This window comes from Conger conger, chromosome 17, assembly GCF_963514075.1.
Source record: "Conger conger chromosome 17, fConCon1.1, whole genome shotgun sequence".
In the NCBI taxonomy this organism is placed as follows: domain Eukaryota; kingdom Metazoa; phylum Chordata; class Actinopteri; order Anguilliformes; family Congridae; genus Conger; species Conger conger.
Window position 1 is genome coordinate 20,398,016 of NC_083776.1, and position 144,179 is coordinate 20,542,194.

Sequence of the window (144,179 nt, forward strand, 5' to 3'; positions counted from 1 at the left end):
GCAGCGTTCCGTTTCTAGAATTATCTGGAAATTCACCAACTGTACATTTTTAAAGGGCTTGTGAGAGTAGAAATCTTTGTGACTTCAGAGATGCTCTTGAGGGGTCAAAGGTTGTAGGCCCATCCCACCAAGGATGGAGACAGGTAGAGTATTTTTAGGTAGAGACATATATGAGTTTTGGTGGAGCCATTACCTCATATGAGTAGGTATAAGGGCTTAAGTATACACACTACAGCAGGGATCATCAAATCATGGTCCTCAAGGTCTGAGAACTGCTGGTTTTCCACCCTCCCTTTACCTGGGAGTCAGATGTGAAAACAGTCTGGCCAATAAGTAGCATTAATTGTTCAGCTAATTACCTGGGAGAAAAGAAGACTAGAGCCAGATTTGGATTCGAGGTGCTGATTTGATAACTACTCTACAGTAATTGGGTTGTGAATAGCCTTATCATACATACATACATACATGCATACATACATACATTATCCATAACCCGCTTATCCTGAACAGGGTCGCAGGGGAGCTGGAGCCTATCCCAGCATACATTGGGCAAAAGGCAGGAATACACCCTGGACAGGTCGCCAGTCCATCGCAGGGCACACACACCATTCACTCACACACTCATACCTATGGGCAATTTAGACTCCCCAATCAGCCTAACTTGCATGTCTTTGCACTGTGGGAGGAAACCGGAGTTCCCTGGAGGAAACCCACGCAGACACGGGGAGAACATGCAAACTCCACACAGAGAGGCCCCGGCCGACGGGGATTCGAACCCAGGACCTCCTTGCTGTGAGGCGGCAGTGCTACCCACTGATCATCATCAGTGATATTATCTGTCCCAGCATACTCCACAGTAAATGGCTATTATTTTGAGCCAAAAATTCAGGAGTAGAAAAGCAGTCTTATCCAGTAAATGAGCTGAACATGTTTCTTTTCAGACACTGATGTCTGCTTAGTTCTCATGTTTACAGAAAGTTCAGAAAACTTCACCCCACCGTAGGGCTGTGCTGGTAAATGGTTAAAGTAACCATGGTAACATGCCCCTGTGATTTTAATGCCCCTATGACAGTCAAAAATGCACATACATAAAAAATGAAAAAAACTCAACAGCAACGTTGCCTTCCAAATATCATGCCGCAGTGACATTTGTCAATTGTTTTGATCAGTGTTTTAGCCAGCTGTTTTCCGTGCTTGGCATGCGTATGGAAACATGAAAGTGTATGTGTTATGCCAGATGTGAACTGTAGTTATCAAAATTGTGCCAAGACAATATAACAACTCCTTTAGCTCACAATGTCGGAATTCCAAGAAGACATGAACACTTTGCCCCAGAATACTGGTGTGCTTTGGCGGAAATTTCTACTTGCACAGAGACAGATGGTTTCGACAGAAGAAATACTGTAGTTCAATTAAAACATGTAGTTTTGAGCTCTGTTGATGATTGCAAGTTACGGTGGCATCATATTTGGAAAGAGATGCTGCTGTTGAGATTGTAAATATTTGGTACATTGATTATCAGAAAATGAAAAAGGTCTATTATATCACGGTGAACGCGGCTAAAAAAAATAAGTGGTCAAGTCAAGTTTGTCACATCTCAGCTAAACTGTCTGCATGGATAGATAATAATACTCTGGGTAAGTGGAAACATTAATTACATTATTGGGTGAATGGCCCCTTTAAAGAAATCCTTGTTGAGTGTATTAAACTGGCATTGAGGATAAAAGCCGTTTCACACCGGTGCAAAAATCCGCCAGACTAATCAAAAGACATTTGCGTTTTTGTCATCATAATTTTACAGTCATCATGTCATCATATGAATAGGCTGCGTGAGTTTATGATGTGAAGCAAGCAAATTGTGCAAATCAGTTCAGTTACTGAAGGTTACTGAAAAGGTAAGGTTACTGAAGGCCTGATTCTACAGCTTACGGTATGCCACTGGATAATCTTTTCCTCAAGCAGAAATGCAGCAGCTCAACAAGGTTTATTGGAAGCTGCTGTTGTGTTTACTTTCATAGCTTCATTTGCTTTTGGTTTTATTGCTTATCACCTGTATGGAAGGTTTACACAACATTGTTCTTTATATTGACTGCAGTCACATGTAATCTGGGCTACGGGTAATTAAAAAGTAACAAACGTGTGTAACACTCAACCGAGTCCCATCCCTCCCCACCATTCCCCCACTTTAACCGTATTGTGGTTACTTTAAGTCCTGGCACACACACGCATATTTGCTTTGTATGAATGCTGAAATTGCTGTCTGACCTTTAAAGAAGTGCACTCTTAATGTATGCTGCAATTATAAAAACACAAGGTTCTAACTGAGCTGCTGAGTTCAGCATTAGCTAGTGTAATGTAGCAGTACATGAAACGATCAAAGCTACAGAGGGCGTAATGATGCTTCTATTAGCCGGAGAATGTGGAGATTCCTTCTCTCTGTATGCATGCATACATTGGCGAAGAGGAGAAACAAATGTGAAGTTGGCTCATTAGAATTGCCATGCCAAGCACAGATGAGCAGAAGATTGAAGGTACGTCGATTTCTCTGAAATCCTCCCGGAATGCCTTCACTGGAGTGTGCATTTGAAAATGCATCCAGGGTTGTTTAATGCATATAATTCCTCATTTATTAAAATCATTTTTATTATTATTTTGATCTTCTTTTCTTTCTTTAAAAAATGCGCCTAATCAGCAGATCTGAAGTGCACTGAAATACGTTGGTAATGAGGTTTGCATAGGTCACGGAGAGTGCGGAGTCTGCAATCTTGGCCGTACGGCAACACTATTTCTCAGCAAACTGATGAGAGATTGAGGCCAGTAGTATCAACTCCCAGAAAAAACAAAAGTTACTGCGTAGGTCAGTGGCCGTTAACCTTCTAAAGGAAAACACTAATTCAGTATTCAACCCAGGTCAAGAATCTCTGAGACAATGGTGCCTTGATAATGCATAAATAAGGAGCGGGTCAATGTATCAGAAGGACACCAGGGTCGTCTTTGCTTTAGGTGTCACTTTCAAAACTGCCTGGAACACTGTGAAGGAGCTGATTTATGTTTTTTCAACCCATAGCAGGGCTATTTGGAGGGCATGGCTAGATAGGCTGTCAATTACTACGGGATATGGTTCACTTCAGCAGGTGTGAAAGCTTGTCTCAGTCAAATTATAGCTTTTCATTTGTGATGGTCTTTGGTTGACTGAAAACAAACTACACTGTGAAAGATGACATATCATAGTTCACAGTAAACCATGCTTCATGGAGTGTGGAAATCAATAGATGCCATAATAATGGCAGTACACACACACACGTGGGCACACACACACACACACACACACACACACACACACACACACGTCTGGCCTTTGTAGTGTTAAGTAAAGTCAGGTGTCTAAAAGCACACACACTGTCCTTTTTGGATAAGATTTATATGGATTTTTGTTTTTACTGCAATGATGCTCATTCCTGGTCCTGGAGAGCCACATAGTCTGCTGGCTTGTTTTTCCTTTAAGATCATTGACAAATTCAGACCGAAGAAAGCAGGTGATCTGAGCTAACTGTAATCGAATGCTTTAACCCCTTAATTAAATGCTTATTGCCCCCTTTTCTTAACACAAGGTTGGAAATGACATACACAAAATAAAATGGTTACTATTCTTGAAGCCTTTATCCCAGTCTCAACTGAATGTTAACCCTTCAGGGTTTGTTTCCCAAGAGTTAGAATTACTGTAAATATTGAAGCAAAATAAAATCTATAAAAGTTACAGAAGCTCAAGCAGTGGAAGCTTTTTTTTTTTTTTATCAGGGCATCCAGATGCTTGCGGCTGTGGTTGGAGGGTATAGAAACACACAGTCGCACAGATGGACAAATCCCCTTTCAAAATTGATGACAATATCACCAAAAGATTTGCATCCTGTATTGCTTTTTCTAAACTATGTCTAGGCGGGTTTCCAAAAACACCATTTGGAGACTCCAAAAGCACACTAAATTATCCTGGAAGTGTCCAGAAATGTTTCTGTAAAAAAAGTGTTCTCACCCTCGCCGTACCCCTTTCTCAACCTCCCTCTCCTTGCTCCCCCCTCTGGCAGCAGCAGATCCAGGACATTGTAAAAATAACTATTATAATTACAACTAACGTACTAATATATTGAGAATGAGACTGTATTTTGAGAATGTATTTAGATGTTCAATGATTTAGATCCCCCCAATATGAAATGGGGTCAAGTCACTGAAAATGCTCTATTGTCAAGTGTATTTTAACTTTCTTCCAAGGCCTCCAAAGACAGTCTTTTCTATGTTGACATATGGGGTTAACTGAGCTGTGCTCCTTATGTGCTGAGGAACAAAGAATGGCTCATTTCGACTCGATTGTATGAATAGCCAACGGTGCATTTGGAGTGTCTATGGGGAACCCTTGAGTGTAACCATTGAAATACAAGTTTAAATCCAGGTCACATGGTGGAGACAAACTGGTGGCCCTAAATTTACAGTAAGCAATGTAGTTAGCCTATAACAATTTAGCTAAGTATTTTCTTATCTAAAGATGCTGAACAAATAGTTTTTCTTACAGAAATCCCAGATAATTTTTCCTACACAAATTGGTCTGGGCGGTTGGTGACATCTGATTTTATTAGAATGGACGATAATGTACTGAAAGCTATCATTCCTCCTTCACTGCATCTTTGCAAGTCTGCATTTTACACCTTAACCTAATAAAAATAAAATATCGCTCACAGCTTGACATCAAAGTTCTATCTTTTTCTCTCCTCACCTGAAATTCAATACATGAATACTACTAGAAACCAAGTCCACTCTTCCCATGAATAATAACTTGCGATCAAAGCCCTTATGATGGGATGCACATAAAGGAGGACTGTCAACCTGATCTTTGTTGTAAGCATTTGTTTTTGAATGTAGGTCAGCAGAAAACCTCAGGCAATGGACTAACCTGTGTGCCTACACTGAACAGTTCTACAGGAACAGGGGTTGCAAGGAGCTTTTATAGAGGACAAGTCATTTCAATGAATGTGAATCTTAGCAGATGATTACTTTTGACCAATGTGTCTGTTCTCCTCTGAGGGCGTTTAAAAGGCTGCCTTGTTTGTTCAGCTGTCAAACAAAAGTGGCAAGATTCATTTTTATTCCAGTATTCAATATTATTAAATTTATACTTTTACAATATATTGTATAGGTTTCATGCAAGTATTTATACAGACTACAGACACTTCTGAAAACAATTAATCATTAAATAAATATTCAGTTCAGAGGTAGCAAAGAAATAAGTTATTTGGTGAAATAACTGAGCTGGCCAAATACATTGAGCCATTATATGGTTGCCTTAACCACCACCAAAATGGTTAATATTAGTTCATCTGTAATAGGGGAGGAAGTAAAATATATTCATTATATAATGATTCTATAAAATGATGACCAGTCTTTCGGAAATCATCATAGGGGGCATTACCTTCAATTTCCACACATTCAATTTAATTTAGGCAGCATTGACTACTCACACTTAATAAAGTTACATTGATATCTTTATATCCATCGGCCTTGCAGAGAAGTTAGATTCATACCAAAGTGGTTGGATTAACTGCAGCAGCCTGGAAAGGCAGTGGTTGCTGTCATAAGTATGCACTTTATTCATCTTGGCAGTTAAAATTTACATTGATTCCAGTGAACAGTAATATGCCCTTCAACCTGTACAACTTGCTATGGATTGTATGGCAGCTCCAGCAGTTTACATTTCTACAAATTGCTACTCTCCTATGAACTCATGTCAATCTACATTAGTAGTCGTTTGATTTTCAAACATGAATGACTGTACCGTATATTGTAAAACGTAATTTCCTTATAAAAATGTATAAAGCTGAAAGGTTATTGTGGATTTGGAGACTTTTTTTCATAAGTTATGATAAAAATATCTCCGACTGTCAAACCTGAATCATCTCTTTCTTCTGAAAGTGAGTGACGGCGGCTGACGTAGGAGTTTCTCTCCAGCTGCTTTAAGCACTTCCAGGGTTTGGCCTTCCTGCCTCAGAGTAGGTAGCAGAGGTGTTCTCCCGATGGCTGGGAGCCATTATGTCTGCTGCTGCTCCCCCTCACAGAGCTTTAAGGGGCTGTCTCAGGTGCGGCAGGCTTCCATTTTGTCTGGCATTATTGGAAGCAAAACAAACTTTGAGCTGGACTATTTTGTAGCATGACTGACCAAAACAAATTAGTTTGAGTTTTGGGAAAGGTTGTTTGGAGCTTTTATGTTCAATATTTGTTTTGGTGCTGTACCTTGGTTCACAAAAAGCAAGTTCCAGTTTTTATACTTTTGGCCTATAAGTTATGACACTGAACAAACTGCACGACAATCGATTTTGTCTTGCTTACACGACACAATTACCTTACCGATAAGCTAAAACATGAGTGTTTTCAGAATTGTTTGGCAAATAAAAGGCACCCGTTACATAATGCCCGGAATAAGTGACGCAGAGAGACGACTCCGCTGAAAGGTCTTGTTTTCAGACCGTTGACCTTAAAGTGGCAGAAAGGTTTGCCTGTGCTGTCGTTTCATTATTCAGCACATTGTCTGAAGTATCCGCGTGGCTGGTGCTGTGGCTAAGGATGTGGACAGATTCCATGAGCGGTTCGATCGCCTGTTAATTCTACAGCATTGCAAACATGCCTCACGACTAGGAACAATGCATAACTGACCTGGTGGCTTCGTTACTGTTCACAAGACCTTGGCTTCTTTAAAATGATTCAACTGGCAGCTTAGAGTACACTTCGTGTTATGGATCATGTGCTTTGCAAAGCTACACAACATTGCAAGTCCAATAAACAAAATTCAGTTGGTATATTTTATCAGCATCGCAAGCTTCTGCATCCATATAGCCTTAGTTGAGATTAGTTGCTTACTGTGTCAACCCCTTAACGGTCACTGACTTGACAGAATACAACATCCCATATTTTAACCACTGAATACCGTGATCTTGGATAATAAACAGTCAAGCAATTGGGAATCATCCAGATAGCAATCAGTTGCACAAATGTAGCAAATGTCAACATACTGTCCTCATGTATGGTACACAGACAGAAAATCATCTACTACAGAGTATGTATGATCTCTATTGGACTAGTATGCACTCTGTTAGTGTTTAATACAGACATTTTAGTGTGTACGATAGCACAGGGATTGTAAATTCCGTACCTGGAGGGCTGGTTTGTCAACAGGTTGGGGTTTCCACAACTGAATTACCCATGTCGACTAGCTGCATGTACAGGTAGTAACAACAGTTCACTTGCATATCCATCTACACTGGAATCCCCCATCTCTGTCGCATTTTAAGAAAAGAAGGGAAAAGCACAGAAGCCATTTACATGCATCATATTAAATCTAAATGTCAGATAAAATATTGTTTGAAACACCGGGGAAGGTTTTTTTTTTTACATTTCCAATGTGAGAGTGAATGATTATTAGGTGGTGAGATTCCAGAGGCAATCATATTGGCTGCGCTCTCTCCAGCTCGTATGTGATGTGCTGTACGTAACCCGCAGGAAGATTACACCCGGCGGCACACCACAAACACAACAAACATCGCACACTAATATCCAAAGCACAGATCTGAAAAGTGATGTATAGCCCACAGGTATATATTTTTTTGTGTTTGTTTGATAATATGATTTTCAATATTTGCATTTCTCGGGGTGGATTTTGTCTCAAGACGGCGTTGGGCTGCAGCCGACCACGCTTTGTGCTTGACCACTTCATTCAAGCTATCTTCCTTCTGTACCGCATTCATCCAAGCACAAAATGCATGGAATTGATTTGTCTATTTCTGTACTTGTACACCACACTCCTGGCTCTTTAAACAGCAACCAGAGCAAAGCTTGTATAGAGAGACTGAATAAAATGGTACATAATGTTTTTAATTACTGAGAGATACCTGCCTCGGGGAATAGGAAGGCCAGTGAGTCGGACCATGGTGAGGGAAATATTCCAGTGCGTCTTTAAGGGCTGCAGGAACAAACTGTGAATATGTATCTGGACTAATGTATTCCCACGGTTTGCATTTCACTCCACTGCCGATGCAGGGATACATTCTCGTTTCTCATCTGCCATAACAGCAGCTTAACTTGAAAAAAACAACAAAGAAATCATTGTTAATATATGCACTGTTAATATAACACTCTTGAATTCTCCTTTTGTTTTACCATGATAACTTTCTTGCTAGTTCTACATACAGCGGGGGGGGGTTAACAGTCATGCACTTTATTTCACTGGGGAAGTTTATCGAAGTGAATATATCTGTAACCCTGTGATAAGAACATGCATTCAATGTACTTTGTGCTTTGACGGACATGTTGTTCCTGTCTGCGGATTGTGCTGTTTGGGGAACAGGAATGCAAAGGCTCTTATCCACTTCTCCCCCATATTTAATTCCTTTTTCTTTGCTTTTTAAAAGAAAAATCTAATAATACTGTTCGGCTTTGTTCAGCCTGACAGAGGCTCTCAAAAGAGTACGGCACCCACATATTTAAAGCTATTAAGTTCACCTTTAAACGCTCTTTTTCTCCGGGGGTCTGCGCCCACCCTCACGTGCCCTGCATGACTAATCCGACAGGAGGAATAAATTGCGCATTAGAACGAGTGCTTTTATGTTTCCTATTTACATAATTTTGTTTGGCAATCGGGGGGGAAAGGCCATTAACGGTGAGGAAAGTGCACTGTAAAAGCGGGCGAAAACAGGGAAATCGATACTTTATTTCAACATCTCTAATGTCGTCTCGTTACACATCTGAAGGCTGCCGCTAATTTAAATTCATTCTGGATGCTTGTGATGCCACCATTAATTCCCCGTAAGAAAAGGGCCGTTGTACTGCCTGCCCTAATCTCTGACAGATGCTCCTGCCGGATCAATAGTCTTTCATTTTATTTCGGTTCCGAAGAGAAGATTGATCATGAAGAGGGGCTTGGTGTTCATTTCCGCTCCCCTCATTTCCCATTATCGTTCCAATTAGTCACTCACGGGGGACCTGGGAAAGAGCGCTAAAAAAGGACCCTCCCTGCCCCCTCGCAACCGCCCGCCCCCCCCCCCCCCCCCCCCCTCCCCGCGCGGGACTACCGTGGGCCCGGGATTTTTCAGCAGAGTAACCTTCTGGCACCAACTCGACGCAGTCGGAGCAACAGAGCGGCTCAAACAAGTGGATCAGACGGCAGGACTTTCTGCGGGGAGAGGCTGCAGAGTGGGAAGTCTCAGCTCTCGCCGGAGAGAGAGAGAGAGAGAGAGAGAGAGAGAGAGAGAGGGGGGAAATAATCACTATGTTGCTCGCTCATGAATTATTAAGCAGCCCCCGGCTTCTTTTGAGTCCGCTCAAAATGCTGCATTTTCATCTGCGGGTCTGAAGTAGAGGGCTGGGGCGCGCGCCGGGTGTTTTTTTTTTTGACAGCTGCGTTGCCGCTGATAAGCAAGGCTCGGTGAGCGGACCGGAGCGTGGCGTGGAGACAGGGATCCAGAGCAGCGGCCAGCGGCGGTCCGTAGCGGCGAGCGCAGGCAGGCAGCGGAGACGGCAGCGGGGACTCTGCCTGCTCTTTCTTTTCTGGAGTTTGTGAGATCAGTTGGGGAGAGAGAGAGCGGAAGCGGGAGCGGGAGGAGAGGAGCCCGGGCTGACCGTCGTTATTGAGAAACCGGCCCCCCACCCCCCCGACGCAGACCTGGCTGCCCACATGCCGATCGAATTTGTGTGCAAAATCAAGTTTGCCGAGGAGGATGAGAAGCAGAAAGGCAAGCCGGACGGGGACAGGGAGAGCCTGATCGAGGAGAGCGGAGCTCCCCCGGCCAGAGACCTCCTGGGCTTCGCCAGCTCCTGCTCCCTGCATGGGATCAACCACGTCTTCGTCTCCGGCCGCCTGGGCATCCGGCAGACCCTGTGGGCGCTGGCCTTCCTGGCCTCACTGGTGCTCTTCCTGTACCAGGCGGCCAAGTGCGCCATGTCGTACCTGGAGCACTCGCACGTCACCTCGCTGAACGAGGAGGTGAGCAAGGAGATGGTCTTCCCGGCGGTGACCATCTGCAACATCAACCGATTCAGACACAGCGCCCTCAACGACGCCGACATCTACCACCTGGCCAACCTGACCGGGCTCCCGCCCAAAAACAAGGATGGACACAGGCCCACCGATTTGGAGTACCCTGCCCCCGACATGCAGGACATCTTCAACAGGACGGGGCACCAGCTGGACGAGATGCTGAAGAGCTGCAACTTCAGCGGGCAGAACTGCTCCAGCGACGACTTCACTGTGGTGAGTTCTGAAGTTTACCGGTGCGAGCCGGTTTGCCCGTCACTGTGTTTTCGTCGATAACGCCCCCTGTCTTTACACGTGTGACTCGAGAGCAGCGAGAAGCACTGCTGGTAATAAGAGCTTGATGCTAAAATGTGAGTTCATAAGTTGCTGTTCAAATCTCAAGTGTGTACAGTTAAAATAAATTGGATTCACTGTCCTTTGAATAGACTGTGGTGGATGTAAGAGAAAAGCAGACATCCCATTAAGTTCCCTTACAAAAAGTGCTTACAAAAATATATAAATCAGTGATTCAGTCAGGTGATTTCTGTATGAGAAACTGAACTCCTGCTTATAAGCTTGCCTCGTGGTTCCGATTCCCACCCTATGAATTTGCACATCCTGTACGATTCCAAACAGGACACAGATCTCAGCACTATTATTGTGGAAAGGAGAGCATCAGTGTTTCAACTGCTCAGATCGTTGAAAAGGTTCGAAAATATAACGTCTCTGCCTGCGCTACTGCCAGGGGGGAAAAAAGGCAGGAGAAGTGGCGTGTTTACTTTCTCCAGACAAACTGTGGTTTTATACTGCCTCCAACGCCGGCAGCTGAGAGAGCGCATGGCAGCACAGTCTACTGTTTAAAATAACTCTGCCTCAGTGACCCCACTTAAGCCCCCCTGCTCCTTTCAGGAGGGGAGAATAATGTTCTACTAATGTCGCATTCCAATCTTGCCAATGTTCAAATGAAATATTTACAGGTGCCAACATGGTTCTTGCATTAGCCAAATTGTCAAGGATGAATAAAACAGCGTCAGGGGCTTTTTACATCAGACCGAGGAGAGCCCAAGTGTGTTTGCGTACTATTTATTAAAGGTACAGTCCAAATGGGAAATGGATTTTTACCTCTCCGGACCAAATGGAATATGCGATTGCTTTGGGATGATTAAGTGCCGATGTCAAGCCTTAATAGGACATGTTGCACTCCGATACGCTCACTTTCCGGAATGCTGGGAGCTGTGCCTTATCGGAGCCATTATACAGAATTAGCTTCGGAATGCCCTATTACTGACAGGGGAAAAGTTAGCGAAATAACCCTCTTTCGCCTTCTAATCTAGGCAATTTCGGAATGCCAGTTTTCGTTTTCCGTGATGTATTTATTTGTCTTCATCAACCACATAGAAGCACGATGGAAATTAATTACTCTCTCGTCCACATAATTCAAGCAAAGCAGTTTTTTCTGGCAAATCTTTGCAAAATTTTGGATGCTTAATTATTTAAATGTTTTACATAACAGTATTAAGAGACAATTTTTCATAATATGAGATGTACTGGAACATTTCCTAACCATGCTTTACAACCTTGCAAGTACTTTATTTTTCCACAAACCCATGTGTATTGCATATGGTCCTAAATCCCTGTTCAACCTCATTTAAGGGGTGGGTGTTATTATTGCATCTTAAACCAGCTGGCAGATTTATCCACTTCTTTGCCAACTTATTTTTGGCTGTTCCAAGCCGAATGCAATTCTATTCTTCTGATGTTTTTATTAAATTAGTTTGCAAATCTTGCACTCGACAGACTTCTTGCCATCGACTCAGATATTGAATATAAATAGACTTTGTGACCTTTTTTCTGTTGCAGCTTAAATGTAGCCTTGCGGTATTGTAGCTTTTTCTCCCCCAAGATAAAGATTATACAAAATTATTAACTGAATTATTCTTTCAAAAAAAATAACATTTATTTTTATGTTTGTTTGGAACAATTACCTGTGGTGTATGCCACCTCATATTACCAAGCTCAAGGAACGTATAATTGGCAAGATATAATAATGGACATTTACAATTGTGAACAAGCACTATACACTAACTGTTCATTGTTCATATGTAACATAAGTATACAAGCTGATTGTGAATGATTTGAAGTGTTTAAAACCACTAAATACCCCTGACACTGGTCTCTTAAAGCCAGCTAATTTTCAGAAACATCTGTGTTTAAATGACCCCTCATTGCACATAAAAACACTCATCAATCCAAGACATACAATAAAAGAAAAAATATAAAAACTAAAATTAAAAAAAATTCTCAGAGTGTGAACTATCCCTTTAAGGGGGTCACACCTTAAAGCCATGTAGGCAAACAGAATAACCGACAGTCAGTTCTGTTCTGTGGAGGTCTGTGGACTGCTCTGTGAAGTGTACAGGACTTTGAGTTCCTGAAGTGGGCCACCCCGCACTGCTCTCCCCCAGGTTTGAGAGGAGACTTCTTGGTGCATTAAGACCCTCTGAATTTTTCACATGGCCGTCTGCTCCGTGATAGCTTGTGATGTGCGTGCGTGTGGGTCTGTCAGGCAGATGTTACAGATTTCCATTTCCCTTCTCGCTCCGTGCGCGACAACCCCGTTCACACTGCACCCCCGGGCAGGGCGGCGGGGACCGAGGGCAGTCGAGCTCGGAGCACTGGGAACGTGCGGCTATGCGGTTTCTGCTAGGAAATGTGTTAATACCGCCTTTGGGTTTTTATCCTGTTCCTGGTGTGACAAGGGTCTGTCTTGAAGGCATATCGAGAAGGCATAATTTTATCTTTTTTAACAAAAGAAAAGTCTTGTCATGGCAAGGACGGTCAAAGAGCTATATGTAAATACACACACACACAGGACTGTATATTTATGTGCATGTGTGATGGTTGATTTGTCAATCTCGGCTCTTCATGAACAATGTTTCTAAAATTACAAAAATACAAATGATTTTCAGTTCTTGCCATGGGTCATTTCTCATTAATTTTCTCTCTCTGTAATGTTCAGTGTCAGCTGAGTCTTGGGGCATTAGTTCTGCTGGTCCACTTACAACAAAGCTGAGAGTAAAGCTAGTGTACTGCAGAGCTTGCTTATATATTATTTCTGCCATCATGTTCACTTCTCAGCATTAGGAATTAGAAACTGTGATTAATTATGCTTTTGGAAGGAGTCAGCACGCTCATGCATTTTTCTAACCAAGTAACTTAGGTCTGAATTGCTACGGCAATGTATGATCACTGTTTAACTGAAGTCCAAATCAATTTACAAATTAATCAGTGCTTCGACCAATTATCTACAAATAAACTGCACGCCTCCGAACAAGACCGACTCAGAGGTGTATTCCTTTCATGAATTACCGGATCCTTTACGAGACAATTTCACGCTTAAAATTGAGATTTGACCTTTTGAAAAACTGTCTGGTTGCTGAGACAATTATGGAAATTTGCATTTTCATCGGATGATATTTCACTCATCTCTGCGCAATGAAAGCGAGCAGATAGAGAGTTCTCACTGTCCAGCTGGAACCAGTTTATGCCACGGGTCATTTCTCATTAACTTTCTCTCTCTGTCCTGGCCGGTGGCACCTCAGTCTTGGGGCATTAGTTATGCTGGTCCTCTTACAACAAAGCTGTGGTGAACGCTAGTCTACTGCAGAGCTCGCGTATACATTATCGCTGCCATCTTGTTGGGGAATAAGCTTTTGGCACCAACTCTCTTGGAGGAGTCAAATACATTAGGAGAAATGAGCTCACTATCACTAAGAATCACTGGTGCAGTACACCATAGATACAGGCTCGATATTCAGTTTTATTTATTTATGTATTTTGTCAGGGCAATGTCTGCCGTAGATGACTACGCATTAATCTTGATATGTTCAGAAGGAAACATTCACTGCATCATATGTTAAAATTGTGCAATTAAAATGTGTTCTTGTGTCCTGGAGCAGGCTGTTTAAGCTCTGACTCATATTGATATTTTTTTTGCCTCCAGTGGCGGAAAAGCAGGATAAGAAAAGAAACCATAGAAACGGATTCATGTGTAAAATCTAATGACTGTTATAAGCCGTGTATTCAGTGTAGTTCTAACTGTTAGGTAGCAGACGACTATATTTCACTTCTCAGTATTAGGAATTAGGCATTATGCTTTTAAAAGAAGTCAACATCCTAATGCATTTTTCTTATTAAGGGCAGGAGTTTGACCAGATAACATAGGTCTGAATTGCAATTTATGATCGCTGTTTAATTGAAGCTCAAATCAGTTTCTTAAACAAAATTGTTTGTGTTCTTCCTGTTCGGATAAGGGGTAAAAATGATTTCAAAAACTGTTACTGAAGGCTACTGGCTGACTCATTCTGTGAAGACACTCATCCTGTTTCATTGTGTGGATGGAGTGTAGACAGTGATGACAGCCCCAGAATGTGATTTATAATAGGCCGGCGTGTTGGCTGTGTCATCACTCGCCACCGCCCTCTACAGGTTGTTCAGGTGCCTGCAATCTGCTTGCACAAGCTGCATGTGAAGCATATTCAGAGTCATGATCGTTTACGCTCAACTTCCCGACCGTGGCATAAACCGGAAAAGTGGTGCGACATCACGTTTCAGAGGAGAGAAAGTGGCAGTCTCTGCCATGCCAGATGTATAGTGGACGGTATAGCAAAACGCTGGTGAATGATTGCACATTCAAGATTGAGGGGAAAAAAAACAAAAATACAAATAAAAAGATAATACATTTCGCATACAGTAATTGTGCCCTAACCCAGGATTGCTGGGTTGCTCATCCGGTAAAGGCCCCGTTCCAGTATGTGACATCGGATGAAGAATGTGGCCAGTGGCCTAACTGGGATGGCTCAGAACTGGCCAGAGCGTTTGCCTGGACGTGGATGGGGTGACCACGTCTCACCAACAGTTGTGATAGGTTGGGTTCCTGCAGTCTACCCACACGAGCGTACCGCTCCAGTGCACTGCCTACATTAGCTCAACCGCTGATCTGTGGCCAGAAAACAAGAGGCAGCACAGCGCAGCGTGTTTAGGGTGAGGCGTGTCCTCGACAGCGCAAACCGAACAGAGAGGCCCGGAAACAACACTGCACCAGGCTTAGGAACACGACTGGGTATTCTGAATTGGAAGTAAAAGGAAAAACTTGGGTAAACATGGTTTTTCATCAACAAACCGGTGTGGCACTGGGGATTTCGCAGGAGGGGTTTGGAATCATTGGCAATGTTTTACAACTGCGTTCTTAGTAAATAAATACTTTCTCCCTGTACACACAGACAGTCACTACAATTATTGGCTTCCTTTTCCAAAATGATCTGTATCTGAACTGAACCTAATTACACATGGATATAAGTTCAATAAAATTTTAACTGTAAGGTTTTCTGCTGCCAGTTTTGTCTACCACTGTACACAGAAAAGTGAGGGAGATTTGCATAGAAAATCAAAACAAGAGGTTGTTTTTGGTGCAGCATTAAACTTCCACTTCGACAGAGTTTTATATATTGTGTGTACCCACACACACACACACACACACACACACACAAATGTACAGCAAGATTATCGGATTTGTGTTCAGCAGCAAAAGTGTTTAAAGCTCTCATCTACAGTTAATCATGTTAGCTTGTTAGATTCCTGTTACAAGGTGCATGAATTTGAAAACAATAATTGGATATTTAATAACAAGCGCAACACGAGAAGGTGACCTGTCCATAATAACTCCATCTATTCCATGTGGATCAAATAATTAACATTTAAACACTATTCAATATGCATGGGAACCATAATGATTACACTTCATGTATCGCCAAGTTCTCTGTAAGACTGTGGTTTCAGAACTGCAGGGGATAACTCATTTTTCCCCCAATGTAGTTCAATACATTTTAGCAAAGCATTGGACCCAGTAACCAGCTTAACTGGTTCCAGTCCCCCTCGCTGTAGATCTTCAGGGGAGAAAATAAGGGGGCATAAATCTCTGTGGTGATGGCACAGATTAGAGATGTCTGTTCAGGTCACAGAAGTAATAGAAACATGATGGTTAACTTACCTATAGTTTGTTACTTTAGGGTTAACTAGATCAATAGAAATCCTATTTGAGTCTTGAAATACTTCTCGCAAACAGATTTGCTTGCCTTTTATATGCAGACGGTGCAATGAAAACACAGCCATTGACAATGTACTTTCACAAACTGTACTCATAACTGCGGTTGTATCAGTTTTACGGGTCGTTGCATCAATCGTCTTCAAAAAAGATTTTTGTTGGTTTTACAAGTTGGTCCTGCAGGTTAGTTTGAATTCATATGCATTTATGTGAGTTTTAGTGGTGGATCACACACAGTTTAGAAGAAGCTATGTAGATAATTGCATAGTAACCATTTTGTGTAGTTCACCTAGGCTCACTGCAGTTGCAGATAAAGATCAGTGTGTGTTTACCATCCAGGGACAGCAGAACTTGGCTTGATCGGGCCAGAAAGTACTGACATGCTTGCCATAAAATGATTACCTGATCTGGAAAGAAAACTCACTTTTCATGCAATCCATTGCAATTCCAGTGAAGCTGAAGTTGCTGATTGATTTAGTTGAAATTGCCTGCATTTTGTCGGTGTGTTCTTAGACGTTTAATTTGCAGCAGACTAAGTGAAAGGATGCGGCTGTCTCAGACACAGGTGTAAGAAGGAGGGGTCTGGATCCTACTCAGCCAGCCTAGTACCCTGTACCCCTTCCCCCACTCCCCCCTTCTCTCTCCTGCTGGGATCCCCTGGAACTGCAGGCCTTTAGAGGACTGCGGAATGCCCAGCATCAGTCTTTATGTTCTGTAAGTATGGAGGACAGTGGAACAGCACCTGTCTGAACTTTCAGTCTGAACCTCATACAATGGCAATACTTCTAAAGAGGGTTTCAAAAAAACACTTTTACTTGCATATACAGCAGGGTCCAAAAGTCTGAGACCAGTGCTTCTATTTTGCATTCTTTCCTAATTTAATAGACACATTACAAATTACATTATCAGCATAATAATTTAAGTGAAAAGTTTAATCTTTGAAAAATGTACATGAATTTCAGAATTTTAGTATTTGGTATGTCCTCTTTGCTTTATTGGCAGCATGCACTCAAGCTGGCATGGACCACAAATGGCATCTTGTAATGTTACTGAATGCTTGGCTTTTGTCAAGTGTTGCAATAAATATTCAATGGGGTTGAGGTCAGGCGATTGTGGATTGTGTAGCAGTCCTTTCTCTTCTTTGGTCTTCAAGCTTTGAAGTAACTATAATTTGTTTTACATTTTTCAAAATCCTAAAACTTACTGTTCATTTTTATGATTACATCGAAAAAAAGAAAGTTTAGTATGGTCTCAGACTTTTGTGCCCCACTGTACATTCTGGTCTTCAAGAGGTATTCTTCGTTCTCCTCAGCTGGTAGACAACAAAATTGGCTCATTGGCTCACAGTAAGAAGTCCAGTGCTCATTCAACTCTGACAGAGTACAGTACATATTAACCATCAGGAACCATGCGGTATATTATACTCAGAGTTGGCACTGAACATTTTACTGAGCTATACAAGCCTATATACAGTAATGGCCCCATTACTCCTCAACCCATCACTCCTCACCTCTGCAAACTTAAATGTCTGACTGCCGATGACATCATATATAGTAGCCTGTCGATCGCGTGCGCAGTTCCACTACGACAGTATGCATCACCCTGGCCTGAATGACGGCATTCGCTTTCCCAGACTGCAGTACCTTTCACTGGTAACAGCTTGGCGGGCCACATGCCACTCCGTACATTTCGTGATTCACCGGCTCTACCGTAGACGCGTGGAGAAGGGTCGCTCTCTGTCTTACTCCTAAACGCCCTGCAGTGAGGAGCGGCGGCTGGAGAAATATCAGCCCATTTCAGCGGGCGGAGCGAGATTCTGCTCAACAAAATGGATGGGAGAGCAGCCCGGCTCCATTCCCTCCCACGCGCCACCTTCTGTGCTCTTACACTGCTTTGGACAGCCAGGATCTAAATCAAAGTCAAATTAGCGCACCGCTTGACTTAAAGTGCAGCACTGCTGCGTCTTCTCTCGAAAAACCCCCAATGCCAGAGCCAGGCAGCCAAGTGTGAGTTACAGTACGTGGAAAATGGCTCATTAAGCGTGTCGGGATCCAGAGATTTAATAAACCCAACATGTTTTCAGAGCCTCCTTTTCTGAACTGCAGACTCTGGACTTGTAAGCCCCTCCACTAGGAAAACTGCATCCTAGGGCATGACGGTTGCCCTAGCAAAAAAAAAAATATATAACCTTAATTCTGTGAAGCAATTTCTCCTGCAAGGGAAACACCCCTTACAGATAACTCCAGCCTGACCCCGGGGATTCTTTAACCCGCAGAAACATTCATTTCCTTTGACAAACAGCACATACATTAGGTGAGCGTGTTCCCTCTAGATGATGGAGCTCTGTAAAAGGCTGAAAATTACCAACTTTTTCTCCTGCCCTTGGATCGATACATCATTCAGTCAGATTGTTTCCCAGCCCTTAAGCCGTCTGTGACTAATTATACCGTCTCCATTTTGGTGGAGTAAGGATTCCCAGCCATATTTCTTAACCCTTGTAGAGCTCGGTAGGAATTCTCAAATACGTCCGTTTCTGTAAACAGTAAGACTCCCAGTTAAATCAATATGAATGTGACTGATAATGTAGTAGCTTTCTGCGATTGACACATGCTTCAGCTATTTTCTCTTCTTCTCCTTGTTACATTATAATTCTATTCATGCAAACACCCCATAGGCAAAGAACATTTGAATAGGTCCAGTTTGTTACATATTTAAAAACAAAGATATGCCAGGTATGCTTCTTTACTCCTGGGAATACTTAAAACTCCACACTGAACAGATTGTTAAAAAATTATGCAGAAAATTAATTACCTCTGCTTTTAGTCTGAAAAGCATAATGGAAGTTATTTTTGTCTATCACCGGTATCTTTTAATACTTTGAAAATGATAGTGTGTTTCTTTCCTACAAAGAGACAGATATAAAAGTCATTGCCCTGCTGAAATTTGCATTCAAATGTCACAGTTGAAATGGACTTCTATTCAGGAGGAGGAAATGGAGGATCTTAAATGTCATGCAAAATGTCCGCCCCCAGGTCGTTCTGCTTGAAGAACTGGGGTCTGCTTGGCTGGACAATGGGCTCATGTTCTGTGGACTAACATTGCGCTCATAGCTCTGCCTCTCCCCTTTGTCTTCTGTGTTTATTCTCAGTAATATTCCCAATGAATCATGGGTCACCAGCGTGTCTTACACACAGCCTTCTCTGACTGTATTCCTTTGTGTTGCTGGTCCCCTTACTGGGTACATGATGGAGATGTTTGTGTTCTTTGCAGCAGTGACTCACCCGACAACAAAACTTGCAACCTCTCTAATAATGAGAATCGATTGGGTGTATTTACTGTAACACCATTCATCGTGTCTGAGGGTCTAAAAGAGCTTTGCAGAGAGGGTGAGGAACTAAAATTGTCCAGTACCAATGCATAGCACCCATAGCAGTGATTAAAAGGCCAAACACACGGGATGAGGTTAATCTGGGGAATGGATAAATGGTCAGAATTGGGAGAATTTGGCCAGGACTTTGGGGCATGCCTTCCACTACAGCATCTCCAGTAGCACAGAGTACTGGGGAAATGGATTCCTACTGGCAGACAGAACTCTGCCAACAAGTCAAGATATTAGACCAGGGGCCACAAACCTTATCAGAAAAAGGCCAGTGTTGGTGCCGGTTTGTGTTTTAGACCAGAGCTACAACTCGCGATTCAAATAATGAACTAATCATGGTCTTCAATCAAGATCTTGATAAGTAGAATCAGGGGTCTAAGTGCAGGGCACACAAAAACATCAAACCACACTGGCCTGTCGAGGACCCGGCCCTAGGCCCCCCTGATGAGAGATTGACAGGGATGGGTTAGGAAGGAATGCATTGTTAACCCCTCGCACACGCCATTGAGGTGGTAGCAAGAACACCCGTAAGAGGAAAAATATGCGGTTCAGAGATAATGAGCAGCCCTACTTGTCAGCGGAGGAGTCTGAAGTCAGGGGACTTAGATTTAGAGTACTAAGGAGCAAGGTTAAAGTTCTGACTGAGGCCATGCACAGAATGAGTTCCAGCATAACCTTGGAGGAGATTCAACATGCTGAGCGAGCAGTCAGGGAATACCCCAACCCTACAGGGGAGGAGCACAATGCCTGGCTAAAGAAAAAAGATAAGGAAAACAGAAGGGATGTCAATACCGAAAGAATATTAAGGGCCTCCCTGATTATAATCTGATAATGTATTGGATAGATTCAAAGGACTGACTGTAGAGGAGTTTGGGGATGATTTACACTCAGCTATTGGCTGGATGTCCTTTGTAGATCCCTTAAGGCGCCGCGGAGAGGGGCACCTGAAGAGTGTGTCGAGATGGTGGAGGGCACTAACTTCTGGCTTGTATGAAGTCAAAGTTTGGAGAGAGTCCAAGGAGAGATTATGACAGGGAGACAAATACCAGTGATGAATAGGTTCATTGAAAAATTACATAAGAGCTAGTGTTTTTCCACTCGTATATTGAGATGGTGGAAACTCCCAACCGGAGGGGCACATGAGATAAAGTATTGGGGAAATTTCCTTTGAGGTATGAGAAAATGACAGTGAGACAAACAGAAGTAATGAATATGGTCATTAAAAAAGTTGCATAAGAGATAAATGTCTTCCTACTCGGTATATTGGGGACATTTCTTATCAAAAAAAGGTACACTTTTATACGAGCTAAGGATATATAAGGAGTGAGCTTTAAGACGTTAAAAAGCAGAGAAAAAATAAGAAGAAAGAAGGAGAGAAGAAAAAACCCTCTTAGAATTTCGCTGTTGAAGATATCTAAGGGCTGTTGAAGAGAGAGCAACGCAAGACAGCTGTAGTCAAGCTGGAGTGGCGCGCTCCCTCTGCGCGCCACTCCAGGATATGGATATGGAGAACGGAGTGACGTACGCGGTGCGGACTTAGCCCAAGAGTTGTGGCAACAGGACTGATGTCGAAAGAGCAACGCAGAACAACTATAATCAAGCTTGAGTGGTAATTATAATCTATATTACTTGTAGAAGTAGGAAAAGTAATACATAAAAGTAATACATTATAAGTTTCTTTTTATTTTTATGTCTTTTATTTCTCATTAAGGTACTCTATAAAGTAGAAAAATGTAGAGAAGTTTTTAGAGTTTAGATCAACATAATATTCCAGGAATAGTTTCTTTTAAACGTCAGGAAGGGGGAGCTATAGGATAAGGCTAAGGCCAAAGATGATGGGTATTTGAGGGGTGTACCTTGAATTTTAACATCATGGTGGAAAGGTAAATTAGAAAGAGCTAAATATAGAGCTATATGTAACTTGCATATGATCAGCAAACTGAAAGATGATATATATCCTGTAATCTGTATAACTCTATTCTTTTGATTGATTATAATAAAGTATATCTTACTATAATCATATGTGATAAATACACATATAGGAATACATTGAATACAGGACATCGTATACCAGATTTGCATCACACCCTTCACGAGACTGGGCTGGAAGTTCAGTAGAACTTACCAGGGCTCCAGAACGTTCGGAGTACTTGAGTTCGTCCCCGAGACACCTCATGGTGAGGTACTGCTCGTGGGAACGTGAGGTCTGAGCTCGGCAAGGGGTCCGTGGCTAACGACAGGCCCTTTTCAGACAATACTGGGGACCCCTGGTATAATGTTAGACTGCTGCTAGCTCCCAACAGTGTTCCTTACTATTTTTAAGATAGTACGCAATAAATGTGTTCGGTAACGCACAGGCATACAGTAACATTCAATGTATGCCAGAATCTTCTAGTGTTCCTTTGAACTGGGCACAAAACACTAAAAGGTACAATAGGTAATTTCAGACTTCTAACGGTCAAGAGAAGAGCAGCAACAAACACACTCAAACGACACCACTGTTTATCCCACCCCTTCTCTGAACGTGCTGATGTTGAAATGCCATTGGCTGTTGCAATTAGAACCAATTTTCAACCAATGAGCTTGAATTATTGTAAAGCTATATAATGTTTTGGTAGAGTGCCGGCCAGTCACAGCATATTTTGAAACTAGAATTTAAGGACTATAAATACAGTCAATATGCCAGTGAGCCTTTTTCAATGATAGGAAGGGATTTACAATGGTCTTGTAACAATGTTTTAACACAAAATCTTACCTATTGTTCCTTTAAGATAACCTGTCAGGTTTCATGAACTTCACAGGCGTTTTACTGTACATGAGCTGGCGTGTCAAAGCTCTGGTCAGGGAACCAGGTCCAAATGCAGAGGCCTCTCAACACAGCCTGCAGAAACCCCTCAGTGTGGTCAGCTGGTCTCTATGTCAGATAGCCTTGATGTTGAATGCTTTATAGCATTTGAGTCCAAGCCAAATGATAGTGCAGCACTTCAGCGTTCAAAAAAAAAAAGAAAGAAAAGGAAATCTACATTTAGTCATTTTCTCTGACAAGGTCGTGTTGACTTAGAGTGGGGACACCACGATGGATGTAGATGATGGAAGCTTTGTGGTAATAACCTGAAAGTGTGCTCTTGAGGAGGATGTCTTTTTGGGCCGGTTAAAGTAGTTTCCCTCAACAATCCCTCACAGGAGCCTGCAGCTCGTAGCCTGAAAATGAAATGCCTCAAGGCATCTTATTTGTGTGTCTATCGATGATGCTGTAAAACACCATCCATAGCAAGCAGAATCTCATGGGCAATAAATAGAATATGTGCTGCCACATCGTGGTTTAAGGACCAGAGTTTATAACGAGAACATCGACAAGATACAATCACAAGTATGGCAGTGCTGTATGCTTCAGCAAAGCACTTGACCTGAATCATCAGATAACGTGCATAAAAAAATATATTTACATACTGTACACTTAGTTTGTTTGTGTCAGCATGTTGATTCAGTTTATCACAAACCCCGCTGCCTATTTCACCATCTGCTGGACATCTCCACGTAGGGGCCCGGGGCTTCTGCCAATATTACTTTACAGATCAGACCATCTATTCACCATCACAAGGTGTAGATCACATGAAACGGTAATTTAATCTCACAGTTTGGGTGGTGCTGACAGCTTGTTCGACCTTCAGTTGAAGATTTAGTGTCATCTAAATCTTCAAATGCCAGTCCGGTAAGAGCGCAACATTTCACTTATGTCTAGATCTCAATCAATTCATTATGGAATAAAAAAAAGGGCAAAACTATAATATCCAATTTGAAACTGATTAAAGATTAAATAAAATGTATGCAAATACAGTCATAGTACAGCATATGATCAGAAGAAAATTGATTGCCTTCTGGTTATTTGTGACCATCTGGTGCAATTCCTTGCAGTTAAGGGTGGTAAAAAACATAATTTGCATTAATATCAGAATGTACAAGTCTAGTGATTATAAAACTACAGAAAGAGTCAACATGGCTTCTGCATGTAGAGCTCAAGTGTTAACCATGCCCACACCTGCTTAGCTTCAGCCATTCAGAAGAACCAGGGGGGCATGGTGCTATGGCTGCTGGGGATTGGATGCAGTAGCCCAACAAAGCTTAAAAGGATTATTGTCTTTCCAGAAAAGGAGGGAGAATAGACTTCAGCAGAACAGTGTTTTTCACTACAAGGTTTTTACAGGGATAGGCAACACCATTGTGACAGTTCTGCATAGACTTGGTAATACATTTCATTACACAGACTTCAGCATGTCAGTTCAAAGTTGTACTTATCAAACATGCATGCATGAGTAAGACTAAAAGCTACAGCACTGCTAAGCTGATAATGACTACTAAAAAAGAGACTTTAATGTGAATTTTACTTTTCCACAAAATGTAATATTCTATCACAAGCAGCGCATACAGTCAGCTCTACATGTCTTGAAACAAAAATTGTTCTTTGATTATTTTTTTATATATTTAATTTCACTGTGTAGAAATTGCTGCAATAAGCACTTTTCATAGTAGCATTTCAGGGCACCATTATGTTTGGGACAAATGGCTCAACAGGTGTTTCAGATTAGTCAGGTGCATTCAATTGCTTCCTTAGTGCAGACACTGGAGAGCTTTCAGTATCTAGTCACGATTCTAGGCTTTTGATTTCTTATTGGCATGTCAACATGAGAACCAGAACTGTGCAAATTAAAGTCAAGGAAGCCAATATGAGGCTGAGAAAAAAATAAAAATAAAAAAAAAGCCATACAGCCAAACCGTATGGCTTACCAAAATCAACAGTTTGAAACATTAAGAAGAAAGAGAGAACAGGTAAACTCAGTAATCTCAAAGCACCCGGTAAGCTAAGGGAGACCTCCATGGTTGATTCAATTCAGTTCAGTTTCATTTGTATAGCTCTTCTTACAGACTGCCACAGACATGTTTTACATAGTAACAGAAGCAGAGTAGCAGAAGAGCAAACACCAGACCACAAGAATGTGCAGTAAAAAAAAACTGTAGTGAATAAAAAAAACTCTCGAACAGTGGGGAGACCAAACCCCCCAATGGGAAGAAATCTCAGGAGAAACCTGGCTATACAGGGGGCAGCTCATCCCCTGCTGGTCGGCAAGGTGTAACGGCAGATGGATATAACAGAAATGTATTCAGAAATCCATTATTCAAATGGTTTGGACAGCTTACAGTTAGGTAATATATGAACTGGAAAAGTAGAATATCCAAATGAGAGGGAAAATAGTTTGAAAAATAGTAAGCGGTTAAGAACTTAAGAATTCTCACCATAATGAAGAAAAAAACCAACAGATGAGAAACACTCTTCAGGAGGCAGGTGCGGATGTGTCGGTCACTACTGTCCCACAGATGACTTTCACAAACAGATCTACAGAAGCTACACTGGAATTTAAAACTGCAAAACCACAATGACCAGGTTACAGCTTGCCAAGTAGTACATAAGAGCCTGGAGAGTTCTAGAAAAAGGTCTTGTGGACAGATGAAACCAAGATTCACTTATATCGGAGCGATGGCAAGAGCAATGTCTGGAGGCTAAAGGGAACTACCCAAGATCCAGAGCACCCCCCTCATCTCTGAATCACGGTGTTGGGGCTTGTATGGTAGCCAGACACTGGCTCACTTGATTTCATTGATGATGTGATTGCTCATAGCAGCATGGGTCAAAGAGTTCAAGCAGTCGTTGCATGAAAAGAATGTGATAAAGTACTGAACACGACTACTGTCATTTACATAACATTAATATGTCCCAGACATTATGGTGCCCTGAAATGTGGGGTGGGAGAGGAGGGGCTTATGTATTAAAAGTGCTGTCATTTCTACACTGTGAAACCAAAGTGTGAATTGTTTTCCCACATGTAAATTGTTTGATTACAAATATAAAATCGCGGAGTACAGAGCCAAATTAAGAAAGAATATGTCTTTGTCCCCAGACACATGGAACTCACTGTATGTGTGGTTCAGCTACAAAGAGAACGGTTGTGCATATGGCTGAGCATGTGTGAACACTTTTGGGTTATTTATTATTCAATAAAAGCCCCAGATGAGACCATTATAATGAAATGTTCATGAGCATGGTTTAAATTCCAGATGGGACCCTACTATTGCTCCTGTGGGCACAGTACTTTTTTACGAAGTGAAGACAGCTAATGAGTTACAGTGTTTAAGTCAAGACGGGGGTGTCTTCTAAGAAAATGATAATTCTCCTGTCAAGTGTTCTATCACAGCTCCGAACTACCTTGGTTCCCTCGCCTCCATAATCTTCCCTGCTTTCTGCTCCTGCTGAGAAGCATTTTGAGCTAGATGAAGAGTGAACTCGGCCTGAATTACCCCGAAACACTTAGTTGAGTAGTTCTGTTTAAATTTCCAGAACAGCGTGTCACAGGAATCTTTCTACATGCTGTGTTTTTGGTGCTCACCTCACGCTACCTTTTTGAAAACTCTCGCTACTGTCAGTCCAGACAGCTAAAAGGAATAAGATTGGGTTCATAAGTAAAACTCATGAATGTCGGAATCCCAATTTTTAAATCAAGTGAGCAGTCAGGTGCTGCTTAGATTAGGGATGGGAATCAATTTATGCACTTAACTTGTAACTAATGGAAGCTGTTGTTCCTATACTGTATACTGTATTACATTACTTAGCGTGTTAGGTTTAGTGAGTTCAAAAATCGATCAAAATTAAAAAAGAAAATGTAATCAAAAGCTTTACGACCTAAATGAAACGCCTGCTTAAATTAGTTTCGCTATGTTAAGGATAAAGCTGATTTGTATCAGACTTAATTGGGGCCGACTTGCTGGAGTGCATTGCTCTATAAAGTGGGGGGTAAAACCCACCTCCTTCTTTCGCTCTTCCTCAGACCCCGGTATGACCCCATTTTCCCCCCGATCTGGTCTACCAAGCTCAAGCATGCAGAGATATTGAAGTGACATCCACACCGCAGTTCATTGACGAGTCCAAGGGCATGGTGTGAGTTATGGATTAGGGTTGTCTGGCGACAGCTGGGTAGCTCCATGACACCACAAAGCCAGCCCACAGGGATGAATAAAGCTTCCACTTCCATTCGATTCCCAGGTTTCTTCTTGAAAAAGGCAAATATCCAAAAGCGCTTAAATATCCAGCGGCATTTAATCAAATGGATCAAATCAAAGGACGTCAACCCGATGCAAGTCATCCTTGACGAGGCTACAGCAAGCTCTGTGTGTACCTATAGAAGTCATTGTAGTTTTGATGTTCCATGATATTACTTGTACAATTTCAATTTATTTATCTTGCATCATCTCTTATTATGGCAAAGCAGTCATAGACATGTGTGAATGATCTCCATTTCTGCTTTGGATTTTAGGTGAGAAATAGAACTGAAGATTCGGGCTTTGATTCAAAGTTCATACATTTCAAAGTACATTTGATATTGAAATTTTCCACTCAAACTGTAGTATTCTAAAAAACTGAAAACAACCTGCAATCCTGGAATCCTTTACAACAATCTCCTTAAAGGAGGTATGTGTCTGTCTGTCTGTGTGTGTGCATGTGCATGCGGGTGAGTATTCATTTTATGCATTTATTCTCTACTCTAAACTAACAACCCTACTTCACCTACCCAACTACATTAGCCCCCATTCTATACATTTAAAAGTCTCACAAAACTGCAACCCCCCCCCCCCCCCCAACATTACAGTATCTCACCTACCCGCGGTACTGCTGTGAAGATTAATACTGTTTGTCCTAGTGTATGTTAATGAGAAAGTTGCGGGGATCTGATTGTCAATAGCGTGAAATACAGCCCTGGTCCCTAAATGCTGAAGCGCTCAATAACCTATTAAAGTTGAATCACAGATAACCTGGCGCCTATCAGGAAAGCAATCTGAAATTTGCACTGACATTGATCCTGCAGGTAAAAGACCTGATGGCTCCTTTTAACACTTTGGCTGTCCAGACTATGGGTTCTAAAGGGTGCGCGCAAACAAAACCATCTCATAAACCCAAACAGCCGTTTGTAAACCATGTCACTGCCAGGTTAACGGCATGCAAAAATGCTCGGACCAAAAAAAAGCTAAAGCTCATCACTAATGTTCCTCGCTATATATATTTGGAATGACATGCTCACGGAGGATGGTAGTTCATTCAGACGGAAATTTTATATCTATGCCTCTGCTTCTCATAAAGATGTGACATACACACACACACACACACACACACACACACACACACACACACACACACACACACCTTTAAGAGAAGCCAAGGCAAAGATATGATAAAAAAAAATGCAATTACTCCTCTGCTTGTCCACTGCAGGCAACTGATGCTTACAAATGTTCATGAGGCAGTTTCTGAATTCTCAACTCCATGCTGCACGAAAATAGTGTCTCTGCAACTTTGAAAATCCAATGTACTATCGATGCTAATGTGATCCCTGCACCGCTGATCAGAGGAGTTGAAGGAAAATGCCCCATTTGGGTTCTGTTTATACGCTTTAAATCACAATGCAAATTAAAAATGGACACCCCACCCACCCCAACCAGGAAAGTAATAGCTTTTCTTTTCATTGCCCAGGAGAAGAGGAAAATACAAATGATAGATGTTTTCAGAATTTGTGATTTCATCCATTTCATTTCAAACGGCCAGGAACGCACAATCATTTAGAATAAATGAGGTATGGCACCTTGATCTTGTGTAATGACTGTCCTTGACATCCCCACTGCACAGACCTGAAGGATAATACTTTTCTTTTTTTTCTGAGCAGCGATTGGAAGGTCTGTACATCTTTTCTTCCTCTACCATGACCTTCTCATACACATTTATTTATTTATTTATTTATTTATTTATTTATTTGACTAATAGCAAGTTAGAACTGAAAAGAATATTAGAGCTGCAGCAGTCGGGTCAGGAGCTTCAGGTAATGCTCACATCAACAGTCAGAATAGGGAAAAATGTGATCTAAGTGACTTTGACCGTGGAATGATTGTTGTTGGCAGACAGGGTGGTTTGAATATCTCAGAAACTGCTGATCTCCTGGGATTTTCACACACCTTTAGTCTCTATAGTTTGCAAAGAATGCTGCAAAAAAAAAAAAAAGAACAAATCCAGTCAGACAGAAATGCCTTGTTAATGAGAGACGTCAGAGGAGAATGGCCGGACTGGTCAAAGCTGACAGGAAGGTGACAGTAAAACAAATAACCACACATTACAACTGTAGTATGCTGAAGAACACACAACGAATCAGTGAGTGTATTTCTTCATCCAGATCAGAGATGTTCAAGGAGGAAACCAATGAGGAATAACAAATAAGTATAAACTTGGTACTTTAAATGAAAGCGTAGCCATATTTAAACGTTATTAACATTTGAGGTAAGATTAAGATAGTGGAATTTCATGGTGAAAATTTCACAGCTGCCTCATTTCCCAGAGAAGGCCTGGAGGAGATGTATAATATGTTGTTTGGCTAAACTGTTTGTGTTACTTGTGGGGTATAATTGAAGGTTACCTGCAATTTGTAACTGTAGGCCAGCAGAGCACAGCTGACTTGGCCAGTTTGCTAATCAAGCGTTCTAGCTTGCTAAAAGGAGCAGAACTGCAAAACAGTCACACTATTTATCACCACACATTTGCCAATGTTTTTGATTGATTGATTTTATTTTTTCAACCTTGAAGTTACTGTGAATTGCAAGTAAAGACCTGGAGGCAATTGAAGCTTGAACCAAACAGCAACACATGACACACAGACTTTTATGCTTTGTGTTCTTTTTAAATGTATACATTTCAAACACACTTCAATCTACCACACTGATCTTCCGGCCAGAACACAGCACATTTGTATTGAAATTGAGACGAGATAAAAGGTGCCATTTACAGTCAAATGTCAAACGAACTGCCATCGCTAAGTGTAAAGATGAAAGCTCAAACATGTCGTAGGAGTTGTGGCGGTAGTTCAGGCTGTGGAATTCGATGCCTTCTATCGCATTCAACATCAACATTCAACTTCTTCATTCGGCATCAGAGCCATGGGGGTGGGAGGCTAGCTTCATTATGCACAGCAGTCTAATGGCGGTGTACGCAGGCTATGTACTATAAAGCTTCGCTTAATGAAAAGCGAAAAATCTTTCTTCTTCCACCGCCCACTGGTTTAGAAGGTACTACTAATTTGCCTCAGCGTGAGCGGGGAAACTCTGAACAATGTAATGTGCCACTTGTGGACCAGCCTTGCGCTGGATCAGCAGGATCGGGGCTAAATTGTACCCGTTCCCAGGTTCACAAGGCCTTTATCACTTCCAGGTATGATTGATATACTGGCAGTCACAATCAGCTAGTTCCCAGTTGGACTCTACAATGACTGTTCTGACAGAGAGGCTGCAAAACAAAGACGAAACTTTCGGTTTAGCAGCATTCAATTGCTGCGAGGAAAATGAGGCAATTTAGTAGCTGTGCCTATGGACAATTTATTGAAAAGTAATTATGTGAAAAATGCATTTTAAGAAAAGTGGCAATAACAATGCAAAGTAATGCAGGACAAGAATAGCGTTACATTTGACCCCATAAGCCTTAAGACGGCAAAAAACTTTTTAATCTCGATACTCATGGCTTATTTTGCTGTATGTTTTCCAATATCTTCTCATGCATTTAAGATAATTTTCATCTTCGGCATATGCAGGATATGTAAATAATTCTATACACACCCTGACATCTCAACTGGCCATGGAATATCTTCAGAATAAAGTAAGTGGAAAAATATGCTGTGAAACACAAATCAGAAATGCACGTAGCAGCAAATCTGTAAGGGTGCTCAAAGGACTATCACCTTTAAGCACTCCTCTTTTCAAACACTTCTAAAGTGGGCTTGGGTAGAGAGTTGGAACAGTAAGCAAAACATGTATATGGATGTTGAATGAATAAAATATTATCGGACCAACACGGTGGAATGAGAAGCTCATAATTATCATTTTATTGTGACAGAGAGAGTTAGGAGATGGAGACACAGAGGTGCCGATGAGGAAAGAAAGGGAGGGGCACAGCTGTTCGCTGGCTTTTAATCTGGACAGGGAATAGAATAATCATCCATCAGGGAGGCCGCCAATGAAATATATACAGAAAGGCTGAGTGATTAATGTGAAAAACTAGGCCTTGGGTTGAATGCTTGACACCATGCTAGTGGAGAAATATACTTTTATTTGTTAAATTATTTGTTTACATTTACTTATTCACGTGTACTTACATGTACGTATTTCCACATGCAGTTGTCATTTGAATCCGAACTCTGGGCCCTGAGCTCCTTTGAGCCCATCAGAAGGTGAGCACTAATGGACACAGAAGAAGTAGAACCTACTAGCCGGGCACCTAAACAAGTTGGAGGCGAACAGCCGCTGAAGTAAATTGGCAAATTCTGAAAAAAAAAAAAAACTCCCGCTGTTTGCCAGCTTGCGATATCTATGGGGCGAACATGCAATTACCCTCAATTTCCATCCCGCGGTTAGACGCGTGTGCTTAGCAGAGCTGCAAACGGAGGGAGCCATGGGACTCATCGAGTGAACACTCCATCCAGAAGGCTCTCATAATTACAATAAAGAGCTTTAAATGTTTTTTAACCACTCATAATATGCACGGCTTACCAGTGGCTTTAGTCGCGGTGATATTACCCCCCCAGTTTTTATGTCTCGTCTCTCTTTTCCGGATGGCACGGTGCAGTGACTCGGTTAACTTGTCATGCATTATTCAGCACGAAGAGGACCTGAATCACCATGCAGAGATCCAGTGTGGTGCCTCTCCTATACACACTAGCGTTGTAAGCAGATGCTCAGGTGGGGCTGAAGAGGGTCTTTATGACAATAATTACCAACCGGGAGAAGATAATTACGGAAAGTGAAGTGCTTTTGACACCTGCGCATATGCAATTTCACGACCTAAATTTAATGTCATCCAAATGCATTGTGGCAAGATTATTAAATGTTGTCTTTTTAATTATCATTCATAATACCTTGAAATTTGACCTTATGAAAAGTTATTTATATCCACCAACTTGTTAGCACAATCACAACAATGTTTTAGGAATTTTTACTTCTGATCCCGGTTCACATGCCTTGGCTTCATGCACTTGTTTCATGGTATAGGAGTGTATGTTTTAGCATGTATTTTTAGTACATTTAGTACAGTATGCAAGTAGCAGTTAAAACAATGTCAAAATTGTATGTGACCAAGTGATTTGAACGAAGTCCATTAGAAAAATATAAAATGTTTGCTGGTATCAATTAGAGCAGGGCAATCAAGAACAGTAAACTACAATTACATTAACCAGGTACATGTGCAAAAGATTTAAACATGATATTAATTACATTTTGTAAAACAATCAATGTGCAATAGACCTTGAACCTATTCAGAACAAAACAATGACATTTGCATTATTCAGAACAGTAATCAAGAAAGGCTCAAAATAATAAAAGATAAAAGGGAATAAAATATATAATTTTGGACATCACTTCTGCCACACAGCTATAAACTTGGCATCATTTATGAAGCCAAAGTTCATCTCAGCAAATATTTTGGTTTTGTCACGTAAGCTTTTTTCCTTTTCCCCAATGTTACATTGCAAACGGCCGAGGACGACAAAATATAATTTAATATAGGGTGGCATTTTATCAGCCTGAAAGGGAACAGGCTAACCTGGGGTTGGAAGCTGCTGCTGAAGACTATTAAACTACTGCAGCTGAGACAAGCAAGAGAACTAAATCACAGGGGGGCTTCACTCAACGAAAATGAGACCAGGCGGTATTCAGCATTAACCGTTTAAAAGAAAAGAAGCAATTATGCAATTACACAGAACCCCTCCCGCTTCATTTCAATTCAATGTGTACAGAAACCCCCCCGCCCAGTGTATTCACCCTGTATATAGCAGTCATCTCTTCTGTCTGGGAGCCATGGCATTGTGGCTACTACAGCACAGCAGGGCTTCTGACACCAGTGTGCCATATTTATACTGACGTGTTCAAGATGGCAAACATCAGCTAATGCTCAGCAACATATTAATTCATTTTACCCTTTGCCACGAATGTTAGCTAACGTACACTAACATATTCAAACTTTTTACTTTTCAGCACGAACGTTAGCTAATGTTTGGCAACATATTAAATCTTTTTACACTTCGGCACTAATGTTAGCTAACAGTTTGAATAAGTGTACGGAGAACAAAAATGGCTGCTAATCGGGAAAACGCGAGAACAAACATTGACAATCATTTGGCTGTTATAATACGTTTGGATGAATATAATATTAGTTCTTAGCTTTAAAAGTAAAAGTTAGGAACGAATCAGCTAGCTGGCATTGTTAGACCTAAGTCGAATCGATTTGTATTAAAAAGGCATTGGTGATGTACTAAATGGAATCGTCATTTAAAATTGTTCAACATTAAGTGTTTGCTGCGAACTAAATTCGCCTGAAACATTCGCCGTCTTGAACTCACGTCTGGTATGAGCTCTGTTCGGGAAGGTCAGCTGGCTAATGTGCAGGAGAATATTAAACGTGTGTAATTCTTCACCAGTGTGGTTTCAGGACTCACAGCATGATTTAGACGTCCCCTGTGTGACCCACTCCAGTACAGCGGGAATGTCACTGCGGAACACTTCATCAAGCAACCGCCATTCCCGCGTAGCGACAGACCTACCCTTTCACTCACTCCCAGTGGCTCGAGTGGCTTCCCACATTTCACCAGGGCACTTTCATTTACTGCTGGATGTTGATAATCCCCCATCATAACCGCACACACACACACACACACACACACACACTTGGGTGGCCTCACATAATGTCAGCCATGGGCGTCTCTCTGCCTGACCTTGACAAGCACTCACAGCAGAAAGGACTTGAACTTGAATACCTTAATCTGCTTGGCTTCAAAGAGAAAATGTCACCCATGTCCTTTTTGAATGGATTCACTCAGAGATTTATAGATTATGACGTGCCATTTTTTTCTGAGGGAGCGTTTTTTCTTTTTTTGCCGTTGAGAAAATATGGTATAAGCCCTTGTCCTGGCATCCCTACAGGACAGTGTTGGGATTCAGACTGAAAGCTGTTTAAAAACTTCATATATCATCTGTGTGCCTGGTCATTCTTAAAATAATATACCTTCCATGCTGTTGAATTAAGAAGGGAGGGTTTTCATTACACATTACACGATTTACAACTGACTGGGTAGCTATAGTAGCTATGCTGTAGATGCCTTATTAGGTTACATTACAGACAAAACTAAATAGGAGTAAACCTATGCAGGCTCTTTAACATTGTTCTACAAGACTAAATGTACTAAACATAAGGTACTATTGCATTTCTGTGAAATGTATGCACCAGGGCACACATTGTAAATTGCCATCATTCTGATATCGACAGTACAGTTTGGTAGGCAGACCAATTTCATCAAGTGCGTGCAGATGTTAAAATTATTACACTTTAAATGCATCAATTCATGGAGTATACGCTTTGATTTTGCAGAAATGTAATATTCCTGACCGGGCTGTGTCTTGCAAGCGGGGTGCGCTCAATGCTAGCCGTAGGCATGACTCAGGGGGTGAGGGCGAGGTTGTGGCAGTAAATTGTGGCCCGTTCGTCCTCCATCTTGTGCCGAGTGCTCAAAACAAGCCTTCAGACATACTTGTTCAAGGCTTGACCCTGATGCAACAGGTCGAAGGATTTTTTAGAAGAAGCAGGAAAAAGCTGGTCTGACATGCCTCTGAGAATAATCAGAGAAGGGCATCAGAATTATTCTGAATGCGCCGTTCTTCCACTCTCAGGTGTCTTGTGGGTAATAAAGATTTCATGTATTCATTTTACTCGGGTAAAAATTGCCATCTACAACGACCTGACGTTTCGTTTCTTTTTTCCCTCTCCTTTTCTTTTAGCTAGCTGAGGGCTTTGTGATTTGAATGTTAAGTGCAATCGTACCAGAGGAACAAAGCTTAAGAATTGTTTTTCTTTATTATTACACCTAGATATTTACTTCTCAATAAAAGGGAATTTTTTTTTTTTTTTTTTTTTTTTTTTTTGATATATTATGACTGGTACTGTTGCCTGGTTGTACAGTCCACAAATATCACAATCAACACATTTTTAGGGAATGAGGGAATATAAATAACAAATGAACAGCTGCCAGGGAGATATCACCTTGTACTGCATGGACATACAGTGGTGTGAAAAACTGTTTGCCCCCTTCCTGATTTCTTTTTTTTTTTTTGCATGTTTGTCACACTTAAATGTTTCAGATCATCAAACAAATTTAAATATTAGTCAAAGACAACACAAGTAAACAGAAAATGCAGTTTTTAAATGAAGGTTTTTATTATTAAGGGAGAAAAAAATCCAAACCTACATAGCCCTGTGTGAAAAAGTGATTGCCCCCCCTGTTAAAACATAACTTAACTGTGGTTTATCAAACCTGAGTTCAATTTGTCTAGCCACACCCAGGCCTGATTACTGCCACAACTATTCTCAATTAAGAAATCACTTAAATAGGACCTGCCTGACAAAGTGAAGTAGACCAAATGATCCTCAAAAGCTAGACATCATGCCGAGATCTAAAGAAATTCAGGAACAAATGAGAAAGAAAGTAATTGAGATCTATCAGTCTGGAAAAGGTTATAAAGGCATTTCTAAAGCTTTGGGACTCCAGCGAACCACAGTGAGAGCCATTATCCACAAATGGCGAAAACATGGAACAGTGGTGAACCTTCCCAGGAGTGGCCGGCCGACCAAAATTACCCCAAGAGCGCAGTGACGACTCATCCAAGAGGTCACAAAAGACCCCACAACAACATCCAAAGAACTGCAGGCCTCACTTGCCTCAGTTAAGGTCAGTGTTCATGACTCCACCATAAGAAAGAGACTGGGCAAAAATGGCCTGCATGGCAGAGTTCCAAGACGAAAACCACTGCTGAGCAAAAAGAACATTAAGGCTCGTCTCAATTTTGCCAGAAAACATCTTGATGATCCCCAAGACTTTTGGGAAAATACTCTGTGGTCTGACGAGACAAAACTTGAACTTTTTGGAAGGTGTGTGTCCCATTACATCTGCCGTAAAAGTAACACCGCATTTCAGAAAAAGAACATCATACCAACAGTAAAATATGGTGGTGGTAGTGTGATGGTCTGAGGCTGTTTTGCTGCTTCAGGACCTGGAAGACTTGCTGTGATAAATGGAACCATGAATTCTGCTGTCTACCAAAAAATCCTGAAGGAGAACGTCCGGCCGTCTGTTCGTGACCTCAAGCTGAAACGAACTTGGGTTCTGCAGCAGGACAATGATCCAAAACACACCAGCAAGTCCACCTCTGAATGGCTGAAGAAAAACAAAATGAAGACTTTGGAGTGGCCTAGTCAAAGTCCTGACCTGAATCCTATTGAGATACTGTGGCATGACCTTAAAAAGGCGGTTCATGCTCGAAAACTCTCCAATGTGGCTGAATTACAACAATGCTGCAAAGATGAGTGGGCCAAAATTCCTCCACAGCGCTGTAAGAGACTCATTGCAAGTTATCGCAAACGCTTGATTGCAGTTGTTGCTGCTAAGGGTGACCCAACCAGTTATTAGGTTTAGGGGGCAATCACTTTTTCACACAGGGCCATGTAGGTTTGGATTTTTTTTCTCCCTTAATAATAAAAACCTTCATTTAAAAACTGCATTTTGTGTTTACTTGTGTTGTCTTTGACTAATATTTAAATTTGTTTGATGATCTGAAACATTTAAGTGTGACAAACATGCAAACAAATAAGAAATCAGGAAGGGGGCAAACACTTTTTCACACCACTGTATATGAACTTCTTCCAGAGTATGGAACTCTGACTTTAAACACTGTGCCAAGTAGACCCCAATTACACAGAAGTAGAGTGGTACTGTATCTGAACTGTGAAGAAATTTCAAAAACATTAAACTAATAACCAAAAAAACCAAGTTACTTTTCCATTTTTCTTTACGGTGTTTTTACCCCCCCCCCCCCCCCCAAGCATAAGTCCTGTGGAGAGCCCCACACATACAGGCACGGTTGAAAACAACATTTTTGAGTTGAGATGAATTTCTGCATTCTCATTGTGTCCGTGTGCTCTGGACCCATCTGCAGCACGGCAGGTGTTTTATGGCAGATAGGGTCAAATCCTCCCATTCACCTCAGACCTCATATTCTGTCGTAAACAGACAGCTGTTTACAGCATCCCCGGGCCTGCTCGCAGAGTCAAACGCAATTTCTCAGCTTAACCACAGGGAGTTGCGAAGATTAAAGTGCAAGTCTAAAGTTGACTGAATTTTGTTTGGCATTTCCGAGTGCACGGTGCCGAGATTGGAGTTTCTTAACGTACTTTAATGCTGGTGGGAATCCCTAACGTGCGCCTCGTCTCGGGGAGTTTCAGTGTCCGACCCCGATCCCTGTTTGTAATCTCCATTAGTAATGAGATCTGAGACACTCCGCAGACCCGCTCCCCCGTCCTGCCCAAATCGACAATGCACGCTCGCCATTTCTCCCCGTTTCTGGGAGATTTTGGCGGGTGGAATTACGATTAAAACTACAGCCCTGCGCTCCTTGGGGTTTGATATTTTGTGGAGAATCAAAAATAAAAGCGTGGAGAGCAGTTTCCCATTGTTCCTGCTGGCCACTTAATACATACACATCCTGCATCAAATCATATTCCATGCGCATTGCTGTGCTTCCACACACAGTAATACAGTGTTCAGGGACCTCATTCTATCCCTCCAGTCATTCCTACTCCAGCTCGGGCAGGGTGTGTGTGAGGGGTGTGTGAGGTACCCTGCCCTGTGCAATTAAACGCCAGATGCACAAGCTGAAGCCCCCAGGGGCTCAGGAACATTTGCCGGGCGGTAGGAACGAACGCTACTCTCCAGAAGAAGTAAGAGGGGCGAAACAACACAAACAGAAGGAGTGCTGTACCGGGAAAATAATCAATTCCAGTCAACATGGAGGCAGGCCTCAGCTTTCAGCATCAGGCGCTGGTACTTTCAAGATTTTCTGCGAAGGCATTTGATGCTTGATCATCTGTGCTGGTTATGCCAGTTTGTAAATGCATTACGCCACACCAACAGCGAGAAGCTGGTTAAAAATATTCTTGTTTTTCCTCCTGCCAATTACCCATAACATGCGCAATTCATTTATATTCATTCAAACAGCTGGATATATTTACAAACCACTGGGGCTAAGTACCTTGTACATGGGTAGAGTACAGGGGTTGCCAGGCCTGGTCCTGGAGAGCCGCAGGGTGTTCTGGTTGTTGTTTTCACCTTAAAATCAGCAACCAATTCAGACCCAAAAAACAAGGTGAGGTGAGGTGATCAATGAAGGCAGTTGATTCGTTAAGTGCTGAGTAACAACGAAAGCCAGCACACCCTGCGGCTCTCCAGGACCCCTGGTGTAGTACAATAGCTGTGATTCCCAGGCATTTAACCTTCAAACCTACAGTTAGGAGTTCTGCTCCGCCCAAAAAGTTCTGCTGAAATAGGTGTGGTTATGCCGGAAATGTGCTCTATAATGGTCCGGAAAGGTTTGAGAGGCCGGAGATAGTGGAATAGAACACCCCTGGCCCTCAGAAAGGGCGGACTGAGATTTGTGTGTGGCGTGGGCGGGTGAGGATGGAGCAGGCCTGCTGGAGTCTGCTGGCTCTGAATCAGCTCGAGCTGGAGGGAGGAGGTGGCTTAAGTGAAAGGCTTTACTGGGGATTACAGACGAAGTGGACGTTATCAACTCAATGGAGTCCGCACACAGACATCAGCAGTCTGTTTCAATAAGGCAGGGGATTTTTTTTTTTTTTTCCTCCGTGCGTCTTTGGCACAATATCGAATGGAGAGCAGGATACTGACATATTAATAACATTTAAGTCTCCAAGGAAGCCTGCCTTAAGTACATACTGCATTAAAGGATTGTGTTGAATTTAATGATAGATTTTGAATAGTAAATGCTGACTTACCAGTGTTCTTCCACAGAACAGAATGTTAATTATGCATTTATATTGTCTTTAGACTACGGCATGTCTCAAAGCATCCAGGGGAACCTAACACCATACTTTTGTTTTTTGTTTTTTTTAATATTTCAATTGTTTTTTTCCCCCATACAATTTAAATACAATTTTGTATTTTCACATTCTGTTTCACACACTTCCCATGCAGGGCAGCCGAACAGCACTGAACTGGTGTCCAGCATCATGACACATCCGCACTCCACAAACTTCACCGCTGTTCGTGTGTGTCCACCCCTGCGGCAGCAACGCTAAACCGCTAGTGTTTGGGGCAGTGCACCTCGGTGCAGGCTCAGTGCCGTGTTCCCCTGCAGGAAGTCAATCAAAGCCTCTCCCCAGCACGCCGGCGCCCCAATGCTAACGGATCATTCTCACTCTGATACTCCGGCCCCAGCTGCACGGTGCTTGATCAATGTCGTTGAAAACGGTGGACCGTCCGTACTGAATGAACGCAGCGGGGAGGTGCCAAGCACACAGAACTGATGGCTTTGTAAGAGGGCGGTAGGAAGGCCTCAATCACCCGTGGTCTTACCCCTCAAACCCTGCACTGTGCCATTGTATCTCCATCACAAACGAATTAGCAATTCAAAGTGTGGCTCAAGGGTAAGGGAGTTTATGCAGATGCCCTGTGCAGTGCGGGCCCACATTTGTATCCTGTCAGTCCGCTGTCACTCATATCACACGTTCGTGAGTAATTAGCGTTGAGAAAACGCCTCAAAGAATTTCATCTAGTTCCAGGTGTCACGATAAATCATAAAGTATTGGAAATGTCCATGTTTATTTTTTTGAAATATATTAACATGAAAATTGCCTTGCTTGTCCATTATTGAGCACAAGCATTTCGTGCTATATGGCATGATACAAAGTTTAAGTGAAGAGCATTTTTTTTTATATACTGAAGTTTAGCAATGAAAGTTTTCTTGTTAAACTGTGATATGATAAGCAATCAATAGTCCTACTTAGCACTTAGAAAACACTCAAAGTAGCAATCCGATTCAAAGATAATTTTCTCAGTCCTGGTGATCAATTTGCCATTTGAAGCATCCTGTTTATGAAGCTGCATGAATCACCTCGCAGTAACCTGCTAATGGGGTCTCTTCGCACTTAAGTGCAAACACAGCATACAGACACAACTCTTGAAAAGTATATTACAGGACGCAGCCTTAACTTGACTAATTGTGTTTACTGAAACAGTCATACATTGTATTGTGTATGACAATATTAATCTTGGTAGTAAAGTGTTTTTTTCATTTCATCTGACATAAAACAAGTTGCATATCATCTGGCTACTATTTGAAGTAGTTAGTTCAATGAATGGGATAATTGCATTTGCACAATATTTTGCCAAAAATTATCTTCAGGTGTTGTGCTCGCCATTTGTAGGGGTCAGGTTAACTTCTGTTCTGTACCCAAAAAAGTGTGATTCTAGTAGGTGCGATATTTCTCTATGAAATTATATAGCAAGAAAATAATTGAAACAGTGGAAAGATGTGAACACAGGCCAGAACTCTTCTGTGCATGTCCTCAAACCAATAATTGAGATTTCTTTTTTGGAACTAGACTGTATTTTCACAAATTCTAAAACTGAAAATTAATTTGACTCTTTAAAGAAGCATACCTTGCAACTAAACCTTGTTGTTTATTTGTAAATTGAATACCAGTTATGTTCATTGCTGCAAGGTTTCCAACTTTCAGCTTACTTGCGTAAATGTTGCCACATATAACTCTCATACAGGTGCTGCCGGCATTAGATCCCAGTAGAAATTTGCCTTTAATCCTGCCATGATCTGATCTGTGAGTTTGTTTTGATTACCTGCTCACATTTAAAACCATAAAGTCTGCAGCTTGAACTCATTTTGTTGATTAACATTGCTGCTGTTCTGGGGGCTAGAAATGCCATGCTCTGTCCAATTTGTATTCAGAAGATGTTTACTTCAGCCACATCAGTCTATCTCTTTCCCAGCAGAATATTTCTGATATGCGAAGGTTCTGCCAATCAATACAGACACTTAAAACTGAATTAATAGATACACCTACATTTTCATAACAGTTTAGTTTCCCCCCTGTTGGAAAAAAGCAATAACCCATGTCAATGCAGCCTCTCAAACCGGATGACTTTGAAAAGACCTTTTTCAAAACCACTTGAATTAGCTTAGGTATGTATTTCATCAAATATAATAATGGCCACAAAGTCAATTTTAACATCTTTCAGTGGCTTGATTTGGAACACATTGCCATACCTTAGATTTTGCCAAAATGACACCACTGATAATATTTTATATTTATTTGGCTAGCCTGTGTTATTCAGCTAGATGACTTGCACAATTGCTATAAATATGCCTGCAGACAAGATGGACCACTCTGTTCTAGACCTTTGGCTGGAGTATGTCAATACTGGATGAGTACATTTGGTGCGTGGGTTCTTGCTAAGCATGTTTGGACTTGTTGCTTTCTGTTCAGTTTATCTCATTTTCTGATAGTTACCCTTTTCTCTTGAAGTGTACTTCTCAACTTCATCACAATGTTAACAATATTGGGAGGCAGAGGATAAGAGTAAAATACAGAGACCTGCTAAGTCAACTGAAGTGAGCTGCTTTTCCTGTACTGTAGTGTGATGCCTATGTCTTTTCCATCCTTGGGTACATTTAGCAGTCCAAAATAGTTCTTAAAACATACAAAATGTAACCATTTCTCTTTTTATTTTACCTTTTTCAAGCTAGGTAGGTCAACTGAGAGCACAATTCTCTTTTGTAGAGACAACCTGGCAAATCAATGGAGACAGGAAATGTGACCAATTCTTTATCCAATCACATGTCAGGAATGATTAGGTGGGCAGACGTTGCCGTGCCATTTCTGCTGCCGGTGCAGGCAGACGGTGAGCGCCAGAGTAGCTGCTTTGGTGAGATTAGGTTGGGAACACCCCTGCTTCTGTAACGTTACATGAAACCCTCTCTTCTTGGCTGTCCTATGGCCAATTGTGCATAACCCCCTGGGACTTCCAGCCACAGCTGCCAAGTGGCAAATTATTAAAATCGGGACTGTGAGGTTTGACAAGGCAAACACTAGAACTTCAACTGCATGTGCTAATATCACACATAAAAAAGAAAGAAAAATGTTACAGCAAAATTTCATCTCTTCCAAAAATGTTACAGCAAAATTCTATTTCTTCCTTTTGGAGTAACCTTGGGCCTTGCCGGTTCAGTGTCAGCACACTTAGGGGGTCATCCTAATGCTAGCTTTACAGTTGGAAAGGGTTATTGCAGACCTTCTGAAACATTCATGAGTTTTGTTCATGGATGAATTGATTTATTTTACCAAGAGACGTCTTGTTTTCAGTTGAATTCCTCAAACTAAAGGTCAGGCTAGCATTATAACTTCATAATGTAACTGGGAAGAAACCCCCCCACCCCCGCTAATAAAAATAAAAACAATTTTCATTATTGAAATGTCATGAAATGTTTCTCAAGACAAATACTTTTTTTCATAATCGATAAGTCTAGGGTAGCTGAGGTCATGCCAGGTTTCAAAAGACCTGCCGCATCACCATGGTAAAGAAAACCATTTGTGGAAAATAACAGCGAAGGTAATCACTCCCAAAATGGAGTACATATAAAGTACATATGAATGTACTAAATGATATGTTGTTCAGTGAAAATATCCTGGGCCTAAATGTTTTCTAAAGACCAAGTTAATCGAAAAAAATCTTCCTCATGTTGTGAATCACTGTCAGTATGCCACTTCACAACCATTATTATCACTTTTATCTTTACATTAATCATCTGAAACAATCTTGTTTAGATATTCTAAACAAGTAATGCACAATACCTTATTCACGTTCAGCCATGAATGGATGACTCGCCGCACACCGACGTAGTTGCACAAGCCTTAAGTACGGTGACATTTAAGAGATTGTGCGTTCTGCCAAGGCCTCTCATTTAATCCTTTCTGAAGCCATGGCTCGGAAGAGTGAGTGGGCTCCATTGTCCTGACTTTTAAAATCTGATACATTTACTGCTCCGCTTTCTAATGAGTCCAATCCATTTTAAAGGTTTCGTGCCATTACTCCTTTCTAAATGAATTCAGAAAAAGTAGAACCCGACCGATTCCCTTCATCTTGTGTTAAATGCTTTTAAACATTTTCCCCCTCAGAAATAAGGAGCACGCAAGCCTCTGAAAGCTCTTTCCACCGTCATTTTCCCTTTCTCTGATTTTTTAGATAGACTGAGAAGAGGAGCATTATTTTTTGCAGATGCATTATTTATTAGTCTGTGATTTTGCATGGGAAACGTTGCTTTTTTTGATGGCTAGCATACACTTACACCAGCAACCACAGAGGACTATACGATGCTTACTACTGCATCTGTGTGTTGTTTCAGTGGATCATTTCAAGTGAATGCTTTTTCTGAAATTCATGAAGGCTCCCTAAAATAATGCATATGACAGATTGTTCTTTTTTGTGACAGAAAAACAGGTGAGAAAATGTATACATGTAATAAATGCTTTAGGGCCAAAGCAGACACACAGTATGACCAATAACTACCATGTTCCTTCACTCACATGAAGCACACTGACTTTTGTACAAAAATAAAAAAATAAGCACACATGGAATATGAACAGAAATAAATACAATTATTTTTTCCTCATTTAGTTGTGTGTCTGACAGAACATGTCTGTCTCCACATTACACATACACAACAATACAGCCATTTGTTTTGAAATGCTTGAGTTGTGAAAAACTGAATCATAGAAATGAAAGATGTGCAAAGATGTTATTTCTAGAGAAGGGCATCTTCCAGGGGGAAAAAACGGAACAGGTCACAGTCATGAAGATGCCATGTTCAATAAAATCAGGTTTCATTTTTTGTTTTCGTTTGACCCTATTTTGGCTACAACGTTTGACAATTCCACAGAATCCAATGGCAAGTTGGGAATATTTCACCAGTCCTACAGTATCAAAGCAGCTCTTTAGTTGAGCACATTTACACTTGTGAAGCCTCTCTGGGAATTAATGGCATCCTTCTGCGTTAGCCTTAATTTGAGTTAATTAAGCCTTAATGAAAGCGTAATTTGAAGTGGAGGGAAACCTTGTTTGCCATGACAGAAATATCCTTCAGTGAAGGCTCTTTCCTTTTCCATTGCCGGGGCTTGCTGTAAGAATCTGTGTAAAATGAGCTGAGTGCTGTGAAGGATGTGGGGTTGCTTGAGTGTTTGTGTCGAGAGCAGTGCAGCGTGTGAGAGGCGTTTGTGTTGAGCAGTGCAGTGTGTGAGAGGCGTTTGTGTTGAGCAGTGCAGGAGAGGCGTTTGTGTTGAGCAGTGCAGTGTGAGAGAGGCGTTTGTGTTGAGAGCAGTGCAGTGAGACGTTTGTGTTGAGCAGTGCAGCGTGTGAGAGGCATTTGTGTTGAGCAGTGCAGTGTGTGAGAGGCGTTTGTGTTGAGAGCAGTGCAGTGAGACGTTTGTGTTGAGCAGTGCAGCGTGTGAGAGGCATTTGTGTTGAGCAGTGCAGCGTGTGAGAGGCATTTGTGTTGAGCAGTGCAGTGTGTGAGAGGCGTTTGTGTTGAGCAGTGCAGTGTGTGAGAGGCGTTTGTGTTGAGCAGTACCGTGTGTGAGGGGCGTTTGTGTTGAGCAGTGCAGTGAGAGGCGTTTGTGTTGAGCAGTGCAGCGTGTGAGAGGATTGTGTTGAGTAGTGCAGTGTGTGAGAGGCGTTTGTGTTGAGCAGTGCAGTGTGTGAGAGGCGTTTGTGTTGAGCAGTACCGTGTGTGAGGGGCGTTTGTGTTGAGCAGTGCAGTGAGAGGCGTTTGTGTTGAGCAGTGCAGCGTGTGAGAGGATTGTGTTGAGCAGTGCAGTGTGTGAGAGGCGTTTGTGTTGAGCAGTGCAGTGTGTGAGAGGCGTTTGTGTTGAGCAGTACCGTGTGTGAGGGGCGTTTGTGTTGAGCAGTGCAGTGAGAGGCGTTTGTGTTGAGCAGTGCAGCGTGTGAGAGGATTGTGTTGAGCAGTGCAGAGTGTGAGAGGTTTGTGTTGAGCAGTGCAGCATGTGAGAGGTTTGTGTTGAGAACAGTGCAGCGTGTGAGAGGTTTGTGTTGAGCAGTGCAGCATGTGAGAGGTTTGTGTTGAGCCTGGGGGGAGAACACTGAGTTCAGACGACCTCGGCCACGAGAACACTGAGTTCAGACGACCTTGTGTGTATTCCCTCCGTCACAGCGAGGAAAAACACTTTCCTCTGATGGCCAGAGAAACTGCAGTTTCCTCTCATGAAACCTGGTTAACATCAGTTTGTCACCAATAGTTTTGTTTTATTTTTCTTTCTGGTTGTTGAAGAGATTTATGCCATCTATCCAGTGATTATCCATACTCCCACACTTACTATTATCAATATTTATATTTATAAGTTTTAAAAAAACTGAAATGAGGGAAAAAGGTTTTATATTCTACCATAAATGTTATTTAGGATATGATTGTTTCTTTGCTGCACTGTTAACAGATGCTATACTTGCACTATAAGCAATTCTAAACTACTGTACATGCTTGGGATACAATATGTATAGTTCACAATTTCTTTGTTGCATTGTTAATAGATGTGATAATTACCAAACATGCAATTGTAAACGATACATATGGTAGGAAAACATATGTCAGGAAAACATTTTCATATACTATAGACATTTTTCACCATATAACTTGTATGTGCCATGCATCAAACTTAGGCTCTCCCATTTTTTCTTTGTTGAAGTAATCAAAGCAATGTATTATGGAAAAATGAATTTTGCTAGGAGAATTGTGTTGGGGTCACACTGCTGAACTTGAATTATATACAAATGTTGGATTTCCTCATGAGTAAACAATGGGAGAAAAAATGTAATATATGTAATTGGGATGGTGTGGAGAGGTTATAGTATTTCTCTGCTAACATAATTCAACCGCAACCACCTGCCACCTCCTCTATCCCACCAATTCAAACCCTATTCAAGCATGTACAGTTAGTGTAGCAATAGAAGGAATAATTCTTAAAGCTCATATCAAAATAGTACCAAACCTACTTTCCAAAGGAAGGAAATGATTGAGAATGGTCCCACAGCCTTTTTATGAGGACATCGAGTGTCCTGCCCGTTTTCAAACCTTCATTTCATTGATAAAGAAATAAAACAGCCTTATGAAAACATGGAACCGGCAAATAAAAGATTCTCTCTATACAGCATAGGAAATCATTATCTGATAAAGGTCTAGACACTAATGCTTTATTATCCTAGTAGTAGTGTTTGGGTGATATCGCACCCAAGTGACTAATGGCTTGTCGTAGAATGTAGATTTCACCTGTATCTGGCCCTAACCAAGGTAAGAAAACTGGCTGTTTTGACTTGAAGGATGTGCTTTTTTTTGGTCAAGACTGTACTCCAAAGGAAACTCTCCCACTGTGTTGGGAGATGGTCCAGAACCCAAAGAGAAAGAGGGAAAGAGGGGGAGAGAAGGAGAGGGAATGAGAGAGGGATGGGTTTGGACTGAAAGTATTGGGCAGATGTTCACTACCACCGTGCAGAGGGACTTACGGTGTCTGGCTCAGGACCAGACTTGCAGGTTAAATCCCTAATGTATCACTGAGCAGAGATCCTTCACCAGACTCATGCTGTCAAGATCAAACCTCAAACCCGCAAATATGAGCCAGTGGACATTTCTACAGGTCCAGTGCCTTCTTACCCGATTCCTATACATATAACTCTTGTCTGTACAGAGGGTAGCGGTGTAACCTAGCATGTATGTGTTCAGTATATACATTAGTGAATGCTGAAATAACCACCCAAACACTAACAATAAACCAATATATCCAGTACACAGTCATTTTTGAGAAAAGTGCAACAAAGCTTAGCCATTATAGGCCTACTATATTTACAGATATCAAAATATGCAAAGTATACCATTAGCATATGATTCATAATGGGCAGCAAATTACATTCTCAAGTGGATGAACACCCCCTGAAAACTACAATCACAAATACCCACACATTCTAATGCTAATACTATTCCAGTTAGCTTGGCTAGGATTTACACAAAATTGAAATTGTTGCCAATAAATAAAAACAAAATTCTGTCTGTGTAGTTTAGAGGGGAAAAAACAAACCAAAATGAGGAAAACTGCCATTCAGTGTTGACCTGGTCTGCCCAGTCCTGCCGGGTTCAGTCAGCTCCACACTCTTTGTTGTGTTTTATTATTATTATTAGAATATATATTATTATATATTTTTTTCAAACAAATTCAGTGGCACCGGTGTCCTTCTCCATCCTGCCGGGGGTGAACATGGTATGGACGCAGCGTTTCCGTGGTTACTGGTCGACTTTCTTACGCGTTGGATAAAAGCTGCCGCATTTATCTTTTAATTGTCTATCTCAGTAGCTTGCAAGGCCTGCGACATTAACTTTTATTATTAAACGTAAACTCACAATCTGATCAGACTCGCTTGTTGCATCCTTGGGACCAACCAAAGCACACAACATCCGCTGTCGTTAAGAGCAGTCACACACCTCATCACCGTGAGTTTAATTTCACCAATCAAAGAGGCAGCCCCGCCATTAGAGGAACCGTCAGCTGCACGATAACTTAAGCAGGAGGTGCTAGGACGAACATAAAAAAACAAACAAAGGAAAACAAACAAAAAGAATGTTTGTGTGCGTGTCTTAGTATAAGCTACTGGATGCCTAAAATTTCCCTCAGGATGAATAAAGTATCTATCTCTCTATCTATCCATCTTATTTGCTCTTAAGATGGTAAATGAAGCAAGGGTCATCATTTGAGCAAAGTGCATGCTGCCCTAATAACACTGTAGAAGTCATGGTGAGTTTGGATATAGTTTCAGTCTGATATTAGCTCCCAGCGTTGAAATTACTTGAATGGGTATGCTAATGCATTCAGTTAAACGGGTCATGACCCTGCACTTACGATGAATCACTCAGACAAGATTCATGTTAAAAATATACGACATATGAAGAAATGCACAAAGTGCGCTGCTGAGACTTAAACTATAGCTGTCAATTTAAAAATAAAAAAAACATAAAAATTGAGAGAAACTATTGCTAAGTATTACACATGGCTGTATTCATTTCTGCTATTAGCACTGCCTCCTACTAAAATCCTGTATGCTAATATACAAAAGTCCTCACTTTGTTCCATATTCATATTGGGTTTGCATGATGAGTAAACAAACTGGGATTCAGTGCAGGGTGCTGGGACTAGTACTAACCGTACGCAAAGTAGTTAACATTGATGGGCTCAGTAAATATGCAACTGAACGGCAGTTTCGCATGCTTTCCAAGTCGCCTTTGGGTAATGCCATCTGCTGAAAATTTACACAGTTGTGTAATTGTGTTATAATTTCTTTGCCTCAATCTCTCACATGAGCGTAAACTTCCTTTTCCCACATACTTTAACAGAATAGTCATGGTAAGGAACCACTACCATTTATTTTATGGAAAGAAATCATGTTAAATGTATACCTTTTGCGTACTCCTATTTCAGATGAGGATGTAAACATTACGTACAATTACTATTTCACAGTTACACAAAGTTTGGGGTTTGATCATGGCAGCCAGAATGTCATAGAACATTCTACATACAGTTAGTCCTGTTCATGCTGAGTCTGGTCACCTCCTAGTTTCTTAAGTAAAAATATTGCTTCAGGAAATACTTAGTCGTTATATATTGCCAAGGCTGAAAAATAGTATTGTCCATACAATGCTATTGACCGTTTAGCTCCTTTGATGAATTTATAATGGTTTATTTTCTACTGAATCAAGATATATAATGCTGAATATCAATGGAACCCACATTTCTGTTGGGAGTTCTGAAGGAGAGGCCTACTGTACTCTATGTATCATTGCAAAATCAATATCCATTTAGCAACTTAATTTTCTTCAATATCATCATTTTACCGACCTGCTCCCAAGGAAATATTTGTATTAGAATAACTATTGACAAATGAATCAACAACAAGGTAGTGAATAGCATGCCTTGCTTTAATGAGCGCGTGTTTACAGACTACACTTTCCAGAGATTGCTCTATTAGCTGATACTGTGTGACTTTAACATAGCTCATTGCTGATGCAGGGTGCAACTGCTGCTGCCGATTGCAGATTCTGTAAAGCACGGACGATAAAACTCGCTTTGCTTTCTGCAAAGGTGCTGAAGAGTTCATCGGACTGCCAAGCCTAATAATAAACAGCAGATCACAAGTAAAAATGTTCAGAAGTCATGGGGCGTCGCACTCTGTAGATGCTAAACAGATGAATAAATCATCTGGATGCCTCTTCTCATTCCTCTTGACCGCAAGGTCAGCCAATCCATGCACTGAAGAGGAGTGAATTTGGGGCATTTAAGGACATCGAAATACAGGGTTGTGACACTAGAAGGGTGAAAGGTGGTGATGATTACAGGGGTCCACAGCTTTGGAGGCCCCACAGCTGGAGAGGAGAAATATTCTTTCAAGGGGCTCAGAATTCCTAGTCCTGTCCAAAGGTGCTTTATTTTACGTGGCCTATGGTAAAATGAGTTTGTCTTGGCCCTTACTTCCCTATGCAGGTTGATCCGAGTGCAACAAACCACACAAAGGTGACATGTATGTGACTTTGATGTATTTCAGATACATGCCTTTCCTGTTATATTGTTACAGAGAGGTGTCGGTCATAAGCATCCGTCTTCACCTTGTTGTGAATTATCCCTTACATCAGAGGTTGTCATTACACTGTTTTAACGCATGATGTGGGGGCGAAGAACCACCCAAAGAACCACCCTCCGCTGATACCACGGTCTTTTACCAAGGATGAAAATATATCAGGGGTCGTTTTTAACGTTTGTAAACGGCAAAATCGTCTTGGGCCACCCATTACACAAATATCGTACAATTTAGCCAAGATAGCCAGCTTCTCTATTTTTCGCTGGTGAAAAAGATTATAGCTAATTGAGAGTTGTTTGTTTTCAAGTTCACAAGTAACATTACCAATCTACCAAAACATTAGAGAACTTACGCCTATTAGCGGTCTCAATGTAATGTTACTGTACTTCAAAAAACTATTCAGTTATATCAGATGCCATTTCACAATTTTTAAATGGAAATCGCTTTATTGGAATGACAAAGTTGTAGTTAATTAAATAAAATCATGTTTAACTCGTATTGCACTGCTAGCTTTTAGTCTCTCCTTGGCAAACAGCAGGCAGTGTATTAATTTAGAAATGTGATTAGGCTTGCCCGGGACTACCTGCCAAACATTGAACAGTTATGCAAAAATAAGCACCACCTAGCATCAAATCATAATCGAGTATTCACCAAGACCGTGGTATAAATATTATTATGAAACGGTATCCCTCTGTGGCGAAACTGCCTTTAAAGTCAAAATGAAAACTCGTTAACACACAATGTTGCCCAGAATTTTCAAGTAAGCTGGGATGCAGCTTTCACGTGATTCAGAAACATGGGTCTTGATTTGCGAGGGAGATTTGTGTCCGTAAGCAGGCAGACGTGCTAGAGCATTAGGCTGAACCGGAGAGTAGCACATCTTCAAATAATAAAATGAGAAGGCCTCCTCATGTTGACTAATATTGGACAGTTTTTCAGGGCTTGCAATGTAAACGTAGAAATAAACATTAAAAAGGCTTAAACTTGTGTTGGCTGCTCACTCATGGTAGCTTGCAAGCTAACTAGCTAGCGAGTTTGGCAGAACAACGTTACAGTTTACTAACATTGCATAGCAACCACCTAGCACTATTTACTAGTATGGGGGAACTTTCTCGTAAATTATCCTTGTAATGACATTGTTAATAAAAACAGTTTTATTTGTATTGTGTCTAATATCGAAATAATGTTTGGTAACCGTTTTATAAAAGCAGTAACTCACTCCAGGACGTGATGCGTAGAAATGTTATCAGCTACGGGGGTTGCGATCATCCACTGCGCGTCACAATTTCTACATACCACTGTCATGAGTTATTTCTTATATATACACAGTTTATTTTTCTATTTCATTGTATATTTAAGTTTGCTGTCCCCAAGTGGATAAATCAACTTAATCCGGAAATTATCATTATTGAGTCTGTGTAACATGCCCTGTATCCCTTTATATTGTACACAACCCATGGCAATCCACACATGTATTACATCAAAGAGATGATGAAATGTGTCTGTGTGTTTTGAAATGACACCTCTGGGAGAGTATGACCAAGCTACATTCATCAGTGCTTTTGAGAGCTTCCCTGTATTATCAGTCTCTGGGTTAATTATGGTTAACTGTTCATGCTGACAGTCACACTAATTGCCAAGGCTTTGGCTTGTTGATTGATAGCTTGAATTTCTACAAAAATTCAACAAAGTGATGCATCAGTCCTTTGTGTGATTCGTGGAAAATTCAAATGTGATGTATGGAGACATATTTACATGTCTCCAAACTGTCAGTTGGATGGCTTTTATCCAGATTAGGGGGCAGGGGAAGAGAGTCATGTGTAATTTGAGATCCACAGAATCTTTTTCAGTTGCATCATTATTTTACTCTCCCCATTTACACATCTCCATTCCCTCCATATTCCTGTACAAAAGCCCTTTTGCTGTTGTATGTCCATTGTATTACAGTAGCATCAAACAATTCTGAAGGGTAATGACACGCGCATTTATCTGAGAAGCATGTGGACCTATTCTCGGACCATGTATAATTAACTAGAGGTGCCAGTGTGTCAGATGGGGGTTATGATGTTGTCTTGCACTCTCTGTGTAACACTTGGGAGTACTGACCGCAAACCCGAGAGGCATCAAGTGTAAAAGAACTGGATCCACAATTCCACATTGTCAGGTATTACCCAATCAGAAGCAAGATCAACAAGGAACTGTTTACTGGGTTTTATGGTAAGAGTTTACCATATTTGCAAACATTTAAGTGCACAAGGATTTCCTGTAGTGAAGCCAGAACAGTACATTTCATCAAAACAAGAACATAAGAGCAAAATAGTCTGTTTCAAGCAGTACTCTCAACACAAGTGCTTTCAGAGTATTTGAAAGCGTGTTAATATTTATGCCAAACAGATTCAGTGACCTGTAAGTCTAGTGGTCTGTTGTGATACATGGTGGTAGGGGGGTGTGAGAAACAAAAATATAAATACGTATAAGTGTCAGCCAATCGGGGCAGCCAAGATGTAAAGTGAGTCTAATGGAATTTAATGAAACCACTGGCATTTAAAATGCGCCGTGATTCAATGCACCAAGTAGCCAAGGATAAGGACATTAATCGATCACGGAAGTCAGGGCATCAACTAATAACAGCAGCCATTGTGGCTCCTCTAATAGGGCACTGCGCACAGTGCAGGTGGTACAGACCTGGGACATAACCCTGTCACTGAAGTGCAGCCAGCAGCCTGCCTTACACGGTAGGCCAGCGACCCGGCCTTCTTGGCGGCGTTGGGACTGAAGGCTGCAGAGTAAGTGGAAGCAGCAAGGCTGTGCCCGGATACAGCCAGGCGGCACGGCAGGAGGCCGAGCTGGGGACGGGGGGAGCTGAGCGTAAAAATAACACGGTGATCAGCGATGCGCGGAGTAGAGAGAGGGACCCTTTTGTACACCTGTCATCCACCCAACAGGCTGGGTCTGAGAGAGACTAGAGAGGAAACAGCACCCGGCTGAGTGGGGACTGCTTCCAGGTCTCTTCACAGCCTAGCGTTGGCTGTGATGCCGTTATATCTGAAACCCTGCTTACAAAATGGAGGGAGAGAGAGCACAGCCAAGGCATTGTGTTCTACAAGGTCAATGACATGGTTCAAAGTCACTGGTGACATTAATATAATAAGGGCACCTCATAATACACCTCATGTGATGGTTGTGTTATTCGGTAGAAATATTTGCTTATAAACAGCATGATTGTCATATGCCCTCATTGATTCCTTTGACTTTTTTAATTGACTTATTGATTGGACGGTGTTCAAAAACAGTTATGCAAACGTTGGGATTACCGTAAATTAAGTACGGTATTTTACAACTGTTAAGTCAATGTTAATTGTTTTTCCCCTCTTCCTGTTCTAATCTTAAACTGCCATTTCATTAAAAAACTATTTTCATTTATTCCTGCAATACCTCATGCTTTACATATTTTTAATATGAAGGACCATGGCACACTCCATCACAAATTCATACAGGACATGATATGCACAAAATAAATATTTATTTACCCTCTTTTGGAATCTATCTACCTTTTCATCCATATTAAATTCTGCCTGGTGACCTCAATGTTTTCCTTCTTTTTCATGCATTCATGCACTATAGCAGTTCAAGTCTTAGGAACACACTTCATTGAGATGGATTTAATCAATCGACCATGTTACTAAATAACCACAGGTAACACACACCATCTGCTTTTACTGAATATGTGCCAAAGGTGTTTGGTCGCACATTAGCTACTCTGAATCTCCTGAAAACACCTGCATTCATGCTTTCTTCAAGGTTTGAGTTTAAGTGTCCCATTAAAATCGTGTGCTCCATAAATAGACCTGCTATTAGCCCATTCTTGTGCATTAACACACAAATGGCTGTCAATCAAGAAAAGGGAGCAGGGGTGGATAACCAGAGGCAGAACCAGCTTTCAGAACATAATGGCGGAAAGCCATTAGCCATTTTTCACCCAGGATTGTTCTAAACTTAGAAAGGTAATAACAGTGTGTTAATGGAACATAAAACGGCTTGCAAGTAGAACCCTGGCAGTATTTCCTTTACCGCGATTTTAATATGTTTTTGCTCATTTCTTCAATACTTCAACATTCAACAGGAGTAAACAAAAAAACAAAAAAACAAAAAAACAATGGCGTTAAAAGCAGACTCAGAGGAATGTTGTGGTAAATGCTCATAAAAATATAAACGGCTCTATGAAGAACGGGATTTGTGTGTAATTGTTTTTGTGGCCAGAGGCATCAGATTCAGGCCTCCATCATCGTTTAGGTAGGCTGTTTATTTCACGGGATATCAGAGGGAAAGATTCTGTGTTTGAAAGCCATATCCTCTCAACTGAAAAGTGTCTACTGTATGTTTGACCCTACTGTGATTGAATCTGTTCTTTTGTGGAAAAGAAAAAGAAACCTTCACAGAAGTCTGCCAGAGAGGGTTCACACATTTGTAACACTTCCAAATCATGAGTGTGCAGCTGTGTTTGAAAACGGACACACACACACACAGATACACAGATACTTTCTGATCAACGCTACAGCTTGGGCCCTTGAGCAAGTCCCTTAACCCGGCATTGCTCCAGGGGGATTGTCCCCTGCTTAGTCTAATCAACTGTAAGCCACTTTGGATAAAAGACAAATTATTATTATTAATATCATCATTATAGGTGGAGGAGTGAATGTTTGTCCAAGTACAATGTGCTATACTGCCTATGACTAGTATATAAAATAAAATCATTCTCAAAGTCTAATCTTTTTAAGAGTAAACTCGTATTTCTATTACTTTTTTTGCTAAATAAGACAAAACATTTGCCAATGAGGTGAGACTGCTTTGCCTCATTTCAAATTTGCCAGTGGGGTAAGAAAATTTCACTTGTCAAGCAAAAAGTACCACACACCAAACTTACATTTTCAGCTTGAGAGAAGAAAATGCAATTCTAATTCTAAAACACTAGTGTTCCTGTGGTTGCCCAGTTGTCAGCATACTGTAGCTACCTTGCTACAAACATGCCCCATTATTTTTACTCTTACTACTCCATTCGTGTTCATCAATGGAGAATGTCGCCAGGCAACTAGCATATTATCACACATTGGTAGGCTATGTTGGAGTGACATGCAGACTCAAATATGCCAGAAATCACTGGTTTAGGCTGACCAGAAGTGGTCTTTTTTCCCCCATTCATTTCTTTTTTTTAATCCAAAAAATTTTAGGATTTTCTTATTCCATAGAGCTTATATAAACAGAAAATGTCCTAGTAATACGTTTACAAAGCCCCGCAGTCCTGTCTTTTTATTTTTTGGTAATCCAATATGGCCACCCTAACTTTGTTCTGATGAATTCTCTGGGAAAAAGTTTTTTTTAATTAATTTATTTATTTATTTTATTATAATTTCTTTTCCCCCCCAAAGCATTTTTATTTGTGACTGAATTACATTTCCTCAGCTCCCTGTGTGCCTGTCTTGTCATGTGCATTTCTGCTCTGAATTCCCCTGGCCTCAATTACAGGCTGAAATGGTACAAACATAACAAAAGTTTCAAATGTTGAGTCAAATACCATTATCCAATTTTTGTAAAAAGCTATTCAACATTTGTCAAAAAATAACAATATATTTGTGCAAACATCAATATATTACAGAAATATTTTCCAAGGCATGCATATAACTCTGAAGCAAAAACTTTCAGTACACATACATTACCTGTTATAAACTACAGCATCCTTCTAAAGCATTAATATACAGTACAATATTAACCAAACAGACCCTTATAGCAAAGCTTTAATCAATTGTGTGAAAAGTTCTGAAACTTTGACATTTGTTTTTAAATTAAAAAATGTAACCTTTTCACCATGTTGTGTGAAAATGTATTTGAAATTGTATGTATAAAATATATATTGTAGAATACCTTTGATTAGAGTTCTCACAATGCCTGCAAGTCAGATTCTGGATGGCAGAACATTCCCTTTCTATTGGCTAAAGGTACTGTAAAGGCCCATTCTCTTAAGACTTTTCCCAAGATGCATTCCTCAGGGGTTTGCAATAATGGTAGCCAGTGTCAGCAATGACATTGTGCCATTCACTGTTGTTATTTTTTGTTTTATTTATTTATTTAGACTATTTGCAAGTTAGAACTGAAAGAATACACAGCTACTACAGTCATAAGGAACATATGATTTGTAGTATGACCGGAAATATTGGTTTATCCAGATCACAGATGAACTGTCTACAGTCGTACGTATTCATTATACAGCAGTGGTTAATTACAAGCTTTTATAAAAAATCAAGATCATGACCTGAGAGTGAAATTCCAGGTTTTGGTGGCTATGGTAACAATTTCACAGACTCATTTCCCAAAGCAGGCCATGAACATAGTAAATGTTGCTTAAGACCAAGTATAACATATGGCTATTATGCAGATCTCAAAGAAACTGGTTGTATAAGAACTTTCTGTATGCTCTTGTGTGTGCTTGGGAATGAGGGAATGGCACCTTCGTTTGCAGCATGTTCACATTCGCCTGTCCAGAGGTGGTAATAGTCTGATTTGTGATACAATATTTCACACCGTGTGTTTGATTGCATTAATCAACTTGCTTTCCTGCTATGTTATGTGGAGGCATTACTGTTGACAGTCTGGAAATTGAACATTAAAATGCCTCTTTCAAACCACAACTGGGATAAAGTGTTCATTACAAGGCCAGGCATGACTCCCAAACAAGAGGGTTCGGAAGTAATTTGGTTCATTTTCTTAATATTTCAGTTTCAAATGCTATAATAGCCACATGATAAGCTGACTCGGAGCTTTCTGCGATATTTCACGCTTGTGTGCAGCACAAGCCAATTAGCATCGCAAGGTCACTCCGACATGGGACGCATTACGTGGACGGAAATCAATCTACACCAATACAGCTGAAGAACTGTGACTCCGAGGTGTTTACTATTGCAGATTTTAGCTAGAAGGCACAATCATTCTCTGCCTGTGTTGGCTTAGCAAATGTCCAAGTCAGCAATTGTGGAATTATTTTTTCCTTCAAGCTCCTTCAGAGAATGACACATTTCAAAATGACAGAACACTTAGTGCCACTATAAAGAAATGTGGTAATGCGCTTATTCACGATTCGCACTTTACTTAACCCCGAGAGACTGAAAACAATCTGTTTCCCCAAAGCCAATCCGCGGACCACACATCACAGAGTAAGGTAAATAAGCTGAAGCCTGCTCCGATGACTCACATTAATCATTCAGCTTGTATCCCGAAGTGTAAAGACACCGCAGTAAAGTACACAAAATGGCTGACCCATAGGTCCGCGGTTGCTTTGGCTAGGTCGGCTCTCGTTGGCTCTCTCAGGGCACCGAGAAGCACTGTACTGCAGTAAGTGTACTTTTCCTCCTGTACGCCAGTGCACTGCTGAGCGATTGCAGCCATGCCGGCTGGGTGTGTGGCAGCAGGAAGGAGAGATAAGGCCTCCCCATACCTCCGAAGATTAAGCAGGTGGATTAACCTCTCTCCCTCCATCACATTTTTTCACCCTTTATCACCCCGTTTTCTCCCCCCTCCCGCCTGTGCCACCACACACTCGTACAATATGTCACGGCAGGTAAATTGCTTTTTAACCCTTTCTCCTCAGCTCCCCTTCTGCTTCTGAAGCGAATGCGGCGGGCGTCAGCTAACGTCAGTGAAAAGAGCCGAAACGTTCACAATACGGTTGTCTTTCTTCTTCGAGAAACGGAGGTCAGGGGAACCGAGCGTCTTTCAATGACAAAAAGCTTCCATGACAGGCGGAACAAAAAAAAAAGAAAAAAAAACAAGAGGAGTGATTGAAGAGATGATGCAACGAACGTCACAACAAAATAATATTTTTTTGATTTCCCACCACCCCTATCTGCCCCTGATTGAGCGCGGACGGGGACGCGGCCGCACATTTGAGTTATTCATGTTCAAAGGGATGTGAATGCCAGCAGATCCATAAATTGTGGAGGTGATAATGCAGTCCTCAGCTGTACTCCCCTCCAGCTAAAGAGCGATGATGATTTATACATATTTATTTATTCTGCACTCCCAAGGTTTACTGCTGCTACTACCCTTAACCAAATTGCCTGACTGCTGCTCACTGCACTCGTTCGCATGTGCGCCGTTTCATGGCCACGGGATTGCAGAGCGCAAGAAATATTTTCAAATATATCAAAAAAAAAAAAAAAGCAATCAGGTTGAGTACTTTGCCCGTGGGTGCGATGGCAGTATCTCATTCAAAATTCAAGTGTGCGACTTACGGACTGTACTGTATGGTTTCTGTTCCTTGGCTCAGTAATACACAGAAAATATTGTATTATCCTCGGTCTTGTTTTTTAATTGATAAACGTGGACGTGAAAAGTCACACTTTACGGTTGTGCTTTCGATGTGTTATTTAGTGCACGCATAGAGTACATACATCATAGACTCTGGGGCTTTCACGCAGTAAATAGCTTACTGTGGAACAAGCTCACAGCATTACATATGTGACTGCAGAGGAAAAACACCACTGAAATGGGCAGTTTTATCAAGATTCTTTAACGCCCTGGTGTAATGTAAAAATATTATCTACCCAAGGTCCGCATTCTTGTGAATTATTAGGAAAAATAATAATGGAAAAAAAAGCAGCCTTCAAAAAATGTTTTAACTCCAACAGTGCACCAGTTTTAACCCTCATTGGTGCATCTGCTGAGTTACAGTGGTGCATTTGAACCATTATTTGATTTCCTACAGAAGCGGAAACAGTGGCCCGTGTTAAATTCATCAATCATGTTTCTCTTCACAGGCACAGTTGCAGAGTTCAGCAATCATTAAAATTAACTGTCAAACTGAGTTTGGAATAAAAAAAATAAAAAAATCTATGTTATGTTCAGTTGCAAATTAAGGACGACTGTTGATTGACTACAGGCTTTTGTCTTGAGAACCACATTCATGTTTCTGAGTACTTTTCCCACTGCACCCTCTCCCCCTTGATATAATTTAGAATCAATGAATGCTAAATTATATTATCCGGCATAAATTCAGTGTGATCTGTGCCTTATAGATTGTGAGTTCTAAAGAGACACGTTATTGGAGTCGTAAAATTCATTTATGATAGACAAGACCATTGTAGATATAGCTCTTGGTTTATATGGCACTTTGGGCTCTGTTTTCCGGTCAGCGCGTGGTGTTTGGCGAGCCAGCACACTGGTGAAGTGGTGTGTTTGTCGCAGGTTTTGAGGCCCCTGAGCTGCTCTCTGTGACCGCTGTGTGCTGACGTGGGAGTGGAGCTTCTGTGAGGGTCTTGTTTGTGACGGGCACCCTGGCTGCCCTCCTCATGGCAGATTCCTCATTTTGGGGCTTTCTGCCCCTGAAGACATGCACACTTTGCCCCAGAATACAGGAGTATTGGAGCTTTTTTCTGAAGTGCATGAGTCATACGCAAGTCCTAATGCAGAAATGCCACATCCATTACCTAGAGAGAACTTTAGAAATGAAAAGTAAAAATGAAAAATTGAAAAAAAATGTTTTAACTACCTCCCTTGGATCTTAAAAAGTTAACCATGAAGGTTTAGAAACCCTCCACGCACGCACAGACACGCACATACAGACACACACACGCGCGCGCGCTCAGACACACACGTGCGGACAGGCACACACACACACGCACACACAGACACACACACACGTGCACAGACACACACACACACACACACAGACACACACACACGCATGCACGGACACACACGCACGCACAGACACACACACACGCACGCACGCACGCACAGGCACACGCACAGACACACGCGCGCAACAGACGCACACACAGACGCACACACACATGCACACACTCCTCTCCCCGCCCAGCTGATTAGCATAGCCCTGCTTTAGCTCTAGGTGCTGGTGATAAGAGGGCAGGCGACCGGACAAGCCATGACATTCCATTGATCCAGAAAATTGCTGCGGAGCCAGCCTTGAAATTAGTTTAAATTGCTGAATCAAAAAATGTTATCCCCCAGTGCCAGTGAGGCCAACGCTAAGCCCTCCTGCCTCTAATCCCGGGCCGATTCGAAACGTTGTCAGCGATCGTGCCTTCCCCCGCCCGATTGACGGGGGCGTCTGGACCGCCTGTGACAGAGAGACACACATACAAGGAAGCGGCATTCAGCTGGGATGACACATCGGCCTTCCAGGGTCGTGACTCGCTTTTTAATTCGGGGGGGCTTGAGGAATGGCGAGGGCGATCAACAGAGCCTTTGTGCCTTTCAGTTCAATTTTAGGCTGGCCCGTTTACACCGTGTCAGGCCCTGTTCCTCACAGTGCGTCTAGTCACGCTGCCCGTGGTTCCGAAAACACCCGTCAATCATGGATCTATGCACTTATCATTAATAATAGTTATGCACCGGGGCTTTCTTTAAGCCGACAGCTGAATTCGGATAGCGGGTCATATCTGGATGCGCTATGAGAGCTGAAATTGTCTGGAAGCAAGTCTTAAGGTGACATAATAAAAAGCCTACAGCAGGTGACTAAATTAATAATATGAGCTGTACAGCTGTATAGCGTGGAAGTCGACCTCTTGTTTTGTGACTAAAATATTTATGTCTCATCATCATCATCATCCTGGATCGTTTGTGAACAATTCAATCTGACTTCTTAAGGATTTAAATATCACGTAATTGCAGAAGGTAAAATCCTGAGGTTGTCTCAACAAATCTTGGCAAACAAAACAAAAGTGTTTTGCAGATGAGGGGCCATAGTTTATGTTTTTTATTAATACAATTTGCATTCTGTTCATAAAATACATGAGATATTGCAGCATCTGTAACTTCAATGCAAGCTATTTTATCTTTTAAACAAGTTTCATAGAGCAGAATTTTGTTGTGCTTTATGAAGTGACCAGACTCCAGATGTAAAATTATTTCCCTTTATTTATTCCTGGTCTCAAAGCCTGTAGGCATTCATTCAGTCAAATAAAAACTCCCTTTGTAGCTTCTACAGTAGGAATTAGAAACAAATTGCAATGGCCACTCAATATATTGGTAAGTCGTGAGTAAGTTCAAAATCAAACAGGACAAATGATTACAGGAATTAAATTACAAAGGATTAAACCATCAATTAAAGTACTAAATTTATCCAAGTGAGAAGGGGAAACCAGACATTTATCAGACAGGTACAATTATACATGAAATAAAATGAGGCAATCAAGCGCAACATATAGTATAAAGCGTTTTTCATAACTGTTCCAACTGAACATATTTTTTACAATTATTTTTACTGTACATGCATGTTGTTGCACATCCATTTCCAGTTGCTACATATTGAGGGAAAATTTGTATACTTCATTCTAGACTTTGTGAAATACATACAAATTATCATTCCAAAATAAATGATTTTCCTCTGATGGTAGATTAGCTGCATTAACACCACAGTTGCTAATTTGATTTGAACCCCATTTTCAGTGGAAGATAATCTTGAGTTTGTTGCCATCACTAAAACATGCTCTCTCCCCGTGGCAGATAGGCTAAAGATTTCACACAGTAGGACGTGGCTTGTGTTTTCAGTGAATAAACAGCCATTTTTCATTTTTCCCCTCTTGGATGCTCTTTAGTGTTAAGTGCTGTATTGCTGTTTGGAGACACTAATCGTTAGTGTGCAATTTGTATTTCAATCAGTATTGATTACGCACCATGGGAAATCCATTGATGTGACCTTTCATTTAAATGCATTGGGGTGCACGTATAATACATTGTAGAGATGTTAATATTTCCATGTTTCTCTGTGAATGAGACAAAAACATCTACTGGAAGAAAGAACAATAATTCAGGTCTGTTTAGCCTCATTTGCAGTTCATGCCTGGAGTTATGCCATGGCTAAATACATCTGTATGACTAAAGAAAGCATCTAGTCTGAAAACTGTCTGCATTTATTTATTCTTCTTTGTAGTCACCAGCCTATTTGAAAATAAATAAATACATTCTGTGTAGGCAGCTATATGTCCATTCCCCTTAAGAGACATTTTTAAATTGTACACATGAACATTTAATTTTGTTTGGCAGAGACTTTTATCCAATAAGCACACACTGAAGGTCATTGGAACAACTGCAGAACACAGTTCTGATAAGGTACAACAGTTATCCTTAGCTATGACTACCAGGTCTAGTTCAAATGGTACCAATAAGTCAGTATAGTTATGATGTCCAACTACAGTCAAGGCATGATTTCAAGAGATATGGTAAAGAACATCAAGATGGATACAATACTACATAAAAGGGTAGATGAAAATAGAAATACAACATTAAAGGGTAGATTCAAATATAAGTACTACATGAGAGCTAGACGAAAATAGAAGTACAACATTAGAGCTAGATGAAAATAGAAGTACTACAGAGCTAGATGAAAATACAAGTACAACATGAGAGAGCTAGATGAAAATAGATGTACAACATGAGAGAGCTAGATGAAAATAGAAGTACAATGTGAGAGAGCTAGATGAAAATACAAGTACAACATGAAAGTACCAGATGAAAATACAAGTACTACATGAAAGAGCTCGACAGACATAGATGAAATATTAGAAAATGAAAGTATTAGAAAATGAAGAGTGATACTAGATTTGGGGTTAACTTGCAGGAGTAATCTTAGAGCAGAGGTGTCCAATCTTATCCTAAAAGGGCCGGCGTGGGTGCAGGTTTTTGTTTTAGCCCAGCAGTAACACACCTGATTATACTAATGAACTAATCGTGGTCTTTAATCAAGACCTTGATGAGTAGAATCAGCTGTCTTAGTCCTGTGCTAAAACAACAACCTGCACACACACTGGCCCTTTCTGGATAAGATTGGACACCCCTGTCTTAGAGCTAGTCGAGGCGCAGTCTGGAGAGATGCAGCAGAAGAACAGGCAGTGACTAAGCAGTCAGTAGAGGAACGGGGAGGTTGGGGAGCTAGGGCGGAGAGGCTCAGCGGTCAGGACAAGCCAGAGTCGTTCACATGGGTGGCAGGATGTGGGAAGTCGCCCTACTGTAGCAGAGCGGAGTGGTTGAGCTGGTGTGTAGGGCTGAATTATGTCCTGTAGGTGGGAAGGCGCGGTCTTGGCTGCAGTGTAGGGCGCAACCGCAGCCAGTGGAGTGAACTCAGAGGTACAGCGTGAATGAACCATGCTGTATATTTTAATCCTATGTGCTCCATCAGAGTGGAAAATAAAGTCTGATAGAGCACTTTTAACTAATAGTGTCCACTTTTGACGCTGTTGGATTTGATTTAACACTGCTTGAGTTCAACATTATTTATAGATTTAATCTTAGTAATTTGCTGTGTATTCTTTTTGCCAGTGTTATCCATACATTATATACTATTACAGTACCTACCATATCACAGCAATGATGGCATGTGCATATAAAAAATATGCATTGAGGCTGCAGTCAGCATATACCATTTTGATTCATAATGTAATTTTGGTTTCATTTATATGTAAAGTATGACTTTCAATTCACAGAGTTTCACATGATTGCAAATGCATTTACCCCCTACTAAGGTTACAAACAGTGATAGAAAGAAAAACAAAATACTGAGATTCCAAGATCAAAACAAAAGTCTCTATTGCCAAGTTTCAGTATTTTAGCTCATGTCATGTATTTGACATTCATCTGCAATTTATTTATTACCCACCATCACATGGAAAACATTCACAATTCATTACATTACATTACATTATTGGAATTTGGCAGACGTTCTTATCCAGAGCGACGTACAGTTGATTAGAATAAGCAGGAGACAATTCTCCCCTGGAGCAATGCAGGGTTAAGGGCCTTGCTCAAGGGCCCAACGGCAGTGCGGATCTTATTGTGGGGTTAGAACCACCAACCTTGCGTGTCCCAGTCATTTGTCCCAGTCATTTGCCGTAACCACTATGCTACAGGCCGCCCATATTTCACAAATGTGGGCTCTTGTCCTACTCTCATGTGCCTGTGGTGACATACAGTATACAGATGAACTGGAATGGGCGATCACAACCCAGTTACCAGCAAACTTTTAACAGCCGCATTGACATTACATTCACTGGTTTACCACAAAATATCCATTACTGCGTAACTTATGGTTGGCTGCACAGATCGTTACAGAAGGGATCTCAGTTCTTACATCGTTACATGGTTATCTCAGTGGTTCATAACTAACTTAGACTTAATCACACATGCCATACACCATTGCAAAGCTTTTACTCTCCTCTGCTGGATAAAAAAAAGTCTCTATCCAAACAGAGTGGATTGAAACGGGTTGATGTTGCTCAACAGGCCCGTGTACAGACCTCCTTTAGAGGGACAGGTGCCATGGACCTATCCTGCCTTGTGCCCAAGGTTCAGGCTGATGGGGTTCATGGTGTAATGGTGTGAGGAATGGTTCTTGGCACTCATTAGGCCCCTTAATACAAATTGAGAATCTTTTAAATGCCGCAGCCTGTACATGTCTTTATGGCCAGAGTCAGGCTTGGGTTGTGCTTGAGAGCTCTAGCACTGAACACCTGTAAGCTTCAGTATGTAGCCTACAGTACATAAAGGGCTTCAGCCTTACCCATTCGCCATATTGCTACTGAGCAGCTGGCACACTCTGTTTAATGGAGATGGATGTGAACATGAGACCACGCTTTGTGTAGATTAAACAATTCTTTAGGTATTTTGCATGTCTCCCATTAAATCCCTTCTTTTTTTTTATTATCTATATGTTCATGCAGTCAAAGGTTTATTGACCTAAAGCCTATTTGAGGCATGAATAACCATTTAATGAATATGTCATAAGATCTTTATAAATCATTCATAAGCAGACTTATTGATGTACTGCAAACAAATGTGTGAAATGTAAATATTGTTTTCTGAATAATCAGGACTCCAGGAGGAGTCAGTCTGGAGCCAGCCACACCAGGAACTCAATCATTACCAGTCTCCCTCATGTGAAGGAGACGTTGACAAATCCATGGCTTGGAGTTGCTCCTCCCTGAATAAACCATCCTTTCCTCCTGCAAAGACTCCTTTTTAGACCTGTCTGTTATTTCCTACTCATCTGCACTTCCTGTACTGGCGTTTCCTTCCTGTTCCGTTCCATTCTACACTGGATCTTTCCCTTCACCTTTCCTATATACACCTTTTCAGGTCCTATGTACCATTCTATAATGAAGCTACTAGTAAATAGTGTTGCACGGTACACCAAAGCTTTAGTACTTTTTCAAAACTAATGGGGGTTGGTATTAGAATGCTACAACACAATGTGATCCCACATCCGAAACGTCGTCCCCTGAATGGTGAGGATGAAAGGGGATGAAACATCTCACCTTGCCAAACATTCAAGTGACAGACACCCTAATATTCAAGAGTACAAACAAAGACCAGTTAGAGAATAAGCTAGCTGGCTGGATGATGAACAATGCTGTTCAATAACGAGAGATAGGCTACTGCACCTTGCCCAATGTTAATGTTAATGTATTACAAGCATAGCATATTTGAAAGCGTTAGGGACCATTCACATTGATGCACCATTTCCGAATGTGCTTTTAAAAATGCCACTGCTTTTCACTGCTGTCGTTTTGGAATGATGGTTATCGTGGTTTTGTAACCACAGTTCTATGAATTTACAACATAGAACTCGAGCATCATTCACACAATGGGACCATCAGCTAGGGAGTGATGAACTAACCAGTGGGCCACATATAATTTGCAGAGAACAGCTGTGTACACTGTATCAGGTAATACAGTAAAATTTGTAATCACAGCACAGATATTTTTCAAACCATCACCTGTCTTTAATGTAATACCAAGATTCTGTGAGCATTGCATTTTTCATATACCCGAGTCGTTTAATTGAGCAATGAAGCAATCTCAATGGGCTACAGGCTATACTGGCTTATTGAAAATGAATAAATCAAAAGTGAAAAATCTCCTCAGAACCTTGTACTTCTGGTACCTACAGTATCAGTGAATAAACCGTTCAATTTTTTTACATTGCAGGGACTCCTTACATAAGTCCATAAAGAAAAAGTTAAATGACACAAACCTGCATACAAATGTAATGGCCTTCATTAAATCCTCAGGTATATCTGAATCAGAATTAAGCTGAGTTATATCACAAGTATATCATGAGGTATATCATCTTATAAATGTGGATTGTTGCTTTAATGTGGGGTTCGTTGGAAGACCTCCGTCTCTCAATACAGAACAGAAAGAACTGATGGAAGGTCTGTCAGGCCTGCCACAGAATGGAAATGTATTTCTGTTGGAGTTGCAATTCAGGTGTTAAATAAATATTTAACACCAGCAATGAAAAACGGTACATTGCTTTATAAAACAGATCAAGTGCTTCGCGAATGAGAAATTGAGAATGAAGTTCACTGGTTGCGTTAGTCATGAACATGTTCAGTGAGTCAGAGTGCATTTGTGCAATCTGATGTGCAGTCTTTCTAAGTCTGCACTGGTTATCATCCAGGCACCACTTAGAAATGAGCTGGCTTTTCATCCCATGCCCTTTTCTGTAAAAATGCTGACTGAATTAGCTAGTGAGTGCAAAATAAGCTCCTCGCTCCACTGAACAGTCACAATCCTTCTGGTGGGCAAGAACCCAGCAAGTGACCCCGCGAAAAAGGTTCTCACAAATGAAAAATTTAAAAGAAAATATGATCTACTTCTAAATGATCCATGTAAAATTTGGACGACATTAAGTGTCAGTTTATTACATATATCTGCTGAATTGCAGCCACAAAAAAGTCACCTTGGTCAGTAACAATTACATCTTTTGGGTACAGTTGCCAAAAAATGTTGTAAACAATAAAAGGCCATCAGGCAGACACAGGTGTCCAGTTCTGACAGAAGTCCAGCAGCTGTGTTAACTCATGCTGCCTTTTAAAATGATACATCACTTAAACTCCAGGAAGGCAGGCAGGGAGATCCGGAGCCTCGGAGAAGGACATGGCTGCTTGATTAATCCTTTACCGTCTTACTTACTCTTGACACAAGCAACCCTTCAATCATCAATACCTGATGACTGGTTATCCCTAGGGGTTGTCTGGCCAGTGAACCTCCCCACCTCAAGTCCTGCCCCAGCATGAACTGTGTCTGCCATAGATCATAGTGTTGGGGGAAGCCTCAGACATTGATTTCTGAACCAATCGCCCCCAAGTCCTCTCATGCATGTATCCATGAGTATACATACACAGCACCCGCACCCACACCCACATTCATGTATTGATGAAATGAAAGCTAGAAATCTTTTAATTAAGAATCAATTATTTGTTGGCAACACAATTTTAGATTAAATTGTGCCCGTTTTACACAAACCCCTTCTTGTGAACCAAAACAACAGTTTCTTGCTTCTGTTATAGCTAAAGCAAGTGACTGTCCTTCTGTGTAAAATATGTATGTGCCAGTGAGTATATCCATTAATACGAGCAAGCCTGCCAGTCTACATGTCAATCACTGTTCTTGATTCAGTCACTCAAACAAGTTTAAAAAAGCAAGCCAGTCCACTTAAGTATCGGTCCCAGAAGGTTCAGGTTACACAGTACAGTGTTTCTGATCTCTTCATTTTCCTCTGTCATCAGAGAGATCCACGTTGTCATGTGTCAGTATCGAATCATTCAAAGTGACATACTGTAGGTATAGATGAGTGCAGTGCACTGAGTGCCTACTGTACATATTCTACTACAGAAAGGTGATAGTTGTCACAAATGGAAATCAAGATTCATCACCAATAAATATTTAATATCTAAAAAATGTATTTCCCAGGAAAGAATGTTCACTTGAAATGCAGTAAAAACAGATCTTAGACTTGTACATCTGAAGTTCAAAATACAATTCAAATGGTGTCTTGAGCGATACACCCTGCTGCTCATCTGAGACCGTTTTAACATCTTACCGGAAGATTTGGTTCAGTCAGAAGAGTCACGATAAATAAAATATGATAACTTGTGTAATATTTCCATTTCCCCAGCTCATTCAAATTACAATAGCAAGGGTGAATAGATGAGCAAATTATTTAACCTGCCTTCATATCAATTAAATTAAAGAGATTGGAAAGCCTTGGCAGTACATTTAAAGCCCAGGGTATTCATGCCATGCCTATGCCCTTTGGACATGGCCAAAGTCAAAGGCCACCTCACAGAAAATTAGTTTGACATTGAGACCAAAAATTTAATTATTTTTTTTCTGAATCATGAAAACGTCTCTGAAATGCAAAATTAAATTCTAATACATTAAATACTCTATGTTGTTGTAGTTCCCTGCATACCTGGAGATCTACTGACCTAATTAACAGCTGAATGATCTCTCTAGTTGTTGAATGAGGATTGTTTCAGTTCATTCCAATCTCTTCTTTTTCTCCACTTCTTTCCCTTCCTTGCATAGACCTGGAAATCAATTGAGTTCCGCCATCTTTAAATGTTCTAAAGGATATAGAAGTAGAAGTTATGAACTCCCAATCTTTCCTTTGAGCAAGAAAACATCAGCGCATCCTTTGACAAAGGATTTTTTCGGAAAGCATGACATTTAAATGATCAACCTCTCCCCATCTGCCACGCACCTGCCACGTCTAACTGACGTGCCTCCAAACTAACGTTCATTTGCCTAATTCCCGTTTTCTCCATTTCTCTATCTTCACTTATTTTTCTTTCATATTTTCCTAGCTTCTCCTGATGGGTGGAGCTACAGGCAAGAAAAAAGAAAAGAAAGGGAAAAAGAGGAGAAGAATGAGTGATTGGAATGAGCCCTTTGACTTTGTTAGGGCTAAAGTGAAAGCCTCCTGGATGGTTGATCTCCAGGAACGTCAATATGGGTTTAAGCTCTTTCGTCTCCATGCAACAATAGTGTAGTACAGGGACCCATTTCACATCAACTACAGTTTTTCCACCATTATGGCCATGTCCAGTCTCCCAGCTCATTACGGACATTGTCACATTCACCACAGCTGGTCACATTCATCACACCACAGGACCACTGAAAATGCCTGGCAACCCTCTGGTCGTTTGCTATCTGTACAGCGCAAAACACACCAGAGCCAAACCCTCCAACCATCCAAAGAAAACTTGGATAGATTTTATAAAGTCCACTGAGCTTTCACAAGCAATTACTTTGCTGGAAGGACTTAGTTCATAGTCAATAAAGTCTAAGGCAGTGTTGATTTTAGATCTCTATGGACAGAGAAAACCCCTGAGTTATATGATCACAATTAACATTTTATAGTAAGTGAATCCCAATGTGCAGCACTGCCACTACACTATGTAGAGATGTGAATACAGGAGATGGAAGAAGTTTGCAGTGAAGTACTATACATTTCTTTATTTTTTTATTTATTTTGCCTGTGGCAGTGACATCCATACACTTTATTAGGAACACCTATACACCTACTTATTAATGCTATCTAATCAGTGTGGCAGCAGTGCAATGCATAAAATCACATACGGGTCAGGAGCTTCAGGTAATATTAACATAAACCAACACAATGGGGAAGAAATGTGATCGAAGTGACTTTGACCGAAGGATAATTGTTGGTGCCAGACAGGTTGGTTTGAGTATCTCAGAAACTGCTTAACTCCTGGGATTGTCACACACAATGGTCTCTAGAGTTTGCAGAGAATGGTGCAATAAACAAAAAACATTCAGTGAGCAGCAGTTCTGCAGGCAGAAATGCCTTGAGAGCGGTTAGGGGAGAATGGTCAGCCTGGTCAAAGCTGACAGGAAGGTGACAGTAACACAAATAACCACACATTACAACAGTGGTATGCAGAAGAGCATGCCTGAACACACAACATGTCAAACCCCTAAGTGAATAGGTGACAGCAGCAGAAGAATTAATAAGTCTAATAAATACCTAATTAAGTGCTCACTGAGTGTAGATACAGTTTAGCAGAGTGTATTCAACTGAACTGATAAACATTTAATCAAATTGACTTTGTTTCTTTGAGTATATAAAATATTCACTTATGGACAAGATAATAAACATGACATTTGTAATATTGATACAATGCCTGAAACATATGCACATCTAGGCTCAGTGCTCCACCTGATGGATATAATAAACATTGCTTTCAAAAATATGTATTACTTATACATAATTTAATATGGGGGGGGGGGGGAAGGAAAAGTGAGTCCTTGTTAAAGTTATGACGAAAAAGTTTTTGCCTTACAATTTCTATCGCAAACTACAATGTTACTTGTCAATATTCATTAAATAATGTTTTTCTTGAATTAGGCTGAAGTTAATGTTTGAGGACTCAGGGGGACCCCCATGGCTGTGCCGCATTGTGGCTTCTGCAATCACATTTATTTATTTATCTATTTACTGACTATAATATACTACCCAGTGACTGCTTACACAACTCTGCTGTGACATTGCGCAGAACCTGGTCTTTGGTACTTCAGGGTGGTGTTGGTGGTTCAACAGTTCAAACTTGGAAAAGGAAAACCAGCACTCAAAACATCTTACTTGTATTAAATTACAGGAATTATTGGGTAATTGCGGAGTACCAAGCTCAATTTGAGCACCGATTAACACACCAAAGGAACGACAAAAATGAGAGAACTACTGTACATTATTAAATAGGGTGAGCAGATGTCTTGGAACATGGAGTTTGCATGTTCTCCCCATGTCTGCATGGGTTTCTTCCAGGTACTCCGGTTTCATTCCACAGTGCAAAGACATACGGGTCAGGGACTACAGATGAATATTAGCTCATTAGCTAACTGGCACATTTACATTGATGTGAAAACTGAAAATGTTGATTAATGTGCACTGTCCCAAGTAAATAAATAGGCTATTGTTACTGGCTCAGATTTACATCAAATAAATTTGCGAGCTTGATTTGACTCTCACCCCATCGACACACACTATTCCCACCCTGATGTTGCCACACCACCGCCATCCATAATCACACATTATGTTCATAACATGGGATCAGTCTGAATTCTACTGAAACACATTATTCCATGAAGATACCACATATTTGATGTAGCAATGCAAATCAGTCAGTGTAAGTAATGCAGTCAGTCAGTGTTAAGTTGTTTAGGTCAATTCAGTTACATTAGATCAGTGGTTTCTTTGAGAAAGTAAGTTAGGAAGGATGTAATTTAATGGCAATTTCTTTAGACTTTCCTTTCTGCAACCAGCAGAAAAAAATTAATGACTGACATGTTTATCCCAAACACAGATGAAAAGGCTAGACCTGGACCAAAATGTCAGCATAGAGTTGTGCTGATCTGGGACCCGTTTTACCTTTCATTACAAGTATGATGAGATTCTAGATCAGCAGTCATGACGTGCTTGATACATAAGGCCCCTGAATTTGGGGTTTCAAAACATGCAAAAAAAACTAACTTCTGTTTTCAAGTTCTGTATAATTTTGTAACACTGCATATATACTGTACAACTACTGAACTACAGTTTTTGAGAATCACACACACAATCACAGTATTCTATGATATTCAAAACACACACACACACATACACACACACACACACACACACACATATGTGTTACATCTATGCATTTGGCTAAAAAACTGATCCAGGGTCAGGGAGGTGAGAAGTATTTTTGCTTTTCACTGGAGACAGGTGTATTTGCCTCTTATAGCAGTGTTTATGCTGCTTCTTATTTCCCAATGAAAATAGATAGATCGATTGATTGATTAATTGATTGATTGATTGATGGAAACTTATTTTAACAGGGAAAACACTGCGACATGCCCAAACAATAATACACTTTTAAACAAGCCACTTTTCAGAAAACTGCCTATAATGAAAAGGGGGGTGACGAATCACTAAACTACCAAAACTATGCAAAATGTAACTACCTGATGCAGAAATTAATTGTGTATTTATAAGTTGTAAATGACAGAGATAACGTTGTGCTAAGGTGTATTTAAGGTGGCTAGTACTATATATTTCCCTCTTTATACTAGATAGAATTTCAAGTACAGAAAACAATATACAATTAACACCAGCCAAGAAAACTTTGTGTCTGAGGCCAAAAGGACAGTGGCTCAATCATCCCTATTTGCGCACGTGCCTGCTGATCCCCAACCGAAAACGGTCACCACTCTCCTGTCTCCGTACTCCAACATGGTTACTTCATTCACATTTATTCAGCCAATGAAATACCACATTTATATTTGACAGCACTTTAAGCCAACTGTTTGTTAGACTAGAATAAATAACCTAATTTCCCTAACAGAATGGTTCTTTCTAATGTATAGTATGCAGGTAGATGGAAAGAAAACAAAAGAAAAAAGCTGACTGGAGGTCCACTTCTGTTGAGGGCCAGCCCAAGCCTGTGCTCCGCCCCTGAGTGGCCCACTCCAGCTTCTCTCAATGGAGTAGTCTTCAGGAGTCCAAATTTTGGTTTTCAGGTTGGAATCATAAAAATAAAACTAACAAACCCCGTCAAACCAAGTCTTTTCAAAAAACATAGGGCGGGGCCTGCAAACATGTGACTTTTTATACCCTCTCCCCAGTCACCTGACTGCTTACAAAATGGAGGGTGCCTCCAAGCACATGAATAATGCATACTCTTTTACCACACTCCTCTACTCTGTGCCATAGAAACCAATCTTTGTTGTCCCTCCACCCAATATTGGAGGAGATGATCAAAGTGGCTTTAGCACAACTCTTCAAGGTGAAGCGTACATCGATGTATGCTGTGGCAGAAGTCTTTTCACATTTCTGGGAGACTTCAGTCGTGCTAATACCCACATGATATGACAGTCCACCCCATAAAATCTGGCACTATCCAGAGAACTTGGCAGAGATGGCAGAGAACTTGAATTCACCCAATTATGCAAGATATTTAGCATATTTTGTGTGTCTTTATTATCACATATAGCCTCCTACCGGAATGTTCTATTGCTTACAGTGGATAACAAAATGTCAGTTTGTTTTTGTGGCTCATATCCTATAGACAAATTTAGCCATTTAAGCTTTATTTATTTGTTTGTATATTAAACCAACATGACTCTAAATATAAATAAGCATGGCAGCTGCAATTATTTCGGTACGTGAACATGCATTAATTAATGTATTCAACCAACTGTTTCCAAATTAAATAGACCTATTTATTACCAATAAATTTGATTTCTGACATTACAGTGGAAAATTATTGTTATTTAACGTGAACACTAAACATTGGGAAACAATAACTCACAAAATAAGAAGCGACATACAGTATCCAGGCCATTTCAATGATCTATGGATATGTTTGTAAATTAGCTTATGTAAGATGCAATGACTTGACAATAAAACATAGGCTGTTATAGTACAGTAAACGAGGTGTTCCCGACACGTCAGTATCCTGGCATTACAATAAATTGTTATGTTTGTATCGCTTTACTTTGATCCAATGTTGCTGCTAATTAGTGTCTTGATGCGAACAGCAATGTCAGCAATGTGTTTGCACAGGCTGCTGTATACAATGGATTGAAATGTGAACTTCCAAGCACTTCTAAGATCTGCAATTGGCTCTAGGAATATTTGTGGGCTCGGAAATAAAGGGAGAAAAATAAGGACATTTCATCGACTGCGACGGGGAAGCAGATAGACTGTCAAATGTCTTCCTCTCCCTTTCTCCTTTTCTCCACTCCCTAACTCCCCTGCTTTGTTCCACAGATTCCAGGGTAGGAGAGGAGGGGTAGTGGGGGAGTGGAGTAAAGGAGGGGGGATTGAGAAGTAATGGTACACACCCAGAGACTGCACCACCTCACTAGCCAGCAAGGGGGAAGAACAGAATTGTTCCCCCCATTCCTGGTTGCCAATAAGACATTGATCATTAAAGCAGCTGCCTTGTTCAGGCAGGTTCGTTCTGTTTTATGTGAATCAATCAATTTATTTTTATAGAGCTGCATCTCTTACCAAGGTGGACGGCTTTACCCAATTCAGTTAGGAAGGGGCATGGCTACATTCAAGGGCGATTCGCCTTTACATACTGCCTTTTAGCATTTATAAGACGTACTGTAATGCCATTAATTTATTTCTTATTCAAAAGCAGTACCAAGGCCTAAAATAATAATGATACATACAGTGATTTTCATAATAATGTTGCTAGCGCACCTATAAAGATACATTTAAAAAATGTCAGGATGAATTGTTCCCCTTTAATTGAATTTGACCATGAATTACACCCAGCACACACCTACACTCGGCATATACCTTGCAAAACAGTTTAGCTCTACTTTTGTTGTCTGTGAATGAGATCAGACTGAGCGCAACAGCTCTTCAAACAAAGTGAAAGAGAGGTTTGAAAAGGTAGAAAATAACAACTTTAGGGAAAACACCTGCAACAATGCTGGCTGATAGACGAATGGCATGGCCAAGGCTGTTTACAGGCTGAACCCAGGGCACACGTCTGGCAAGATCAGACAGTCACAGACAAATAGCATAAAAGAGAACAAAAACATGTTGGCCAAACAGTCTAAAACTCTCTCTCTCTCACACACTAACAGACAGACACACACACAGACAAGCACAAGCATACATACACATGTTTGTTCAGCAGATAATGCAAAGAGTCTATATTTTTGTGTCTATATATGCAATGCTGATACCAGTTCTTTATAGTTCCAAGACAGTGTTCATACACAAAACATGCAGGAATGGGAGTAAATCATAAAATGGCGTACATTGGAATAGGGTAGTTGCAAATATTATGTACATACATGTATGATAAATAAATCCTAATTCTGAATCCCTTATTTGACATGGGATTATATTCCAAGTCCTGCTGAAAACAGATTGGTTGTTACTTAAATAACTGCTGATTTTGATAAGGCAGTAGTCATAAGTACAACATCAGTGAAAATCCCCAGATAAAATTAAAGTATGAAGGAAGATTAAATTTAATGCAACGCAAATTGAACAGCTATACTGTCAACCAATATAAAGTGATTTTTCATCTAATGCTAAAAATCTGATTTGATATGACATAATCAGTCATTGTAATCTGAGAGCTTGAACTGATTGAGCCTGGACCTGGCCAAGTGCTACAGTTGATTGATATTACAGATAATTTTAGTAGAGCTCCTTCTCCTGCTTCATACTTTAATGACAGGTAAACAAGAAAGGAAACAGGAAAACTATTTTTAAAGATGACCTGTATTGATGGTGCTGAGTGGTCTAGCTTGGCGTGGAAACTACACAGACTGAAAATGAACAGATTGTCATATGACTGAACAATATTACAATTGAATACTTTGCACATTTACTGTAGGATGAAACATTATGCAGTACATAGGCAAGTGCATATCCCTTTCACTTATCTTGTATCAAATTGGACATTCTAGCAACAGTCCATATACACAGTCAGTATTAATGTGCAAGTGCTTGGGAAGGATTCACAATTGTACAATTGTACTATATGTGTTCCATCAGGCTATGTTTAGCACTATGACAGAAAGATAAAATGCACTTGTGCCCTATGAATCGTTGGCAGAGAGACATAGCAGACTCATCTCTGACATTGCATGGCTGAACCTACTGGACATAAGAATCATATTCATATTTGCCAGCAAACATGCCATCATGCACCCTTACTCCTGCCGAATGGCTGAAGCTAAGCATATGTGGGCTTGGTTAGTACTTGGATGGGAGATTAAACTGCTGCTGAAAGTGGTGTTGGTGGGCCATTAGGGGGCAGTCTTCATTCTGGTCACATTGCCCCCAATGATGGGGACACTGTGCTATGGGAGACGTCTTTTTCACTACACCTAATTCACTGTGGTCATTAAAATATCCCATGACTCTCATAGCAAAGAGTAAGGGGTTCCCGGAGGTCCTGGCTAAATTCCCATCCTGGCTCGTTCAACCTGCCACCTCATCATCCCCTGAATTGGCAAAACAATTGTTCTCCCCCTCTCCACCTCAGCTGGTGTGTGTTGGGCGTTCTGGTGTAAAATGGCAGCCATGCATCACCCAGGTGGGTGCTACACATTGGTGGTGTTTCCCCCTCATCAGGGGCAGGCCTATACAAGTACAATGATCTATCTATATTCTACTTGAAGCACCCAGCAGTCTGTTTCTCAATGAAGTTAAGACCTATTTTTGATGAAGTGCCAATGTTATACCCATGAATTTGGTAGCTCACAAGGGAGGGGCATAACTGCTGAACCACAGACAGTTCCCATTCTCACCCAAATGACTCTTTTAATGCAGGACTTGTGTAATGTTTTAGTGCAATATATAGAGGCGTCCGTAATCTTCTTGCAGACTGGAAAGTGCTGAGTCACTGCAAATCTAATTTACTTTAGATGGATCAATAAGTGTGGTCTTGGATCTCTAATGAGATACTGGGTTTTTGGGGGGTGATTTGGAAATTAAGTAGCTAAACAGCCACTTTATGACACAGACATACACACAAATCATCTCTTATATAATTTGTCTTCAGTAATTCCAATTGAGAATTAAATATAGTCAATTGCAAAATGTATATTTTCAGTTATTTGATATATGATTCTTTTCCCCAGTATGCCCGTGAAATGATTAACATCTGTGAAATTTACAACTTACAACTTTATAGTATTTCCATTCAACCTCTGTCATTTGCTTAATTAGAAAACAAACTCCAATCTTGCCACCCAATTAATTACAAACACTTTAGGGCAATTAGCCCATTGGGAATGCTGCTTTCTTTCAGTAGCGGTGGAATGGGGAGTTTGGTTCTGGGTCATCGCTGGTGAACTGGCTGGCAGACTCTCTAAACCCTTCTCTGTGTTTGTGTGAGCCATTACAGCATATTCGGTAGAAGCTGTCAGTCAACTATTTGGGTTTTCCTGATTTATTTGCAATGTATTTTAATCTGCCTTGTTTACTTGGCGACATGATGTTAGGGAGATATTGCAAAGAATTAAGAAACATTTCTGCAGTGTGTGTGTTTGTGTGTGTGATTTAAAATGGGTAGGGTAAAAAAATAAATTGCCAGAAGAGTGTTAATGGGCAGACATTAAGCCCAATTAATTTTGTGGCTAGAAGGGGAAAGATTTATGTAAATCACATGGTTAGGCATCGTTCCAAAATGTAGTTGGGTGGACATCAGTTGCATTTTAATGTGAATTTAATGTAACATTTCACATACCCCGCAGCAGTACAATACACTGGCAATCCTAGTTATTTATTTTTTCTATTTGTATCTTCTAAGGCCCAGATATTAATGCCATTTCACTTTTCTGAATGCTTTTTCGTCAAGTTTTAATCTTTCACCCACAGCAAGTTTATAATCAGAACGTAATCATACTTCTCAGAGGTACAAAAACAAATAAAAATATCTACGAATAAAAAATATATCAGCCTTGCTAAACAAAAGAAAGTATTATGCAAATTGCAGGTACACCAGATTAAGGCTTCAGGCATAAAATATAAGCCTGCCACTCTTTCTTTTTTCAGGAGAAGTTACAGTGTAAGGCTGCGCATATGTGGAATTTACTGTTTATCACCAATTTGGTCATAATTACGATATGGATTTATACAGACATATAAATCCATATATGCTTTCTCTCTCTCACTCTCACTCTCACTCTCACTCTCACTCTCACTCTCACTCTCACTCTCACTCTCACTCTCACTCCCACACACACACACACACACACACACACACAATGTCATGCTTGCTTGCTCTCTTGCTTACTCACACACACACACACACATACTCAGATATTGAAATGCTGATGACACGCCATACTACATTAATCTTTTTTTATTTATTATTATTTACGTGTTGTGAAGCACCGTTAAATTCTTGGCCAACCTTTGAAAGGCACAGTATCACAAGTTCAAAGGGTTCTGCAATCCATTCATTGACCATCTAGGATGAACAGTGCTTCGGTCTTAATTGTTATTTTCACCAACCTCGGACTGAAATTGACAGCCTGGAGTTTTACCGCGGTGGGTCTCTGGCTCTGTAGTAACGGGCGAAAGAGGATCCATGTCTCAGCAGGATCCAGGGAGAGCCCCCAGTGAGGCAACATGAGTCAGTGCACTGCTCTTCAGCAGGGTCAGAGCGGGATGATGATGAGAAAACTTTCTCTCCTTCTAAAGGCGCCATTTTGTGGGGCTGATTGAGCTGGAGTATCTGAGTTTTATCCAGAAAGCTCAGAGACTTTGTGCCCAGTGAGTGGGATACCAACTGGATTATGTATGAGCATCTTATGTGGGATACTTTGAACACTCCTGGGGTTGCGAGTAAGATCAGATCAAGCACACAAAGCTTAAGTCTGCCAATGAACTGATGACAGATTCTGCTCACCTCCTGAACTCCTCTGCATCCACCTTCAAGGGATTAAAGCAATGACAAATTAATAGTGTCAATCATACAGGATGTGTGAGAGAGAGTGAGAGAGAGTGGGGGGAGATGTGATCTGAGTATGTGTGAGAGATTATCAGTATTATTTTATTATGAAATCAGTATTGTATTATTTAATTCTCTATTTCTTCTGCAACGAGAATCAGAAACCAAGAAATGGAATGACATTTACAGCATATGCGAGAGTATATTCTAGGAATGCAGCAGTTGAATGTACCCTATTTGATCTTCTGAATAAAAATACCCATATGGTGCAGTTATGTAGTCATATTAATTAGATTATTTATATACAGTATTTGATTAGATGCAGTTATATTAATTTGATTATATCGTGGAGTAGTTTTCCTCCATCTAGAAGTCTTATTTTTATTTGAACAAGAAATCAGTCTGTAATGGAATTTTACTTATGCAGTTGTGCTCTTATTTCAAAAGTAGATGGTGGTGTGTTGAAAATGAAATACACCATGCTAATAAAATTAAAATTATTAAAGAGCTTGCTTTTTGGAGGTCTCAGATAGCCTCAGTGGCATGGATACTCCATACAGTACTCACTAAACCTGTACACAGTAGCATTTTTTACTTCAGCAAAAATGGACACTACAAGTTATTACAAATAAGTTCATTTGTAAATGAAAACTATGATCAAAGTAAGTGGTGAATAGCACCAAAGGGCTTTCCACACACTGTGTGTACTGTAACAAAGCATGTTATGTATGAGCAATATACTGTAGCACTAATAATATTTCTATAAGATTCAGTGCATGTATAAAACTCCTCGCTGTGTATCAATTGACCAATGCTGCCAATAAGGTACAGTATCCCACATATCACACTGTGCAATGTGTTCAGTTCTGTGCCCTTCTCTCTCGATACCAACTGTCAAATGATTTTGCTCCAGGCAAAAGTCTCTCAACTCACAACTTCTCTTCTTGTCACTGTCAGCTTTGTCCCACTGAGCTACCCTCATAAACATGACTATCCACTGAGAAAGTGCCCCAGGAGGACTCACTGCCTCTTCTTCTTCACTTTTATTTGGATAAGGAAAGCACCCCAAACGCTTGTACAATTCACACTGCAAATCTGATGTAAATGGTCAACGGACCGGATTCATATAGTGCTTTTATTCACAGCGCTTTACAATTAATGCCTCTCTCTCAACTGCCAGATGACCGCTCTTACCTCCTGAGATAATGTCGCCCCATTGTGTTCACAGATATATAAAAGCAAATTACATACAACCTCTTGTGATATGTAAGCTTGTTATTGCAAATATTTAATCAGCCAATCATGATGCAGCAACTGAATGCATAAAAGCATGCAGACGTAGTCAAGAGGTTCAGCTGTCAGAATAGAGAATAAATGTGATCTGAGCGACTTTGACCGTGGAATGACTATCTCAGGGTGGTTTGACTATCTAAGAAATTGCTGAACTATTGAGATTTTCATGCACAACAGTCTCTAGAGTTTGCAGAGAATGGTGCGAAAAACTAGAAAATCCAGTGAGCAGCAAGAAAAAACATGTTACTGATTACAATTGTGGTATGCATAAGAGCATCTCTGAACACACAACACATCATAACTCTAAGAGGGTAGGCTACAGCAGCAGAAGACCAATAAGTGTAATAAATACCTAATAAAGTGCTCACGGAGTGTCAGTACATTCAGAACTGGTGCATCTCAGTTTCATACAGATGAATGCAATGAAATCAACAACCAGGAAACTACAAAAGAGACAAAACCGATTGACCAATTAATTGAGCATACAAAACTGAAATTGTAACTAGTCCTTGAAAAGGTTAGAAAGGTGCTACCTTGGTGAACACTTTTCCTATTTTAACCCAGGGTATGTCAGCTTCATTAGGCATAGCTGATTATAGGAGCTGATCTTAATTACACCTTCTCACCCTTTCCTGCACACAGGCCAGTCTCCTTCAGCTAACACACATCTTACTGACATGTTCTGCCTGTAAAACAACCGAGAGGCAGCGTGAGTAAATCCTCATGGAAACACTGTTTAGGAGCGCTCACAGATAAGTAATGGTGCTCGCCCTGCTCGGCCGTGAGGTTATAGATATTTTGGACTGGAGAAAGAACTCATCGCTTGTTGATGCTGTGTGACATTTTAATATACTGCGGCAGACACTGTTTTCAACTTATTGGGACTCTTGCCTCGTAACCAGGGCGATAAAGTCGAAGATTGATAATAAGGGCTGCACCTGCACAAGGCCATTTCGAAACTGTTGTGATCCAAGATTTTTCTCCAACAATGACAGCATTATATGCTTCTTATGAAGCTGTCCCTCTGCGTTGTATTTCTGAATGCTGCTGTGTCGGGATAGCACCTGTCTGGGGCTGTAGCTGTATGCCAAGAACAGAGGTGGAAAATCCAGGTCCTTCCCAGTATTTTGTTCCAATCACCTGGATTTGGTAATTAGCGCAACTCTTCAGCCAAGAGGTAGAACTACTGTAATTAGAGAAAACCAGCTCAGGGCTGGAAGAAACACAAGGCATGACTTTCCACCTCTAATGAGCAACAAGTTGGATGCAGAGAACTTGCTTTTATTTCAGAATCCTCCTGAACCCTTATTTCACTATTTTACTGCACAACAATGTAGCTGAGTCATAATGAACTGACTTAATTCATTTGCACATAATGATGCTGTGCTTTTGTAGATTGCAAAGCATTGATTTTAACCTCATTAACAACAATGAAAAGAAAACAGATTGAAAGTAAACATAAAATAAATAAATCACACCTCTTTGCCATAATCATAACTTTAATTAAACCCAGTCTCTTCGCTATAATTAAAGTAATTTGCTGTCGCTTTCAGCACAATCAATTCAAACTGATTATATCTTTGTGTATATGCTTTTTAGGTGTACACGAAATTTGGGAAATGCTACACTTTCAACGGGAACAAGACAACATCCAGGAAAACAAAGCAGGGGGGCATGGGAAACGGCCTGGAGATAATGCTGGATATCCAGCAGGACGAATATCTGCCCATCTGGAAAGAGACAAGTAAGCCACCTCAACACCTCTTCCATTCTTTTATTATTATTGCAAGGTCTCACAATATTCTTTTCCCTAGTTTCGAATTAGGCCAGGCTTGTTGTTGCAATATCCTACTGTCAATTCATGAAAACAAAGGCTTACAAACCATCACTTCTGGAATACATGCTGCCTGCTACCTGTTCCATGTTTGAATTCGACAGTAACAAACATACTGTAGCCTGTCCCAGCTTTGTGTCAGGGGAGTATCCCACACATACAGCTGCCCAGTTCACTGATCTAAATCGTTCCTACCTGGGTGGCACTGTGAGAACCAGCCTGTGGAGCTGACAGTTAGGATTTAGAATCAGACCGCAGGATACATCAAACCCTGGAACCTGGTGTCTGCAGGACACTGGGGGCAGCATGTAGCCTCGTGGCTAAGGTGCATGACTGAAACCCGGGAGCCAAGGTGTAGCCAGGATAAGATGTTGAACAAGGCCCTCAACGCCACATTGATCCAGGGGGGAAATTATGTTTATGTGTAAAACTGTTCATAGATTTTTTGAGGGAGTAGTGGGGGCAGCCTATAGCCTAGTGGCTAAGGTGCTTGACTAAGACTGGGAAGGTTGGTGGTTCAAGCCCCAGTGTAGCCACAGTAAGATCAGTTGTTGGGCCCTTGAGCAAGGCCCTTGTTTATCCTAATCAACTCGTTAAATCGCTTTGGATAAAAGCGTCAGCTAAATAACCAATGTAGCAGTACATGTTCGTGAAGATTATCTTGTGTTTCTCGCGTGAAAGATGTGACGTCGCTGGAGGCGGGGATCCGAGTGCAGATCCACAGCCAGGAGGAGCCTCCCTACATCCACCAGCTGGGCTTCGGCGTTTCCCCCGGGTTCCAGACCTTCGTGTCCTGCCAGGAGCAGAGGGTAAGCCCCCAAATCCCCCCTTCCCCACAACTTCAGGGGTTTGTGTGAGGGATACAAAAATGAAAGCAGCCTGTAGCCTCATAACTGGGACCCAGAAGGTTGGTGGTTCAAGCCCCGCTGTAGCCACAATAAGATCTGCGCAGCTGTTGGGCTCTTGACCGAGGCCCTTAACCCCACGCTCTGGCAGATGGTCCCCTGCTTAGTCTAATCTGTCTAGTTTAATACATGTTATTTATCCAAAGCGACTTACAGTTGATTAGACTAAGTAGGGGACAACCTCTCCTGGTGCAATGTGGGGTTAAGGGCCTTGCTCAAGGGCCCAACAGCTGTGCGCATCTTATTGTGGCAACACAGGGGATTGAACCACCAACCTTGCAGATCCCGGTCATGTACCTTAACCACTACGATACAGGCTACCAGGCTATAATTGAAATGTACAGGGCTCAGGTGCGATCCTCCACTCCCTCCACAGCTGACCTACCTGCCCCAGCCCTGGGGCCACTGCCGGGCCACGGCGGAGAAGCTGATCCCTGGGTACGACACCTACAGCATCAGTGCCTGCAGGCTGCTGTGCGAAACCAAGGAGGTGGAGAGCGAGTGCAGCTGCAGGATGGTCCACATGCCAGGTGTGCACGTCGCTCAGTCCTCAACCCGCTCCTGTCCCTCCCGCAAGTCACCCATCCGTCTGCCCCACTCGCCCGCCCGTTCCTCTCCCCGGTAACGACCGCGCACCTGTCCGTCACATCCGTCTCCGCGCGCCCGTCGATACGTCCCCGTCAGTCACGCAGCTGCGTCTGTGACTTATCCGCCAGTAGCCGTCACTCATCTCCGGCGCGCACCTGTCCCTGCAACTCATCACAGGTTTCCGTCGGCCGTTATCATGTAGCTGTCAGTCACGCGCTCCTCTCCGTAGCTCATCTGGCTAGCCCTCTCGGTCATCGCCGCGTCCACGCCGGTCGTGCAGCAGACATGTCTCCGCGACACGTTCGACGGTCCCCGTCAATCATTTACAGTCATCTCCTGTTCAATTTCATTCCACTTCATGTCCCGGCTCGACACGATTAAAATGTTAATGACACAGTCAGTCAGGATTTTTTATTTTTTTAAACGGCAATAAATTCCCAGACTATTCACACTGTTGTTGGATTTATGGTGGACATCATGAACTGAGAAAGACAGAAAAAAAGATTGGATTTCTCTTTGATCACCTTCATTTGACTTTCTTTTTGTTTCAGGAACCGCCCCCTTCTGTCCTCCCAGCAAAATAATGTGTGTCGACAGTGTGCTCGGTAAGATATTTCTGCATTTGCCGTGAACACATCCAACAAGAAAGATACACATTTTAATTACAACATGTTAAAAGCAAACAAATTAACAATGTCTGAAAGGGAACAAATTCCTCTCAATTCCGGTTGTCAAAAACCACATTTAAAATGCATGCTACGAATTCATAAATGGAAAAGACACTAAAGAGCTAGGGAAAATACTCAGGAAATGTTGACAGTGGGCTGTGGAAGATGGCCAGGAATTCCTTTGGCGGTTAGCTCAGCTTCTGATCTAATGTCTTTAGCACTGGCTTCCTGGGAAGTACACTACTACCCGCTGCCCACTCACTGCTTACTATTCCCTATATTGTTTCTTCTTTAAGTATGATGTATTGTATTTTTGTCCTCCCATTGTATAAAATGCCTGGAAGCAGTATATGTCATAGTAAACAATGCTGATGTGCTACAGGATAGACCTTCAGGATAACAGTAAAATAAAAAGTTTAGTATGTGATGTGCAAAGCTATGTAAAAATTATCATCAGCTGTAATAGAGCATACATTTAATCATCTTTTCAAAAGGATACCAACCCCATTTAATGGGTGGCTGAACGAAATCTAGATAAATCGCACTATTTAAATAATGAGAGTAAATGTTCTCCATGTGAGAGGTATTCACTTTGAAGTTTTTTTTTATTTAATTGGAAAGTTTTGTCATTTTCTTGAATGTATATATTTTAAATCACTTTCAGAATAGACCATTATCTGGTCTCTGCATACAGATAACCTCTGCGTAATTCACATCTGATTCCTGTGATCAGATTGTAGACTGCATTTTTCCAACACTACAAGCAATGAGAAAATCATCAAAGAGAGAGAGAGAGAGAGAAGTAGCCTGAAAGAATTTTATAGAGTGTGTGTATGTGTGTGTGTGTGTGTGTGTGAATGTGAGTGTGTGACTGTGTGTGTGGGAGGGTGTAAAAGATAAAGAGAGAATATCAAAGAAAGTGTGTGTATAAGGAACGAATCTGTGCTTTCAGACTTTTCACAGAAGAAACAGTTTGTGAGTTTGTCCTCTTAATATCCTTGTGTGACATAATAACTATACCATAACAAATCCATGCTTTGAAAATTACTTGCTGTAACAAAAAAAAGAAAAGAAAATCGTTATAAAAATCAATCGTGGTGCGTTTGGCTAGCTGGCAGAGGTTAAGCTTGGGTACACTTACAGTGTATTCTCATTTGTACTAGACTGCCCAGGAGAACAAGGTTTCACACAGCGGAAGACAGGCATTAAATCATGTCCACAGACTCAATGCGCTGCACTGTAGGTCTTTTGTGTGTGCTGGATTTATAGGACACTAATCCCCTTGGTGTGACTAATTTCTGACACTTTGGTTTGTTTTGCAGCCGCGTTTCTGAAGAGCACGCGGGAGAGCTGTAACTGCGAGACTCCCTGTAAGCTGACGCGCTACGGCAAAGAGCTCTCCATGGTGAAAATCCCCAGCAAGGGCTCGGCCCGTTACCTCTCCCGAAAGTACAGCAAGACCGAGGAGTACATCAGGTAAACAATGATGTACATCAGGTAAACAGTGATGTACATCAGGTAAACAGTGATCTACAAACAGTGGTGTATATCAGATAAACAGTGATGTACATCAGGTAAACAGTAATGTATATCAGGTAAACAGTGATCTACATCAGACAAACAGTGATGTAGAAACAGTGATGTACATCAGACAAACAGTGATGTACATCAGACAAACAGTGATGTACATCAGACAAACAGTGACAACAGACAAATAAGTTCTAAAAAAGTATATCCTCACAGCTAGTGAAACAAACAAAGCCAGTTGCCTGTAGCTTATAGGTTTTTTTCTAATTTTGCCAACTGTAGTATTTAAAAGGCTTACCTACCTATCCAACTGTACCCTGAACTAAAAAAAACATATGAATTCTGTGGATGTTCCCACCAGTAAACACACAGTGTTAACTCAACTCAAATTACATACTACCGTACAATGTACAATAGAGTATTTGTATAACTGCAGCACACAAAACCATTTAAATCTGTATGTAGCACTCATTCAGCTTCTGCTTGAGGCAATGTAACACATACAAAGAGACATGTATGAATCATCATATAAATATGAGAGATTAAGTTCATATGTACTGTACCAGATTTGACTTGGTCTTATTTGAGGGTGGAAACATACCATTAAGCATGTCATTACACACAAGATACTGTATGTTCTTAAAATGTGTTCCTATTTATGATTTGATGCTTTTCAGTTGTTGAAGAACTTATGTAAATCACTTTGGATTAAAAGCATCTGCGAAATGACAAAAAAAGAAAGTAAAATTACATACCTCCTTTGTGCATGCACACACTTACACACTCACACACACACATACACACATACACACACACACACACACACACACACACAATCAAGCAATGTCATGTAGACCTCAGGGTTGTCAGTTTGATGTGATTATTAATATTTCACATTAAAAGCTGAAAAGAGGAGTTATGCAATGAAAAGCACATTTTAAGGAAGGAAGCGTGAAGGATTTCCAGTTCAAGCTGTCCCTCTTGCACTCAGTCATTTTTCAAGCATCACAAAATTTCACTGTGGAGGTTTGATATGTTGCCTGTCACAAAACAATAATGCTGCACGGATTTCTGGAAAAGTTTCACTGTTCCTCTTTCCTGATCCATTTTTATTAAATACTTTATTTATAATTAATAGTATTAATATACATTTTTAGTCAGTTCTCCGATTATTATGTTTCATGTTTTTTTTCCTTCCCAATTACAGGGACAATTTTCTTGTCTTGGACATTTTCTTTGAAGCCCTTAATTATGAAACCATAGACCAAAAGAAAGCATATGACGTGGCAGCATTATTAGGTGAGTATGTTTAACTCATATTGGTTGCCTCGTTCCATAGTCCTTGATTTAACTGAATACAATTATTATAAAATCCTGGTATGAAGTACTGAAAGAGTTAATGAACTGTAGTGTGTGTTCAGGAAATGTTGTGAGTTAATGAGACCACAGGGCCAGGGGTGGCCAATCTTGGTTGTGGAAAGCCGCAGGTTCTGAAATCAAAAGGCCAAGTGTGGTTACATAGCAAACAAGTTTTAATTAGTCAATTAGGCACAGAGTAAAAGTGAAAATCTGCATACCCTGCGGCCCTCCAGGACCAAGGCTCAGCACCTCTTCTACGGTGTAAAAAGTCTTCTACAGTGCCTAAAGTACAGTGCCACCCACAGGACACTGACTCTGTTCTCTTTTAAGGGGACATCGGGGGCCAGATGGGGTTATTCATTGGCGCCAGCATTCTGACAATCCTAGAAATACTGGACTTTATCTACGAGGTACTTTCTTGCTTTTGTTGAACTATGTAATTACACACAGAAAGCATGGATTCACACGGAAAGGTGGCCGGTTCAGTCGGCTTTCAGGTGGACCTGAATAATCTCAGGCAAGACGGAAAGATATCCGTCTCTCCGCGTTCCACACCCCGTTCTACGGACTGCTCCGGCTACGCTGCGAGCCGCACACCGTACACAGCTAATGCGTCAAATGCGTGCGGAGTAAATCCACGTCTGCGGGCGAACGCATGACGCCGTTTGTGTTGGTAATTGCCTCCCTCCTGACCCAGGTCATCAAGTGTCGGCTGCAGCGTCTGCTCCGGCCCGAGAAAGAGGAGAAGAAGAAGAAGCAGCAGCCGCAGCAGCAGCAGCAGACGGGCGTCGTGGCAACAGTGGGCCTGGACGATCTGAAAGTCAAGGTGAGCGTCGTGCGAGAGGTCTCCATGGGCACGGGGGGAGAACTGCTAAGGAGACGCGGCAACGAGCTCACTATGTGAGCGTAGTAAGATACAGTTATGTCCCCTGGAAGTGGAGAAAGAAAAAACATCATATTGAGAATCACTGAGAATCTATCGCAGGTTATTATTTTCATTGCCTAGCAGCGGCTGATATTGCTTTCAGTTTTGTGCAATATGGCACTGAGTTTCACACAGCAGAGTTCGGTAAATACTAGTGATATAGTAAATCTTCGGAGGATCTGGTTGAAAGAATGAGATACAGTCAGCACAGAGAAATGGACCCAGGAGTTTGATGTTCTCTGTGGATTATGTCAGGGAGAATTATTATTTGTATTGTTCAGAATAAATTGTTTTCTTGTTTTTTTTTTGCTAGGTAAGCATTTCATGCAGGATATGCATTTCATGTCATGACTAGTAAGCCTTTACAAAGGAGTGTCTAGAATTACATATACTCCTATTCTGCAGAAATGTACATTTGAATGTGCTCTTCTGTCTGTTCTGGGGCCCTCAGGAGTCTGAAGAAATGACAAGAAGTCACCTGGAAGGGGCCTATCCAAAAACAATACTCCCAAACCACCACCACCACCACCATCACACACAACATGGAGTCTACGAGGACTTTGCCTGCTAGAGCCTCCAAGTTGTATTGCCCTGTCCCCCAAAAAAGAAGGAAAACACAACCTCTTCTGCTGGATTTGGGCTTAATAATAGACCCTCTGAATCCAGCTTTACCTTTATCACGGTCACAAGTGAAAGCTACAGCCAAAGTCGAACACCAAACCTGTGCTTCTAACGGACTTGTACAGAGGGCGCACAGCCCCCTTGGAGACTTGCACTCGACCTCCCTGCCTGGACGGCTATCCTCTTGGCAACTCTATTCCCATGGTTTCCGCAACATGGATACTTGAGAGTTATAAGGTGTTCATGTCATTACGCCCAGTTTATATTTGAGAAGATTAACCTTGTGTTTTTGTCAGCTTGATTGTGTAAGTCATATTAAGGGTATTATTCCGGAGTATTTTATGAAATATGTCATAATATCCCTAATCTGTCAATTCTCAAATGAAAGAAAATAATACAACAAAGTGGCTCTGACACTATCCCCCATTTACAGTTAAATGCAAAAGTACTGGGACAGTGATACAATTTTTGTTGTTTGACTCTGCGCTCCAGCACATTGGACTTGAATTGAAACACTCAATATTAGGTTTATAAACATACTGACAGCTTTAATGTAAGGATATTTACATCCATATCAGGTGATTTGTGGATAAACTACAGCCCTTCTAGTACTTACAGTACTCCCTCTAAAAATGAACATTATCTGAAATAAAGTCATCCTATTTTGTACTCATTTTTCAAATCTTTTGCAGTCGATGACTGCCTTAAGTCTGCAACACTAACTTCGCATACCCTGGCTATGTTCCCTGGTGATGCTCTGCCAGGCCTGTACTGTAGCCATCTTCAGCTCCTGTTTGTTTCTGGGGCATTTTGGCTTAAGTCATACCTTCAGCAAGTTTCACTTGCATGTTCATTTGGATTCATGATGGGTGATTGACTTTATCAAGCAAGAACATTGGTTGTTTGTTTGGAGTTTTGAGGCATTTGGTCAGATCTGAGCAGATGTTTTTGTGCACTTCAGCATTCATCCCGCAGTGAAGATATGTGAGCCAGCTCCAGTGGAAGCCATACATGCCCAAGGCAGAATTTCCACCATGTGTCACAGATGGGAGGGGGGGCTTTAGATTTTCCTCACCACACTTTCCTCTTTCCATCACTTATAGGATAGTTATAGGATAGTGTCCATAACTTTGTTCCAGAGGTTTTTCAAACTTTTTAACAAATTTGAACCTGGCTGTTCTGTTCTTGAGATTTACCAGTGGTGTGTATCTATCTATGGAGGTTATGCTGTAGAGAGGCCTCTTGGAGAGTGTTCTTGATCTGTTTGACAGTTGAAAAGGGGGGTTTGCTTCATAGTTGAAAGTACTCTTCATCTTCAGCCATCCACCCTGTGGTCGATCTAGTTATCTGCTATTGCTGAGCTTACCAGTGCATTCTTGCTTCCTAACAATGTATAAAACAGTTGATTTGACACACCCATTTTTTTGGCTACCTTTTTTTGGTTCACCCAGCCTCCCCAGACTCCTTGATCTAAGAGCTGTGTTCAACACAGTCAACCATGACATCACCTTTGGGACTTCATTGGTCTCACCACAGCCACCTCTGTCACTGATCAAGTTTGTCACTATAGGTAAGGGTAGTCTGCCTTGTCACCTGCGGTGTCCCACAAGGCTCTGTCCTTGGTCCCATCCTCTTTCTGATCTATGTCCTCCCATTCACTCATAACATCTAGCATCACACCACCTCCCGATCTCCCTGCCTCCACAAATCTAAATGTCTGCCTTGAGAAGATCAATGCTCTTTTCCAACTCAGCAGCAGCAAAACAGAGATCCCCGCAGTTGGCAACTCCCGACAAACCCATACCCCACAAACTCCCTAACTATGGCTCACATCCCCATCCCTCTGTCAACTCTCGTACGAAAATGAATGGTACCTACCAGACCAAATTGCAATGCAAATTCCGGTGCCTCATTTCACTGCCAAAATACAAGGCCTGAGCTGCAGATTTAAATATCCACCCTCTGGTGCTCTGAAGCGGAAGTTACAAACCACTGCTCCTCCATGCCCACACAACATGGCTTCACTAGTTAACATTACACATGCTCAGTGAGTACTGTCAGCAAGCTAACTTTAGAGTCTGTCAAAATGCCAAAATGGTCTAAAAACTGTTTTGTTTTTATTGATAACAGAAAATATATTGTTCAATTTCTTTACCTTTGCAATAAAAAATGCTCCTTAATGTCACCATTTGCTCTTTACTTTAAAGAAGTTACTAATTCAAGCAGTGTTTAGACATCTTAGTGATACACATCCCTTGTTGTTACAAACCCTGGTGCAAAATTTGGCACCTGCCTGTCTTTTGAGAGCCTTTTCAAGAACATCTGTAAAATATTCTTCTACCATCTTTGCAACATTGCTACATTCCACCCTGCTCCCACTGATCATCCATGCATTCATCTCCCCTAGGTTGGAATACTACAGTGGTCTCCTGGTCTGCCTTCCAAACCAATGAAAACATTGCAAATATCTTTCAAACAGTGTCATCCAAATTATAAGGAGGGCCTGGAAATGCAAGCACATAACCCCCATCTTGATGCCTTCATTGGCAACCAATCACACAAGGCATTGACTGCAAAATAGCGCAGCCCAAATTCAAGACCATATTCTGAGGCGCCCCTAAATACCTCACAGACAAGACAAGCCGAATGCTAATAACAATTCCACCACTATTATCAGCTCAGGCCTATTGTTTGCATTCTTGTGCATGAACTAATGATACAAAGACACACAGCTGGCCCAAGAACAGCTGAGCAGCCAATTGTCCAAGGGGTTATGGGCTGTAATGTGGATGTAAATGCACCCAGATTAAAGCTGACAGTTTGCACATTTCCTCATTGTTTTAATTTATTTAAAATCATGTCCTGGAGAGCAGAGCCAAAACAACAAAAAATGTGACACTGTCCCAATGCATTTGCAGTTAACTGTATATATAGGTTCTTCTTTACGATATGTTTTTTTTTTTTTTCAAGATTTCACAAAAGTGAGAGGTCCATTATCATATGTGTATAATTGGTTTTTGTAATGTGATTTAAATATGAGGGAAATTAAGTAATTTTTAAATAATCATCATATGGCTATGATGATGCAGCAGTCCAGAGGTGTTTCTAAATGTCAGACTACACAATAAGATGTAACATCTGACTTCCTCTCAGCAAACCCAATCAAGTTATCAAACTTTCTGTTTCAGAATGAGAAAACATTTGATACTATTACACTGAGAACAAGACCAAGCTTAGCACAATTTTTTACAGTTAAATTGTCTCTTATTCTCATAACTTAAATCAAATTAATTTAATTTAATTAATTACATGAATTGAATGTCAAGAAAATGCTGACAACAGCAGATTTTTGTGCATGTGAGCACACACACACACATGAACATATTAAGAATACATGCAAAAGGCTTTTTGGCTCTGATGATCATAAAGTCGTTGTGTTGGTCCAAGGCATTATGTTTGAGTCCTTCCTGAGTTTCCTCTTCGTCCACAACCCCCAGTTAATGAATCTGTACATTCACTCTTCTCTCGCAGTGACTAGCTTCCACCACGGGATGAGTTGTAGTTTATAGTTGTTGACAGGTTGGAATTATTTGTCCTCTAAATCTCTCGATCCCCTTCAGTTTGCAATTCCCATGCCAAAGATATATAGTAGCGAGATTAAGATCCTGCCACTTTCTTGTTTATGACTACTGTAGGTGTACTTTGGCAGCTGATTGGTGGAGATTCTTTTGTAACCGGTATGAGACTCATGACTCACGCCACTGTCATCCAAGTTCTCCTGAATTAATGCCTACCAGTCTGAATATCAAAATTAAATAATTGCTTAACTTTAAATCTTTATTCCATACCTCTTATTTTGCTCAGTGAACTCGGTTTCATTATATCCTCACATTCTTCATTTTAAATCGTACATGTAGGTGATCACAAAATACACATTTCTTATACAATATTAGACTTATAAACATCACATAAACCAGTACGTAAACATTAGTTTCTCCTACGCACCTTATGAAAATAATGTATTGGAATGAACCTTCCCCTTCAGAGATATTAGTTTTGTTCTCTTATCTGTAATTCATATTATCTTAACTTTAGAATGGTGGAGAGATAAAAGATGTGTTGCAGTGAATTATCAAGATACAGTATGTCTTCAAAATGATGGGGAAAAATACTCTCAACAAATATAGTTGCTCAAGTAATGTCTATATTACTTCCAGACACAATTACAGAATATTATCTCTCGGGATTATGTAAAAAGCTTATCTACAATCGTGTTCAAACTTAAAACACTGAAAACATCTGTGACTGAAGACAGTAGCACATACTATCATTTTCACTCTGCACTCCTACCTGGCTTGGCTAAGGTGCACTGGATGGAAACGAGGTCTGATAGAAGTTCTGCCAGGAGAGATCTACTGTGGAAGAAGATTTGTTAGCAGGAACATGGTATCCAGTGTAAATTATTCAGCTTTCGAGATCTTGTTACATTAGAGATGATTTTTCAATACCAACCTGTCATACATGTGCATCCACAGCTGGCAAATGAGAACTCTTGGATTAGCCACATTATTTTTCTTAGCAATCTATGATATATAATCAATACGGTGCTGGTTCCAAGTTCACACACAGTCAAAATTTCCATAGAAATACAGTACTTTAAGCAAAGTGATATCAAAGGCTCAATACTTCCCTCAATGTGGAAACAAGAGGAGTGATACAGTAAGTTCCTAAGCAAGCATGCAAATGGCAATCCATTCAGCTGTCTAAGGAGAAACCGTGGTGGAATATTCAATGAATTTGAATATTCATTTATAAATATATTTTGTACAGAAGTCTGCTGTTGTGACTGTATGTTTATTTTCGGCTTGTTTGTTTTTTGAGCACATTTTATAAATGTAATAATACTTCAGCATTAAAATGATAGGATTGATAAGTTAAATGTTTCTAGTTTCTGGTATGACATCAGCACATGACATTTTTACATAGCTTCTTTGCCTATGTATAAAGAATAATAGCATGCATTGTGTTTTATAAAATGGTCAAGGACACATCACAGAATCGAGGAGTGAACAGGCAGATCATACCACAGACACAAGAGGACACCTGGGGACACAAAATGGAGGAGCTAGATAAAGACAACCTTGTTTAGGGAACGGAGGCCAATGGCAGCTCAGAAAGAGCTAAAGCATCCAATCACTAAGGATAAGATGCCCATGAATCATCAATATCAGAATGCTCAGAATAACCCACACAGCGGAGAGTCTTTGTAACAATGTGGCATCGACGTTTTGTGGTGTTATTACGTTGCAGTTTTTTGAATTATATAAATATGAACACAACAATAATTTGGGATGTCAACGATTGACACAAGCAGGCAAAGTTGACAGGGTTATGGATTTTAATAAACGAGCTATCTGTTACATTCTCATTTAGATGTATCCAATCTTGAGTATCCCCTGCAAATGTACCACATACACATCCTTTCACCAAGTCTCAGTTATTGCAGCTCATGACCTAAATGTTAAAACTCATCCTTCTAAAGTAGACTTATTAAAGAATAAAAAAGCACATGCTCCACTGCAATGTAAAGCCAATTTAATAGTACATTATTTCATTATAATCCAAAGTTGAGCTTTCCAGCTGAATTATCTCCAAATGTCAACGGCAGGGACATAGGCCATTATCATTATAGAACAATAGCAAATGCAGAAGCAGAATGAATTGCGCTGATTATCTTAATACATAGTGTATCTGGCTTATACTGCAGCCAGTGCTTTCAACGGAATGGCACATAAATTTAATTGAAATGTTTTTTTAAGTATACCTTAACAAGTAGTGAAGAATTTTTCAATACTGTGTAATTGCTCATCACACAGCATGTACTTTATACATGGATAAAGTGAACTTTTTTAAAGAAGTTAAAACATTAAGAGTAAAGCAAAAGTAAACCTAAGGCACAGAAAAATGTCCACAGGTCAAAATGCTTCCATGGAAAATGTCCAGGGGACTGCAGGATGTTCTTTGGCTGACACCTATAGGCCACACCAAGTTGTGATGATTCATTTTCTTCTTTTGTCATGTACCATACTATCTAGATCTAGATCAGTCCATAAACAGTGGTGTGAGAAAAAAGGCATGCATGTTACCATCGTAACATTTCTGTATATCATAATATTAGTTTTCATGGGAATATTTTTACAATGAAAAATACAAACTGCACAACATAAACTAGATGCTTCATCCTCTCTTAAGGGCAGTCTCCCTTAATCATTAATAACAAGTTTCTGTTGCTACAACAAGAAATACGAAATCCTAAATACGTATCCCCAAGTATTGGTATAAAACTAAAATAATGACTCCTTGCTGCATTGTATTAAGAACAGATATCACCTACACGACTCAAATAACAATTATTTTGAAATCAAAGTAAATGTCTTCAAAGAACAAGGACTATGGCAGTTTTCAACTGATTGTCAGCACAAAGCTCCCAAGTACACTCAGTGATTACTTTATTAGGTAGACCTATACACCAGCTTGTTAATGCAAATATTTAATCAGCCCATCATGTGGCAGGAACTAAATGCATAAAAGCATGCAGACATGATCAGGAGGTTCAGCTGCTTTTCAGATCAATGTCAACATCATCAGAGTCCGGATACATTTTCAGGTTGTCCTATAAGCAATACTAAAACTCTTTGCATTTAAATGCATCTTTATGGGAATTGGGTGGGACTGGATTCAGCTGTAAATTATGTTGATACAGTATGGAACACATTTGTTGGTTAAAAAACCAACTTAAAAAAAACTTTAAGTCATCAAGGGTCCAAGGTATGAAATGAGCCTCAAACCACCGTGCTGCTGCCAGATATGCAGTAGATGAGAAAATAATTGATTCTCCTGAATATTTTTTCCACTGAGTTCAACAGGAGGATTTGTCAGGAGAAACCAGGGGTCACTCGGGAGCTCAGTCAGCTGAGCCCTGAGCCTGGATGATGCTGTCACTGTGCATCAGTCTATTGGGCTACCAGCCACAGTCAAACATGACATACCTGGGCTTGATCTGCGAGGCCCATCCATGCAGCAGTACAGAACCTTAATAGGATGTTCCATCCAGGAATATTCTTTTCACATGATTTAAAAATATATTCAAATATGAAAACAATTTCAAACATTTATTTTAAGATTCATTATACTGTATGCAATAGCCATATCTCTCAAGCACTGTTATGTGAGTAGTGTTCAGTAATTAGCCCCAAACCAACCCCCGGGTGAAACGAATGCTGTCTTAATAACAACCTCCTCCGCAGTTCACTTTGTGGAACAGCTCTCTCTCTCTCTCTCTTTCTCTCTCTCTCTCTCTCTCTCTCTGTCTGTCTGTCTCTCTCTCCCTCTCTCTCTCTCTCTCTCTCTCTCTCCCTCTGTCCCGCTCTCTTAGCTCAATCTCAGCCATCCCATCTACCACGTTATACCACACTCAGACATTTCCCAGACACTCTTATCTAGAGACATTTACCCACCTTTATTTTTACACACCCTCCATATATACAGTGGTATATTTTACTGAAGCACTTTGTGTAAATTACCTTCCACAAGGGTAAAATGGCAGTGCTCCAAGCGGGAACCAAACCTATTACTGTGGTCTCCAAAGCAACCTTAGCCTCCTGAGATCCAGGAGAAAGAAAGTTCAAGTATTTTCCATAATACAAGTGTTTTGGATGACAGAAACATGTTGCAGTGAAAATGTTTTCTAAATTAATTTTATCTTTCATTTTAATTGAATGAATGATAAATACCGTTTAGAGCTTAGGGAAGCCAACATTTAATGTCCTCGTTTGAGGACGCAGGGTCTCAGGAGGTTAGACACAGGTAAAGTAGATCTCCTTACCATGACTAGCATCGCGTCTGGTGTTAGAACGTCTCTTCCCACGCACACTCAACAGTCGCGAATGTGTGAAAAAGAAAGTACTTCATAAACATTGCGCAGACGACCCGAGCCTCCAGAACCTCATTCGTTCTTATGCGCTCGCAGCAGAAAGCAATCTTTTCTGATAAATCAATAGGATGCGAGAGTGTGCTTTGACGAGGTCACACAGGGAAGTGTGGATTTACACACAGGTTAGGCAGATCCGGCAGCCTGCCATATTTAGTTTACTGTATGTTCGATTGAGGGACATTCCGACTGGAAGGGAAGGGATTGGTAAGGAGAAACACACTCTGACTTTAATCAAACTGCCTCTGAAAAGCACAAAAGGGATCAGAACGGAACAGGGGCTGAAGGTTTACTGGCGGACCGGATATTAGTTCTGCTCGCCTGTCTCTCACATTCCTCAGCAGACCTGTATTTCAAAGTGCTGCATGGACATTTAGCTACGATACAGCAGCTCTAAAATTTTATGTGCCTCTATTCCCGAGGGAAACTTTATTCAAGCGCGGTCTCCGCCTCTCTCGGCTAGAACAGTCAAACCTTACGACCTCACATCGGCTCAGAACTTATGATTCCATCTCCCGGGGTGATTTTGAGTTTTGTCATAGCCTGATATGTCTTTCGCTGGACTTGATTATCAGCTGTTAAAGACTGTTAAAGACACTGTTAAAGCCACTGTTAAAGCCACTTGTTTCTAAAGTTCAACATACGAACATCTACTGCCTAGTTTTATTTTGAAAATGAAATTATTAAAAAAATAAGAGAAACACGAAATAAATGTAGGAAATTTTTCTGAGGCATCTCACTGGCTTCAAAGAGTTTATAAAAGGCTATGTAAAAATCAGTCTACCCAGTTTGTAAAATCAGTATTATTTGTTTATTATTTATAATGTGTAGGCTATGTCATGTAGTAGTAATAATATGATTGAATATGCGCTAGGATATTTCTTGAGAAATCAAAGAACACAACAAAAAAATTGGTCGGATCTCAGATAATGAGAATAGCAGGGAAAAAGCAACACTGTTCTCATAAAATAACTAAAAAGCCAAGGTAACCCAAAACTGGGATTAAAGACCCTCTTCCCTTTAATGCCATCTAGTGGTGAATGACGGTACTGATCCGTAAGCAGACGTAAACAGGCAAATGCAAAACTCTCAGAGCGAGGGTAGTAAATAGAGAGAATTCGTTTTACTGACACTGGGGCTTTTTTCATGACATGCTTCACTTTCTAAGAGCTTTCTTGGCTTTGCTTGCTCACTCCCCTGGGACCGTCGCTGTCTGGTGTGTGTTCAGTCATGGCAGAGAGAGGATCTAATTGCAGAAGCCACCTTATGAACTCAAACATACAGGTCTCTTGTATCGCGTTGAACTGAGAAACAGGTCCCTGTCACTTAATATTACCAAGCAATTAGGATTGAGAGTTGTTAAGGGTTGTGCCACAGTAATAATCATTAAGCATAAAGTATGAGATGAGGGTTTGTTCATATTAACACTGGCTGTATCGTCCCCTGAACTGCTCAAAGAACAGATGACAGTAGGTGATGCTATGTCTCCTAGTTCAGCACTCCTGTTCCAGTGAGAATCTCTGTAATGTTTAAACATGGAAAATGGTTGTTCTTCAGCTCTCAGGGAGTCTGATAGACCATAGAAAGACCCTCAGTACAACCAGTTTAAGATGCAGATGATCTTGTTTTTTTGTTTTTTACATGATCCAAAGACCCCCACCTTCCCAGCCTAACTTGCACCCCTTGGTACTGTAAGGTTCATCTTCAAGGTGTCTTTTCAGTAATACATCCCTACATTCAGAGTCGTCTCTATGGAGATGAACTAAATTACATTCGGTGGAACCTGGGATTTACAAATGATATATGTATTTTTGAAACCAACAGTAAACTGTGTACAGGAAGGGGATCATTATTTGAGAGAAATCTCCCACTCCAAAATCCAACAAGTGAGACACAGGCCCCAAAGCCAATTTGATAGAGAGTGTACAGTTCAAATAAAGTAACTTGTTCCTCTCCACAAAATAGTTCTGTTTTCCCTCATCATTCTGAGCTGTAAACTGGAGTCTGGGTGAAATGAAGCTGTAATGGTCCAGGTAAAGAAATGCTATAACGGGAATGAATTCTGTGTAAACAGGGAGGTGCATATATGTTCGGCCTGTGATTTAAATAATATGAATAGCTTCTTATGCTGTTAAATTAAAGCCAATGGACTTCAATCTAAAGATGCCTTACTAGTGAATCTGATGACAGTGAGTCATTAAGTGCCCTGCTATGCTTTTCAAACATCATACTTAATCTAATAAGCTCGTACTCCAACCGAATACTCATGGTTGTCAATGACAATGGCAGGGCAGAACATGATGTAAACGACCAATTAGAACTGCCTGGAGTACTCTCAACGGTCTCCGATGCCAATCTGATCATTCCCGCAGTGGGATGATGTCATAAGGGAAGGGAAGAACATGTCATAAATAAATGGAGGAACATATAAATGAGTATCTGAAGAGAGAAAATGAGTTCCAGAAAAGGACTCTTCATTATGCCGCATGGCTTAAAACAAATCAGAACGACCTCCTCAAAAGAATGGCACTTATAAGTTCATTGCTACAGTATGAATACGTTCTCAGAAAAAAATGGTTCCAAAAGGAACCCTGTGATACCATGGAAGAGCCTTATCTCATTATTTGTCAGGCAAAATGGTTCTTAGTCTGTGAGCTTTCACAAGCTTCTACTTTTATTGAATTAAATATCAAACAACGCTGCCAAGATAAGCAGGTACTAAGAGTTGATTACTGTTTTAAATTACAGGGGCGGGCAGCCTGTAGCCTAGTGGCTAAAGTGCATGACCGGGACCCCGGAAGGTTGGTGGCCCATTCCCTGGTGTAGCCACGATAAAATCAGTGCAGCTGTTGGGCCCTTGAGCAAGGCCCTTAACCCCACATTGCCCAAGGGGAATTGCCCCCTACTTTGTCTAATTGACTGGAAGTCGTTTTGGATTAAAGCAGCTGATAAAAAAAAATATATATATATATATATATATAATATTAAATTATTACATTAAATCCATGAAAAATAATTCCACAACCATGCTCATGCCGTTATTACTTTACTTATTATTTTAATGTTATCATAATGTTAATAAAATGTTATTTTATTTTTTGTGTACTTCCATATTCTTTACAATTTGTTAAAATTTATTTTCCACTGTATTGCTGGAGTGCAGTTCTTGCAGTCATTAGTAGTACCTCTGCCTTTGTGTCTTGCCATTTGTTTAGAAAAACTGACTTAATTATGTCAGCTAAAGCGGCTGTTGTAAAATGTTTGTATACACATAGTGTATGAAAATCTTGTGACATTATTTTCATCTGGTGTTGTGCTGATATATTAATATGACATTCATTCTTGGCAAGTTGTAAGTAACCTACCAATCTTCCAGTTCAGCATATCACCTGCTGTCAAAAATCCAATGATGTTTGCTGATCTGAGACAGATTGCTAAAACAGATAGTATGCCTGCAATCCAAGTTCCAAAATTAGCTATGTATATTTGACTGGAACAAACCCGCATGCTATTCTACAGTACGGTATGTTTAAGTTATCAGTAAAAGCATGTTGACAGGCAGTAATTGAGCTTGAGCGTATAGACTGGACTTTGGGAGTTTAATTGAGCGTGGGTATATTGGCTTGGCACAGCAGTTAAAATAAAACAGGGGCCATTGAACTGTGAAGTTCAACAGTTGAGTCACACTGCCATGTGCTTAAATGCTGTGGCATAATAATTTCATAATGCTACTCAAATCGCTCTGAACGGTTCGCCCTCAGGAAAATAGCACAGATTATTAAAATAAACTACAGTATCTCTGGCCACTTAAACAAATGCATGCTTGTGCATTTCAATTGCATGCTTCTCATGCCTACTTTTGGTTGAACATTACCCAAGCTATTGCTGGTCAATACCATCTTTGGATTGTCTGCACTTACAAGTCTAAGTATATTTTCCACATTTTTTGTTCTGGCACCATGGGTTTAATTTATTTATGTGTTTATTTTTTAATAATGGCTATGATGCACCAAAGTGATTCAATGTTTGTAAATACAAAATTATTCTAATTCTCCTGTGCTCTCTTCAAGGTGCTAACATTACTGTCAATAACTCCAAGCAGCTAAACAAGAGGGTTAATGCTGTGTATTAATGTGGCTGGGTTAATGTATATCCCATCACAATGGACCATGACAGGCAATGCAGTCTGCCCAGTTTGTAACATAGCAGTGATTACTTAGCTATGGATCTGAGATTTTAAATAAAAGTTAACTCAAATTTCTACACAAAATCTAAGGAGGTTTACAATATGTATTTTCTATTGTACATATTATGTAATTATATCAAAAGTTGTTCTTGTGTACCATGTTACTAATTTACTTGCAATTAAGCAGTGTTAGAGAATTGTACTGTAAATAGTTGGAATTGATCATTGATATTATGGTTCAATGTTACAATTGGATAACCAGCCTTAGAGCTTAGAAAAAGGTATTTCAACAAATATTGGTCATGGAGATCCACTATGTAGAATATTCTGCACGTTATTCCGGTCCTTTTGTCTGAAATGGCACCAGAATCCATTTTCAGTCAGTAAGAAATGGTACAGAAGGAAGTAAAAAGCAGAGTACTGTGTTTGAGAGAAAGGCTGAGAGAGAAATCTGAGGAATATGCGGCTGGAGGACTGACTACTTTGAAGTGGGTGAGTGCATAGTGGAGGCTACAGAATCCGGAAAATGGTGTAACTTGAATGACATTTACGTGAACTCTGATTGAACTCTCAAGCAGTTCCCAGAGATGAGCTTCAGGCTTTATACCACTTAGAAATCCAGGATGTGAACATCCTGTGATGTTTCATATGTCTGGGTACTAATGCAAACCAATGCCATCAAAATATTATACATATCAATGTCCACGACAGAAGGGGTTATGCTGGTGTACAAACAAATGAGAGGATATGGATTTGCATCGCAGACTTTTTAATCTACTCCGGTTAAAATGAGCAAGAGAGGAATGAGCTGGTAGCAAGGTGGCATCTAATGTTAACATTTTGCTAGAGAAAATGTTTTGGGTGCTACTTATGACATATGTGCTAATGGCTGGTGTTATAGCCATTTGGTATGTGTAGCCGACTTTAGCCAACTAGCTCAATCGGACATTGGAAGTTGTATTTATTAAATACGTTCATAAAATTGCATGTGATTTCACCACTCCACTATCTTATGACTGAGGTACTGTATACATATATGTATTGTGTATTCATATATAAAAATGACTCTTCATCACATACCGTCTGCTGGCTGCTTGTTTCTTTGGAAACAAACTTGACAGAGACAGTAGGTTAATTAAAATGGTGCATGCTGCAAGTTTCAATGCAATTTGAGTTTTTTTTGCAATGATGCAATTTGACATTTCCTTTGTGGTTCTTTAGATTCGAGAAAGAGGAATTTGTGTTTCCTTCATCTTTATCAAACCGCGCTGAAGAAAACTCAGCTTCATACAGTGGAAGACACACAGACAGCCTGGATGTGCAGACAGTAATTTGACCCACATTGATCTCGAGCTGATCAATGGAGAGCACTGCAGGCTGGTTCTCACCGGTAGGTCAAAGGTCAATGCCTCTTGGGGCCTGTCACTGAGGAGCAAGCCATCAGTTCATTACTACAGGTGTGTGACCTCAACAGACCTAAAAACAAAGAAAGGAATCTGAGTCAAACAGATCTTATCTGGAGGGTTATTAACACTTACACTGTCCAATAGGGTACTGTGGCACAGTATTAATGACTGACAAAACATATAAACGCTATAGAATATCTCCTAAAAATGGTTGATTTATTAGCATAAATACATATAATTAATTACTGTTTAGAGGAGGTTAGATTGAGAAATGCAAAACACAGTCTTATCTGTACAACTGCTATATCATCCATCAGGCTTATGAAATAATTGTTTTGACAAATTGAAAGAAAGGATTCAGTCAGCAGTAAGTTAAATTGTAGTTACTACTTTATTCTCTCCGTTTGGATTTATAGATTAGAATACCAAACATTTGTCATTATCGATGGGTTCCTGAGCATGCTCAGAGAAATGCTACCCCGGTTCTGTTCAACAATCAATATATGCATATGCATATGCACACAAGAACCTCAGTATACTGTTACACATACTGTACATCTTTAGTGTTCACTTAACATAAACAGAGTCAAAATAGGATCTTCTATGATCTGCCAGGGATAATTCAACACAGAAACCTGTCATAACTCACATGGACAAGGACCCAGGGGCAGAGGTTGACTTGAGAGGTAAGTCTATCAAACACAGACATGGTCTACTGAACATGAAGCTTAGAAACAACACAACAGCAAATAGGAGCAACAGGAGAGAAACTGCAGAATACAAACTAGACAGGGGTGACTAGCGGCTGTGGTCAACATGCAAGTGAATGCAAAGCCCAAGCGATGAGACGGGAGGAACAGGGAATTTAAGGACAACAAGCACGCAGAATTAATCAATACCGACAGGTCAAGCTAAAATCAGCACGAGGGCTGGGGAAATGGCGGCATCTGGTGGTCAGAGACCGGAACTGCGACAGAAAACATTATGCGGTACCTGCGTCTGCTCTAAGAGCGTCATGGCAAAACATGGCTCATATTCCGTGGTTAAAGTGAAAGTTTGTGACTGACAATCCTTGATATGCACAATACTAGGATATTACAAGGATGAATGATGCTGTGGTACGATGACCCCTGCAATATGAATCACCTGTGTATCACTCGTCTCAATCTTTTAGCCCTCTTGTCATACTTTGTATTTTAGGTTTATTGCATCTTAATTTAGGACAGCTGCATTTGTATTTACCTTGATACTGTAGTTGCAAATGATGGTAAAACAGTAATGCTACAATATAGATAAATTATAGTCATGGTATAGTATAAATCATACACTGCACATGAACAAAAACTACAGTAATTGAAAATGTACTGCGAGTTAAAAGTAGTGAATAAAACAGGATGTACAGCAGTAAATACAAGACAGAAAAGTTTTATGATATTCATAAAATAAATATCCTGTTAGCTCAGTGTTAGAATGCCTCCGGTCCAGGTAGTGTCTCTTGTTCCTACTGCCATTTTACAGAAAGAAAAGACCATGAGCTACACCACTTCCCTCATAAGTACATTACAGACGAGAGACAGGAGAGGAACCTGGGGCTTTAAAACGAGGCGGATGGAAACTCTGGGGCTTTCATTTGTGAAGAAAGAAGACAGCTCTGAAACATAAAAGAACAAATGTGGGTTAAATGTGGGTTGTCATTTTTTTCCTCTCCATAATAAATGTGTACGTATATCATAGCTTAGGCTCAGAGGGAGACAGGAAGTCTAAATTATTCCAGTAGCATATTGGGAGGTGGGGGGAGCCAGATTGGTCATTTAGACATGCACCCCCCACCCAAAAGAACCCCTACAAAATGTTACTACTGTAAGTAAGTGTTTGGCAAGGTATATGTTTTTTGGTATAAATTGTGATGGCTATGCTGCAGTAGCAATGGGGGGTGCTCCGATAAGGGAGGCACATTTCAGCACACGTACACGCACGCACGCACGCACGCACGCACGCACGCACGCACGCACGCACGCACGCACGCACGCACGCACGCACGCACGCACGCACGCACGCACGCACGCACGCACGCACGCACGCACGCACGCACGCACGCACGCACGCACGCACGCACGCACACTGCACATAAGCACCCAGGAGGCATATGCGTCTTCATGCACTACTTCTTCAGTATGATCACAAACACACACGTGCACATGCACACACACAAACATATATAAACACACACACCCCATACGCATACACACACACACACACACACACACACAGTGCACACACAGACATAATTAGGCCCTGCGGACCTCTCAATCAGGATTTACTGCACACATAACCCAGTCACCAAACTCCGCCCACATCGTTTGAAGAATGTACCAGAATTACGTGCAGAAGATGTGCGAAGACTCTGAATATCAATCCATTCATGCACATTACCTTAGTCTTAGTAAAATATATCTATTGTGTTGTAGCAAGTCTTCACAACTGTATTAACTACATGTTCAGGTTGGTTTGCAAGGCCCATATATGTGATGAATGTTGACATGGCAATTTACATGGCTACATCATTTCACCTGGGGACACTTTGTGCTGTGAAGTCGAAAAATGTGAAGGTAATGTGATTAACCTCAGTCACAAACCAACCATATCGTGTTTCTCTTGGAGCCTTTATCTTGCCTCATGGCAAGACATGGTTTCTCTTTAGTTGTTGGTTTCAGACACTTTCACAACTAGGTATGAATCGGTTACATTTTTCCAAAGCTGAAGGTTAACTGTATTTTTTTAGAATTATGCTTAAATAAACGTGTCCAGGGGATTTTTTCATTCACAAAGTTTGGGGTGATTCCAAAATCAACCAGAGGTGTGGGGAGTGACCACTCAAATTGTGTCCAAACTTTGTGTAAATGCTCTTCATACATTCAATAGAGAGCATGCAAAACATTAGCCATGTTGAATTTGTTGTTCTAGAGATATTGGCTCTATTTTCAGATTATGAACTTTCTGGCTAGACCCAACTTTGGAGTTTGGAATAAATGATCGATTTGACTGAATTTTCCTTGTGACTGCTATTAACCAAACGGCCTATGGAAGCCATAGACCTAGTGGTACTGATGTAGTAAGCCATCAAATATAGAAAACAAATTGGCAAGCGGCACGATTTAGCATTTTTGAATGCACGCACTGAGGAAGGCTTGTTCTGCCAAAACGCGTCTGTTCTTTTAATAAATCCTGAGGACCTGACTGTGAGTGCAGCTCTTTTCCATGGAGTTTGTTATGTTTCTAGACGGATTCAGCACCCAATAACAAGACATTAATTAATCTGAGTAGAGCACATTTTAATTTTTAATACAGCATTTCTGAATGACCATAAGTTTTTTAGAGCCAACATCTCTAGGAAAATCCAATGAGGCTCTGTTGAATATATAAAGAACATTTACACAAAGTTTGAGAAAAATGCGAGCGGTCACCCCCCCCACATTCACAGAACGGAAAATGGAAATGGCGTTGCCTTGTTTCCGGTCTTGCTTGTTGATTTGAACACTGAAGTAAAATAACTGTGGCTTGATTACATTTAGTTTCATATTCAGGGACTGAATATGAAACACATTTGGGACACACATCTAAGCCAGAAATATTAATTCAGCAAGTTAAAGTACACAACATGGGGTTACTTGGAAATTGAAAGGACACACTGACCACTTTTCTGTGTTTTTGCTTGCGTTTGCTTGTGGCTGGACAATGAATTGAATAAAATTTTTGAATAAAACCAAGCTCAACATTAAAATCCCTCACAATAATCTCTTGGGCTCTAGAGTCTTTCTTATTATGGCTGATTCTTATCAATTTCTCTAGACCGCATCCTTCTATCACCCACCCCCCATGAACACACACACACACACACACACAGACACACATACATACACACACACACACAAACATACACACAGCGTGGCACTTTCAGTGCTTTTGTGTTGCCTCATATTGTGAAATAAAGCCAAAATAATACAGGTCAGAGTGGCTATTTTTGCTGATTTTGGAATTTGTTCAAAAAGAAAATCTAAGCATTTGATACTTTTGGAATTTTCCCTGTTTTTTTACTTGCCTGAAAAGTGAGAAACTTTTAATAAATGTCCGACTCAGTGAAAAGTTGACAAGAACATTTAATATTAAATGAAAGTTTCCTGTAATTTAATTATAATTCATATAATTTTAATTGGAATACATTTCATGAGAGAAATGAAAGACCCTGAATGAGACTATAACCTCTGGCATCTCATAACAAGCAGCTTTTTTTGACATACTAATGGAAACGTTCCTTTCTGAAATATGAATATGAAATGGTGCATTTTGAAAATATTTTGAAAGTTTTTTAAAGATTCAATTCAGAATGAATACAGCTAACACATGAACAATGTTCCAGTAAGAACAGTGCTCAGAGATAGACTTTGCCACAAGGTGGAGATATTCGCTCACAAACCATAACCTTACATCTAAACCGCAATGTGTCACTTGAGTTACCTACCGTGTGGTATCTCAAGAAGGATAAGAAAACTTTGTGTCAAAGGGACCCATATTACTACCAATATATTTCAATGAAAATTCAACATAAAATAAGCTTAATCTTGAACCGCCTCTTACCAAAACATCCATATCAAATCCAATATTCAACTCTGTCTGAATTCTGAAATCAGGATTTCCTTCGGAGGAACAATGAAAAAATAACTTTTGTTCAAATATTCAAGAAGATTTTGTATTTTCAAACTCAGGTCAGAGTTTTCAGACAGTGTCAATGTTGTCAGACAAGAGACGTGATTAATAATGTGATATCCTCCGATCCTTCATATCTGTGCAGTGAGTGTGTGTACAGGAAGCAGCATGCGATGAAACTCTGGTTGCTTAGTCATGCACAATGACACACGGGATCGCCCCGAATCTAATTTCAGGAACTGTGAACCGACTTTATCGCACGAGTGATCGCTCTGCGGCCCCTAATCTTTTGAGAGCATCTCCTAGCAGACGTGCAACACAACAGTGACTTCTTACGGTCCCAACAGCACCGTGCGCAGCCCAGAGCTTTCTCTTTCACAGGCAGCCAACCAGTTTCGCTCTTATTACACAACAACATTTTATTCTGTAAAGGCGGTTCATTACTTCATTCTTGCATTCATAATCCTGTACAGGCAAGCATGCATATACTCGGTATCAGTGTGTGCGTATTATCTTCTCTATCATGTTTTTTTCAATTTCCCAGAACCTGGACTTCAGCATTACTAGTTATATTTAATGATAGATTGAACAGTAGATATCGTGTAGCTTTATGTAAATTCTACTTACGAATGAAAGGAGCTACTCTCGTGGTTTACTGGTTTGGGTGTCCATCTGACAGTAACACCAAATTCATACAACAGTGTAGCCACAGCAGCATTCTTACACTGGCATAAAGTATGAACCTCACACCTCTCGAGTGAGACACCTGAGAAGTTCCAAGAGTTTGTATAAATATGGCCGTAGCCAAACGGACTGTCCATGGTCATGGAAGTAGCTGGATGCAGCAGAGAAACGGCCGCAGTTAGGTCTGTTTCACAGAACACAATGGGTAACACCATGGACCAGGCCAAGGCTAATCTAATAAAGAGGAGTTCAGCAGAGATATTATTGTGGAGTATTAAATGTGACGCACATGGACGACACCACCACTGCTGGAGTTAATCAGCTTTCCAATAACCCAGCTCTGTTCTGTGAACATCAGAACCACCACTGCTGGAGTATATCAGCTTTCCAATAACCCAGCTCTGTTATGTGAACACCAGAACCACCACTTCTGGAGTTAATCAGCTTTCCAATAACCCAGCTCTGTTCTGTGAACACCAGAACCACCACTTCTGGAGTTAATCAGCTTTCCAATAACCCAGCTCTGTTCTGTGAACATCAGAACCACCACTGCTGGAGTATATCAGCTTTCCAATAACCCAGCTCTGTTATGTGAACACCAGAACCACCACTTCTGGAGTTAATCAGCTTTCCAATAACCCAGCTCTGTTCTGTGAACATCAGAACCACCACTGCTGGAGTATATCAGCTTTCCAATAACCCAGCTCTGTTCTGTGAACACCAGAACCACCACTGCTGGAGTTAATCAGCTTTCCAATAACCCAGCTCAGTTCTGTGAACACCAGAACCTAATTAATTTGCTTTCCAATAACCCAGCTCAGTTCTGTGAACATCAGAACCTCCACTGCTGGAGTTAATTAACCTTTCAGTAACCCAGCTCTGTTCTGTGAACATCAGAACCTAATTAATTAGCTTTCCAATAACCCATCTCTGTTCTGTGAACATCAGAACCTAATGAATTATCTTTCCAATAACCCAGCTCTGCTCTGTGGACATCAGAACCTAATTAATTATATTTCTACTAACCAAGCTCTGCTCTGTTAACATCAGAAAATAATTACTTAGCTTTCCAATAACCCATCTCTGTTCTGTGAACATCAGAACCTAATGAATTATCTTTCCAATAACCCAGCTCTGCTCTGTGGACATCAGAACCTAATTAATTATCTTTCCAATAACGCAGCTCAGCACTGTTAACATCAGAACCTCTGTTGGCGTTAATTAGCTTTCCAATAACCAATTGAGCTGGAAATGCATTCTCACCAAAAAAATTCATCATCTGCATGGAAATGACATTTTGAGGAAGAATGCGATTTGGACTCAACTAGTTCAAAGGTGACATCAGTTGCTTCGAAGGGCACCACAAACATCAAAGGACAAATATGAGTGTAAAAACACTACCGCTTAAAACATCATCTCGTTTGCATCAGCATTAGTCCCATGACATCATGCGATTTTACTCTGCATTGTCATCTGCACTCATGTTCTAGAATAATTTTGCTGCCATTTAAAACAATCCCCAAACATGTGGGAGCATTGTGTTTTTTTGTTTTTTTTTTCTCCAAAGAATTCCATTGCCAGTTGTTCAGGAATTTCATGAACTTGACTTCTCCAAGGGATTCCAGAAATGACTGCGGTCTGTTCAAAAAGGTTATGGCATATAAGCGTCGTATGTTTTTGATTTTGCCTGTATTTCTCACTAAATATTAGAACTATTACGTATGACAGGATTTCCAATCTTTTTAGAAGATAATCTCCAGGAAGTATTTATTGACAACCAGGTTTCCAATGAAACAGAAAAATTATATATGTACAGTATGTAAATTGTTTGTATTTTTTGGTAAATTAGTGGCTTATTCAGACAGGACGGTGAGTCCCAGACTCCAGGTCTCAGTTCCACGGCCTGTTGGCAGGGATGAGGCAGGATAAGCCTGCAATAAAAAGGGGAAGGTCCTGGTAGGGCTCTGTTGGAGTCTCCAGTGCTGTCAGCTAAAGACATAGCCTGGGTCTTCTGAAGCCTGTTCCCAGGAACATTCAGCCAAGACCCCAGGCCCAACACCCTGCTGCACTTTGAAATGGGATCTTTATTGTCCATAAAGTTTAAGCCAAGTATGAAAAATCACCCCTCCCTGACAAAACAGCCCCCCCCCCCCCCCCAGAGCACCCCCCCCCCCCTCCCTCTCTCTCACACACACATACATAGTGTAGACACAGACCTGCACACACACAGGTGGAAATACATATTATTAATATCAAAAAGTCTCCAATTAACCCCAAGTTAAATATAGCTTGAGGATTACAAGAGTTTCATAACATTCATAGTTTATGAAGGGCATTTTTCCATTGCACATGAATATACTGTACGGGCAAAAGATCCTCCCTTAATTACTATGCTGATTAAATAATGTAAATAGTTTATGTCGGGACACAATTTGTCACACAAAACGATTGGAAGTATACACAAAAAAGGCTAAAAGACTTGAAGGACTGTACACACACAAAATGGGTTGTTCACCAGTAAAGTGAAAAAATATCAAAACATACTTAACGGCGTGCTTTGTCAATGTTTTTTAAATGCATGTATGTTATTTCCTCAGAATTTCACATGCTTTATATCACTTAAGCAGGCTCCTGATATGGCTAACAATGTAACCTGTACAAACACACACTCACACTCACACACACACACACACACACAGCGCCCTCTTCCCTCTATCTACCCAGTGCCTGACTCTCTTAGGGTGATACAGTAACAACTATGACATTGCCAATACCTTCATTCTGCTCTTACTGATTAAAATATCATGGAGGCACCAAAGGCTCATTTTCTCTTTTATGTAAAAGTTGATCAGCTGATACCACAACACACCTGAGGCTTAGACAAAACTCTTCCATTCCCCCTCCTTTGATGCTTGGGGAAAAACAAAGAGATTAAATCAAGCAGACCAGCCTGTGAGATAGCAGACAAACTGCCCATCTGATCTGCCCTCTGCGGGGAGATATCAAAGGGGAGAGCTGATACATGCACACAAGATGGCCGTCGGTGGCGTTGCCAGTTTGACTGTCACCCGTTCTGATTGATTTCCTCATTTTTCATTAGACGGGAATATAATAGCGAATCATTTGGAGACTACAAAAGCAAGAGGGGGTTTCGATTTCTGCTGAGTTATGAACTCTGGCCACTTTAAAGCTTGGGGTAGAGATGGATTTCTGTCTGCTGGGGCTAACCGATGCACGTGCTAGGACACACGTCACGCAAGACTGATAATGAAGCCATTTGCTGAATGTGGACGGCTATTAGCATGCAGACAAATGTGAAATGTATGGAGAAGTCATCTACAAAGATGGGCCTGTTGAGCCCTTCAAGCAGCAGGTGTTATACATCATATTTAAAATGTACGTGAAAAGTCTGAAAAGTATACTTTTCTGAAAATGCGGTTACACTGAAATGTAGAACTCAAGCCGTACTGTGACAATGATCTTAAATAAATGAGCTGCTTAAATCAGGAAAAAAGTTGAGGTCTTTAGAGGACACTTGATGCTGAGAAGAGTAAATGTCAGGTCTATTGTGACATAAATGGAATTGGCTCTCAGGCAACCGTCTGAAGTCAGTCTGAAAAGAGCACACAGTTACTGATGACTAAAATGAAGTTCTGAGAAGTTATGAGCAATTGCAACTGAAAGAAAACACCCTCAGGTAAACACTGCAAGGTCATGAAAACAAAATTTCCAGCTGGGTGTGTTGAAAAGACACATTTATAGGGGAAACATTATTTCACAACTTCTAGTGGAGAGAAGGATAGTGGCAAAAGAATCTCAATAATGTTTTAAAAATCATGATCTTGATCACAAATCCGTACGCAGGAACGAACAAACGACAGTCTGTTGAGAAAAGTCTACTTTGTTACTGCATATTCACGTAGAGGGGTACCAGTCAGTCTTCCATATGGACCTAGGCAATGTGTCAGCAGTCCTACTGTGGACTAAGACTGATGTTTTATGACTGCCTCAGCCATACAAATCCAATGGGAAGCATTAGTAAGCTACATCACAGGGCTGTACCTGCATGAGGTTCACCAGCCAGCTGTGCAGTAGAGAGTGACGTTATTGTACGGCTTCCCTCATTCCTAGAAAAAATATGCATATTATGCTGGTGACTTTCATTTATTACATGTACCTTGGTCTTGTTTGACTTACACTTCTTTTAAGTGATTTGAGATGCAATGAAAACAATATAGACCTACATACTGTATGTACACGGAGTTGAAAAATACAAATACAAATACAAATGAGGAAATAACGACTAGAAGCACAATGTATTGTAACTTCACTGCCATGATGGCTCTGTATTGTATTTTTATATAAAGTATTTTTGGATGTGAATAATGCTAATATATTAGTACCAATAATACCCTATGAAGAGCAGGGAATGCTAGATTACATTGAAACTCCGATACTATATTGACATCTTGATGCTTTACAACAGTGTGTCTTCGCTGTTCGTGCTTTTATAAGCTGTAGCTACAAGGCCCACACAGGCAACCTGAAATGAGCTCATCTCATTCCGGAGCGCTCTTATTTCTTTACAGTAAACAAAACACTAGAACCGTTTCTTTTTGTCTCCGTCCTCCTTAAGCAGAGGTACTTCTTGCACTCATTCAGCTTCATCCAGAAATTATTCAATTTTTTTTTTTTTTGAGTGACAGTAAGGACTTCTTTTGGCCCGGAGCGACGTCACGCCGGGCGGGAGATGAGTACATTTCTTCGTAAAGGCAAAAATACATTCTCTCTTGAAGGCTGCGGGGGGAAAGACCTTCGGTGTGAGCATAGCTGAAGATGATGTGTTTGACGCCTACCTGTAGCCGGTCAATCCGAAGCCACACTCTGGCTGACTGGCGGAGAGTAAGACTCACAAACGGAACTGGTGTCAACGAAGCTTGAACATTTAAAAAACTCAAATGGATATATTTTTTCACATAACGTTTTGGCTGTTTTGCTTTTCTTTCCTGTGACTCCTGCCCGAGGTCTGGCTCCGTTCCATTCCCCCGCGGGCTGTACGGATCCTCGCTGCCAGATTGAAATCGCTGTGCTATTGGAATTTGGGAGTTTTTAGTTGGGGCGTGCTTGTCACCTTCGGGACAGTTCTTCTGGTCTTTGGTGTTGGTAAGCGTCAAGGCTGACTGTATGGCAGAACGATGTTACCTAGCTAATTTCACCACGGATATTTCTGTCGATTCCACTGACTTGTCGAAGTGAACAATGTGACCGAATACGAGCTCATTGGACACCACGCATTTTTGGGTGTACAAAATTGCACGAGACGTTCCATGGAAACTTCTGCATGACAGCCACAAAACTTAGCGGTTTTCATCTTGCAGTTATTTCATATTTCTCCAGGGACCCACGCTCAGCAGGATGATTCTACTGTCTCGAACTCAGCTTGCCTTGTTTTTTATCCTTCTGTGCCCAGTGAACATTATCGGCTTGTGGTGGTAAGCTATCCTTCGATGCACATTTGACATGTTAATTGCAATTTTCGACGCTAACGTTGGGAACTAGCATGATTCGAATATGGTTTTGTTTAATTTAATTTAATTTAATTTGATTTGATTAAAAAAAGGAAAACGCTTGACATCCAGTCATGTTGTCACTTTCCAAACAAAACGTATTTTAAAACTTTATTATTTTATGATGGAGACGGACGGATTAATATTCCGACAACAGTGAAATTTCTCACTTCCTTTACATTCGTGCCAAATGCACAAGGTCTTGATTTTACTTGATATTTTGACATGGTTTATCAGATTACAAGATTGCATTTTAAGAGCATGTATTATGTATTACAAGAATTTGGCAGTAACGTGTATTCAGTTCAGCAATTATTTGCTATATATATATATATATATATATATATATATATATATATATATATATATATTCATTCTTCATTAATTATAATAATACTGTATGTGAGCTCCCTCATACACAGAAAGCTGGGGAACACATTATTCCTACTTTGATAAAATTATTTAAGATATCATTGTTACAATATTTTGAGTACATGTAAAAATGGCCTGCACAAGCAAACAGACTGTTCTATAGTTCTACAGTAATTGCATGCAGCTCACCAAAATGAGCATATTTAGGATACAATCTTCACTATTTTAGCACAGTAGACAGAGCCCAAGTTGGTTAGCACCCATGTTACCATGTAATTTCCCTTTCAATGCAATTTGGATTGTTTAACATTAATGCCTTATCATAAAAGGAAAGTCACTACAATATTTTAAGTTTCTTGTAACATTTTCCGTGTCACAGACAGTAAGATATATTAATTGATCGTATCATAATTTAAATGTAGAATTTACCATTACAACTGTTAACATCGAACAGAATCCTGCTGAAAATCTTGGGGTGGGGGTTCTATGATGTCTCGTGGCCGTGGAGGTCTGTGAAGAGTTAAGTTACAGCCTGTGGTAAAACCAACGAGACAAGAGGGGTCAGTGTTGGAATTTCAGGTGGACCTCGAGGCAATGAATATATGTCATCATAAAACTATCCTCAATTCAGCATGCTGAAATGTATTAAGTTTAAAAGAAAAACCTTAACTGATTTTGTGCTAATAAAGAGACAATTAGTCCATTAAGTCCTCAAATAAATGACCATTGGTATCATGACTTCATATTTCCAAGAATACCCCCCACCCCACCTGTAGCTCCTCTCAAAATCAAGGTCAAAATGCTGTTTGCTAAACAGCAAGTCCCCTCTTTGATAGAGAAAGGAGAAGTCGTTCTCGGATAGCACACCTGGACTTTGCAGAGAAAGCCGACCAGGACAAAGATGCTTTCATCAACAGGCTGAACTGACCCTCTCAGACGTTCCTCAGCTGTGGGCTTCAAGGCTAAGTTCTGTCTGATATACAGGACACCACGCCATGCGCGCTGAGCATTTCAGAGGCGTTCCCAGAAGCCATGTAGGCTCAGCACATCCTTCCCAGACTATCAGTCTCTCTCAAATTATCTAGGGAGAGGACTGAGGCTTGCTGTCCAAGGGTTGGTCACCTTCCTTGGTGTCGCTGAAGATCCTCAGCTGCACATTCTAAACTAGCCTGTCTCCTCCAGCATGTATGCACCCTGTACTGATCACCCGTTGAATGGAACCATATTAAATTTGACTACTCTGTGTTCTTTATTTAATTTTACATTTTCGGTAATTTGATTCACGTGAGTGTTACAATAACTGTCTGTCTTAAAGAATAAGTAGCATGAGTTAGGCCATTGCGGAGATTAATTAAACCAGTAATGCATATGGACCAGAAAGAAAATAAATACACCGACTTCAATTTGTAACTCGAAGTCAAGGACGAAATAGATGAAGGTTGACACCGTGCCTATAGGATATCTCCTCACTGATCTGTAAGCGAGACTGGATTTTTTGGAAGCTGGTGAGATTCACAATCAGGGAAGGAGAGATGGGAGCAGATAGCGACGGAGCGGCCGGGTTTCGCCACAGAGCGAGCGTACTGCGTTTCACCGCCGAGCATGTGGGTTCCTCCGGTTTCCGCATGCTTGGATTTTTCCGCCGGGCGCGTCTTCCTCCCCCTGTCCGTGTTTATTTGGAAAGGAGCGTGTGATGGACAGCAGAGGCGCATCAGTGTCCTGTTGCCGCTGAGCTCCAGTCATTTGATTTAGTGTTGAGTTCTAGCGAAGATTGCAGCGTGGCTCCCAGCCACCGACCGCAAAAAAACCGAACCCAAGCCACTCGCCTGCGTTCCAGCCCTGTCGTGACTGACTTCATATCCAGCATACTTTGGGGATTAAGGAGGATGAAATTCGCTCATTTCAAAGCGAATAAAGGACTTATCTATGGCCATTCTATTCGTGATGTAACCTGAGGTCCTCGGCAGGGCAGATGGCCCAATGAAAAACTTGTCTGCATTAGGAAGGAATGTTTGGAGAAGTGATCCTTATCGCGGTTTCCGTACCCTATTTTCTTCCTTTTTATCTTTGGGATTTTTCACGCATGTCAGTGTCCCATAGGTTCCTGATCGCAGGTACAACTTTACATCCTCAATTATACCGCGATTAGACACTATCTTGGAATTATCGCGTTCAGGAGCTTCTCTTTCCGAGATAAAGAAATGCAAACATGTCACACAGGGCAGAGACAAATTCATGACTTCCTATATCTCATCTTTTTTAAGCCCCTGATATAGCTCGTATACCTTATCACGGTGCATGTCAGGTGATCTGTTCTTCTGAGGGTCTCTCAGGTCATTGTGCGCTGTGACTAAACACTGAATCGCCTTGACTGGGAGACAGCATATCTCCATATACAGTGGATAGTTCTGGATTTACTCAACGTTTGTCATCAAGTTTGACTGGCAATTTCAATTGTAAGCTTCTTCCCTCAAAATCATCTACATTCTTTTTGTCAAACTGAAGGAGAAATGTCGAATGAATCAAAGCTGTATTGTTTGAACCATGGCATCTATTATATGCTCCTCCTAATCAATTTAATTTACTGTTCTGTCATTTTGATTTCTTTGCAAAGCAGCAATACATTGAACAGGCTTTCAGCTGTTTTGTGCTTTTCTGCTTATGAAGCATTACTGTTTGCATACTCTGGATTGCTAAAATAGATCTCAAAAACATGTGTGGCCATATGTGATATCAACAAATGATCATTGCAAATATATCTTCCCTGACCTAACCACCATAACATTAAAATTGTGTGGGCAATTTATCGACCGCATGGCAACACTTGTCAGAGCATTAAAGTGCCCTCGGGTAATGGAAATCTTAATGGAAATTAATGTCTGACAGTGGAAAAATGAGTTACCTCTCCCTTTAACTGAGAAACATGGTGCGGGGGAAAAAAAAGCTTTCCAACACCGTCTGCTTTCTTCTGTTTTTTGAACAAGTCTACACCTCCTGCTGTAAAACCGAGCCCCGTTCTTTTCCGTGCTCCTTCAAGGGCCGTGTCGGAGCTGCGTGTCGAGGCTGCGTGTCTGGCAGACGTTCTCCCGCAGGTTGGGAGGCCGTGGCACATCTGCTAATCAGCGCTTACGAGCGGGCAGGGCCTCCGCTCAGGGCCGTATCTGCAGCCGTAATAACACAGGGGCGGTTCGAGCGGATCGCTGTGTGACCTACCCGCAGATACCGCGGCGTGTTCCTCCTCGCGCCGTGTCCATGGAAACGGTGTCAATAAATCGTCAATAAGTGGAAGGGGGCCGATCGGATCCAAAAGCTGTTAGGGCCGAAGCCAGAGGACTTGGGCTCGTTCTCGTGCATACCATCGCCGAGGAGAAGTCACAGAGAGATGTTCTCATCGCAACTGTCAGCTCTCGCAGTTACACCCACTGTCCCGCTCGGAGCCGCACGAGGTGCCGCGAAACGTAATCTGTTTACGTAGGGTCGGCAATTATCTCGCCATTATTTGTATCCTCAAAACATGTCAGGTTTTCCTGAGTTCAAGTATAATGGTTACTTTTTATTAAATGTACACCAGAATGTCTCGACACGCCGTTGTTCGGTTGTGTGCAGACTTGATTGTGGAGCATAACATTACATCGTAGTTAGTAATGGAAGTCCATGTCTTTAGGGTATGGGAGAAAGTAGCCATTGGTACTCAGCAAATTGCTAATCTGGATTAATTATTTGTCGTGAAAAAAGAGTGCGTGCATATCTGCGTATCTGATACTTAAGATTTTTTACCGCCACATGCATACTCACATTTTAGCATTTTGTTATTTTGACAAAATAATTATTCTTAGACAGTTATGATTTACTATATTTAGCCCATCATTACAGTTTATAAATGGTTCCAACTGAAAATGATTTCCCGATAGCACCGGGAGGAGCCCCGTGGCCGAAGCAGCTGTGTTATGCATCTCTTATCGTAAAAGCGACGCTGGGTTTTCAGGCCTTCGGTTAAACGTCTTGGCTAAGTGACGAACGATGCGGACGAATGCGTTATTAATCTGACAGACTGGCGGACCGGGGCAGAGAGGGAGAGGCGGTGAGGTATTCCCACAGCCGACTCCCTCAGCTGTCCTCCCGATAACAACCGGCTTCATGGATCACGATCGCGCCGGCGGAGTTATTAAACAGAGCGAGCGGGCCGATAAGTGCCGTTCTCACATTACGTCATAACAACCGTCAGGGGGGAAGAGCTGCTACGTGCCCCCAGGGCGATGAAGCCTGTCCCTGGACTCCCATTTGAAGCTCTAATAATTGATTTGCCCAGCTGTAAACACGCATCTGTCAACGCCTCCTGAGATACACCGCCATTCACACACTCCTCTGCGTTCAGCCTATGGGCCTAATCGTTTTCAACAGCGCTTTCTCTCCTGAGTCCGGGCCTGCTGTTTGAGCTCTGACAAAAGGAGAAGTGTGCCTTCAGGATGGTACAGTATGCCCAGAATGCATGAGAGTGTGCACTCGTACATTTTGAGCATATTGTACTCTGCCCTATTATCTAGCACCATGTGATGGTCAAGTGTTGATGTTGTGTAGTGCTGTAGTGTTGATGAAACCTGATATACACCAATATAATATTTCTATTTCTATTCATTGGAATCTGATTGGCCGTCCTGTAAATATCAAGGCATTCATAGTACAGTATATACTGCAAAGTGCATGGCCAGTCTAGTCCATGACATAGTGCTACAGTGCCTTATGTCTATGGTACCGTCTAATGGTACAGTGTTGGTGTAGTGTTATAACCATTCTAATGATGCATTGTAATGTTATATCCTGTCTTAATAGCATAATGGAGTGCTATAACCTGTCTAATACTGCAGTGGAGTGTTATAACCAGTCTAATGGTGCACAAGAGTGTTCTAACCTGTCTAATGGTGCACTGGAGTGTGATGGCCTGTCTAATGATCCATCTGAGTGTTATAACATGTCTATTGGTGCAATGGAGTGTTATAACCGGTCTAATTGCACATTGGACTGTTATGTGCAACTACTCTCACACTCTGTTGCTTTCTGCAGGGCCGTAGGAAGCCCCTTGGTCATGGACCCTAACAGCATCTGCAGGAAGACCAAGCGACTGGCGGGCAAGCAGGCCGAACTGTGCCAGAGCCAGCCCGAGATCGTCAACGAGGTCGCCAAGGGTGCCAAACTGGGGGTGCGAGAGTGCCAGTTCCAGTTCCGTTTCCGTCGCTGGAACTGCACCAGTCAGAACAAGTACTTTGGAAAAATACTGCAACAAGGTAAGGAGCCATCTTCTGTGAACAGCTCTCCTGCAGCAAAAACTTGAAATAATATCACTCGCACTCTTAGACACGCTTATATGAAGTAGGGAGAGAAGTATATAATTGCAATGCATAGGTCAGTATAATTATCATGCCACCTCATCATCCAAGGTACAATGGCAGCATGTTATCCGGGACCTGTGACCTTGCAGTTCAGAGTCCATCGCCCCAACTACTACTCCTCTATGTTGATACATACCAATGCCTTGATTTCGGACGCATGGGAGAACAAGGAAAGCGGTTGTTTCTGAAGCAGACCGATTTACACTTGAGTGATCCTCTTCTGCCTCAGATTGCACTTAGAATTATCTCCAAAATTGCTTCTCGTAACCATTGATCCTGATGTTTTGCAGCCCTTTGAAGTGACTAATAAAATAATACGGGCCCTGCCGCGTTCTCATTTTGATGACTTTTTTTGAAGATTCTCCGCACCCTTGTACATTATATTACACAGAAACCAGCCTTTGTGTAATCACAATGGGAGTTCTGTGGTTTGAGCCGCAGGGTAGTTCCTACACTCAACCAATTTATTGGTCCTTTCTGCCTCTTCTTAACTTAAGGTGCCAAAATACAAACTGCTCTGCTAAAGTCACAAAACACCCAAAAAAAACATACGCCTAAACAAGATTAAGATGATGTGCGATCCAAGACTCACTCAGTTAAATCCTCTGCAGAAAAGAGGAACTACTTACCATTTAGTCATGATTGCTTGTGTTTCACATCATATCCAAGTCCTATTAGTCATGTTGAGGCCTGTAATCTTCTGTGGCAAACCTAAGTAGTCTGTGGGCGCACTAACACAGTGATGTTTTCTCAGTGAAGAACATGGGTATTACACAGATACCTCTCAAATCTTGTGGTTATACAGTGTACATTTGCTCCTGGAAACACTGAAACATTTTTTATTGATGTCTACCAGCAGAGGGCAGAGCTTCAGGTTGCTGGTTTTGAGTGTGGTTCTGGACTCTGAGTGCTGCTGCAAGTGCAGTAATGTTCCTCCTGTAATTTTGCTGTGTGTTAGCATGGTCATATACCCCCAGCACATGGAATGATCTAGTCTCTCTTCCTCACGGAGAGTGTGAGGAATGTTTACAGAAGTAGCTTCTCCACCGATTTCGTTCACAGCGGAGAGGTATTCACGTCAAGGCAGGATTAAAGAAGCACATCTATCACTGTGTCTGGAACAACCGTGTAAAAATTGACAGAATAAGAGGAGACGGCTGGATAAGATGGAAATGAGTCATGAAGTCCCCAAGACCTCTTGTGATTTAAGTGCTTGTCCGTTTTTGAAGAATCACTGCCATTGTCTTGCCGTACCTGCGCGTAACGAACACGTGTCAGGGCTGCAGAGAGCCTGCGCAAAGTGGCTTACATTTTTCTCCTTCTGCAAAAATATCTCCGGGCTATTTTCTTCCCCTTCTCGAACATATAAACTAAACCTGGGCGCTTTCTTGGCCCCGGAGAGAAAACTAATTTCGCCACGGTTTGCGTACCTCCTGGCTGCTCAAACATGTTGTCTCTGGGCTGTAATGAAGCAATTAAGGATGCCCCATGACAATACGTGGTTCTAATAGGAAAAATAGCGATAATGCTCGAGTGTGGGCAATTTATTTTACCCTTTAGGGAATGTTGCTCATAGTCTCATTCTCTGTCTGTTATTTCCTCACATGCCTTGCCTGATACTGTTTTTAAATGTTGGAAGCACATTTTTTTATTAAAAAAAAGAAAGTATTATTTTATTTATTTTTGAAAAAATGTTCCAAGGTATTGCCACGGCAATGTACGATGCTCGCGCATACCGAGCGGTAATGTAGAGGCACTTCTGAGGGCTTCTTGGCAGCTGGCATTTAAAGAATTCCAGCCTGGCAAAAAATGTGTAGGTGTCGGGTTGTTTGCGTCGGCGCAGGGCATGTATTCAGATGTCCTGCATGATATCACGCTTCAGGTGATGTTTCTTAATTCCCCAAGTAATCAAATATCTCAGACGCATTCGCCCTCGCATATTACTCCACCATGCATGGAGCTGTTGTCACAATAGCATGACTGTAATTACCTGTGAACCCGTTTGTGCTGCGAGAGGAACAAAGAACTTGGCGTAAGGGGTATGAACTCTCGTGGATCCCGGTGTGAGAAGCATCGCATACCTGAAAACAAAGCTCGGGACGGCGTTGGGAGTGTGGCAGGAGGCGATGCGGGGGCCTCGGTTGTTAAACTCGGGGGTTTGTGGGTGAAACGCCGGGGCCATATCAGGTAACAGGGTGGTCGCAGAACAAACACACTGCAATCCCTCCAGGGCAGACGGTTATGACAGGAATTAAGCCAATCGTCTCTCTTGTTTCATCTGTATAATCCAATTACACACCTCCAAACATGCGCAGAATGCGTCCCTTAAACGCCAGCATTCAAGGTATAATTAAAGACCCCTTTCAGCCCATATTAATGATGTTCTACTTCCAATGCTTTTTCCTTTCTTTCTTTGTTCTGAAGTGGTCATAAATTTAAAATCAGAATTCAAAGAGATCAACAGACAAGTCGCAGTGAAAGCAATTAACCGATTATCTCTATGGCGGTGTGACTTCAGTCGCATAGACATTTTTTCCCATTTAGGAATGTATATCTTTCCAGGAGTAACAGAGTATGATGCATACTTTGGGATTACTGGCTGTGTCTCTATGTGTCTCCAGTTAATAAAATGGATTTCAGGTATGCAATAAGATATGTGCAGAGATTAATCTCCCCTGGACGGGAGCACATAGAGGCAAAGTAAATCAATCAAAATTATTCACACCTGTCAGGCTATGTCCAACCTGCAGCAGGGCCTCCTGTTTTTACGGGGGTAAGTTTTTTTTAAAAACTTGTGTGCATGCATCATTGCCTTAAAGATTGAGTATTAAAAAAATATTTGCTAATTCTTGCAGAAGCCCCTTCTGGCATCAGCGACTCAATGAGACAGGCCCGGGCACAGGCCCGAGAACAAGTGTGTTTGGAATTTGTGTCCCGGAGGGGACTAAGAACGGAGCTGAAATCAAGAGATTTTAATACGCCTTCATAGCCCATGTCACTCATTCATATGTGACATTCATATGCATATATAGCCGTTAAATACACTCCCCGGGGGAGACGGTAACATTCAAAATTTGCCAAGCACACCCACGTAAGTATTAAACAAATATTAGCTTAACCTTTCGCATACCTAAACGATTAAAATGGCGGACTTCTGTTTTTACAACATATCCCTTTTCATTGTAAGCTTGGCATACAAAATGTATCACCCAGATAATGCATCTTATCTGTTCATTTTACACTGAATCAAAACACTTTTCCATAATACTTCTCTTTAATTCAGACGAATGGAGTTCAGGCTTCGTTCTGCTTTCACAGTGATTAGATAAAGGACAATTGTATGTGCTTTGGATAGCATGAGAGGATTAAAACTGCATTAATTAAAAGCTAAAACAAAAGCTTCACTCACGTTAATGTTTTATTTGGTCTTTCCGTGATATGATTTTTCCGCCAATATACTTTCTAAACATATCTGATGGGCATTGCTCTTGGTCAGTTGAATATCTCTTAAGAGACCTTTGGAATGCCTGTTCATTGTATGGGCAGATAAATTGACCCTCTGATATTCTAACGGTGGGATTTTTGTTTTTCCATGGTGGGGATGTCTAGCAGGCGAGCTCAGGCACTTGTGGGTTTAACTGCGGCTGTAGGCTACTCTTCCCTCAACGTTGTGGAATCCTCTGCGATTTTGATTAGTTCCACCCTGGCCCACCTAGCAACTGTTTTCAATTCCATTGCCTTCAGATCGTCACATCCATAACCCGCTCCCCAGCACCGCCCTTTCTGCTACAGTAAGCCTGCTTGTCAGCAAGAGGCCTTTCTCTAGGCCACAGAGACCTCTCCTGTGGCCGACTGGGCAATAGTGGCGTCACTGCAACAGTCTCAGTTCAACCCGGTGGGAGAAATTTATTCTCGACTGGATTGCGCAACTCGCTCGTTGAGAGGGTACAGCAAAGCCGTATCAGTGGGCACGTGGCACTGATGAATTGCAAAGCTAAAATGATTAGCTAGGTAATGTGTACATGCACTTTAGCCAATAAATAATTCCAAAGATGCAGGTAGTTGTCCACCCATAGCCTTCAGGTGAGAGCAGGGACACACACATATACACACACACTCACACATGCTTGTTTTTGCTACCTGGTGAGGACACACATATACACATACACACACACACACACACACTCACACATACTTGTTTTTGCTACCCGGTGAGGACACACACACAGACACACACACACACACAGCGCTGCAGGGATATGTCCCCGGTTGTGTGGACGGACAGCTGGTATTAATATCGCCTCGCTGGACTCAGAGCCCATCGCACGGCACGAGCACTTTCCGCTGTTTTTTATCCAGCCCCACCCACTAAATCCCACTATACGCACCCAGCAGCACGCAGAGCAGTGGCTGTTTGCACACCGCTCCACCCTCCATCCTCATTCACACGTATTCATAAACAAACTACTCACAGTTCATTATTTTCCTTCCTCTACCCATCCATCGCTGTTGGTGTGAGGTGTTTATATCTCTGTGAGAGAAAAATGTATAATGCCCAGATTTTCTGACCAATTAAACTGACTAAGTATGTGAAAAACTGGATGTTATTATGGTGCTGTAAACACAGCGGTCCAACAATTTACAGCGAATGTGCGGGGTATGTAGATTGTGAAATGAGGAGCAGGCAGCTCTGTTCTTTGGCACGTGTTTGGCGGTGAGCCTTAGTTAAGCAGTCACTGCTGTGCTGCTACATAGCGTCAGTGATGCTAGACACAAGGCAGGGGTCAGTGTACCAGACCCGGGTTCAAATACGATTTGTTATGGATTCAAATGTCGTCTTGGAAGAAATTAAATAATCGCAAAAGTGTAAGCCCTGCGTACCTGCTCCTCCTAGCAGGCTGAAATGCACCAGGCAAGATCAATAGAGCCTAGTAAAAGTATTTGAATCCAAAACAAATACTATTTGAACTCAGACGTGTGTTCAAGATGGCAAATGTTCGTGTGAAACTACGTTTGCAGAAAACTGCTGAATGATTTTAAGTTCATATTCCATTTAGTTCACCACCAACAACCTTTTAATACAAATGGATTCTTAGGTCTTAGGTCACTTAGGTGAAACAATGCAAGCTAGCAGATTAGCTGTACTTAAATTGATTAAAGTGCATTAGAACAGCTGAAAGATTGTCAACTGTTGTTGCCTGTCCGTCATTCCGGAGGCAACCATTTCCGTCTGCTGAGTACTACCTTCTCATACTGTTAGCTAACATTTGTTGTGAAACAGAAAAGTTTTAATAAGTTGGCAAACATTGGCAAACGTCGAATGCCCATCAGGTCTGCAGGTCTGATGCGGTTCCCTGCATGTTCTCTGACAGATATCCGGGAGATGGCGTTAGCTAACGTTTGTTGTGAAACAGAAAAGTTTTAATACGTTGGCAAGTGTTGGTGAACGTCGAACGCCCATCAGGTCTGCAGGTCTGACGCGGTTCCCTGCCTGTTCTCTGACAGATATCCGGGAGACGGCGTTCGTGTACGCCATCACGTCAGCAGGGGTTACCCACACGGTGACCCAGGCCTGCAGCATGGGGGAGCTACTGCAGTGTGGCTGCGAGGCCACCCGGAGCCGCGCCCCGCCCAAACCCACCACGGGCTCCGGCACCGACAGCGTCAAGTGGGAGTGGGGAGGCTGCGGGGACGACGTGGAGTTTGGCTACGAGAAGTCCAAGCAGTTCATGGACGCCAAGAGGAAGAAGGGGAAGAGTGACATCAGGACGCTGATCGACCTCCACAACAACGAGGCCGGACGATTGGTAGAGTACCAGCCCATCCCTTACCTACCGTTAGTGTAACGTACACTGCGGCTTAATTATAGGCCTAATTAGATGAAAATGTACCATATATGTTTAAATGAGCGTTACATCGTAATATTGGGGTCATATCGGTATTGGCAGATTAACATGGCCAGTCAAATATGTGTTATTGATATCAAACCTCTAGTTTACTCATGGTGATGTTGATGTCATGGAGTGATAATAATTCATATATTTTCATAATATCTCAGTTTAGTTTGTATTACTTTTTCTGTTGGCCCAGATAGTTTTTATGTGTGATGAAGAATATTTTAGATATTTACAGAACCAACATCCTGCTGGTTTGATGATGGCTAGTAGAGTGGTATCAGTGGGTTTATGGATTAAAGGAAGAAAATACCCTAAAAGCAACTCTAAGCAGCTTGGACAGTGATGACATGTCTCCAGAGGCTATGCATATAGGCATATTATTTATGGACAAATCGTAACGTAAAGGTCTGTATAATTTTCTGCTGGTACAGCACTCATCACTTCCCAAGCAGCCCAAACTCCAGAGAGCTGTGATTTAGCTGCAGCAAGCCTGGCCAATGGGTAGCTACCACACTGCCTGTTCTCGCATGCCTGAAATTAGCCAAGCTACTTACGAACTGATATTGAAGCTATGATCACATTCAACCATGAAAGGGGAGAGAGTTTCAGCTTATTTGCTTTATTGATTTAACCCTGCATTTACAGTACAGATGAGGTGGCGCAACAGATGAGGTTAAGAGCTCAAAGAGGAACTGGTGTGACACCCCATTTTCATGAGAACTGACCGCATTTTCATTAGATCTGGGCTGTCCTAAGATAGTTGACAAAAGTGACAAAGATTTGTCTCTTTTTTTCCTACAAGTTGGAGTGGCACAAGCAGAGGCAGAGTGTGTAGTACCATTGATACAGGTATTCATTTCCTTGAGCAAGGTGGTGTGCATCATAGGAAAAGGCAAAAAATAAGATTTTATGTACTTTAAATTAAATTATAATCAGGTAATATTTACACATAAAATCTCTGCTTTGGAGTCGAAGTGTAAAATTGTCTTGCTTTAAATCACACAGTCATTCACTGTGAAACTATCAGGTTTTGAGATGCTTCAGTCACAACCGAAAATACATATCATCACACAAAACGTGTCTGGGCCAATCAATCAGGTACATACTGTACTTTAAAACTGAAATTATATAAATACTTAAATGTACGTTAAACTTTAAAAAAAAGAAAGAAGTAAAACAAGATTAGTCAAAGAAAATATGGTGTGAATTGGTTCCAGGCATGCACAGGGACACCTGCTGGTGTGGAGGTTAAATATCAACATGCAATTCATGACATATATTGACTTGACCTCACTGAACCATTGAAAGTCATTATTTATACCATTAAGAAAAGCATTATCCAAAATGCTATCGATTTTTCCTTTTTTACATTTTGTTTCTGAACTATACATGCGATCTGGTGTTTTCGCAGACTTGGCACACCGTTGATTTGAAAAGATGTTTTTGAAAACACTTCTTCGTGACTCACTGATGCGTTTGCATAACTTTTCATGTACAGTCAGTTTTTTATTCCCCACACCGATGTACTCAGATTGTCAGGCCCGAGCGACCAGATAAGACAAACCAAAAGCAGCTGTGTGGCTGGGAGAGCTCGGAGACGGTGTGAATTACACTTACTGGCTACAAGAGCTGTTCACACGGCCACTGAAAACCAGCCCTTTTCATTAGACTTGTCTTTCACGTCAGAACCTTTTCATTTTTAAACAAACTCGCAATCGTTGACAAGCGCTGTCGATGACCTCCAGATTCAGAAATTCCAAACGGATTTGTTGTACGTAAATACAGTTTCTTTCACTTCAGGTTGCTCAAGCATATTTGTTCTCTTTAAGGACTACACTGTTGACACAGGAATTGTACATAAATATTAGCTATGACATAAATATAAACATTTGCTATTACATTTCGAAGCTACTGTGTGCGTCTGCTGCCATTCTTAATTAAAGGCATTCAGTAATCATTCAGTAGATACGGGATAGTGGAAGTCGCTGAACTCGGTTGTTTTGAGCTATCTCGCGCCTTAGCGGCCCGTCGAAGACGAGTGGGGAATGTGGTCTCTGTTGTGCAGTACGCCTGACTGCAGCGGGTAATTATCTTTAATGCTAATAAACTGCTGGCTTCTCACCTGAGCTCGCTGTGTGTCCGCGTCGCTCCATCACACCGTGAGACCCCGTCTCCCACCGCAGACTCGTCTCGGCACGGGGTCAGAGCAGAGAGCAGGTGTGCGACCCGGCGAGGCAGAAATGTCTTTCTCGGTGGATTAGTGACAGTTCTCAAACTGCAGGCACGCATGCCCATCTTTCTCAAAATGAGAAAAACATGTAAAAGTTCGTTTCAGTTCTGGGTGTTAGAGAGTTAGTTTCCTTAAAGGAATAAAGCAATAAACATGCCATAAAGTATCGGTTTAGAAAGTGCAGAGATGTGAACAAAATAAAAATAAAAAAGAATGCAGGGACTGCACATTTCTTACTCAGAAAATCATGCTTTAACGTAATATTTAAAAAGTCTTTAAAAAACAACTAATTGTCAAAATAAAATGCAGAGTAAATTTTGTAAGTATTCTCTATCTATCTATAATCTATCTTTGGTTAATTATCGCTGGCCTTATCAAAACAATCTCGCAGTCAAGACCTGTGAGCCTTGGGACTGCCGGAGGGCAGAGGGGGCTGAATTCTTTCAGAGCAGCGTCTGCCTTTATCTCACCAATCTGTCTTTGTGTCTAACTACAGGCGGTGAGGAATTATATGAGGACCGAGTGTAAATGTCACGGGCTGTCTGGTTCCTGCACACTAAGGACCTGCTGGAAAAAGATGCCTCACTTTCGCGAGGTGGGCGACCGCTTGCTGGAGCGCTTTAACGGGGCCTTCAAGGTGATGGGAGGGAACGACGGCAAGACGCTCATCCCCGTGGGCCACAACATCAAACCGCCGGACAAGCAGGACCTGATCTACTCGGCCGAATCGCCCGACTTCTGCCTGCCCAACAGGAAGACGGGCTCGCTGGGCACGCGCGGCCGCGTCTGCAACAGCACGGCCATGGACGTGAGCGGCTGCGACCTGCTCTGCTGCCAGCGCGGCTACAGGGACGAGACGCTGGTGTTCGAGGAGAACTGCCTCTGCCGCTTCCACTGGTGCTGCGTGGTGCAGTGCAAGAAGTGCTCCGTCCGCAAGGAGCTCAGCCTCTGCTTCTAGAGCTCACCGCGAGAGGAAGCAGAACGCAAGGGAAGAGATAGCAGGGGCCCAACTTCTAGAACTAAATGGAAGTGAGAATGCTGGATCTCAGCTTCTTCGAGAACTCAGTTGAAGAGAGAATACTGGGCCCCAGCTTCTAGAACTCTCTAGCTCCGAAAGCTGGATCTCAAATTCTAGAACTTTCTCGGACAGCTGTGTCTCTCTACCAGAATTTACCAGAATAAATAGCTTGGTCTCAGCTTTTCAAATTTTCCCAGTCAGAGAGAGAGAGTCGGGTCTCAGTTTCTTGAACTGTTTAAAATCAAGAACTGGGCCTCTGCTTCTAGACCTCCACGAGGAAAAGCTGAGACAAAGCCCATTAATCAGGGAGACTAAGTGCTCCGCATTCCTTCCTGGTTCCGCTACAGACCTTTAATCACTTTTGAAGCTGTTGATTAGTCAAGGAGATAGAACTTCCTTGGCAGACTCTTCAGTGCAATGTATAAACAGTTTGATATCCTGATAGGTACCGTAAAGAATCTTGCCGTTTCAGTCTGTGGAACTCCACAGGTCAGAAACGCTCTCCGGTTCTGGAGCTGGTGCGGCTGCTTCTAGAGCAGCTGAATGGAACTTTGTGCCAGGCACTTTGAAAGCCTTCCTGTTATGGGGTAAAGTCAATAAGCTCGCCAGTGCGCTTTGTTCCCACAAAACAGGGGTGTTACTCTGTTGACATGATCACGGACATGCTTTATGAGGTAGAACATCCTTTTTTGTTGTTGATCAAGGCATTCCAAAATGTACGAGTCAAAAGGGAAAGAGTACTCTCCGAGGAGAGTGTGCCTTCGCTGCGGTGATCTTAAACTAAAACAGAGCTCCACGGCTTTGATCGCAGATGTGTACTGTTTTATTTATAGTTTCATCGCAAAAAACTACTTATATAGTAGTGATAAAATGACGAATGTCCCTGCTATCTTTCTCAAAAGCACTTTGAATAGGGCTCTGTAAACAAGGAAAATCTTTGTAGTAATATGTACACACTTGGGTTTTTTTCCCCATTAGAGTAAAACATTGTTTTGCGAGAGGAAATAAGGATTGGAACCAGCAATATCCAAATACATGTTTTTGTTTGAGTTATCAAAACAATATCATAGTCATTTCAGTTTTCAGTCATTCCATATATGGGACTCTTCTTATGCACTTTTGATGAAACATTTTGTTTTCCCGTATATATTCTTTTTTTTGCAGAATGGTTGCTCTCTTCTAATAATACTGCCTTATGCCGAATCTACGGGGTCATTGGAGTTGTGCGATTTGTCTATTTAAACAGTCAGTTCACTGAAGCCATAATATTGGGCAAGTTGCCATTATTTTGTTAGCTGGAAAACACCCACTTTCCCCTATCCATTTTGAGTCTTCTAATACTTACACATGAGTGCATACTTGAAACATCCTTTTTCAGTTGTTTCTGAAAAAACGATGGTCTTTGGTGACTTAAGCTAATGCATCCAGTGTAAACCCTGTGAAATATTCATTTTCCCTTTTCAGACAAAAATGTGAAATATGACGACAGATACTTACGGTGTTTATTCATATCACCACATCACATATTATTACATGATTAGAAGCTGCCTTGACCAGGTATCCACTGTACAATTATAAAGAACTATAATGGAAATTATGGGAATTGGTGACATAGAATTTACTGCCATTTCAGAAAGCTTCAACATGAAAGAGTTCCTTGCTGGAGGGAATATGCATACAAGCAGCAATAATCTGTTAAAATACAGGTAGTTCTTATAACATTTTCACAGATTACTAAAATTACAATTACATCACCTGAATACCACTTTTTATATACTGTAAATAAGGACATTTTTGAATGAAGCCACCTTTAATGAAAATGCAGTTTCCAGCCTGTCAGTTTTAATACAGTGCCCTCCATAATGTTTGGGACAAAGACCAATCATTTATTTATTTGCCTATGCAATTTGAGATTTGTAATAACAAAAATCACGTGGCTAAAGTGCACATTTTCAGATTGTAATAAAGGGCATCTTTATATATTTTGGTTCCCCCATGTAGAAATTACAGCAGTGTTTATATATAGACCCCCATTTCAGGGCACCATAATGTTTGGGACACAGCAATGTTATGCAAATGAAAATAGTCATGTTTAGTATTTTGTTGCATATCCTTTGAATGCCATGACTTCCTGATCTATCAGCATTATCAGAGTCTGGATATCTTTTTTTAAGGTTGTTCTACAAGCAATACTAAAACTCTTTGCATTTGAATGGATCTCCATGGGAATTGGTGGGAGGGACTAGATTCTGCTGTGAATTGTGCTGATACAGTATGGAACACATTTGTTGGCTAAATGACTTTAAGTCATCAAGGGTCCAAGGTATCAAATGAGTCTCAAACCACTGCTGCTGCCAGATATGTAGTAGTACAGAGGCAAGTACATAAATAATGGGCCTTTGTCCCAAACATTAAGGAGGGCACTGTATATACCATGTTGCATTTGGCAGATATCTCAGTGGTTAAAAACCACATTTCACCCCAAGTGATTAGAATAATAATGAAGTGCGACAGGTGGACCTGAATCCTGACAGAGCGATACTTCTGAAGGCTGTGCACACACTGAACAGGTCTCAATACGACCCTGTGTCTGAGCACTATACTGTATGTGAGAAGGCAGCGAGCGACTCATTTAACATCATTAAAATTTTATTTAAAAATAAAATAATGCTTTTATTTTTTCATTTGTGAACAGGACAATGAACACCATCCATGTTATTTGGATGTGTACATTCTGTGTAATTTGAGGGTACATTTGAACACTTTTGGAAAGGTACAGAGATGAGAACGCATGCAAGCAGAGAATATGGATAAAAAAGGTCAGTGGAAAGATAATGACATTGAATATAAAGGGTCTAGTATTCCTAATAATCATAGGCTGTGTGGTCTTTCTGTCCCCCACTATATTGTAGAAATTGAAAGAAAACTGACAATGAGGTTTTCAGATTAACATAAAGATTCAAAGAAAAGAATGTGCTAAATATCTCTGGTTTTAGTTTATAATTTGATATTTTCAACTGTTTGAATTATGGTTCCCTAAGCATAGATATAATCAAATTGTATTTGCTGTCACCTGCATCAGAGATACATCTGCCACCTATCTGAATATTCTTTGATTGTGATTCTTATTTTTTAATGGAACAGAAACCGCAACAGTTCTCTGCTTAAGCCTATCAGCAGAACTTGCAGGTTATTTCTGTTGATAACTTTATTCAACTCAAATCACTTGTATTTTCCTTTCATTGAACATTACATTGGACGTTACAGACTGAGCTCAGACTTGGTTGCGGCTGAGCAAATTTTCCTTCATGTGATTATGATTATTATTATTGTTGTTAACTGTTTTGCACTAAGCCTATCATTTCAATACTAGGAGAAAGAAAATAAAGTTTGTTCCCAAGTTGTTCAAGCAGTTGGAAAAGACTCCATCTGTATTATGCTGAGCCTTGCAAGTCGGAGCAAGTTATATATTTTCCAGGAATTCAGTGTGCGGAGCCAGTGGTTGTTGAAGACAAGAGGTGGGCTGCAGACAGGAAAAAACCGCCAGGAGCGCTCTCTCTCCGTGCCGAGACTCCCCCGAAAAACAGGAGCGAGTGAGACGCGCTCGCGGACGGGGGATAGATTTATAGAAGCGTATTAATGCGGATCGTGCCATGTTTGAATGGCGAGGTGTACTCTTCCCCATGCCCTCCTGCGCGCACTCCCTGAGGAATGCGGAGTGTGCGGAGATGTGTCTGTCTCGGCCTGTTGTTTGTAAAAACCCACACAGCCTAATGAAGGGCTGCCATTGTAAGTGGATATCTGTCGAGACACAGACACTCGTTTCCTTGGATCAATCAAGCTAAAAGGAATCCCTATGTTGCATTTTTTTATCAGAGATGCGGTGAAATTCAATGCAAACCCCTTATTCTGAGACTAGGAATTGTCAGTAGGTGCTAATTGTGAAAGAGGGCAGATAACTCTACCCTTTGGTTCTTTTTGAGGAATATTTAATATTAGCATTATAACTAACAGCACTATCACAATTAAACATTAACAAGGAGTAGTAAGCCAAAAGGTATACAGGAACAGGGGCACCATTCTGAGGTAACAGACTCCTTCCCCAAAGTACAAACCAAACCCACTTCGTCTTTCTTGTCCTTGAGACAACCTTGACTTTGGGCTCTGTGAGGAAAGGAGAACTCCCCCTGAAGCCTCAGACAGTACAGTGCCCTAAGCACACAGAAAGCAGGACAGAGGAACACAGAGCGAGCGATACAGGGGCCGGGGGAGGACTGGCACACAGGTAACCCAGCACCACAATGTACACCCAGCTCTGACAACCGCTCTTTATCTTAACTGAAGTGCTTACTCCGGGTAAATCTCTTCAGAAAATTCTGCCTGGATCTAATCCATCGCTGGAGATAATCATTCTGTAACGTGGGTGATTTTTATCTACAGGTTTTAATTACAGGTTGCAGAATGTTAACCTCCTTTTTACTGTATCTGAAAGCGCGGCTATGTCGATGTGCCCTGTCATTGGGAGATGACTGGCAGCAGTGGGGCAGGATTAAAGGGACCCACCGGTGTAAATGGAAGCTGATTTGGTAAATTTGGTAAAACAACCTGGTTTTACAACCCATTCGTATCTATTCAACAAATTCTCAGCACCATAAAATTCACACTTATCGTACTTATCGTTGGGCCCTTGAGCAAGGCCTTTAACCCTACATTGCTCCAGGGGAGGATTGTCTCCTGCTTAGTCTAATGAACTGTACGTCGCTCTGGATGAGAGCGTCTGCCAAATGACATTAATGTAATAATGTAATGTAATGGACTCCTGGTGTCGTGCGACTTGACCGGTTTCTCAAAGTGTATTCCAACCAGAACAATCAACCATTTTCTTTCACCAGTAAAACAATAAAGGTAAGTCAACAATATTGTATTTCTAACTAATTATTATTCCGTGATTGTAATTCAATAATTCAACAATAACATAGCTCACAGCAGACATAGAATGCCAATATAAAAGACATGTATTGTCCTCGTATCCTACATATCTTTGGTATAACCCGGTTATGAACAAATTTAGCAAATTCATTGCACTGTCTTGAGGTTTTGTGCTAAAACAGTATGTCAATATACATCAGCATTATATTTAACAATGTTGCCGCCATTAACAGTGTAAAACAATGGCAGTGGAGATGCAGGGGAAGATGGCACAGGGGGAGAGGACTACTACTGGTTCTCTGGACCTGATTGATGACACTTTTTTCTTGCTTTCCCCCCTCTGACACACTGCTCTGCTCACACATCTCATCCTGGATGAACGGCTGACACCTGAAGCTTAATCTGGCTAAGAATGAGCTTCTTTGCATCCCTGCCATGTCCTGCTCTCTTCCAGGACCTCCCCATCACCCTGGACCACACTATAGCGATTGCCACCCAGACCTCAGAATGACGATCGACAGCAAACCTGACCTTCACTGAGAACAGAGCATCTGCGAGCCGGGCCTGCAGACTCTTCTTCTCCAACATCTGAAGAATCCACACATATTTGTACGGGGTCTTGCTCAATGCCCAGGCCCTGGTGTTCTCATACCTGGACTACTGCGACTCTCCTTGCTGTCCTCCCTGTGCAATCAGACGCTCCAGTCTCTCTGGGAAAATTCACACGCACATTTTCCCCTCCTGCTCGCCTGTGGTACGAGTTACCACAGTTCAGATTGCATCGTGGCTCCCTGAATTCATTGCTAGCGTGTAAATGGCGGATACGTACAATTTACGGTTTATGTGAAATGTTGATTTGTTAATTGTTGAATTGTTTTTGTGTGTTCTATTTTGATCATTTGTCTTGCCCTTCATAGCCACCGTCGTTATCATACCTTTGAAAAGAACCAAAAACTACACATTTTAGGGTGCTGGAAATTTGTTGAATAGATTGGTTGAATGGGTTGAGAGACCAGGTTCAACAATCATACTTACCTGCACTATTTCTATAAATTTGCTGTGCTGAAACAACAATATTGGGTGCATATGTGTTCATTCACTTGAATGTATTCCTATAATCAAAAGAAGAATATGTCTAAAAATTTTACTATTTTACTATTTTTCATTGTTTTTTCATATTACAATTCCTTTTTCAAGATCAAGAAGCCCTGCAAGACTAGGGTCAAAACTAACTCTTGCTTGTGTGTGCTTTACACTGAAATTCAGCTTATATCCAACTGTATTGTCATGTTTCCAAGCAGCATTTGCTTTAAATGTTTTCTGTGGGTTCCCCTGGGCCAAGCTCAGTCTGAAATGCAACACTTCCAATCTCACCACAAGATGGGGCTGTTTGAACAGTGTGTATTCATTGTTTGTTTCCAACCGTGTTTCTAAGAGAGCTCATTGGGGTAACCTGCCATTAGACTACGACAAAGTGAAACACTGAACACATACAAACATACAAACTCCTGCCTCTGCTTCTTCCTTGTTTGAAACTATCCCTCGGGTAATGTTGACTCTTCCTCATTAATCACTGGAATCAGAAGGTCATATCTACTGTAGCACTCCATTGCCGCATACTGAGCTTTCATTACTGGTTCCCAAATCTCTCCAACAGCACAGTTCCCATGATCCCTCAACCCAAAAATATTACTGCACTCGCTCTGAGCAGAACGCTAATGTCCAGCTGTTACTGCAAATTAACCTCCTCTCAACTCCACAGCCTGAGATATCTTCAGCTGCATCTCTGTGGCCCTCAGCTCTTAGAGCAGGCCTTTTACAAGAGAAGAGCCTGAATGCAGCACTCGTCCAGATCCATATCTTCATTGCCTCATCTCCCTTATCTTAAAGCTCTTTAAAGATCTCTCAGGCTCAGGTCTGTCCACCACGGGGAAGCAGTCGGCAGTTTGTGTATTAGCATGCCACAAAGTCAATGCATTGTAGTAATGTACTGTGTAATTATTCCATTGCTTTTTTTTTAGCAGATCCTTATAATTCACACATATCTAATTTAAAATATTGACTTCCTGCTCAAGAATAGAGTGGCCCACCAAACATTCTCATTTCTAGCTACAAATGTAGTTCCTCAATCACTCATTCAATACATTTTATATATTATATTTTAGTCAATACGATCACACAAAGTGAAATTGGCAATGCGATTTTACTTGAATTTAGTTAACCTCAGTTTCACAGAACTATATTGTGTCATTCCATCACTTTCTGTTTATAAGTATGAGGTAACAAGCATGCAAAATCCCTTTGTTAACCATCAGCATGGGAAGAGCCAAAGAACTGTTCATTCAGAAGACACAGATGGTAATTGACCACCCCAAGTTGGGGAATGGGTACAAAAACATACATAAATGGTTGAATATACCACTTAGCACTGTAAGGGCAATAATAAAAAAGCCTAAACTATATGGAATGGTTGCAAACTTGCCAGGAAGAGGATACAAGTAGATGTTATCCCCACGGACAGGAAGGAAGATTGTGAGGGAGGCCATCAGTAACCCAAGGATTGCAGTTTAAGAATTGCAGAGATTGGTTGTGTCTTGGGGTCACCAAGTCAAAAAAAAACATAAAATAGCATGCCAGCAAACTCTTTGGAAGGGTGGCACGAGGACAGCCCTTACTGAGCACAATAAACAAAACGCTTGGTTTCTTGAGTTTCCAAACCTCACTGGAATTATGACTGGAAGAGAGTGCTTTGGTCAGATGAGACCAAAATAGAACGTTTTGGCCATACACACCATTGACATGTTTGGCAGCAAAATAGGAATGCATACAAGGAGAAGCACCTCATACCTACTGTCAAATATGGTGGAGGTGGGTCATTGATGTTTTGGAGATGTTTTACTGCCAATGGTCCAGGGGCATCTCTTGGCAGAAATCCTTGCATCTGCCAGGAAGCTGAGTTTTGATCATAGGTACATTCTCCAGCAGGACAATAAAATCCATCAAAATCCACATAGAAATGGTTCAGTAAAAACAACAACAATGTATTGCAATAGCCATTTCAGTCTCCAAATTTAAATCCCATAAAAAACCTGTGGTCTGAACAGAAAAGGAGGGTATCCCAAAGATATCAATTATTCTGAATGGTCAAAAATTCCTACTAATTCTCTAACCTTATCACAAATTATAGGAAAAGACTCATGGCTGTCATCTTTGCTGGGGATATTTGAACAAAGTATTAAACCAGGGGTGCCAATAATTGTGGAACCTGTTTTTTTGAGGAAATACTTTTTTTCTTTCAAAAATTTGATTGATGATTCAATCGAATCATTAATGAAGCACACTACTTTACACATGTTGGAAACTAAAGCTTATCAATAACTATTATTTTTTAGTTCACAGCACTTTTTTGGCATATTTATCAAGGGTGGCAACCACTGTATTTAGTACAATCTAAAATTATAGGATGGCTCTGATTTGGAGATTGAGAAACTACTCAAGCAGAGTAGCATCGCTGTGCTGTCCAGAAGGGGGAGCCATATGTTTCAGTGTGGCATTTCCTTAATGTTCACACACAGCTAATTGCCTTTACTGTCATCTTCTACTGGTACACAGGTTGAAACTGGTATTATGTATAAATGTATGCTTATACCAGGCTATAACAGAACAAGGCCAAAAACCACATTCGAGTAAAATTACACTGATATTCTCCCATATTGACCAAGAAATCCCCCCTGCCTGTCTGAAAAGAAGGATGCCATTTTCACACCAACTGTAAACTATAAAATGTAATCGCCATTTCCTTGCATCACCTGAATTGAAGTCTTTCAGACAGGGAAGAAGCTAGATGAACGAAATGCCTAGTTCTCATCAATTTTAACACAAGATGAAAAATTATTATATACGGTGTGGAATTCATGTATATTAATGATTATCATCAGAGGAGTCCAGACAATATGAGCAGTTCGTCTTTGGTGCAGGGGCTGGGATAACTGCTTAGCCACAGCACAGATCTCAGATTTACCTAAACAAATGCTGTTCCTCCCCTTCTGATGTGGAAACAAAATGGTCACGCTTCTGAGAGACATGATTTTCAGAAATGTTCCAAAGAAAAATGGTAGAGTTGGACTTAATTTCTCTCAACATACACTGCAGTGAAAGCACAAAAGTAAATCCCATCTCACCCAAGTCAAGCATATAAGTCAGGGCTTACTTCATTTTGGGAAGTTTGACAATTTATTTCAATTAAAACAAACCATGACACATTTCTAGAACCAGTAAAAAGTGTAAAGCTTTGTTAAATAACTTGTTATTCTGCAAACGTAAGACATACCTAAGGTCTATGATTGCAGTAGCTTACATGAATCATTATGCTCTTCCTCCCTAAATCCCTTAGCATCTCTGAGCTATTTAGATCTCCACAAAGACAAGCTAATTGTTAAAAACATGCATTCTTTGCTCTACAGACACAGAAACACAATAGGGTAGATTCATGTTAACCTTTTGCTGCACAATGTGTCCTTTATCCTATGCTATGCGTCCAAATCCTCCCTGCCAAGTTTTACTTCTCGTCTCCCATGTAACAAAACTCAACTGGCAGTGACCTGTTTACAGTCATCATTGGAATAAAAACTGCTAATGAAAAGGTCACTTTCTGTCAGGTTGTATTAAGTGAAACTGGCAGCATACTGTGACAAAACTGACAAAGAGATTTGTAAATTCTCAGAATAAGGTTTCAAAGGATGACGTGTAAGGATATATGCATTGTTCACAAATAATCATATTAACTATTTATGGGACTCAACCTGAAACTTCTGATTGCCTTCTTTTTCCTCCCTCACCTCTGCTCAAAACATGAAAATGTAAACTAGGGTTATGGATAAGCCTGCTCCCTCAAATTACTCTCTTTCAGAGATATTTGCCAATTGAATCAGGGCTTCAATGATTAGGCGGCAGGTTGAAAGAGCCAGGGTTGGGAATTTAGCCAGGACTCCTCACTCTTTGTGAAGAGTGTCATGGGATCTTTAATGACCCAGTGAGTCAGGACCTCATTTTAGCATCTCACCCAAAAGACGAGTCTCCTACAGCAGTGTCCCCATCACTGCATGGGGGACATTGGGAATAATTTGACCAGAGGAAAGATTGCCACCAACACCACTTCCAGCAGCAACTTAGTTTTCCCAGGAGGTCTCTCATCCAAGTACTGACCAAGCCCACACCAGTAGCTTAAGCCTTTTGGCAGGACCTGGGTGCATGACGGTAAAAGATGGCATATTTTGGGTTGACATACCTGTGCATAGTCTGCAGTAAGTATTTCGTAAATGAATCACAGAAGGGATGGGATATCCCCTTCAGTTCACTCTGTCTGAATGTGGCAGGGCACAAGGCATCCCATATCTTATGATAACATTCAGCAGCATGACGCACAACCACAACCAAGTCTCAACCACAGCAGGTGAAGTCAATTCATTGTTTTTAATCAGTATACTTTCCAGGCAAAATACCCACTTGTCATGACATTTCTCCAACTGGCTGTTAACAAACTTGAAAAACTGCGTTTGAAAACAATGAAAAACACAGGTCATATACCTCTAACCCATCTTCCCAGTTCCATCAATTATCCATTTACATATTCCAGCTCTTTAAATGGCAAAGTTTAATCTGTGCCTGCGTGGTCTACCATGTCATTGACATCTACAATTACATGAGCAGAAACGTAAGCAGTGTGCTAAAGCTTGTTTGGATGGTAGTAAATATAGTTGAATCTATGTTTCACATCACACAGAACACAGTATGCATATTATACCTTTTGTACACATGAAAGCATTTTGAGAATAATTATGCACAGCTCGAATGTCAGCTCGAGTCTACTGTACTGTGTACAAACTATTGCAGCATGCAGTCATGTGGGCTAGAAATAAAAAAAAAACTCATAGTTGGGATATGATGATACTTTTGATAATGAATATCTTTATCAAATAAGAAAAAAGGTCAAGTGATTATGTGGAAACAGGGCCCAACCCTACTGAAAGGAACTTCACAATTTAAATTTGACTTGCTAGAAGTTTGTGCTTATAAGTGGGGTTGGTCTATAGTATTTCACCCTAAGGCCATGCTGTGTCTGCTTAGACTTTTTTTTTTCACTCAGACAGGAAACCAATCTGTCCTCTTTACGTTAATCCAGCAAACATTGTGACATTATTGGTCCAAAAGTCCTGTCAACACAACAAGTATCTACAGGCAGTATGTAACCTGTGTTTTATTAAGGTTTTGCACATAATCAAGGAACAGTTATATATTGAGTGAGCCCCATAATTCTTTGGACAAAGACATATTTTTTCATGGCTCAGTACTCCACAATTTTATATTTGTAATCAATCAATCAACATACTGTATGGTTAAAGTGCAGATTTTTAGCTTTTATTAAAGAGTATTTTAAAATATTTTAGTTGCACCTTGTAGAAGTGCAGCACTTCTCCCCATTTCAAGGTGCCATGACATTTGGGACAAATGGCTTCACAGGTGTTTCTGATTAGGTGTGTTCAATTGCTTCCATAGTATCTGTTTGTGATTCTGTTTGGAACTTCATAAAGAAGAATGAGGTCAGGAATCACACAGGGCCTGGTGCGGCAATAATGAAGAGCTCTGCAGTTCACAACTGAATAATTTTCACCATAATGAGGAAAGATCACAAAACTGTCCAACAATCAGAAACATAGGAGATGGCTGTGAGTGTGTCAGTGGATACTGTCTGCAGAAGACTTGAACAGAACAGATGCTACACCAGCCAGCCACAAGAACAGGACGACCAGGTTACAGTTTGCTAAGAAGTAACCAAATTCACCTGTATCAGTGATGGCAAGAGCAAAGTGTAGAGGCCAAAATAAGCTATATGCCTGTATAATTCATGAAGTTCCACCTTTCACTCATTTGACCATAGAGGTTTATTCCAAAAATCTTTGAGATAATCTAGGTGCTTTCTTGCCATTGTAATATGAGCATTGATGTTTCTCTTGGTTAGCTGTTTCCACCTTGCTCTCATGAATCCTTTCATTGCACAGTCTCTTTCTAATCGTAGAGTCATGAACACTAATAACTAGGGCTTGAGAGGCCTGTGGGTCTTTGAATGTTCTTCTGGGAACATTTGGATGACTTCCTGGATGAGTTGTCACTGCACCCTTGGAGGCATTTTGGCCACTCCTGGGAAGATTCACCACTGTACCAGACTGATATACAGTGAGGCCCATATGTATTTGGACAGTTATGAAATCTCTGTTCTTTTGGGTCAGTACTAATTGGATTTGAAATGAAATGATGAATAAGAGGTTAAAGTGCAGTCTATCACCTTAAATTTGTGGGTATGTATATCCATACCGGGCGATCCATGTAGGATTTATGTCCCACCATTTTAGGGGACCAGTTGGCTTCTCTGCAGTTTCTGATAGTGTTTATCAACATGAGGACCAGGGTTGTACCACGAGCAGTCCAGGAGCCATTATGAGGCTGTGAAATGAGAAAAAAATAAAATAAAATCATTCAGAGACATATGCCAACCAATAGGCTTACCAAAATAAACTTTGGAACATCATTAAAAGAAAGACAGTACTGGAAAGGTTAATTGCAAAGGGGCTGGCAGTCCAAGGAAGACCTCTAAAGTTGATCATTAAAAAAATTAAAAAATAAATACCTGTCCAATAAACCTTCAGGGGTGGATGTGTTAGTTACTACTCTCTGTGAAAGACCTCACAAACAGATCTACAAAGGCTACACTACAAGATACAAACCACTGGCATAGTCAAGCTGCAAAAACAGGATGGCCAGGTTATGGTTTGCTAAGTAATACCTAAAACAGCCTGCAGAGTTCTGGAAAAAGGTCATTTGGACAGACGAGACCAAGATTGACTTGTATCAGAGTGATGGCAAGAGCAAAGTGTGGAGCTTAAAAGGAACTGCCCAAGAACCAAAGCCCCTATCCCAGGGGTCGGCAACCCTGGTCCTGGAGAGCCGCAGGGTGTGCTGGCTTTTGTTGTTGCTTGGCATTAATTGATCAATGAAAGCCGTTGATTACACAGTTAACTCACCTCACCTGGTTTCTTGGGTCTGAGTCGCTTGCTTATTTTAAGGTGGAGACGAAAGCCAGCACACCCTGCGGCTCTCCAGGACCAGGGTTGCCGACCCCTGCCCTATCCTCATCTGTGAAACATGGTAGTGGGGTTTGTTACAATAAAGTTTGCGCATAATGGTCGCCACAGGTGCTGCCTCAGTTGTCTTTATTGATAGACTCAAGTTCAATCAAGTGCCTCCAAACTCATTGGATGGTGCTTCATCCCACAGCGGTGCAATGGTCAGGAACATACACCAGTACTCTCTTTCTTCTTGATAATGTTCTAAACAGCTTGTTTCATTAAGCCTAATGTCTCTGTTTTTTTTTTTTACTTCCTTTGAATAACAGACTCCAATGGCAATCAGAATCCTAGAATCAAGACTAGATACTGAAAGCTTTCTTATACCTGCAATTTAATACACCATATTACGCAGAAACTGTTGATAATCAATTGTCTAATTCCTATGTATAAAAAGGGATGCAATTCCCACACAAACCATCCAATATGGGTGTAAATTAGCTTTAACCCCATATTTGCCGTTTCATTTCAAATGTGATGTGCTTCAGAAGAGGCAAAAGAACAGAAATGGTACCATTGTCCAAATACATACAGGCCTCACTATATATACAGTATATTTTTAAATCCCTCATCTATTCTGGAATTTCCTTTGCTCAGGGCATACCCAACCTATGAATTTGTCTTCTGCAAAGAAAAGTTGGTGAGAATTCCTCCAGAGCAATGTGAAAGATTGATATCAAATTACAAAAATGGTTTAATTGCAGTTATTGCAACCAGTTAAGATTAAGGTGGCAATTACTTTTTTTGTATGGGTGTTTAACAAAAATATATATATATATCATTTTTTCATTAAATAAATTAAATAAATTAAATAAATTAAATAATAATTTCAATTTTGTGTTTACTTAGGTTCTCGCTGTCTAATATTACATTTTGTCTAAAGATCAGAAACCATTCAGTGACTAATATGCAATAATAGAGGAAATGATAAGGGGGGGGGGGCAATTTCATGGCACTGTACAGTATTTGCCCACTTGAAAAAGAAATGGACAGAGAGAGAGAGATGACTTCTGTTTGATGTCGGACAGTGTAAATGGCCTAAGATGAACTGTGATCCAAAATATTCCCATTTAATGTAGTTATCCAGCAAATGTAAGTGAACTGGAGTCCCCTGAGAACAATGGGAAATGATTAACATCACTGTGTATTAGAGTCTGGACCACAGACCTCTCTGGCAGTGTCCCACGCTCCAGATGGAAACAGTATTCGTGTTTTCTGTAGCCCCATTAACATTTCCTCAGCAAAAACTAAGAACTTGGCTTTCATTTGGGTCATTTTATACAGTGATGGCTGTTATCTAGTCCTGGGCAGACATTGGTAAGGCCTCTCCTCTCTCACTGCTTTGTACAATACTCACTTGTTCTGTGACACGCTGTGTAATACTGGGTCACGGTTATGACCTGGTCTCCGTTTAATGACATCACTCTTCATTTGCTTTATTTTTGTGAAACATTTGACAGTTTTGGAAGTACGACTGACGGTTGACAGCAGGTTTTAACAGCTCACTGCTTCAGGAGTCGCACTGAAAGTGATGAAGATCACCATCCTACTCCATTATGTTCCAAACTGAACACAAGGATGCTTTGACTTGAAGATGATGACCACACTTGGGAGAAATCATCCAGGTACAGTGATTAGAACCTGTTCGTGTCACATATCCAAAGTACAGAGGACAGAAGTTTAAATAAATTAAGAATTCAACATGTTTCAACTGTTTACAGCGCTAAAGTCCTTAAAGCCAAGTGAGAAAGATCAGCCGTCTGGTTCTGCTTATAGTGTTTGCTTGTCTTGTGAGATGCACTTTATATTATGCTTGTAATACGCTTTGGCTGCATCTGTTAAATGATGAAAATTATTATCTTGAGATGTCTTCTCAGATGAATTGACCTCATTATTGGAACTGCTTTTGAAATATTAGACAAGTAGTCTGTTTCAAAACTTAGCTTGAGCTGGTCAAACCATGTTCAGTTTGGAACTGGTCTGAACAGGTCAAGTTGTTTCAAAACCTGGATTGAGCTGTTTATTTTTTTTCCCTATGGATTGACATTGAGCGATGAAATTAGCCGCGGGTAACCAAAATATTTAAATTGTTCCTCAATAGAAGTTCTAGTGCATGTTGTGCTACTGTTTCGGAGATGTAGAGACATGACACAAACGTGTTGCTGCCGGCCGAATAATCAATGTTATTAAACAAGTGTGTGGGTGTATAAAAAGGATCTAAATAATCTAAAGGTGCGTGCCTGATATGATGAAGCGGAAGCAGAGGGCCAATGGATGTCATAATGTATCATAATGTATGGGCAATGTTTCATTTTATTAATTTATTAATTTATTAATTTATTTATTTATTTATTTATTTATTTTAATTTAGACTTGACCGAACATACTTTATTTTCTTGATTTTTGTAGCCTATTTGTAGCCAACTTTTGTGTTTTTTAATCACCAAAGTAGGCTAATACCAAATGTTTCAGTAATCAAATGGAAGACTGGTCGGTGCTTAAACTTCTTGTATGACTTAAACTGAACGAAAATAGTTCAAAGGTGAACTTCCAGAATCGCGTATCCGTGTATCAGAGAATTATCAAAATAATCACGTGGGGGAAAAAATAAGTCGATAAATCGTGTTATATTTTACAGCCGAATATTTCATTTAAATTGGTAATACCGGGGTTCTTTCTGCGTCGATTCTTTACTGTCATGTGACGTAAAAGTAGGCTGGCAGAGTGCTAAGAGCAGTAGTTTTGTATGCTTTCAGGATAAGCAAAACATCACAAGCCACTTAGACTGGAGATAGTAGCCTATGCTGATGATCTAAAATCCACGTTCAGCTTTTCGGGTGTACCCCAATACAGATATCACCTGGGATCTTAAGAATTATCTATGTAAGGGAATTTCATTCATTCCTTCATACCAATGTACTTCTTTAAAAATCTGACTTTCAAACTAAAACGATTGCATTCTATGAATGAGTTGCAGCGTGTACAGTCGTTTTTTGGCTGCTTACGCCTTTTTTATCGGATCTATACAGAACCAAAACAAAATTGAGTAGGACCTGTCACCTCGCACGCGTACTGCCGGAACTTACACTTACGGAGGGAAACTTTTCCTTGAAAAACCTAACATCTTAAAGAGGGAGCGATAATCAGCGTTATCAGTACACTACTCAAACGGGACTTTAAAGTGTTGTCTGAAAGAAACACAATGGAATTCTTGCTACTACATTTATTCCGGTCCTTGATGTTGCTGGCGCTGCTTATGCAACGGTAAGTAGCCTACCTTTAGGCAATTAAGTCTTCTTAATGCTTTTTAAACCCTATTTATGCATTTATAAGTGCATTTATAAATGCTGTATGGACCAATATTAGTTGCAATATAGTACTGAAGCTGAATAATTTATTTTGTAGAACTAATCTTTACTTTTATTCGTTTGTTTTCAGTCTTATGCTAACGTTTTACCATTTGTCCATCCATGACAAAAGCGCCTCTAAAATGCCTGTTATTATTTGCGCATTATTTGCATTTATTACCGTCTTTCTCGTTTGCTCATCGCGTTGTCGTAGCCTATAAATTACGTATACAGGATTTTTTTAACGCCCGACGAAGAAGCATGGAAAACTCCCAACTTCTGAAAACCACATGAATGTAGAGGCAATTCCGGTTGATATTAACGCATGAATGTGCCTCATGATATTGTGTCTTTTGAAAAACAAATGTCACATTCTGGCCGGTATGATAGTGTAAAAATCTGAATTGCTTTGCATATTGAATTGAAGCTTTTATTTGAAACTGAAACTGCTTCGAATTTATGTATTTATTTATTTATTTATTTATCAACTCTTTCGAACCTAAGCCATCCAGTATGTCCATCCGAGGCGAAACACCAGTTTGGTTTATTAAGGAATCTGCTCCACACCAATCTGCGTTTTCAGCTAAATATTTCTTTTTTTCTTTATTTATTAGCATACCATTAGTTCCAGAAAAGACCCAAGCACTTTGTACTGTATGCATACGATGAACAATATATAGCAGGCGGCACGGATGATGCAGTGGGTAGCACTGCCGCCTCACAGAAAGGAGGTCCTGGGTTCGAATCCCCGTCAGCCGAGGCCTCTCTGTGTGGAGTTTGCATGTTCTCCCCGTGTCTGCGTGGGTTTCCTCCGGGTACTCCGGTTTCCTCCCACAGTCCAAAGACATGCAGGATAGGCTGATTGGAGAGTCTAAATTGCCCATAGGTATGAGCGTGTGAGTGAATGGTGTGTTTGCCCTGCGATGGACTGGCGACCTGTCCAGGGTGTATTCCTGCCTTTCGCCCAATGTAAACTGGGATAGGCTGCAGCCCCTTGCGACCCTGTTCAGGATAAGCAGGTTAGGATAATGGATGGATGGATGGAGATATATATATATATATATAAACATC

The 144,179-nt window shown here is 41.0% G+C and overlaps 3 protein-coding genes across 5 annotated transcripts in view; all 3 read left to right on the top strand.

The window, feature by feature from the left end:
• Positions 1-9,709: 9,709 nt before the first annotated feature.
• asic4a (acid-sensing (proton-gated) ion channel family member 4a) lies at positions 9,710-87,888 on the top strand. 2 transcript variants are annotated; one of them, XM_061226348.1, is made up of 10 exons: positions 9,710-10,285; positions 80,384-80,528; positions 81,300-81,427; positions 81,900-82,053; positions 82,663-82,716; positions 84,102-84,255; positions 85,514-85,605; positions 85,996-86,075; positions 86,363-86,491; positions 87,042-87,888. In XM_061226348.1, the coding sequence occupies exons 1-10, from the start codon at positions 9,710-9,712 to the stop codon at positions 87,159-87,161; spliced, it is 1,632 nt and encodes a 543-aa protein (XP_061082332.1). In that variant the 3' UTR covers positions 87,162-87,888. The 2 variants fall into 2 exon arrangements, with proteins under 2 accessions (XP_061082332.1, XP_061082333.1); XM_061226349.1 differs by having other exon boundaries at positions 86,363-86,485; positions 87,045-87,888.
• Positions 87,889-111,030: 23,142 nt separating this feature from the next.
• LOC133116942 (protein Wnt-6-like) lies at positions 111,031-126,592 on the top strand. The gene is made up of 4 exons (XM_061226973.1): positions 111,031-111,673; positions 117,182-117,402; positions 123,013-123,314; positions 126,131-126,592. The coding sequence occupies exons 1-4, from the start codon at positions 111,597-111,599 to the stop codon at positions 126,590-126,592; spliced, it is 1,062 nt and encodes a 353-aa protein (XP_061082957.1). The 5' UTR covers positions 111,031-111,596.
• A 15,939-nt stretch (positions 126,593-142,531) lies between these two features.
• The window catches only part of LOC133116555 (protein Wnt-10a), a 15,963-nt gene continuing 14,315 nt past the window's right edge, over positions 142,532-144,179 (top strand). The window contains exon 1 of one of the 2 annotated variants that reach the window (XM_061226234.1): positions 142,532-142,644. In XM_061226234.1, the coding sequence (XP_061082218.1) occupies positions 142,643-142,644 (2 nt within the window). In that variant the 5' untranslated portion in view covers positions 142,532-142,642. Of the gene's footprint in view, positions 143,026-144,179 lie in introns of both variants that reach the window. The other variant, XM_061226233.1, reaches the window with a different exon arrangement.

What these genes read in the sequence shown, in the direction of transcription:
- asic4a (XM_061226348.1), top strand. Translation starts at nt 9,710, where the DNA reads ATGCCGATCGAATTTGTGTGCAAAATCAAGTTTGCCGAGGAGGATGAG. An exon ending in GCCCATCTGGAAAGAGACAA is followed by an intron (nt 80,529 to 81,299) that starts GTAAGCCACCTC and finishes CTCGCGTGAAAG; the next exon opens with ATGTGACGTCGCTGGAGGCG. An exon ending in TGTCCTGCCAGGAGCAGAGG is followed by an intron (nt 81,428 to 81,899) that starts GTAAGCCCCCAA and finishes CTCCCTCCACAG; the next exon opens with CTGACCTACCTGCCCCAGCC.
- LOC133116942 (XM_061226973.1), top strand. Translation starts at nt 111,597, where the DNA reads ATGATTCTACTGTCTCGAACTCAGCTTGCCTTGTTTTTTATCCTTCTG. An exon ending in TGGAAAAATACTGCAACAAG is followed by an intron (nt 117,403 to 123,012) that starts GTAAGGAGCCAT and finishes GTTCTCTGACAG; the next exon opens with ATATCCGGGAGACGGCGTTC. An exon ending in ACAACGAGGCCGGACGATTG is followed by an intron (nt 123,315 to 126,130) that starts GTAGAGTACCAG and finishes GTCTAACTACAG; the next exon opens with GCGGTGAGGAATTATATGAG.